General features: G+C 34.6%; 4 protein-coding genes and 5 pseudogenes across 4 annotated transcripts; 4 read left to right on the forward strand and 5 right to left on the reverse strand.

Annotated features, from left to right (window-relative positions):
• Window positions 1-3,640: 3,640 nt before the first annotated feature.
• LOC126703760 (probable 2-oxoglutarate-dependent dioxygenase AOP1) lies at window positions 3,641-18,900 on the reverse strand. The gene is made up of 4 exons (XM_050402839.1): window positions 18,599-18,900; window positions 15,621-15,942; window positions 14,940-15,065; window positions 3,641-3,760 (listed from the first exon to the last, which is right to left on the reverse strand). Exons 1-4 carry the CDS (start codon window positions 18,898-18,900, stop codon window positions 3,641-3,643), a joined length of 870 nt encoding a protein of 289 aa, XP_050258796.1.
• LOC126703761 (uncharacterized) lies at window positions 18,899-20,517 on the forward strand. The gene is made up of 2 exons (XM_050402840.1): window positions 18,899-18,908; window positions 19,796-20,517. The coding sequence occupies exons 1-2, from the start codon at window positions 18,899-18,901 to the stop codon at window positions 20,515-20,517; spliced, it is 732 nt and encodes a 243-aa protein (XP_050258797.1).
• A 6,041-nt stretch (window positions 20,518-26,558) lies between these two features.
• LOC126703225 (probable 2-oxoglutarate-dependent dioxygenase AOP1) lies at window positions 26,559-29,872 on the forward strand (annotated as a pseudogene).
• An 8,430-nt stretch (window positions 29,873-38,302) lies between these two features.
• Window positions 38,303-40,525, reverse strand: LOC126703227 (2-oxoglutarate-dependent dioxygenase AOP3-like). The gene is made up of 3 exons (XM_050402182.1): window positions 40,161-40,525; window positions 39,644-39,965; window positions 38,303-38,572 (listed from the first exon to the last, which is right to left on the reverse strand). Exons 1-3 carry the CDS (start codon window positions 40,523-40,525, stop codon window positions 38,327-38,329), a joined length of 933 nt encoding a protein of 310 aa, XP_050258139.1. The 3' UTR covers window positions 38,303-38,326.
• A 12,318-nt stretch (window positions 40,526-52,843) lies between these two features.
• On the forward strand, window positions 52,844-59,612 carry LOC126703762 (uncharacterized; annotated as a pseudogene).
• Window positions 59,613-63,212: 3,600 nt separating this feature from the next.
• Window positions 63,213-77,778, reverse strand: LOC126703226 (2-oxoglutarate-dependent dioxygenase AOP3-like; annotated as a pseudogene).
• Window positions 77,779-79,202: 1,424 nt separating this feature from the next.
• On the forward strand, window positions 79,203-89,044 carry LOC126703763 (uncharacterized; annotated as a pseudogene).
• Window positions 89,045-105,909: 16,865 nt separating this feature from the next.
• Window positions 105,910-108,112, reverse strand: LOC126703076 (2-oxoglutarate-dependent dioxygenase AOP3-like). Its single transcript, XM_050401984.1, has 3 exons — window positions 107,748-108,112; window positions 107,224-107,545; window positions 105,910-106,155 (listed from the first exon to the last, which is right to left on the reverse strand). Exons 1-3 carry the CDS (start codon window positions 108,110-108,112, stop codon window positions 105,910-105,912), a joined length of 933 nt encoding a protein of 310 aa, XP_050257941.1.
• Window positions 108,113-132,645: 24,533 nt separating this feature from the next.
• LOC126703571 (2-oxoglutarate-dependent dioxygenase AOP3-like) overlaps window positions 132,646-144,179 on the reverse strand; it is a 14,582-nt pseudogene continuing 3,048 nt past the window's right edge.

Below are 144,179 nucleotides of genomic sequence, written 5' to 3' on the forward strand. Positions count from 1 at the left end.
GCACTAATTCACAAGTTTTGTGTATTATTGCAATTTTTTTTTTTAAATATAAAATGTGAGATTGCAAGATTAATTATTATTATTTTGAATAGGTTTGATTATTAAGAAAAAGTGGAAACTTAAACAGCATTTTGTCCACTTTTTAAATTGGATTCTCACTAAAAGTGGCCAAATGTTGACCACTTTTAGTGAGTCTATAAGAAAGTGGACAACATTTGGCCACTTTTGGAGAGAAGCCATAAGAAAGTGGACAACGTTGTTCACTTATAAGAGAGAAAGTGGATAACGATGTTCACATTTAAGAGAAAAAATGGACAGTAATATCCACTTTTAAGAGAAACAGTGAGCTTTACTGATGAAGTACGTCTTCTGAACAAAATCATGGGATCTAATCTCAATCCCCTTTCTCATGGTAACACTATTACCATTGAAAGAGCTAATAATCTCCTTTATGCTCTTCTCACAGATGTTCCCATAGATCTTCCCTCCATTTTGTGTCAGTCTTTGTTGGGTGTGTATTACTCTCATGACTACCGTCATAATTTGTATCTGCCTTTCTCAATCACTCGTATTCTTATTCATTTAGGCTTCTATCTACCTACACCTTTCATAGAACTCAAGCCTAGGTTTGTTTTTGGTTCTAGTACTCTAAAGAAAATGCAGGCACAATTAACCAAAAATAAGGGTGATAAGAGATAACGAAGTACTTTAGGAGTGGATGATTATGAAGATTCAGATGATGAACCACAACAACATCCAGCAAATGTTCCTCCACCTGCTACTTCTACACCACCAATGCCACGGGGTGCCTCTCTTGAAGCTATCATGGCACAATTGCAATTGCTTAATCAACATGTGAATGTGATCATGGACACACAGTTGGAACATGGACAGGTTATATCCTCAATGGCTGATAATATTGATGATTTGAGGAGGGTAGTGAGACCTTAAACAACGATAAATATGTCAATAGCAGCATCAAATGAAATTCATTGTGTCTCCCCAATGAAATAAACATCAACACCATCATTTTCTTCTTCTCAAACCAAACTTTCTCCAACATTAGAAATTGTTTATCAATCTCCATAAACCAAGCAAGAGTCATATATCTCTCTTGTATCAAGCTTGTTTGTACTGGTACGAATAAAAATTCTGAAAGATGGAGGCTTTTCAGCTACTGAAGCAGTAAAAAAGTCTCTACTCACCATTCTTTTCTTTGCAACAATAGTAATACAAGAAGATGTTACTTGACCTCTTTTTCTTTGAAGGCTAATCAAGCTAAGTGAAATATTGTGATCATAATGTTCAATTTATTTCTTCTGGACCTTTAGTTTCACTATCCAAATCAATACATTAGTTTCACTAATTGAAATCATGATCTCATTAGCTTCTACACTTGATTCAGAAACCTCTCCAGTTATTGTTTCCTTCTTGTCCAAATCTATTATATTATCCCAATTTGCAATTACTTTCCAATTATTTAAATGGAATATTCCTACCTGCAATGGCTGTGTGTTTACTATTGGCAATCTGGCATGCATGCTTTACACGAGTTCTATAAATATTGATTTTTAAAATAAAAAAATCAAAAGACTCAATTTACATATTTATTTGCATCCACATGATACAGAGTCACAGACTTCATTTATCTATTTATATTTGCATTCTCGCAAATCGTGATATATACCTTTTTTTTTTGGATCTGTCTTGATACATACTTAATTGATGGAGTATGGGAAAAAAATGGTACGTATAAAAAAATTAATTGTATTCCTCCAATCATTAGCTTCCATCCATTCCTGTCTTTCAACTTTCAAGACGCTATTTGCATTGATTGACATCTATCTATAAATAACAGAATTAGTGCATACCAATGCATTACCCAGTTTTGCCTTAGCAGCCCTCAAAACAGAAGACAAAACCATGGCTATCCAAACACAAGCCAAGATGATTCCAGTTCTTGATTTCTCCAATTTGGAGCTAAAGCCCGGAACAAGTTCATGGTTGTCAGCTCGCAAAGATGTTTGCCGTGCACTTGAAGAGTACAGTTGTTTTTGTAGCGGAACTCGGCAATAAAATTCCTTTAGAGCTTCACAACACAATGTTTAGCTCAGTTGGAGAGTTGTTTGAGTTCCCCATGGAAACCAAAAGGAAAGTCACTTCTGAAAGGCCTTTCCATGGGCTACTGCTCCTTTTGAACGCATGTTGATTGATAATGCAACCTCCAAGGAAGAAACTCATAAGTTGACCAATATCTTCTGGCCCATTGGAAATGATCATGTCCGGTGATAATCTAATCTAAATCTTGTCTTCTCTTTTTTTAATTATAGTTCTTAATTGACAAAAATTAAACCACAGTATTCTCTAATAGCTTTTGCTTAATACTTTTTATTTTTAAAAAACTTTGTACAATGTAACAATAACTCTTTTTTGTTGTATTTTTCTCTTGGTTAGCGAGAGAGAACTAATTCATTCATGAAGCTTTTGGCGGAATTGGATCAAATGGTGACCAATTCTACCACTGTTATCTATTAAATAAGCAAGGGTAATTTAAAGCTTATTTTGTTATTTAAAGGACACAAAAATAATCATTATTTGAATTTATTACAACAATTAAAACAAAAGTAGTAATTTTATTTTCATGGCATGATGGTTTAAAATTAAATCATGCAACAAAAACAAGCAATAATGGGAACAAGCAACAAAACACGAATACAATAATGAAATTAACAAGTGCAAGTAACAAAACAAGATCAATTTTATTATGTAATGCATGCTTAAAGTTAACTCCCCCGGGGGGGGGGGGGGGGGGGGGGGATATGTTTTGTTCCAAGTTTTGTTCCAAGCCTTGTTTTATAGAAAATCATTCATCCTCCTTTCCCCTCTAAATTAAAAACAATAAGACCCATGCTTTTTAATCCATTTAAGTTGTAACAAATTTTGGGTGTTAGAAGATTAATGCTTTAGCAGCAATATTTTGGGGTGGGCTAGAGCTTGTGAGAATTGACGGAGAGTTCACTTCTATTTGAGATTAGATTTTAACTATTGAAAAAAAAAATGTAATGCATGGCTAAGTGTGATATGTGGGGGTAACTATAAAATACTATGATAATAAAATAAATACACAGTTCCTTATCTCTCATATTAGTTGGTCTCACTAACATGGTGGGATAAAGAATTCACTTTTGATAATATGATAGTTACAAATTACAACAATAAGAAGGGGGAGGGTGGAGGAGAGAGGTTTGAACCTTAAATGTCTCAAATATTGGAAATGTCATGATTTGTCAATTGGGCTACAAGACTTTTGGCAACAAGACAAAGAATTTCTACTCCGAAAATTGGGGGATAAAATATTTTTGTTTTAGATATCACAATACTTTTATTTATTAGTTATATTTAGAGTACATATTCAGCAAGAAAAAATTGAGGTACATAACATGTTTATTCATTCCTATATCCTTATTGAAAGCCCATTAAACTTGTGGGAAGCACAATAAAAATAACTTTCTACTTCCTTTTAAAATTTCTTATAAAAACATATCTAACACTTTTGACTTTAGGAAACTAAGACGCTAAAATCAACCCCCAGTGCGCAATAAAAATAGCATTGAGATATGCTTTTCTGGAATGAATGAGTTCAAACACCACAATAGGCTTTGACTGAAAGTTCTCCGTGACTAGCTTGTGCTTTTTGATCTTTGAAATATTCAAGAATATTTAATGGACGGTATTGTAAAGGGTGATCTTCATCAAAATTCTTCTAGCACACATATTGTCCCATCATTTAATGCAAAAAACCCGAGTGAATATCTCGTCTCATTTTCAGTACTCAACGTAACTCAATGGACACAAGCTTGTATCCTGTCATTGCTCCATACCTTGTTCAAGTGAAACATGCATCGCTCAATTATAATAGAATATATTATAATAACATACTATTTCAAAAGGTACAATCTTGAAATTATTAATTGATAAGTCTAAGTAATATTTTTCACAACTATTGACATAGTTTATTGTAAAAGTAATGTGGCTTCAATCATATACAAGTAATGTGAACAGTTGTGCATAATATTGTATATGGAATATTACTCATGCTCAATAACCAAAGTTGTTACCAGTTCTGGAAATTAAGACATAAATTGATCATTACACTAAGGAAAAAAACAATTGTTTCATGAAAAATTAGAATCATGATTAGTTCTATTTTCCTAACATGTTTTACATTTTATAAGTTTATACTAGCTAGCATACTTTCATAATATTTCCCACCATAATTACCTATATATTTTCTCATATTCTTAAATATTTTAGGTAGTATAGTATAAGAAAGAGGAATGCTAATAGGAGTTTTGTAATGACAACCATTAATTATAAGTAACCCACCTGGAGCAGTGACAGAGTTAGGATTTTAGTTGAGGGGAGGCAAGAATTAAAGAAAATATATTTTTAAATTTTTTTTTAAATCGATATAAACCATTGTGAGCAACTGTAATTTTCATAAAAAATTATACTAACAAATAATAACCAAAGCAAGAGATTTATTTAATTAAATCCGTAAAGACATTAAAATCAGTTTGTCCAACATTGCTAAAAGTAAATATTGAACCCTCTTGGTTTCATGTTGTACTTTTATTATCATCTAGACCTCTTTAGAAGTCAAATCTGGCCATGAGAGAAGCTTTTCTTTTTGTGGCCTTACTAATTTATGGTGTATTAAGTATGTTCTATGCAATTGTTTAACTTTTGTAATGCAATGTTTTCTCTATTTGATGCTTTCATTTCCATTTCTTCCTACTTCCTAGTTAGGATAGTTACTTTTTAGCTACCTTTGTATTTTTCAACTTTCATAATATAGTGACAGTGTGACACATCAAATGATTCATATTTAATGACTCAAGTCATGTAATCTAATTTTTCATTTTTCCAGCTTTGTTCTTTAATATGGTTGATTGCTATCTGATTAGTGCAGCAATTAATATACATCTATATGGACCCATTAATTATATATCATTCTATTTTTTTTCTCACTACAAATGCTTTGTTGTAGAGCCACAAACAATTGAAATTTCTTGAACAAAAAATAAAAAAAAAAAAGGAAAAATTGGGATAAACATCCAAAGTGCCATGAATAGTGACATGCTAAATCCTAGGAGAAGATAAAAGCTTTCAAAACAATAGTGATGCCAGTTTTGGTTTAAAAGGGGAATAAAGTGCGTTGAATGCCTTTATGTCGTGAAAATTTTCCACTTTCTTTGGTGTCAGAGTTATTTTCTTATTTAAGTAGAAACTACTTTTTTTTTCCCCTTAGGTTAGAGGGGGCAAAGCATTTAATGATTTCTATATACTAGTACTCATGAACTTTTTGAGGAGGAGCCAGGGGGGGCATTTGCCCCCTCTCAATTACCCCTCTAGCTCTGCCCCTACGTTACACAAATCGAAGCATCAGTTTGTAACGTATTAACCATTACAAATGAGAATGAATGTAGAGATCCATTGGTCATTAAAGACAAGATGTCTATAAAGCCAAAGAGGAACAGAAACAAAAGGTACACAATTCTAATCCCAAAAATACTCCCAAAGTTGAATTCCATTGTGATATTCCAATTGAATTCCAACTGACTTTATCATATATTGGAGGGTTTTTGGCACACACCATACCAGTGTATCCATATATCTTTGTTTCACATCTTATTGCAGGTTTGTTTGTTGACAAATTCATCCTCATTGTCCATCAGCATAGAAGAGAACTCAACTGACGATTTTTTGCATCATCGGTTTCTCATTGGCAAAAACATGTATTTGGCAAGATTAATAAATAAAATTTTCAACACAAAATAAACAAGTTCAACAATAAATTCGGCCAATTATTAAATTTAATGGCATTAGACAAACATATCTAACATATAAAAATGAAAGTGAAATAGAAAGGGAGATAAAATCATTCTTTATTTTCGAAAACAAACATAAGGCACACATGGTTAACCAAAAGATTCACACTAACAAGCATGATTGGCAGCTGTGATATGTCTACTTTCTACCATTGTTGCCAATCATACATCTTCACATTTACAGCCTTTTTTATTTGATACAAGTAGAATCCATCATATTGCACCGTCTAAATGCAATGGTTCCCACCACAATTATTTAACCAATGATCATTAGCAAGACAAACATCAAAACTAGCATTGAAGTTATTGTACCAAAAAGAACAATAAAATTATGTTGTGCTATATATAGCATTGTGAAAAGAGAATTCCCATTGTTCATTAGGCTGAAGAGTTCTAATGCCCAAATCATCTTGTGCTGATTGATAATGATAGTTTAAAATTTCGTTGTTGAGGTTGTCGATGATTTGTACATGTTTCTTTTTAAACGAATAAGAACTAATTAGGCCAAAGACTAAGAGAAGGACAAACACAAAACTATAAAACTGGGATATTATCTTTTATTTCATCTTGCTAGTGCTCAAAAAAGATATTTGATTACACTTGAAATGCATTTTACTTCTACTTTTATAGTCCAAAATTATTGAGTTGTACGTATACAAAAAATGTCCAAATTCAATGTGACTACTATTTGTGTTTCAATTTTCATTGGAAAAGGTGCGCTGGCCTTGCATAAGGTTTACTAAAAAGTTATTAATACCTAATTAATCTTCATTAATACATGACCTAAAAAGTTATTAATACATAAAAAATCTGTCATTAATACATAACCTAAAAAGTTATTAATACATAACTTAATTGTCATTAATACATTACCTAAAAAATTATTAATACATAACAAATTCATCATTAATACACAACTTAGAAAGTTATTAATATATAACTTAATCGTCATTAATACATCACTAAGAAAGTTATTAATACATAACTTAATCATCATTAATATATGAATTAAAGAGTTATTAATACATTACGAATGTGCCATTAATACATGACTTAGAAAGTTATTAATACATAACTTAATCGTCATTCATAAATGACTTAGAAAGCTATTAATATATAACTGAATTGTCATTAATACATGACCTAAAAAGTTATTAATACATAATGAATCTGTCATTAATACATGACCTAAAAAGTTATTAATACATAATGAATTTGTCATTAATACATGACTTAGAAAGTTATTAATACATAACTACATCGTCATTAATATATGACCTAAAAAGTTATTAATATATAACGAATTCGTCATTAATACATGACTTAGAAAGTTATTAATACATAACTTAATCGTCGCCATCAATACATGACTTAGAAAGTTATAACTTAATCGTAATTAATACATGACCTAGAAAGTTATAATTGTGAGCGCAATTGATCTCTCAAGTTTCAAGTGAACACTATTAGTCCTTAAGTTTAAAAAATAAGCATTATTGGTCATCTGTTAACTTTGACTAATTTTATTACCCATATGTCTAACGAAATAATGCTGTGTCAACTTTTAAGTGACATGGCATATTTTTTATTATTAAAAAATTACACATGACCAACTCATAATTTGAGTTGTCAAAAAAAGTTTTAACTTAGATTTATCCCAATCCCCAAATAACCCAAATCCCGTTCACCTATACTCCAATGTCAGCCTCCATTGCAATACCAACAACCAAGCCTCAACTACTATAGATCTCATTGTGAAATAAAAACCTCACACTTTTTTTTTCTATTATATACACTTGGTTCAAATCAAATATTAAAATTGGAAAAAAAATGGTTTCTTTTATATAAATTTGGATCTTTTATGTAGTTAGCTATGGGTCTAAACAATGATGTTGACCCATTCTTTGGTAACAAAGAAACGAAGGGGAATATCAGGGCTTTTTGAAGCCGTTCCATTATTTTGTATAGATCTTTTAAGGGGGAAGAAAACAAAATGGTTTGGACTCTCTATAAAAGTCAAGGATTCTGTGTGAAAGATTATTACGAGGCTTTGAGAACAGGGGTTGACAAGCTTTTCTTGGCAAAATATACGGCGAGTTGAAGTCCCATGACGTGTGGCTTTTTTTGGTTGGCCTCATGAATAAATTTTAACGCTGTATAATTTGAGAAGATGAGGTATTATAATTAGGGGTGTGCAGCCAACCTTCCGACCTGCCAAAACCGACCCGACCCAACCCAACCTACCGGGTTAGGTCGGTTTTTAGGGCTTGGTGGGTTGTGTTGGATCACAAAATTTTTTTTAATAGTGGATCGGGTTGGGTTTGGGTCATAAAATTTCAAACCCTCCAAATTGGACCCGACTCATCCATATATTTAATATATATTATATAATTAATAATTTTTTTAAATAACCAGCTCTTCCTCCTATCCTATGTAAAAGCCAATATTAATGTATATTAGTTCATATATTAATGTATAATTGAGTTGGAATATTAGTTCATATATTAATGTATATTTTGTTTAACAACTCAGGTGGTAGGTATGATTTTTTTTTTCTCCTCAATTGAATAATAATCGTAATAAAAAAAAATTGTCCAACCCATGGGTTCAACCCGACCCATGTGGGTTGGGTTGGACTTATGTAATGGGTTGGGTTGAATTTTTTTTTAATCCACCATGGTGGGTTGGGTCAAAAATTCCTCTTAAACTAACCCAACCCAACCCATACACACCCCTAATTATAATCCTTAATTAGGGTCATTGTGGCTTTTGTCAAGAGTTGTGGAGTTTGGCAAAAAGATTTGGATTTTGCTATGAGTTTATGATGGTTATGGCTTGATATTTGGAATTCTGTGGAGGCTTGTATAAAGGTTTTGGCTTAAGGGTTTTGGGTTGTTTGGGGATTGGGATAAGTCTAATCTGTAAAAAGAGTTTGACAATTTAGATTTTGAGTTTGTGCTTATGTGTAATTTTTTAATAATAAAAAATATCCCAAGTCATTTAAAAATTGACATGTCATTGTTCTGTTAGACATGTAAGCAATAAAACTAATGAAAGTTAATTGAAGGACCAATACAACACATTTTTAAATCTTAAGGGACTAATTGCACTCACTTGAAACTTGATGGACCAATTGTGCTCACAGGGTAAACTTCAAAGACCAACAGTGTAGTTTCGCCAAAAGTTATTAATACATAACGAATCTGTCATTAATACATGACCTAAAAAGTTACCGTTTATTTGTTTAGACCCCTTAAAACAAATTGTTTAACCTAATATATTATCCAAGTGATTACTTAGGTTAATTATCTAATCGAAGTTAAACAAAAATAAATCATATCATGCAGTGCAGAAAAATAAATAAGACAATAATATGATTACCTAGAAAAACCAATGAAACAGTCCAGTTTCAACGTAAAAAACATGAGAATGATTTGACCTGGCTATCCTCAAGGTAAAACAAATTCACTATGATAGAATAGAAGTTTACAATAGATTTTTTCCCAAAATCTAAAGCTACCTCTTGTAGAACTTACTCACAAGACCACGTGCAGCTCCAAATCCACGACTTCTTCTATCTTGAATCTATAACACAAACACCCACGTTTGTGATTTTGAAATCTCACTCAAAGGTTTTAGATCACCATTAGTAGTTCATCTTGTAGCAACAACTTCTACAACACCGGATCTTGAGTTTCTTCAAAGAATATTGCCGGTAGAAGACTTGAGAAAGCTTTAGGTACAAAAACCCTAGATCTACAATTAGAGGCATAAAAATCACTCTTCTCTCACTTAAAAATCCCTCTAGGGTTAGCTTATAATGTCCTTTAAATACAAGAAAAAAGGGATCGCAATTTGAGTTTCAAATGAACAAGTTATGGGCTTTTTACGTTTGCTGATTTGCGACCTCCGATCGATTGAAAAATTCTCTTGATCTATCGAACCAGTCTAATTTTGACTTTCTGAACTTGTAGCTTGTATGTTCTTTGAATTCTGACTTGCAGCACTTTGAGCATTGTCTAATATGACTTCATAGACTCTAAGATCTATATCTTGTCAAGTTTATGTTCATGGTTTGCCAATTGTTTTAAACTTTTAGAACCTAACATTTATTAATGCATAACTTAATCGTCATTAATACATTACCTAATACATAATGAATACATCATTAATACATGACTTAGAAAGTTATTAATACATAACTTAATCATCATTAATACATGACTTAGAAAGTCATTAATACATAACTTAATCATCATTAATAAATTACCTAAAAAATATTTAATACATAATGAATCCATCATTAATACATGACTTAGAAAGTTATTAATACATAACTTAATCGTCTAGAATCCCCCAAGGCGTCTGTCTTGTCAAGGTCCGCATCCTTGATGATGGAATGAACCATCTGGACGGCATGCTACTCATCCTTCACTAGAAGAGGGACTTGCAAAGGGACTAGCTCATTAATGACGGGGACATAAGGTGTCATCAAACCCTTACCCACACCATGACGGGGAGGGTTAGGATTACTCTGGGATCCTGTCAAGTCTAAAGCGATGGGTTGGCTAATGATCTTCTTCGCCAAACATCCCCCGTCAGCTTGATTCTTCCTCTTATGGCTTGTCTTAGCAGCAGGGGCAAACAAACTACCCGCCTTTGTTTGAAGGTTTGTAGCCTTCTTCACTGCCAATGCCCTTTTCAACCCCAACTCCATCTCTGCAAAACCAAAAACAAGAGTAAGATAAAGGATGGGCAAATCAAAATAGAGAAAGTGAAGAATAAAAAAGAGACGAACAAAAATACTTACGTCAGCAAGATTGAGCATCTAACCTTCTCGCTTCAACCATTGGCACTATTCCTCCACAATATGCATGGAAAGTGTCAAGCGTCACTAGCTTCTTTCAACTCCTCTCTATTAAGAGAATCTGTAAGATCCATCCCAAAAAATCCCTCTACTCCTTGCTGATCACTGTCAACAAGAAAGGGTTAGCGACGGAATAAAAGGAATATGCAAAAAAGAGAAAGGTAGCATTTGATTTTACGACTGTAGACACCGCATTTTGTACCCATTAATAAATTTTGGTCCCGACCCCAGTGATGAGCTTGATATATGTCAACCAAGGATAATGAAAGAATTCACAATAGTTTGGAAGTAATCACAACTCAAAAGTGCTCAAATCGATTTGAAATCAATACTAAAAAGTGACCTTTACTCACTATTTTGACCATAACTTTTGATTCACAAATGATTTTTTTATCGAAGTTTGTTTTATTGGAAAATAGACATCCTGGGCTTTTGAACACAAATTTTGCCTACTTTGGACTTATATTGAGTGAGTTATGACTGTTTGACATTAGGTCAACTAGGCAGTCCCCTTTTTTGGGATTTAAAACTTCATTTTAAAGGCCCAAAACATCATTATTTGATGTGGCCAGCTCATAAACCCTTGAGCAAGAGCACGTCCAGAGATCATTAAACAACCCCCAAAACCCTAATTTTTACTTATATATACTCACCTTATGTCTCCAATCAAAACGCTAGCTAGAGAGAGTGATTTTTTTGCCTCCATCTTCTCTAAAACATTTTTTTCTCTTTTCAAAACCCTAGGGCAGCACCTTAAAACGTTTTTTATAAAATTAAAGCCTTTCTTTAGTTAGTTCTAAGGTGGAAACTATTTTCCAAAATTGATTTCTCAAAAACCTTTTTCAATAAAAGTTAGTTCTTGAGTTGTGGTTACCTAAACTATTGTGTATTTTTTTTATTATTCTTGTCCTATCAATCTAATCTTTGTGTTGTAGGCACTGAGGGGTTGGTTAAACAAACTCTAAACTCATAGTCTAAAGCAAGGTGAGTGTTCTTTCAATGAACTCTTTCTTTGTTCAATAAGATTCACATGAGTTTCTTAACATCGTTTTATATTTTTTATTATTTGATTTGTTTGATATTCATGATTATGTTTGATATGTATTAATCTGATTTTAGGTTATTTATAATATGTTCTTGTTCTTATATTGTCATTGCAATCCCTAGGTTAGTTCAACATGTTTATTGATTTAATGTAGTTTAGTTTAATTGTTTGTTTTGTTTCATGTTTTGTTGTTTATGTTGATGTTTTATGTTTTTGTTTTAGGTTAGTTTAGTTTTTTAGGGTTTCTAACACGCTTGCTTGATCTCACATGTTATATGTTTGTTTGATTATATCTCTAAAAATGTAGTTTTTTTTTTTTTTTTTTTTTTTTTTTCAATCTATATTAAAGGCTGCGTATGCATACTTGAGTACATGTACGCATATTTCATATATGCGTACGCATGCTTGAGTATGCATATGCACCCCGAATCTAGATTAGGGTAAAATCTTGTTTTTATTATCTTTGATCATTTTCCATATGTTATTTGATTCTGTTTGATTATGTTTTAGGTTAATTATTTAGGTTTAATTATTTTCCATGTTGTTTGAGTATTTTTTGCCATGTTTAGTTTATTTGATTTTCTTTCCTTGTGTGTTTTATTTAATTGTCAACTTGCCATGTTTATTTTATTTTGTTTGTTTGTGTTTGATTTGTTTCCTTTTATATTGTGATATGTTTCTAACATGTTATGTGTGTTATTTTCTTAATTGCATGATGTATGTTTATAATAAGGATTAGGGCTCTATTAATAAACTCTTTAACTAAATATGACCTAGCAACACATAATAGAGGCCGGCCCACAAGCCAGGCGGTCTTAGGTGCCTAACATTTTCCCAGGCCGTACCCAAACTCTGGACCCATAACTTGGCACGTGGATCCATGTGTGTAAGTGACTGGCCCAAAAAACCCATTATGGTTCCTAGACCTAATCTAGGTGGCAACTCCATTAGCCCACAACAACGGACGGTTAATTACATTACAGACAACTCACCAGCAGTATCTAAAACTCCCCAAGTATTATCGAACTCAACTACATCCACCCATTCTTCTTGTCTACACACTCAATCCGTCCCCTAAAGAAAGAAATATCTACCTTTCCAATCTCAATTGGAATCAGGCACGTTCATCGCTAGTTTCAACGTCTCCTTTCATGTCACAAAATTGTAAAAACACTTTGAACCTACTATCTACTGGGTTTTATAATAGAAAAAGAACTTGCCTATGGTAAGCTAATGATGGCCCCCCACTCATCTGCCCTCATAGCACTATAGCACCAATAAAGATCCTCTAGGTGTTGGGATAGATCTGCCTGACAAACATGCCTAGGTAGTTCGTGAGCTGACGATGCAACGCAGTGAGAGGCAGTCTCAGCCCCATGACCAAGACAGACTCATAAAAGCCAACGTTCGCCTTCTATCAAGAGTAGCACTTCTCATTTTTACCCAGCAACCTTAAAGGTATATGGCTGGGTATTTGGAAACAGTCATGGAGTTTGTTAAACACCTTTACCGACAATTTGGGGAGAAAGTTGTTCACTGATCAAATCTTAGGGAGACTAAAAGGCCTAAAATCGTCGCTCGACGATTCAAAGCCCTTTCTGTCTCCTTCCCCATCCTCTTCCTCTCCGTCCTCTTCTTCTCCAAATTCTTCTTCTCTGTCTCCCTCACCTTCGTCCCTCTCCCCCTCTACCTCTTCTCTTTCTAACTCCACCTCTTCATCTCCTTCCACTTTTTCTTCTTAAAGGTGAGCTAACGGTTCCTTCTTCTGAAAGTCTGTCCAATCTCCCACCATAGGGTCATTGCTCGACGATCCGACATGTTCATCATCTAGAGGAATCAACGAAACATGACCGCTCGTCGCTTTACTACCACCTAACATCCTTTCACCTACAAGCGACAAATAAAAGCTAGGCGGTCACTCAAACGTAAGCTAAATACTAGACTGGTGACCAAGGAGGGTCGATTGAAAGTAGAATGAGTATATAAGGAAAAAGACATTACCTTGCAAAGACGATGGTAGAAAATGAGCTCGACAAAGCAGCGAAGCGTAAGGACGAATAGCAGGCGACAGACAAATAGGACTGAAGCTAGAGCTCTGGGTGAATTTCTGAGTAAAATAAAAAAGTAAAGGAGCACGAAAAAACGAAGCGACGCAACGCTTCCGATGAATGAATTAGAATATGCAACATGTCACCCCACAAAATGCAAAGACCTTTTTGCCCTTCATTTATGACATAGATTTTCAGAACGAAGAACATTAAATGATGAAAATATTTTATGTACTCCACGACCCTTCAACTACCCCGACGGGTCATGGAGTAAGGGGCAGCTAATGAGGGTATTTTTGTCTGGCAGGAATTTTGGTTGTTCACTGGTCCTAAACGACCCCAACGGGCTCAAGACTCCATTTCTCTCCATCTATCTTGGTATTCATAGGAACGAACGATCCTTGTCCTCACCATCCCGACAACAAGCTGCGAAGCCTACCGACCATGAGCCCATCATTATAGAGGCCTCGGATTTGTCATAATATGTTCCATCGTCAAATCTTAGGGTACAGATGAATGGAGATGCCATCCTTAGGATACTCATTAGGTAGCTCATATTCTATAGATAGATCGTTTCTTGCGTCAACAATTACACACTAACGGACAGAAGCCGAACCACGTCTATAGGTAGACCTAATGGGCCCCACAATCCTTTACGTAGTCTCCACGCATATATCCTCATATGGAAATATCTTGCGCACCACTCCCAAAAACCCTACTACATGTCCATATCTTCCTCATATGGAAAGACACCCTAAAATCATGGAACCCTAATTCCAGATCTTTTCTACAAGGAAAGATCCCTACATTCAAGGGATCTTGGTTTGCTATTCAACACTATATAAGCATTAGACCTCCTTTTCTCCCAGGTATGCAGAAAATCCCTAGCTCTCTCACTATAGAGTTCTTGGAGATTTCTCATTCACTAACTTAACCTTCGGAGAGTCTTTGGCCAGCACCCCACCGGTGCTCTTTGTTTGGTTTTTGGTTTCTTGTTCTTCAGGTACCCATTGGATCGATCAAGGACAATCAACTCACTGACAATTTTTGTGCATTATCAGACAATATTGTAAAGGGTGATCTTTATTAACTAATTCTTCTGGCACACATATTGACCCATCATTGAATGCAAACAACTCGAGTGAATATCTCATCTCATTTTCAGTACTCAATGTAACTCGTTGGACACAAGCTTCTATCCTGTCATTGCTCCATACCTTGTTCAAGTGAAACATGCATCAATCAATTATAATAGAATATATTATAATAACATACTATTTCGAAAGGTGCAATCTGAAATTATTAATCAATAAGTCTAAGGACACAATATTTTTCACAACTATTGTTATAATATATTATGAATTATAGATAATAAAAGGGGAATTCAATGATGAACCCAGTCAAAAGTGATGTTTGCTTCAATCATATACAAGTAATGTCAACAGTTGTGCAAAATATTGTATATGGGACATTACTCAGGCTCAGTTACCAAAGTTGTTACCAGCTCTGGAAATTAAGACTTAAATTGATCGCAACACTAAGAGAAAAAAACATTTGTTTCATGACAAAATAGAATCATAATTACTTTCACTAGTTTCCTAACGTGTTTTACATGTTATAAGCTTATACAAGCTAGAATACTTTTATAACATTTCCCACTATATTTACCAATATTTTCTCATATTCTTAAATATTTTTAGGTAGTATAGTATAAGAAAGAGGAATGTTCATAGGAGTTCTGCAATGACAACCATTAATTATAAGTAACCCACCTGGAGTGCATCAGCTGCTAAGAATATAAAGGTTGAAGGGGAGGGATCAAAACCAATCCATTCACCATTCTTTGTTTTTATCTCAAGGCCCTTTATACGATTTTGATGAAGTATGAAAGTGAAGTGTTTGTCCGTGTGGTTTTTAAGGCCTGTGTTGGTCCCTGTCTTTTGAGGTTCATTATACTTTAGAAATGCGACAGTATGAGTAGTTGATTCCATGTGAGAGTTATAGTATTTCTCTGCACCATAGTTTTCAAATACCAATCTCATCACCATTTTATCTAATTCTTCCATCTGCTTCACATATGAATCTGCAATCTCACTAACCAAGAGACAAATCACAAAAACTAGTGTTACATGATGAAAACCAGTAACATGTATTGTTTAAAGGAGAATGCTGAAATTACTATACAAATTTTACTACAAGAAACTTATAAACTGACATGATAATAGATGTGAGATGTCTGTTCAAGATCGTAACAAATATATATTAGAACTACCTTTTTCTGTGATTGGTGACATATATTTGCAAAGCACGCATGCCAAGGGAGTTAATACCGTACTGGAGGCTGTACCAGTTTGGCCAGCAGTACGATATATTTTGGATACTGATCAATATCGATGTACCGTTTCAGGTTTACCGCTATTTTTTATATTTATAAATAAATAAATATACACACACACGCGCGCGCGCGCGCACACACACACACACACATATATATATGTATGTGTGTGTATATGTGTATATATATTATAATAAATATAAAAGTTTACCATAAAATATTTCCTCAATTCAGAACTAATTATTCATGGTTTTAGACTTTAGTATCAATTAAAAGAAAAAAAAAAACACAATATAAAAAATAGAAAGTTTAAAAGTTACCGTTGCATACTAAGAAAACAAATAATACTAATAAGTTAATACAAATAAGTTACCATTCTTCCCTAACAAAAATTCAAAAATTACAAAACTTAAAAAAAAAAAAAAAAATTTCTGTATTGGCCGGTATGCCCGGTACCGGCCGGTATTGCTCGAAATTGGCCGGTACGACCGGTATTTTTTTTGGTACGAAACAGGGGGGTTATATGTACCTATTTGCTTGCCGCTACGGTACGGAATCGACTCCCTTGACACATGCATGTAGTAAAATTTTAGTATCATTAGCATCACTCTTGTTTAAAAAATCAAGTAATGTAAGAAACAACAAATTTCACCATTTTTTCACAACTCTTTAAGGTGACAAATTATAATTGGTATAAAATTATTTTCACATGAGTCCACCATTGGTACCATTTTCATTACCAACACAGTAATTAATTATGAAAAGATTATATAATTTATTGTGTTAATAAACCTTTTTTTTTTTTTTTTAAAATACTAAATATTTTTAACACACACACATGGGAGAGGGAAGAAGGTTTTAAAGAAATTGACAGTGGTATATATCTAAAAAGACCTAACTCTTGGATACATAACACAGACTTTAAACCTCTTTAACTTACACTCATTTTCCAATGTAGGATTAACTCAATATTTTTTCTTTTGAGAATACTAAGTATTTTTAACACACACACGGGAAGAGGGGAGAAGGTTTTAAAGAAATTGATAATGATATTATCCAATAGACTTATTGTTAAAAACCAGTACTTATCTATATATATATATATATATATATATATATATAAAACCAAAACCTTTGAAACTCCCACAATTTTCCACATCATCATTTTAATTTAAAAAAATTTTAATTTTTAAAACTAAATAGTGAGAGAGTCCTAACAGGAGTCTCTTTTATATATGTATATATATATATATATATATATATATATAATAGACAAAATCTTTGAAAACTCTAAAGCAATCTCCTCTGTCCGTCTCCACTAAGAGAGAAAACCCTAAACTTCAATTTCTTTGGTACGCTTGCTATTGCTTTTTCTCTTTTTTGTGAATTAGTTTTTTTTTGCTTTTGTTTTGTATAGAGTAGTACTTTACAAAATATAATATAATTACAAGTATTGTAGTAAGTTTGCTAACTTTTTGTGTGGTTCAAAGATGCTATATTCTATATTATATAATCTTAAGTTTTACCTTATGGAGACGTATGTACAAGTTTTCAATTCTTTTTGTGTGGATACTTTCTCACAGCTATGGAGTAAGGTATATGCACTATATGTTATCTTATGTTTTCTCTTATGGTGTCATGCTTCTTTGTTTATTAATTAAAGATTATGTTGGAAGCCTATATTATTTGCACCTTCAAAGTGTTTGATAATGTTTGAACCATATTTTTCATCAATTAGGAAGAATTGGATAAAAAAAACTTAGAAAAGCTTTCCATCCTTACTGAAATTGTCTCGCAATAATGACTTTTTTTTTTTAATTTTTTAATTTTTTTATAATTTGTAGGTTCTGAATGTTTTGATTTTTAATTTTATTGTCTTTTGAAAGTTTGACCATCTAAATTTTTGGGTTCAATTTTTTGCAATATTTGAGACAGTTTAGCAAATTTCAACTATTATAACTATGGATTATTCTCTTGAAGGTAACCTATCTTTCTCTTATATTTCTCTATTTGGTAGTCGTATATATTTTTTTTTGTTTCAATAATTTCTAGGCAGTGCTAGTAAATTTTCTGATTTTTTTCCCCTTTCGAACGTTTTAACATCAGAACTTTTCAGTTATTTTTTTTCAATATCTAAATTTGGCTTATTCATCAAATTGTAACTCAAAAAGATAGGAGCAATTCACGCAATAGTATAGTTTCATAATCAATTTAAAATTTTATAAAATTATTTTAGTCTATTATAAATAGGTAAGTTCCCGTGCATTGCACGGGTTTCCGACTAGTTCATATCAAAGATAAAGTTTTTATAGACTACTATGTTTTGTCAATGATATAAGAGTATTTCAAGCATTATAAATCATACAAATAGCTAAATGTATTTGTTTCTAATAGAGATGTCCACGGATTTCAAACCCCTCTTCTTCAATCACCAAACGTTCGTGGAGAGCACTAGAGGCGTAACCATGGAGAGACTTTTCATAAGTGATTTTCTTTTTGGTTTCTGTGGGAAAATCAAACAACTCACCCACTGCATCAAAGATTTTATTGTGAAGTTGTAAAGAAACTTTATGGCCAAGTTCTACTACAAAACAACCATACTCTTTGAGTGCATGGCAAACTTGTTTGCGCATTGAGAACCATGAACCTGTACCATGCTTCAAGTCCTCACTAGAAAAATCAAGAACTGGAATCTTGGCCTGTGTTTGGATAGCCATGGTTAATGGTTTCTTTTTCTTTTTTTGAGAAACAATTTATGAACTATTTTAAGAAAACTTTTATGAGAAAAGATTTTTTTTTTTTAATAATTTTTTATATTTCTTATGAAAGTAGTATCAAGACTTTCCAAAAATAGCCAATTAACAAATGTACTAAAGACACCTATTAATCGAAACCAAAAAAGAAAATATAAAATGGTAGTATCACCACTCAAACAAAAGATTTGCCATTTAATATATATATATATATATATATATATATATCTAAAAGGGCTAATTAAGTATTAGAACATCAGTGGCGGTATCACACCGCCAGTATACTTTAGCTTCCTCTTCAATCTTGATTTTCTAGGATTACAGTTTTGAGTCATTTGTGCAATAAATTGTATCATGTGTTACATTGGATGCAAATTTTTGCTGGAAGTTTATTTGTTTATTTATTGACAGTTCATTAAAATATATTTGTAAGTTGTACCTAAATAATAAGGCTTTAAAATGTTATACTATAAACAAGCTAAAAAAACAAAGAGAAAAAGAAAATTTGGCAAACATATTCCACTAATATAATCCCTTAGAAACCGTATATTCTTTTTTTTTTTTTTTATTTAGGAATACCATATATATTTAGCACTGGTTTTTGGTATATCTGTATGATTTTTTTATTTCATTGTTATTATGATTTTGTGCAGCATGTGGTAAAGTTAATTTCAATCCTTTGATTATTATCTGAAAGGTATTATGTTTTAGAAGAGGACTGTGAGGAATTTTGGAAAAACCAAAAACCTATATAATAAAGTAAGCTTTAATCTGGCCTTACTCGCTAAACAGGGGTGGAGACTTCTACATTGCCAAGATTCTCTGTTTTACAGTGTTTTTTAGTCCAAATACTTCTCAGATGGTTCATTCTTGGATGCGCCAATCCCATCTTATTCTTCTTATGCTTGGAGGAGTATTGCTCAGAGTCGGACTCTCTTGATTCAAGGAAATCGATGGAGGGTGGGGAATGGAACTAAGATTAATATATGGCAAGATAAGTGGCTGCCTTTGGCCTTTAATCAGAAAGTCATTTCACCTCGGACTATTCTTCCTGCAGAAGCTAGAGTTGCAGATCTTATTGACACGTCTTCCTTTCAGCCGAGATGGAAAGGGACTTTGATTGATTCTGTTTTCTATCCCTTTGAAGCTGACATCATTAAATCTATCCCCGTAAATTTCAGACTGCCTCCTGACTCACTGATTTGGACAAAAAATAAGGCTGGAAACTTCACAGTTCGTAGTGCTTATTTTCTTCAAAGGGAGATGGAGAATGCTTCCTATGGCAACTTGGCATCTTCTTCGCATTCAGGTCGTAGGCATTCTTTTTGGAATATCATCCGGTCTTCCTTGATTCCTCCGAAGATCAAATCCTTCATTTGGAGAGCTTGTACTGACAGTCTTCCTCTTCGTACCAAGCTTTTTGATAAACGTATATCCAGCTCTTACTCCTGTGTGCTTTGCTCAGATGCAGCGGAATCATATAGTCATATCCTCTGGGAATGTTCCTTTGCTCAAGCCGTTTGGTTTCAAGCTCCTTTTAGGAACTCTTTTCACTTTTCCCTTGCACTCTCTGGAATTTGAAATTTTGTGTGTAGCGCTTTGGATGATATGGAACTGTCGAAACAAATTCATCTTTGAAAACAAAAGTACAAAACTCCCTGTTCAGATGGTTTGTGGTCTCGAGCTTCGGTGTATGTGATGGAGTTAATGGAGGTTAATAAGAATGGATTAACGGTACCGACAGCACCTGACAGGAAATGGTCTCCTTCTCTTTCAGATTCAGTTTTCAAATTAAACCTTACTCTCTCACAGTCTCGGTCTAAAGCTTCAGTTGGTGTGGGTTTTCTAATTCGTAATTCAGAAAGGGAAGTTTTGGCAGCATCTTGTGAGCGTGTCAGGAAGGAGCTGCACTCACTGTGGACAGCAGCTGCCGTCATGCGTAAGGCCCTTGTGTTTTGTCAAAACACTTGCTTTTCCAAGGTCATTGTTGAGAGTAATTTTGCTGAGCCGGTGGACTTCATTAATTCAGATAGGATCTGCACTCTAGAAGTGGCTTGGATTTTGGAGGATATTAAGCTAATATGTGAACAATTTGTTAGTATATCCTTTGTTTCTGTTCCTTTAAAATGTAACCGTGTTGCTTTAGCTCTAGCTAGTGCTGCAAAAGAGAACGAGAATACTATTATTTGGTTAGAAGAATGCCCCTCCTTTCTCTTTCCCATTGTACAGCGTGATATTAATTGAATATAGCCTACTATCGTTTTGTCTCAAAAAAAAAAGAAAAAAGAAGTACCTTTAATTTTTGGTTTGTTAAATATAGAGAAATTAAATTACTTCATAGTGCTAAAAAAATACTTACACACATGACTCTAATTAATCTTTGATTTGGTATTGGATTAGATGTTATTTGTTGTTTTGGATTAAGAATATTTTTAGTTGATTATAAAATATCAAAGATTATTTCAATAATTATTTATGACTCTAAATAGTTTCTTCTCTTTTTGAAGCCGGCAGCCTTCTGAATGCGTTATAAGGACACATGCAATGTCGAGCCCTAGTTTCCTCATTATTACTTAGTTTTTATTTGGAAATGGTTTCTCAGTTTTTATTTGGAAATGGTTTCTCAGTCTGTCAATGTGTGCAACTTGAATGAGTCCTTTATTCTTCGTTTTTATTTTAGCACCACTTCACCTCCTGCTAGTGTCCTTAAAGATGGTTAGCTATGGTTCCTGGAATTGCATGCCCTTGGAAACTTTTGGATGGTTGGATCAATTGTTTTCCTGTAAAAAAATGTATGGCTGAGAGACATGAATCCTTACTTGATCTCAATGAAAAGATCAAAATCCCCATGCTATTAAATTATTAGGTTGGCCACCGTTTGTCCATTAGCAATCATTTCTCATTGATAATTTGATATTTACAGTAATATTGGAGAAGAGATTTGAACCCTAGTTCTCCTCGTAAAAGAGAAAAAATAATACTAATGAGTTATGACTCTCTTGAGAATTAGCCAACATTTTTAGAATATCTTAATTGTGTTCAATCCACATTGAGCTTCTTCTTCAAATTATCATTCATTGAAGAACTAGGAATCACAACCCCCCCCCCCCCCCCCCCCTCTCCTACTTAAAATTAAAAAAAAACTAAAGTTTTACTAGAAATCATTGAATTACTGAGGTGGCCAATCCTAGAATTGTTATTTTACTTTTGAAAGTGTCTAAAGACTTATGGCTATGGGTAATATGCTTACAAGTAAACTTGTTTTGATGTTTAAGATATTCATAATAAGAATTTGAAATAAATATACATTGAAAAATTATTCTAACATTAGGAAAAACAAAAAACATTGCCTTTTCGTGCATGACAATGAGCACCTTGCCCCCTCAATCAACGGTTTTGGGCTTTTTATATATTTTGGGTTTAGGGTTTAGGGTTCAAGGGTGATCAGTAAGAAATGACTAATGACATGACCTCTATTGAATAAGGGTTAGACTTCTCAGGGCATATGTTATCTAGTCTAGGTTAAAATTTTCTAAGTTAGTGCACAACTTGACCAGATCAAGTAGAGTATGTCATCCCTAGACAAATTTTGTAATATTATGAAAAAATATGTCTAATGAAAATTCAAGCAGATAACATTTTTTTTTTTTTTTGATAAGAAGCATGAAATATTCATTCAACTTGAAAAGAGTTACAACAGAGAAAGCATACAAACACTGGGAGAAAATCACAAACAATTACACACCACTCTCCTCAATGAACCCGAGAGCCCAGCAATAATTCTGAGTTTGCATATTAACATTTTTGGGTCTCTTTTCTTGGGCTCTAGTGGTGGGCTCATTAAAAGGACAGATATTACTTGTGGTTTTCGGGCTGGGAAGTCCTTGGGCCAAAGAAGAAAACATTTGAAAGCCCAAAACCGATTTTTGGCCTCAGAGGACCATTGGGAAACACGTGAGTGCTCAACAGAGGAGGGTGTTGGGCTCAAGGAGCAAACCACTGCCAGCACAGTTGAACAGCTGCCTTTCTCCGTACCCAGGCTCACTGGACTAATAGCCACCGAAATCTGAAAACCGGTATCTTCCTCTCTTCTTTCTTTCTCCGACCCGCCTTGGCAAGCAGCACAATGTTTCTCAAAAACCCCCTTCCTCCAATTGGACAAATCTTGAGACCCAGACCGAAGAAACCCACCAAAACCCAAAACACCACAAATAAAGCAAAAGGAAGGAAGCCACTCCATTTGAAGACTAGATCTGAAATAAAACTGGAAGATCTTTATTCCTCTATCTACATACCTTAGATCCAAACCCATCTTCCAGGTAGATCTTGGAGTGGACTTGAAAGCTCGCACGCGCTCCTCTAGGATGTCCGATCTCATGGCTGAAGTAGAGCTTTCATCATCCTCAAACGTGGTGAGATGAAAATGCAGAAGTCCTCCGGTGGTAGCTTGATCCATGTTGCTTAAGGGACCTTGAAGGGTACAGAGACTTAGAAAATACCCGAATAGGGAGAGGGAGAGAGGGCTTGTACCAAGGCAAGAGAAACAAAAACTCCTACTGAGGGAGAGAGAAAAAACTTTCTCTCTCCCTCAGCAGGAGAGAGAAAGTAGATGCCAACACAACAGATAACATATTAGTCAATACAAAAACAATCTCTTTATTTGAAGTAAAGGTAAACTCTCTACCAATTACCTCTATTAAAGTCCACAAAAAAGGGGAAATTTATTCATTAGATATGACCTTTACATTTTGAGAACTTATTCGGATTATATTATTGTTCAAACTTAGAGAGAACTCTAAGATCAAGATTAGCATGTTCAACGTTTTAGGGATTGTGTGTTTGCTTGTATTTTGAATTCATGTTTTCGGTATCATTGTTTTCCAATCATGTTTGTTTTTGCTTTATTTGTTCAGTAATGCTACAGGCACAAACCATTTTACAATATATTTACAAAATATTGATGTGGCCAACCTCTTATTTGTTTTTCATCTATACTCATCATTAATATCACTTTTTTATTTACCAATAATCACTCACCACATTAGAAGTTTGTAAAAAAATTTGTAAAATAGTTTGTATCTGTAGCATTATTCTTGTTTGTTTTCCAAAAAAAAAGAAAAGTAGAGAAAGAAAAAACAAATTAAGGCTGGGATGAAAGCAATGTGACTGAAAAACAATGATACTTAAGAAAATTAGGAATATAAAATAAACAATGACACTTGACTTTTTTCTTTTTGAGAGAGTGTTTCAATCTATAAAGTCCGCTCTTGATGTTTTCTTTATCATTAGACTAAGACATTAATCGGTTTTTGGTGTAGGCGGAGAATGAACCTTAGATCTCTTATTCAACCATTAGAGATTTTTACCAGTTAAGTTAACCAGAACCCACTAGGATATAAAAAACTTAAGAGTCCACATTTCGGAAGTTGCTTAAATAATAATATGAAAACTTGTAACTTAGCAGGATTGAGATATTTTGGGACATCCAAAACTTAGAGTCTAAAGTTGGGAAGCTAGTTAAATAATCGTATGTATATATATATATATATAAAGATTATTAAAATTGATAAATATTTTCCTTTGATAATCATATATATATTATATCATATAAATAATACAACATAATAGTTATCTCAACAATTAAGTTAATAGTTGTTTATATTGAAAGGAAAATTGTTGAGAACTTCACTTCTGATTGATACTTGATGATGCTCTCTTAAAGAGAGTATGTTACCGTCTTGAATAAAGATGTTAACTTTTATATTATTGCTTGTTTGGACATTTCTAGTGATAGTTGATTATAGATAAGTCCAAAATATCAAAATTTTTTTTGTCAATATTATCCCTTGATTGTTTAAATTTCATATATAGTACATATTGTTGCCCCTGCGCCCGCCCCGGGGGGTGGGGGGGATTGCTTAATTGATCCTATATCTACAACAAATAGCACCTAATTCTTATATACTTATAGTTGTAATTTAAAGATTGGAGTAATTTTAACACTAGAAAGTTTATTTATTTATTTAATGTTCTCTGCATATATAAGCCCCCTCCCTCGGTTGTTGATGACACACTAAATTTTTTTTACTTTTTAGTATGAAAAATTATTATGTACTTTTGGAGTACCATAAATGTAGAGTCCTTCCTTTCACATGAATGGTGGATCTCACTAATGGTGGGACCCACCATTCATGTGAGAGAAGGGAGTATGCATTTATGGTATTCCGGGAGTACACAAAATTTCCCTTTTAGTACACTTATGGGTCTACTAAAATACTGCTTATTAAAAAAGGAAAAGAAAATATTATGTCCAAACACATATACCAAACCCATTTATAGTTTTTTTAAAGGCAAATTTGGAGTTGTGGATCAGAGGGTGAAAAGGATTTTTCTCATCTAATTTTGGTTTAATGGAAAATTTTGCAAATGGGTTTAAGATCTTTACAAAACTCAATTGCTCTTCTGCCTATAGTTCTCAGAATCGAACCGGATCGGGAGGTCGGACTGTGAAAACTGGGAACTGGGATGAAAATCGGTTTTTTAAGCATAAAGAACCGAGCATATGTGGCAATTTTGTGAACCCCTAAAACCGGGGTTGGACCGCACGAACTGGTGGCAAGAACCGTGCGGTCCAACCCCTTAGCAATTTTTTTTTGTTTTGTTTTTTTTTTTTTTTTTTAATAAAAAAAACTTAACACAATTTTATTCTACTTAATTAAATTATCCATCTCTTACAAGGAATAAAAAAAATTATAATTAAAATCCTTCAAAGATATTCAACTTTACTTCAAAAATTAATCATAAATTTTAATGATTTATGGTTATTATTTTATTTTATTAACGTTCTTATTTAATTATGAAATATATGCTTGAAAATCATTAAATTTCCCTCACATATATAGATATATTAGTCAATTTTGCTAGTTTTATAAATTTAATATATATATTTAGGCTTTAATTAATTATTAAATTAATTATGACGTCATTACAGTTTGACCTCGGTTCGACCTCAAAAACCTTGAACCTTTCCCTTTTACGGTTCAATGAACGGTCCGGGTTTGAAAACCTTGCATCTGCCCAGGCGCAAGTTCTGCCTTTAGAGTAGAAACAAAAAGTTGGCAACATCAATGTCAAATGCATTTTCAAAGTGTTGCCTTACCTATTCAGCCCATCATAGCTTTACACGAGCTCCAGCCTCACAAGAGTTCCAAAATATTAGTCTAAAAGTCTCACATAAATTTACCGCAGGCATGCATGAATAACACAAAGTTAGGCAAAGTTTATAGAAAAAAGACTTAAGTTAGGCAAAATTACATTATATGCCGACATCATCTCTTTTATTTTCCCTCAATCTCAAATAGTAAGGTTTAAGTCTAATACAAATTTTATTATATTTATATGGACTGTAAATGCATGAGTCAATTTTTAAGCACATAACAAAAATGTAATCAAGAAATTGCGCATTGTCAAGCTCTTCTCAAGAAAAAAAAAAAAAAAAAAAAAAAAAAAAAAAAAAAAAAAACTTTGCCTATCTATAAATAACACATGACATATCAATGCATTCCACACAATTTTGCTTTCTCACCCCTCAAGCTTCCTAGTTGAACTGAAAATTAAGAACCATGGCTATCCAAACACAGGCTAAGATTCCAGTTTTTGATTTCTCCAACTTGGACTTAAGTCTGGTACAAGCCCTTCATGTTCATCGTTCTCAGCTTGCAAAGATGTTTGCAATGCACTTGAAAAGTATGGTTGTTTTGTGGTGGAACTTGGCAAAAACACTCTTTCAGAGCTTCACAACACAATGTTTACCTCAATAGGAGAGTTGTTTGAGTTCCCCACAGAAACCAAACTGAAAGTCACTTATGACAGGCCTTTCCATGGCTATCCCTCTTTTCCTCCTTTCGAGCGCATGATGATTGATAATGCAACCTCCAAAGATGTAACTCAAAAGTTGACCAATATCTTCTTGCCAAATGGGAATGATAATTACTGGTGATAATCTAATCTTATCTTCTTCATTGCTTTTTTTTTTAATTGTTTTTTTGAAAATATTCTAAGGTTGACAGAATAATGAATAAAACTTAGGTACAATTTTTAAATTCTGTAACTTTGATTCTTTGATTAGTACTTAAGTTTATACATTTTGTCTTCTCTAATAGCTTATACTTTTTGTTTTCTATGTACTATATATGTTAACACTTTGTTGTGTTTTTCTCTTTATTAGTGAGAGTGCTAATTCCTATGTGAAGCTAACAGCAGAATTAGATAAAATGGTGACGAGAATGGTATTTGAAAAGTATTGTGTGAATAAGTACTATGACTCTCGCATGGAATCAACTACGTACTCATAGTTTGGTCCTTTTGAAGTACACTGAACCTGAGAAGACTGGAACCAATCAAGGCATTACAAGCCACACGGACAAGCACTTTACTACCATAATTCACCAAAATCGTGTGAAGGGTTCGAAGATAAAAACAAAGGATGGTGAATGAATTGGTTTTGATCACACCCCTTCATCCTTTTTATTCTTGGCATTTGATGCACTCCAGGCAGTGGCGGAGCTAGAAATTTATCTTTGGGGGGGCCATATATAAATTTTTTTTTTGTATGAAATGTAAAATAGTAATATACAATACTTCATAACTCAATTTTTTCACATTTATTTATTAAGATAATTGTTAAAATACCTATATGTTCATTTTAAAGATAATGAATATTTAATTATTGTAATTTGTTGATATATATATTTATAGATTGTATTTTATTTAAATGAAAATTATGTTTATTTTTAGACTTTTTTAAATATGTATGTATATTATCAGGTACGGGGTACAAAATGATAAGATTATTTAAAAATTATCAAATTATTTAAGATATTTTAAGAAAAAAAACATTTTTTTCAAAAAATTTGTGGGGGCCCAAGCCCCCCTTGGTCATCAAGTGGCTCCGCCACTGACTCCAGGCGAGTAACAACTAATACCATATGTCAAAAGTAGATTAATGGTTATTATTCATACAAAACTTCTTTAGATATTCCTATTCCTAGCTAATCTCTTTTTTACTTAAAAATTTGATTATATATATTAATAGCCAAATTAAGCTTATAAAAAATTCAATTAGATTTTAATTGGATTCTCAATTTTGTACCACGTGTTCCATTTAATTTTTAATTTTATGTTAAGTGAATAAAAATCGAAGAGTCCAAATCTAATTAGATTCTAAATTAGATTTCAATTGAAGTTCAGTTTTCACCATATATCCATTTATTTATTTATTTTAACTTTTGTGATAAGTGAATTATTGGGTAAAAAAATCAAAGAGTCTAAATCCAATTAAATTATAAATTATATATGTATATATATATATATATATATAATGAAAAATCATTACATATTTTAGAAATGTATGTTTTTAAAAAAATGTAAGCTAAAATTATGTATAATTTAAATCTCTTCTAAAAAAATGTATAATTATGATTATTTTGAATTGTATCCGTGCATATGCACGGTGTTATATATACTAGTTACAATAATTGAGAAGATAAATTTGAATTATACTATTGAGCCACGCACAAAATACTTGACCCTCTCTCTGATACTATAATGTGCCGACTGTAGAATATTTCGTGTCTTAGTTAATAGTACTGAGAGTAATATTTAAAATTTGTTATGTTGATTCAAATATGTTAGATTCAATAATGAATATGTCATGAGAGAATAAAATAAGTTATTTTTAGATTAAAATGGGTATGATTAGTTTATTGATAAACTATAAAAAGTTGGTAATTATTTTTATCTAGTTAGAAATCAATCTTATAAAAATTCATGTTTATGATAAATAAAAATTAGTCATGATTTTCAAAATTGCAAATTGTTTTTGTTTAAGGTAAAATTACAATTTTTAAATTTTTTACAATCAATGTATATACACTGATTGTTAGGGTTGGAAGGATTTGAATACTAAATATCTTCATTGGAAATACCAAAAAAATGTCAATTGAGTTGCAAGGCTTTTGACTAAAATTAAAAATTGTTGATTAGTGTTCGTTTAGAAACAACTTATTTAGCTAAAATTGAAAATTTTTGTTGAATATACTATAAATAAAAGTAAAAGTTAGCTGAATAGTACAGTGAGACCCATGAATAGTACTAAAAAGTGCAATAAAACCCATGAATAGTAGCTAAAATAAGCTAAAGTTGCAAATAAGCTGAAATTTTCAGCTTGAACCAAATGGAGTCTAATCTAGAGTTCTACATTTTCCTTACAGTAAACCTTACTTTTTTTTATTCATTCAAATGAAAATAGAAAAGTAATTAATTAGAAGCAAATAGTTCAGTTACTTAATTCGTTACATGCATAAGCACTAAGCAAAAGCTCCTAACATAATACATGTTAGGATGTAAAGAAAGTATGATTCAATTTTGCTATAAAACTATGTGAAATTTGGAAGTCGCTTATTAATTAATTATTTTTGGTTTTAGTTGAGTGATCAATTAGAAGCATTTTCAGAATCCGTAAAATTCTGAAACAAATTCTGTTAATTTATTCTTCTAAAAAAAAAGAAAAAAAAAGAAGCTTCGGTTAGCTTTCCAATATTCTACTTTTCCAAATATTTAATTTACATTACGCTTTACAAGATCGTATCCAATGAAATTGACTGATGCATGTTTTGCTTGACCAAGGTATGGAGCAATGATAGGATAAAAGTTAATTTGCATCCATCGAGTTATGTTGACTGAAAATTCTGAGACGAGATACTCACTTGGGTTGGTTTCATACAACAATAAGACGATATGTGTGCCAGCAGAATTTGTTGATGAACAACACCCTTTACAATACTAGCCATTAAATCTTAATGATTATGCCCACGCACACATTGCATCAATTGCTCAACGAAAAGAAGTTCCTATCGCTGCCTATTGTGGTGTTTGAAGTCGAATGTACTCTCAGTCCAAATAAACTAGTCTCTTGCTAGTTTATTTCAAATTTCAATGCAGTGTGTGGGCACTTTATTTATAGTGACTTGCTTTCTTCTAGAATAAGGTTACGTCTTTATTTGAAATTTTAAAAGATGGAATAAGTTACTTTCCGTTTAACTATTTTCAGAATTTTTCCTTCGCCCATATCTAAGGCAAAGCAATGCTATAGCATATGTCTTAGTTAGGAGAGTAAGACTTTCTTTCTCTTTATTAATTAACTTTGGTCCATCCATATGCATGGTTTCACTTTTAAGTGGACTCAATTTGTTGCAAAATTATGCATTTCAAGATGCTCGACAACATAAATAGGATGAAATACACACTTCAAAGTCTGAACACTAATATGACTCGTAGCAAGCTTGTGTTTGGATAAAGACATGGTTTATTAAACAAAATCTTAAAGAATGTGGAGTTTGCATTCTTCACATTTAAAACCCTCATCAATCACAAACTCCGTTGTTTCAATGAGAAGTACATAGAAAATATAAAACGACGGGAATTGTCAATTTTTTGTTATTTGGATATAACCAGAATTTGCAAAAATCCTTGTATATATAATGTTGTTGTTAACTAAAAAAATTTAATGGCACAGATTATTGACAATATGACTAGACTTGAAGCAAAATAACCCATTAAAAAAAAACCACACCCGTAAAATTATTCCAACAACATTATTTTCTAGTAATTAATAGTGTTGGAGTATTTTAATATTATTTAATTAAAATGAATAAATATGGTAATATAAATATAATAATATGAGAGTTAATAAGAAAGATAAAGAGTTGAATAATGTGTCCACTTTTAGTGAGAATCTATAAGAAGGTGGACAACGTTAGCAAATTTTAAAAGAAAAGTGGAGAACATTGGCCACTTTTGGAGAGAAGCTATGAGAAAGTGGACAATGATGTTCACCTTTAAGAGAAAAAGTGAACAATGATGTTCACTCTTAACACTGTGTTTGATTGGAATGAATTTAGGGGGGATGGAAAACATAGGGAGGAAAATAGGGTGGAAAATAGTGTTTTCCACTGTTTGGTAAAAGAAGGAAAATGGGAAGGAAGGAAAACCTGGGAGAAAATTTTCTCTCGAGCCCAAAAAATTCATCCTCCCAAATCGGGAGGAAAAGGCTAGAGAGAAAGTGCTCTCACAACACTTCTACAAAAATGCCCTCTCCCAACGTCTACAACAACTCAACGCGGCATAATAAGAAGAAGGAAGCAGAAAATAACCACCCAACTACCAAACCCAGCACCACCACCAAACACCGCAACCTAGCACAGAAAATTAACCCAAAATCAACGGAAAAGAAATTAGAAAACCCAACTCAAAATCAAGACAAACCCACTGGAAAACCTAACTCAAAATCAATCAAAACTCACCGAGAAACCCAACCCAAAATCATCACGGACACACCACAAAATCATCAAAATCGTTCTAAATTTAGATCCAAATTCATTAAACCCATATACAAATTCATATAAATAATCAAACTAAAATTGAAAAAAGAAGAAGAAAGAAGAAGATGCTAAAGAAGAGGAAGAAAAACCCAAACTAGAATTTTACTTTCTCCGCCCAAAATCACTGCCATTAATCAAACCCAACCCAAAATCAACATCTATAATAAAAGCATAAAACTCAAATTGTAAAAGAAGAAGAGGAAAGAAAAAGATTCTCAAAAAAAAAAGAAAAAGAAAAAAAAGAAAGAAAGAAGGAGAAGAAGAGAGGTGAAGATAGAGATAAGGACTGAAGGAGTGTATTATGACTCAGAAAAAAAGAGGAGGGGTTAGGTGGGGGTAGTTGGGAAATAATAGAAAAAAGGAAGAGAAATATTATTTTAATAAAAAAAAGTGTGTATAATAGATAAATTGATATGGGTGTTTTGTAAAAATGATGGTGTAAAATAGAAAAAATAAATTTATAGATATAATGTGGTAAATTTTATATTATTTAATGAGTACAAATAAATCTATTTCTTATCAATTATGTAACAAGGGTATAATAGTCAATTTATATAAATTATATTTTCTATAATTCCCTTTTTCTCTTCAACCAAACAAAAGAGTTTTCCACTTTCTTACTTTTCCATCCCTCCAACCAAATACATAAGAGGAAAAACTAAATATTTTCTATCCTTCCACTTTTCCATCCTCCCACTTTTCCACCCAACCAAAGTGGACAACGCTATTCACCTTTGATAGAAAAAGTGGACAACAGTACTGTTCACTCTTAGGAGAAAAAGTGGACAACGCTATTCACCCTTAAGAGAAAATGTGGACAACGATTTTCACCATTGAGAGAAAAATTGGACAACGATGTTCACCTTTAAGAGAAAAAGTGGACAACAATATTCATATTTAAGAGAAAAAGTGGACATTATTTAGTCACTTTTTATGAAGAATCCAATTTCATAGGGCAGACAAGAGCTAAGCCACTTTTATTGTGAAGCTCAAATGCAAAGGCAGACCAGGCCTGCTAATCTTGGCCACGTTTAGTGCATGCACAATTGCAAAGGGCAGATTAAAGAGCAGATCAGGTCTACTCATACTTTTAGTGCATACCCAATTGCAAAGGGTAGACCAGGTCTGCTCTGCTTTGCTCCATCTTCTAAAAAAAAGGTCTGCTCTGCCCATACTCAATAGCAAAGGGCAGACCAGGTCTGCTTTGCGCTGCTCTATCTTCTAAAAAAAGGGTTTGATCTGCTCATACTTTTAGTGCGTACCCAATTGCAAAGGGCAGACCAGGTCTGCTCTATCTTCTAAAAAAAAAAATGTCCGCTCTGCTCATTTAGTGTGTACCCAATTGCAAAGACCAGGTTTGCTCTGTTCTGCTCTATCTTCTCAAAAAAAAAAAAAAAAAAGTCTCTGCTCTGCTTTGCTTAGGTTAATAAAAGTTCATTTTATAGATATCATATGCCAAGGCTTTGCATCTTCAAGGGATTTTTTTCCCTGTTGGATCTAAATACAAAAAATGTACTATTGCACAGTTATATTTCTTTTCCACTTGCTGTAGTTGGCATATATTGCACATTTTTATATGAAATTGTTGTTGCTTTCTAGGCAAAGATTTTTGTATGGCTTTGATTCAAGAAGTGGTACAAATTCAAAATATTGTTATCTTCCTCCAGCAGTTTGCATACAGTTATATTTTTATTTAATTTCATTCATTTTCATATAAATGTACATTCGAATAAAATAAATATATTTAATTTTTATTTACTAACCCCGTGCATAGTATGGGTTAGCGACTGGTTCTTTAATAATGCCGAACTCCAAAATTATCATTAGAAAAAGCATTAAATAATATTCTTCTAAAAAAAAGCATTAAATGTGGTTGACTAAAATTCAGAAATCTAGCTGCACATTTATACAAACATTAATTCTTTAACGGACAAAATTTGGCTATAAATTTGGTTGTAGCCTAAGGCTATACCTTCCTTTTAAAAAATTTACATTGCTACAAATTTTGGAAATTTAACTGTTGGATTACATGTTTTTTACTCTCTTAACACATATGTCAAATTTTGTGTCAACTGGATGTTATTTACTATATAATCCATAAATTTATTTTTTATGTAGAATTTGATACTACATAAACTTGCAATTTAAACAATTGATTGATGACATAATTATCGATATTTGATTGTTTGAAAATTTTGCCAGCATGTAATCGAATGATGGATTTGTCAAAATTCAAATTTAATAAAAAAATATTGAGTCAAATTGTAGCCTTAGGCTACAACAAACGTTGTCCTTCATTAAATAATGCCAAACTCCAAAATTATCATAAAAAAAAGCAATAAATAATAATCTTCGGATTTTACTTGAAAAGCGAAAAACTAATGCACATAGCATATTTTACACGTTCTTAATTTTAGTGCATTAGGGCAGTGTATTTGCACACACTAATGTGCAATAACACTGCCTAATAATTTTGTTTGAATAATTTTACGAATGTGGTTTATTTTAACATATTTTTTAATGGGTTATTTTGATTCAAGTCTAGTCAATTAGTTTTATAAAAAAAAAAAAAGTCTAGTCAATTAGTCAATATTCTGTGTCATTACAATTTTTTAATCAGTTGATAACAATATTATATACAAGGGCTTTACAAATTCTGGTTACATCCAAATTACCAAAAAAAAAAAAACTCCAATCATTTTATATTTTTTATTTACATGACAATCAAACAGCAGAATATGCGATTAATGAGAGTTTAATTCATAAGAGCATTCCCATTAAGGAGGCTAAAAATGCTAAAAGCTAAATTTTACCACCAACACACAAAAATACCTACTACATCAAAGATTTTAAATGCCAAAAATTTTTACACACAACTATAGTGAGCTGTTATCAATAATAGCTCACTGTAGCATAAATGTTAAACTAAATATTTTTTTTTTTTTATTCCCAACGGTCACTTTTTCTTTTTCTTTTTTTATTTTTCTCTTCTTTCTTCTCTCTCCTCTCTCACTTTCCTCTTCTCTCTTTCCCATAACTTCTGTTTCTCTCTCTTTCACATTTTGAGCTCCTCCCCTTCAAGGTTCGTCGGTCGAGAACTTCAAAGCCCAAACGCCACTGGACATGAAATCCACTTCGCCTTCGGAGTGTTGCTATCGATATGGAGGTAGAGCTTGATGGCAGGATGATTTGATTTTGTGGGTTTGGTTTCATGGGTCTGGATTTTGTGGTTTGATTTCATGGGTCTGGGTTCTGTGTTATTTCAACAGGGTGATTTAATTTTGTTACTTGGTAGGTTCGTGGGTCTCTGACCGGCGTGGGCAGTAATGTTGAGGGGAGATTGGCATGGGTCTTCGGCTAAGAGTTCAGCGTGGGTCATCGAGTCGATTGGCATGGGTCTTTGATCGGCGTGGTGGTCGTTAGAATTGTGGTGGTTGGTGGCTGGCCACCTCACTTGACTTCGACCAAGCCGATTCACTCGCTGCCTCACTCGCAAGTATGGATTAGGCCATAAGCAATGGCATTGATGTGCTTTTGCTCTCTCTTGGTGGTTGTTTTTCTTTTTCCTTTTCCAATTGTTGGTGGTGATGAGGTTGTGGGTTTGGGTTTGTGATTTTGGTGGGTTGTTTTTCTTTTTCTTTTTCTTTTTCCGATTATTGGTGGTGATGAGGTTGTGATTTTAGAGGGTTGTTTTTCTTTTTCTTTTTCTTTTTCTGGTTGTTGGTGGTGAATGGTGATGAGCTTGTGGGTTTAGGATTGTGATTTGGTGGTTGGTGGTCATGGTTATGGGCGGTGGTGATAGTGACAGTTGTTGTAGCTATGGTGGCGTCGGCGGGTGGTTTGATTTTTCTTTTTGTTTTTTATGGTGGTGGCTAGCAACGGCTAGCTGTGGGTGTGGGTTTGCAAAGAAAGTGGTGGGTTTTCAAAGAAAGGGAGAGACACAGATAAGAAGAGAGAGAAAGAAACATATAGAGAATAAAAAAAAAAAAAATTAAATGAAGTGGTAAAAGAAATAGAATCTTTGATGTATGATGTATTATAAAGTGAGGTGTTAAAAGCTAAAAAATAGTGTTTTGAGATGGTAAATGCTATAAATTTTGACTCCCTTGATGGGAATGCTCTAAGAATGTAAACTCTATCATTTTTAAGTTTTTGAACTTAACAATGTCTTATCCAAGTACAAGTTGTGAGTCATTGTTGGTGTTCAGACTTTGGAGGGTAAAATTCTACAACAAATTGAGTCCATATAATGATGTAAAGAGAAAAAACCATGCATGTGGATGGACCAAATTTATTATCTATTAGATATATATATTATTCCAATATAATATGCTAAATCCTATAATTAATAGATTTCTAGTACAAGTAGGAGACTTGGCTTACACAATATATTAGCCAAGCCTAATCCTACTGTTTGTGCAAGCCAAGTCTCATACTTATACTAAAAGTCTATTAGCCATAGGGTTTAGCCTAATATATATAATATATACCCATGTTGGGCTTATTGTAACGCATGATTTGTACTACACTTTTATATAATAAAGATGTAGCCCTTTTAAGGTTTCATGTTCTCATGTTCACTATTTTTTTGTATTCTCTGTTTTATACTTCTACTTCTTTTTTTTTTTTTTTTTGGGTCAGATTTAATTCGACATCTATATTTTATCATTTTTAACATGGTATAAGTTAATCTTCAACATTATCCATCCATTGTATCATTATTAGCATCATTTTGAAACCTTTTAAGCATCATTAAACAAATTTAAATTAAAAAAAAAAGACATGAAAAAAAAAATGGTTAAAAAATCAATAATGTTATATTAGCCCAATGTAATAGGCCTAAGCCTAATCATACATTGTGCAGAAAACAAGTCTCCTACTTGTACTAGAAATCTATTAGTTTAGGGTTTAGTCTACTATATATACCCATGTTATAGTTCATTGTAACACTTGATTTGTATTACACTCTCATATATTAAAGTTGTAACCCTTATTGTGGCGTTTGGTATGGGAGAATTCACGTTACTCCTGGCATCCAAATTCCTAGGAATATGATTCCTTGCAATCTAGATGCTTAGGAATGTAGCTATTCCTATGTTTGGCTTCACTGGAAATCTCTTAATATTCCTAGGAATGTGAGATGATAATGTTTGGTTTATTTCTAGGAATCTTAAATGAATTATTTATTTTTCTCATTCTATCCTTAGATTTGAATGTAAACTACCAAGTCCTTTAAAAAAAAAAAAAAAAAATCTTCCTTTAAATAAATAATAAAAAAAAACTATTAATAATTTGTTAAGCAACATACACACAATAGTAAAAGTGAATACCTGGCAATAATGGAGAGCCCCCTTCAAACTTTTTTTTTTTTCCAACACGTGAAACCTAAATAGAACTTTGTTAAAGAATATATCATCAAAGTTGTCTATCCTGTTTATGTTATTTTGACAGGAAAAGATATTGATGATTTGTTTTATATTTTATCTTAATTGTCTAAATGATAAGGAAAAATGGTTAAAATTGTCAATTTATAAAAAAATACAATTTCCTTTAAGTTTGGGAATCTAGATACGCACATATTTTAAAGGGAATCCACATTCCTACTGAGAGGGGTTTAAGGAGGGAATCTAGATTCCCTTGGCATTTGATTCCCTAGCGTAATTTGCAACCAAACATGGGAATCTTTAAACATTCATGGGAATTCTAAAACATTACTCCGTATCAAACGCCATAATAAGGGTTTCCTCTTTAGACATAGGCCGTTAGGCTGAAATATGTAAACTTCATGTTCTTGTGTTTTATATTTTATGCTTCTCTCATCCCTATATATTCTAGCATATTCAACACGGTTATTGATGAAGCCGAAAATGGACCTTGTCAGTATGTTCCCCGTCAATGCCGATGGACGACCTCCGAGACCTGTGGTCAAGACAAGAAAAAGCAAAGGAATGTTTAGCCGGCTGGTGTAATGCCAGTTGAGAATACTCCGATGCTAAAGTTAGATTATGAGTTCTCAGAATAAACTTCTCACCGTTCTTTCTCTCTCTCTGGTAATTTTTTTAATTTTTTATATCTCTTTACCTGAGTTCCCTTTACATTTTTATAGTTTGTTTCGAGTTGGTGTAGTTATGTCTGTTAATGCTACTTCCGGACATTTTTCTCCTGAGAGTAACGCAGCATTGATTGACACTGATGATTTCCTTAATGGTGTAACGGATAGCCGTTGGACAATCATTATGCTGGTAATTGTTCCGGTGCAATTATCGGTTCATAACTGTCTTGTGGACATTTATCCGTACTTTAATGAGTGGTGGTCTGCTTCGTCCATGAAGGTGACGCATGTTGACAGAATCTTGTTCCCAGCTCTTGTCACGAACATGGCTAAGGTCGTCTTTTATCTAGATGACCTTTATGTTGATATTCGTCAATTATATCAATGCTAATATTTAACATGTGATAATTAAATTCACGTAATCATCAAGTTCTTGATTTCAAAAGACATTTATTTATGAGCAATATAATATCCCGTACATAATTTTATATATTCATACATATATTCTTATTGAAAGCCCTTTAAAAGTTCAAATGAAAAATATCAACAGACACTTGTGATAGAAAAATATGAACAGACACTTCTGTGAGCAAGATTAGAATTAAAAAGAAAAGACATGCAAAAAAACTGGTAAGGAAACCTATTATGTCATGATTAAAATCATCAAGTTCTTGATATCGCAAATGAGTAATATTGAGTACATAAATTTTTATGTTATCATTACTCTTATTGAAATCCCTTTAAAGGAAAATAACCATATGCCAAATTATAAATAAAGCCATAAATAGACACTTCTTCTACACGCTTTTGAAATTAGAAGAAACCAAAGTCACCATATAAGTGACCGCACACTACATTGAAATAACAACCGAGAGATGCGTCTTTTTGGACTGAGAGTTTAAACACCACAAAAGACTTCGAGAGAAAGTTCTTTTCCATAAGCGACTAGTCTGTTTTGTTCTTGAGCATAATCACGAAGATTTATTGGCTTGTAGTGTAAGGGATGCTCTTCATCGACTAATTCTTCTGGCACACATATCGTTTTATTGTTGTGCGAAAACAACCCAAGTGAATATCTTGTCTCAAGATTTTCAGCCAACAAAACTCGATGCATGCAAGCTTTTATCCTATCATTGCTCCATACCTTGGTCAAGCAAAACACGCATCCATCAATTCCATTGAATATGATCTTGTAAAGCATATCATAAAATATTGGTACAATATTGGAAAGCTAAATTAACCGGAGTTGATATAGATTGCGAAAATACTTAAATTGATCACACCATTAAGACAAAACAATAAATTAACAATCTACTTCCAAATTTACGTAGTTTTGTAACAAAGTAGAATGATGGAGTAATTATTTTCTCTAATTTCCAAAAAAGTTCTATGTTCGGAGCTAACGAATCGAGTAACTGAACATTCACCTTGATCTTACTTCTCTATTTTGGTTAAGAGGAGTGAGAAAAAGTAAAGTTTTCCGTGAAGAAAATCTAGACCTTGAAATTTGGGTAGCTTATAATAAGTAATTTGGAAAACTATGATTAATCTTTATTTATTGTCCGCTTATGAATTCACAAGGCTATTTTCCAACAAGATACGATAAATACCAACTTCTGATAATTTATCTAATAAAGCTAATCATAATCCTTCATAGTTTAAATTATAGACTTATTTTAATATATGATCACAACAAATCCGTAATTAAAAGATCTAACATATTTGAATTTATTTTATTTGTTTATAAATATTATAAATTTTGAACCTATAGCAACCTTGCGCTTTATTATCGGTTTAAAATGTCAATTTATTTTTGTTATGGTGAATATTTTATCTCAAGCCCTTATTGGATAATAATGGATTTTAACAATTAAACTAACTGAAACTAATAATATATTGAATTAAACGTGAAAAACTACAAATATTACTCATCCAATTCAATACTAAATATTTAACACTACTTTCTCAAAAAAAAAAAAAAAAAATATATATATATATATATATATATTCAACACTACATTCTATATATTATGCTTCCTTATTTTTTATTGATTTTCCATCAATAGAATTAAATTTTTTTTGTGTGACTCTCTTATTCTTAAATATTCCAACATAGGATAGTAAAAAGAAATAAATAAATAAAGAGAGGAATATCTATAGCAATTTTGCAAGAGCAAGCAATTTAAACCATAATTTGCGTATAGTAATTGCCCACCTGGAGTCCATCACCTGCCAAGAATATAAACGATGAAGGGGAGGGATCAAAATCAATCCATTCACCATCCTTTGTTTTTATCTCCAAACCCTTTACACGATTTTGGTGAAGTATGGTGGTAAAGTGCTTGTCCGTGTGGTTGTCAAGGCCATTTTTGGTCCCAGTTTTCTGAGGTTCATTATATTTTAAAATGCCGAAACTGTGAGTAGTTGATTCCATGTGAGAGTCATAGTAATCCCCCACGCCATAATTTTCAAATACCATTTTTGTCACCATTTTATCTAATTCCGCCATCAGCTTCACATATGAATCAGCACTTTCGCTAACCAAGAGAAAACACATCAAAAAGTGTTACTGTTACGTTGTACATAGTTTTAAAAATTTTAAGTAAATAAATAAATAAAAGCAGAAGGAAAAAAAAAAAAAAAACCATAAGCTATTAGAGAATACAGTGATTTTATTATTTTCTTATAGTTAAAAATAGAATAAGAACATAAGATTTCGATTAGGTTATCACCGGACATGATGATTCCCATTGGGCCAGAAGATATTGGTAAACTCTTGAGTTACATCTGTGGAGGTTGCATTATCAATCACCAGGCGTTCGTACTTAGGAGAAGAGAAATAGCCATGGAAAGGCCTTTCAGAAGTGAATTTCATTTTGGTTTCTGTGGGGAACTCAAACAACTTTGCAAATGAGCTAGGGATTGCGTTGTGAAGCTCTGAAGGAATTTTATTGCCAATCTCCGCTACAAAACAACCGTATTCTTCAAGTGCACGGCAAACATCTTTGCGAGCTGAGAACCATGTTTTTGTACCAGGTTTCAGGTCCAAGTTGGAGAGATCAACAACTGGAATCTTGGCTTGTGTTTTGGTAGCCATGATTTTGACTTGTGTTTTGAGGGTTGCGAAGGCAAAACTGTGCAATGCTGTGTTATTTATAGATGTCAGTGGTCAAAGATTGAGAATTGGTAAAAATGATCACAGCTGTGATTAACTAATTAACAGAACCGGCGTTGATTGGCATACAAGACCTGGGTAATCTAGTCAACAAATATACACTATTTTCGCATGGATAGGAAAAACTAGTAACCAAACAACATTTTCCATGTCTAATCTTATCACGTATCAAGCACTTCGCTTAACCGCTTGACTCCTCCTAGAACAACGGCGACCTTTCAGCAAAGACTCATACTGCTTGCTTGCGAAAACTCCGTAGTCCTCTGTTACTTCTCGAAACCATATCAAATTAAATAATTTAACAGGTTTTAAACTCTTCCTTTCTTATATAATTAGCCTTTGAGCATGCACGAGGCTCTTCTATTTTTTGAGTAAACGTTAATTTAGAGCATTTATTATAATTTGAGATTTTTAGGAGTGTGAAGGACGCAAGGTGCCCTTGCTTTTTCAGGGTAAGAAGGGGTAGAGAAAATGCCTTGAGCCAATGTTCGAGTACCAGGCGCTACGGCGCTGAAGTAACCCATGCCATACTCCCAAGAAAAGCTCGAATGACCTTCAACAAAAGGGTACCTGTACCCGAAACCGACAGGTAGGTAGAGAATACCCAGGGGCGCGAGACAACTCTCTCTAAGGAACTCGGCAAAATAGCCCCGTAACTTCGGGAGAAGGGGTGCCTCCTCACAAAGGGGGTCGCAGTGACCAGGTCCAGGCGACTGTTTACCAAAAACACAGGTCTCAGCAAAGTCGTAAGTTCATCACACATAATACTTACCATATTTATTTATGACAGTGATTAAGTTGAATTTAATCCTAAAATGTAATGTTTTAATCCTAAAATTTAGTAATGTAGTACACATCCATAATAAAAAGTTAAAAAAGAAAAAGTACACGTATAAAAATTTTGAATTAAACTATTTTTTTTTTTTAAATCCCACCTTCTATCTAGAAAACACTACCTGACCACCCTTTTTTTTTTCTTCAAATTCAAAGTTTAAAAATAATACACATTTGTGGATAACTACATGTACTGTTTTAATCCTAAAAGTTATCCACTTACTACACATCCATAACAAAAATTAAAAAGAGTTTAAATTTCAAATATATTTCTTTTACGGTAAATGATTCAATTTTAATCTTAAAATGTAGTGTTTTAATCCTAATAGTTAGCCACTTACTGCACATTCATAACAAAAGTTAAAAATAGTTTAAATCTCAATCCCCTTTCTCATGGTAACACTATTACCATTGAAAGAGCTAATAATCTCCTTTATGCTCTTCTCACAGATGTTCCCATAGATCTTCCCTCCATTTTGTGTCAGTCTTTGTTGGGTGTGTATTACTCTCATGACTACCGTCATATCTGCCTTTCTCTATCACTCGTATTCTTATTCATTTAGGCTTCTACCTACCTACACCTTTCATAGAACTCAAGCCTAGGTTTGTTTTTGGTTCTAGTACTCTAAAGAAAATGCAGGCACAATTAACCAAAAATAAGGGTGATAAGAGATAACGAAGTACTTTAGGAGTGGATGATTATGAAGATTCAGATGATGAACCACAACAACAACCAGCAAATGTTCATCCACCTGCTACTTCTACACCACCAATGCCACGGGGTGCCTCTCTTGAAGCTATCATGGCACAATTGCAATTGCTTAATCAACATGTGAATGTGATCATGGACACAGAGTTGGAACATGGACAGGTTATATCCTCAATGGCTGATAATATTGATGATTTGAGGAGGGTAGTGAGACCTTTCGGTGGTGCTTCTTCATCCGGTCAAGGTAATGATATAGTAGAATCTAGTGATGAAGATAAGTGACCCCTTTAAGCATCATGACAAAAAGGGGGAGATGATGTCAAGGGGTAGTTGTTTTGAGGGGGAGCTGCTTTTTTTTTTTTTTTTTTAATTAATTAATTTAATTTAAGTTAAGAACAATTTGGTTGGTTTGTACCTATTTTGTTTTAGCCTTGGTTATGTTTACTCTAACAAATCTAGAATCAGGCTAAGTATACTTCACATATGCTTTGATTCAAACTTTTTAGTTTCTCTATAGCATTGTAATAAGTTTTTTCTATAACACCACAAGCTTTAAAAAAAAAGGGTTAGAATTTTTTTTTATGGCTCACACATGACCCCACCTACCCCATTTGTTCCCCACCACTCAATTCTCACAAAACATCTCACTCTCTCTCCCTTGGCCTGCTAGTGAAGGGGTTGCCTGTAGGGAATTAACCCGAAATTCCCAAACTGTGAGAAACAAAAAAAATAGAGAAAACAAATGCCAAAAAAAAAAAAAAAAAAAACAATCACACGCACAAGACAATATTTACGTGATTCGGCAATTTGCCTATGTCCACAGAGTTGCAGGAATTTCACTATTATCAGAGAAAATACAAAATGCGGCTACAGTGTTTCACACTCTCTCAAGAGGACAACAACAACAAAACCCTAATCACCAAAAACGGTTTTTACATCCTATGCACAGGATTCACAATGGGCTACAAAACGGGCCAAAACCTATCGGCCCAAGCCTCCGCTTCATGGACTAAACTTCAGAAAATCTTCCATTAAAAACCACACAATATTATTAGGGTCGGGTTGGGTCGTCAACCGAATCAAACACAACTAGGCTCCACAAAGCTCAACATTGCCTTCATTTTTTTTTTTTTTTTTTTACACTCAAGCACAAACACACCCACATACACTACTTTCTACATCTCTCTTTCATTCTCTCATCAGTGCTCATCTCACAGCCACCTTTAACATTTTTCCAGCAAGGTTCACTGGAAAACTCCATAGGAAAAAGCTAAGACTCACTCATTCCTTTTATATGAGGTAAAAATTCCTAATCTTTTTGGTGGGTTTTATACTTTTGCTTGAGGTTCTTTTAATCTAAGCTTTGAAAATGATATTCAAGTGATATATGAGCTTCTTGGGTGATATTTTTGTGATTATGTATATGGATTTTTGAATTGGTGGATTTATTTGATGAGTGGGTTTATGGTTTTATAAATGGTGGCTATCTAAGGTTTATTTATGGTGGAAATTTAGGGGTTTTGAATTATATAATGTGATAGTTAGTAAATCTAATTTTTCCATTACTATTGAGTTTATTTGGAGCTAGTTAAAGATTTAAATGGTTTGTGTTGGACGATATTGTGATTTTGATTTCATGGGACTCTTGATGATGTTGTGTAAATCTTGTGGGAACTACTTATAAATTGTTAAGATTTTAGTGTTAGGGAGATGATCTTGAATGGGTTAATTTTATAAATTGGAGTATATACCTTGTGAATTAAATTATTGGGTAACTTTGGAAGTGGGATACATTACTTGTGAGGTTAAATACTTAAGCTTGCCTAATTAATTGCTTATTTAGCGATCTCTAATTCATAGCTAGATGCAATGTCAAGCTTTATATTATCGTGATAGGTTTGCTTGGTATTGTTTAGGTTTTAGCTAATCTCCTTTGGAGCTTAGAGAATTAAGTTTTTTGCAGGTTGCAAGGTAAGTAGCTTTTTAACGGGATTTAAAATAACCATGTTGCATAAACATTGTTTTTGTGTTGTAATCCTATTATATATGATTATATATAAAATCATGTTTAATATTGCATATGGGGAAATGCATGAATTGTTGACATGGAAAATATGAGCATCTTTGATTTAATCTTTGATAAGGAATTCATGGATTTTATGGTATATTGGAAAATTAAAAGGTGCTTATCTTGTCTTGTATTATTTGGGAAATTGATGCAAAATGTTTTTGACAAGAAATGGTTTTGAGGACTTTGAGAATATTGTGAAAATTTGGTTATTGAAATATCTTATGAAATTACTTGGAAGTAAACTATATATTTTGAATACATTTAACTTGTGAGCTTTTGATGTGGGTTTGCCCCTGTGCTATGATGGTAGTGATTACCCTGTCTTTATGACTTGTGATTACCCTATTTTTGTGACGACAAGCTAGGTTGGAGGCTCCCACTTTGCATGACACAGGTAAATCCTTGAGTGTGTGGGTGAGGCTAGGCAGGCCAAGAGACCACATGCAAAAGAGATACTACATGGTGCGTTATCCCCAGCTGCCCATAAGGGGGATAGGTAAATCCTTAAGGGTGTGGGTGAGGGTGAGGCTAGGCAGGGCCGATAGACCACATCCCAAAAAAGGTACATATCATTCTAGTGTGTTTGGGCTCTGACCTGTCTGTGGTGGTATGGTGTCTTGGTGACATTTCCGTCTTTATGGCAACTTGGGTGAGGTTTCTGGTTTTGAAATGGTATTGGATATTTTTGTGGCTCATAGTGAATAAAATATAGTTTCATAGTTATTTTGGGGAGCTTGGTGCTGTATTGATGGAAGGAAAAAAGGAAGGGAAGCTCTGATGGCCTTGAAGCTCGATATGAGCAAGGCGTATGACAGAGTGGAGTGGCAATTCTTGGAGATGATAATGCGGAAGTTGGGTTTCCATGAGAAATGGATATCCCTAATGATGATGTGCATTTCTACAGTCTCTTACTCGGTTCTTATAAACGGGGAGGCTAAAGGAAAGATTATTCCATCTCGGGGGCTTAGACAGGGCGATCCAATATCTCCCTATCTATTTTTGTTGTGCACGGAGGGGCTGTCTGCCAGGTTGAAAAAGGAAGAGTTTGAGGGTAATATCAGGGGGGTTTCTGTTAGGAGGGGGGCACCACAAATTTCCCATCTTTTCTTTGCCGATGACAGTATAATCTTCTGTAGAGCGACAGTGGAGGAGGGTAAAAGGGTTCTTAATGTGCTGGAAGAATATGAGGCCGAATCGGGGCAAAAGTTAAATAAGGAAAAGACCTCTCTTTTTTTCAGCAAAAATACAAATCGGGATGTCCAGGCCCAAGTGAAACAGTTATTTGGGGCCCAGATTATTCAGCATCACGAGAAGTATCTTGGGCTGCCTCCGCTTGTGGGGAAAGGAAAAAGAAAAGCATTTAGTCGTATCAAAGAGCAAGTTGGAAGGAAAATAGCCGGATGGAAGGGTCGTTTGCTCTCTAATGCGGGGAGAGAGATTCTTATCAAAGCGGTAGCTCAAGCAACTCCTACCTATACCATGAGTTGCTTCAAACTACCGGACACGCTTTGTAAGGAACTTAATGCCATGATGAGCAAATTCTGGTGGGGGCAAAAAGACAAAGAAAGGAAGTTGGCGTGGATTGCGTGGGAAAAGCTTTGCACATCCAAAGAGGAAGGGGGTATGGGATTTAGAGATCCCAAAGCTTTTAATCTTGCTCTTCTTGCCAAACAAGGGTGGCGAATTCAAGAAAACCCAAATACCTTAGTCCATAAGGTGCTCAAAGCTAAGTACTTTGCTGGTTCTAATTTCAAGGAAGCCCAATTAGGCCGTAGACCCTCATATGTGTGGCGAAGTCTGATGGCTGCAAAGGATATTGTGGTGAATGGAGCTAGATGGGCTGTAGGTAACGGTGAGAATGTGAAGATTTGGGAGGATAGATGGATCCCTACCCCGGATTCTTTCTTGGTGGTAAGCCCCAAAGTCCCTCTTGAATCCGATAGGGTTGCATGCCTCATTGACAAAGAGTCGAGATCTTGGGACATAGATAAGGTGAAGAGAGTCTTCTTGCCCCATGAAGCAGAGGTGATTCTGGGAATGACAGTAAGCTCTCGGCTGGTTGAAGATTCTGTGATATGGGCATGGACCAAAAATGGCAAATTCTCGGTGAAAAGTGCTTATAGGGTAGCTCAAAAGTGGCTAAAAACCCAAAACCACAAAGCGGATAGGGGAAGTACTTCAGACAACACGCGGATGTGTGCGTTATGGAGACTGGTTTGGAGTCTTAACTGTCCAAACAAGCTGAAACAGTTCATGTGGCGCTCATGTAGGAATATTCTGCCAACAAAACATAGATTAAAATCAAGGGGTGTTGATATTGAGGTGGGGTGTGACTATTGTGGGCTATGTGAATCTGTTGAACATGTCCTATGGGGATGTAAATTTGCTGCTGAGGTTTGGGGAGAATCAAGGCTCAAGTTACCTCTCTTGCCTTACCCAACGGATGAATTTTTGGAGGTTGTGTGGGAGGTTAGAAGCAGAAAGCCTGAGATTGATTGGGAGATGTTTGTGGCCACAGCTTGGGGACTATGGAATCAAAGGAATACGGTCAAATTTGGGGGACAACGCAAATCTGCTCATAGACTTTGTCGTGATGTGGAGGAATATGTGAAGGAGTTTCGGCATGAGAATCCCCCCCCTCCATGTAAGTCTGCTAGATCAGTTTCTCCCTCTTGGAAACCGCCAGAACAGGGCTGGTATAAAGCTAATGTGGACGGGGCTGTCTGTAAGGAGAGGGGCTGCTGTGGTATAGGTGTAGTGATTAGGAATGCAGAAGGGCAGCTGATGGGGGCAATGAGCAAAAGGTTGGCGCTTCCTCTTAAAGCCTTGGAAACTGAAGCTATGGCAATGCAGGTGGGGATTCAACTTGCGTGGGATCTGGGACTGAAGGATGTGGTGTTTGAGAGCGACTCAATGACAGTAATCTCAGCCCTCTTAAGCGATACCTCTCCTCCTTGGTCGATTCAAAAGGTGACTGAAGGAATCAAGCAAGACCTCAAGTGTTTCAACACTTGGGCTGCAGTTCATGTTCGTCGTAGTGGGAACGTGGCTGCCCATCTCATGGCAAAAAATGCTATTTCAGTTGTAGATAGTCTTGTATGGGTTGAGGATATCCCACCCGTTATAGCTATGCAAGTCTCAAAAGATGTATCAAGCATGAATGTTGGTTCTATCTAATGAAATTTCAGAATTTTCTTATCAAAAAAAAAAAATTTCTATCATTCTTGTCCTGTTTTTAATGATTTATTTTTGGCATAAATTAAATGGAAATTCCCAAATTATAACATATTTTGTAAAATTCTCATTATCATGAAACCTGCATTTCCCTCACCCCCATTAATTATGCTACTTACTAGGTTTTAGCTCATCCCACACTAACAGTTTTCAAGATCAATTTTCTATACCTCGGGTATGAATCTTTATTTGGTGGTAATTCGAGTGCTATGTTAAATTGGGATATTTTTGCTATAAATGGCTAGTGACTCAATCTTGCTATGTTCAACGAGGCCGTAATTAATTCTATTGGAGGTTGGGCACTTAAGGTTTGTTAGCCTTAGGCATGGTAGGCCTAGATTCGATGTTGAGATTGTCTATTCTTGATAAGATTGTGACCTTATGTAATCCATTTGGAGTTTTTCAATATATTCATGTATTATATGGAGGCACTTGATTTTTAGTTATTTTTTTGTAAATGTACTATAGAACTCTAACTTGTAATGTGGAGATTTCAGTATGGTAATATATTTTTATCATGCGGAAAAGAAAAGAAAAGAAAAGAAAAGAAAAAAATCTCCTACATTTTCTCTCTTGATGGTTTTTTCTCATGCTTTGGACCCTTTTGGGTTTGGGGTGTGACATTATTTGTCTATATCTCTATACACACGCATTTATCTATTTGTTTAATGTTTCAGGAAAACAGGTACACTCTATATTCAAGACATACATTCTTCTTTTTGCAGCTTTCTAGAAGTATGTTAAGTTTGTAGAGTTGTGAGTTTATGGCCAATTGTTTTGAGTCTTAATTGTATGTTGGTTTTGTCATGGATTGTCAAAGGGGTGTAAAGTCTATATTTTTAGGTTGGCAACTATGAACAAATTGTAACCTTTAGAACTTGGTTTTTTTTTTTTTTTTTTTTTTTTTTTTTTTTTTTTTTTTTTTCTTTCTAGTGCTTAGTCTAGAAATATTCAAAAACAAGACAAATGAAGTTCTGCACAATTGAAGACTCAAGGAAGTAAGAAAAAATAAGTGCAGAAAACTGTCTGACTTATTCTCGACCGATCGAGATTTGTGTAGATTTGAAATCTCACTTTCTTTCTTAGCCATTGAATCTAGGGTTTTGATGGATCTTAAGGATATTTAAATGAAAACCCCTAGAGCACGTTTTTAGTAGTTCAAGAGGGAGTACTTTGTACATAGATTTGGAGTTTTCCAAACCCTTTTGAAACTATAGCTGGAGACCTTGTGCAAACAAAAAAACTAGCTTTAGAGGGAAGTTGTTGAAATCAAATCAACTATAGTTGATCTAAATCTTTGAGTGGAGTCTTAAAGTCACAAACGTGTGGTTTGTGTGCAATAGTTTCATAGTAGAAGAGTCCGCGGATTCAGAGCTACGTGTGATCACGTTAGTAAGTACTATATGAGGTAGCAATAGATTTAGGGTTAGGTCTATTATATAAACTTCAATTCTATTAGTGAAATGTTGGCTTGAGGATTGTTTAGGTTAAATCCTCCTTAGATTTTTTTACTTTGAAACCACAATTTCAAAAGTTTTCCTTGGTCATCATTCTTGGTGTCATGTGGTTTGTGATTGTGTAATGTTTGTTTAATTCCGATTTAATTACTTAATTAAATGGTTAGAAAACTGATTGTATCTGACTCAACTAGGGTCTAAAACCCTAACAATTGGTATCATAGTAGGTTAACTCCTTGTTCGACTACCTGTTGTGAGTTGATCCTTGACCCCAGATTGTCATTGATCATGGCCATTCCTTGATTGTGCCTCCTATGTTTGATGGCAACAACTATGCGTACTGGAAAGTTAGAATGAGAGCTTTTCTCTAGTCTTTAGATGAACAAGTTTGATTGTTTGTTGAAAATGGATTGACTAAACCAGCTACTCTTGTAGATCAATGGTATGATGAACAAATTGATGTAGCTAATTACAATAGCAAAGCCTTGAATGCAATATTCAATGGTGTTTCTCCTAAGCAATTTATCAAATGTTGAGGTGGCTAAAATTGCATTGACTATTCTAGAAGCCACTCATAAGGGAACTAAAGCAGTTAAAATTAACAAGCTTCAACAACTGAAAACAAAAATTGAAAACATAAAAATGTGAGAAGATGAATCTTTTGATGATTTTTATGCCAAACTTAATGACATTGTAAACTCTGCCTTTAATTTAGGAAAAGTTTATGATAGTCCTAAGATTGTTAGAAATATTTTGAGATCCTTGACTGATGATTTCAGACCTAAGGTCACAGCCATTACTGAAAGTAAAGATATTGATACTATTCCTATGGAAGAGTTGGTTGGATCCCTTTAGACCTATGAATTAGATTTTACTAGATATAATAAACAAAAGCCTATTCCCTTGAAATCTATTGATGAAGTTGACTCTTCTGATGATGAATTAGGCTCTACTAATGCTGCTTATCTTGCTAAGCAGTTTAAGAGATTTATGAGAAACTCTAGAAATAGAGGATTTCATGAGCCATCCAAAAAGGAACAAATAGAAAATTTGAAATCTTCTAAAGATAAATCAAAATCAATCTAGTTAACAACTCCTTGGGTCAACAATGTTTTGGCTGTCAAGGTTTTGGACATTACAAGACTGAATGTCCCACATACTTGAGAAGCAAAGGAAAAGCTCTTGTAGATACACTTAGTGATAAAGAGCTTGCTTACTCTGACAAAGATCAAGAGGGAAACTTTACAGCCTTTGTGGCTATCTCTGAGGAAAATGAGAAAGACAACTTAATTTGAACTTAAAGTTGAAACTGATGTCATTCTTGATGACGATGTTGGTCTACAAGATATTTATAATAAGCTTTGTATAACTGTAGCTCGTTTTGAAAAGAATTCAAAAGTTGCTTAGTCTAAATTAAATGAACTGAAAATGGAAAATGTTAATCTTGCCGAAAATTGAGTGAAAAGACTACTTTGATTTCTGTGCTGAAAAAGGAAAATGTGTCTTTGTTTGAAAAAAATAAAGGATCTTGAAACTCGTTTGTTGTTGACTAGAGCAAAGCTAGATAGAATTTTTGAATCAAAACTTGATGATATTTTAAATTCTCAAAAATCTAGCTTTGATAAAACTGGTTTAGGATTTGATAAGAGTAATAATACTTCTTATGCTTTGACCACTAGTTCTTGTTTTGTTCCTCAAACTATGAAAATTGCTGATCCTGCGATAAAAGAATCAAAAGTTGAGAAACAGGTCAAGGTGGTGCCCAAGTCAAAACTAGTTGTGACTTCTACACCTAAGAAGAGAGAAACTCCTAAGAACCCTCACTTTTGTCAGCACTGTGGTGCTTCTAGGCATACTCGTCCAAATTGCTTCAAGGTGAACATCGTTGTCCACATTTTCTCTTAAAGGTGGACATCGTTGTCCACTTTTTCTCTTAAGGGTGAATAGCATTATCCACATTTTCTCTTAAAAGTGAACAACGTTGTCTACATTTTCTCTTAAGGGTGAACATCATTGTCCACTTTTTCTCTTAAGGGTGAATAGCATTATCCAAATTTTCTCTTAAAAGTGAACAACGTTGTCTACATTTTCTCTTAAGGGTGAACATCGTTGTCCACTTTTTCTCTTAAAGGTGGATAGCATCGTCCACTTTTCATTTAAAGGTAAACATCGTTGTCCACTTTCTCAAGGCTTCTCTCCAAAAGTGGCCTAATGTTGTCCACTTTTCTCTTAAAATTTGATAACGTTGTCCACTTTCTTATAGACTCACTAAAAGTAGACAACATTTGGCCACTTTTAGTGAGAATCCAATTTAAAAAAGTGGACAAAATGCTGTTTAAGTTTCCACTTTTTCTTAATAATTAAACCTATTCAAAATAATAATAATAATTAATCTTGCAATCTCACGTTTTAATATTAAAAAAAAAAAAAAAAAAAAAAAAAAAAAAAAAAGCACAACTGCACTAATCCACAAAACTTGTGGATTAGTGCTCCACTGGGTTCATGGGACGTGTTATACCGGTATTAGTTACCACTAGGTTCAACCTTTTTTTTTTTGAGGATTACATTGCTTATACAATGTTAACGTATATTATGTTATGGGTTTTAGGCCTAGCTAGATTACTTGTATAGTACACTTGTACTTGTACTACACTTCACTTGTACCGCACATATATGTTTACTTATACCGCACACATATGCCTCCTATATAAAGACACTTATGTATATTCTTTGATTATGAAATACAATACAATCATTCAGTATTTCTAACATGGTATCAGAGCCACTACTCTGACCTTTTCTTAGCAGTCTTGTCTTTATTGGTGTTACTCCATTCTCAACATCGCTTTCGCCATCACAACAGTCGCCGCAGCCTCTCGTCATTGAACCTCCGACGTCTTCCAGCCGTTGTCTTTGGGTTTCAGACCTGCAACTACTGTCGTTGAGGAGTCCTACACCGCACAAACTACTGCACGTGTCGTCACCGCCTTTTATATTGCTCTGATTGCATTTCTAGAGGTATCACTAAGATCGTCTTGCACCGATCTACACGTCGGTGAAAACCTCGCATTCATTGGAGCCTACACGCACCCTCACGCGCCACGCAAAGATTCTACATCAGTGCACCACACGCCCCATGCGCCGTCCTCAACTCCAACTGATGTCACCCGTGACGTCATCAGTGCCACATCAGCCCTAGCTACGTCAGCACTCAGTCATCTGCTGACGTCAGCGCCACATCATCTTGCTGACGTCATCTGTTGACCGTTGACCATTGACTTTGACCAGCCGTTGACTTTGACCATTGACTATTCTCCGGGGTTGACTTTTGCAGTCCAGGTTATCCTTACCCAGTTTTTCGCGTAGATTTCATTTTTGTAATCTGTTTTTACATATTGTGTCTCTAAATGGATAAAAAGGATATTTTTCTTCCTCGCCCCATTAATACTATATTGGAGGGGAACAAGAATTACTTATCTTGGTCTCAAGCTATGCGCAGTTTTCTTAAGGGTCGCATACTCTGGCATTACTGTACTAGTGCAATCACCATTCCTGTCAAGGGAGTAAGTGAAGAAGATGCTGCCTTCCTTGGTTGCATGATTGAATGTGATAGTCACAATCACATGATCCTCACATGGATTCGGAACACTTCCATTCCCTCCATCTCCAATCTGTTGGGCAGCTTTGATGATGCAAAATTAGCATGAGATATGTTGGCCAAAAGGTACTCCACTACTCACGGATCCATGAAATATCAGTTAGTGGTTGAATTGCATCAACTCAGGCAAGAACCAGGGCAATCCATCAATGACTACTATGATCAGCTTCGCTTCATTTGAGACCAAATTGACCTTTCTGATCCAACTTGGGCATGCTCAAAGGATGCTTAACAATATGCTTCCATTAGAAATGAATTTCGCCTCTATGAATTCCTGATGTCACTTCACAAGGATTTTGAGCCCATTCGAGGTCAGCTTCTAAATCGCAGTCCTGCTCCATCTATTGATACTGCTGTGAACGAGTTGGTTAGAGAAGAAGCTCATCTTGTAACCCTTCAAGCTCAAAATAAGCTCAATGTTTTGGCTATTACTCCTTCGACTCCACCCATAGAGCAACCTCAGCAATCAGGTGATTCCTCTGGCTCTAGCAATCATCGCAAGCAGACCAACAAAAAGTTCTGCAGCTATTGCAAGCGTCCTGGCCACACCATTGAGACTTGTTACTGTCACAAAAAAATCTACTGCTGCTGTTGCTAACACTGAGCCTACTCCGTCAATGGCTTCCATTTTAGCTGAGTCCCAGTCTTCTGGATCCACTATCAACCTCTCCCTCACTAAACTACAGGAGATCATAACTCAGGCTGTTCGTATGGCTGGTAATGCATCTCTTTCCATTGCTCTCTCAGTTCTACCCGGTAAGTCTCAAACTTGGCTTTTTGATTCTGCTTGTTACAATCACATGACACCTCACTCGTCCTTATTCTCCAAACTTGACCCTGCACCACATCCTCTAAATATTCATATAGCTGATGGTTCCACCATGCATGGGAATAGTCTAGATTTTGTTTCGACCTCTAACCTCTCTGTTCCTGGAGTCTTCCATGTACCTGACTTATCCTATAATTTGTGTTTTGTGGGACAATTAGCTGAACTAGGTTATCGCCTTATTTTTTACTATTCTAGGTGTATTGTGCAGGATCCGAGGACATGGCAAGAGCTTGGGACCAGTCCTAGAGTTGGGTGTATGTTTCCCGTGGATAATCTTCATCTTCCACTTGTTGCTCCTGTTTCTATTGCTGCTGCAGCTGCTGTAGTTTCTTCCTTACCATCTCTCGCACTTTGGCATTCTTGTCTTGGTCATGCACCATCTTCTCGGGTACAACAGTTAGCTTCTAAGGGTCTGTTGGGTTCTGTGTCCAAAGCCAATTTTGATTCTACTTCATGTTAGTTAGGAAAACAACCAGTTTTGCCTTTCAATAATAGTGAATCCATTTCTAATAGTATTTTTGAGTTAATTCATTATGATATTTGGGGACCTTCTCCTGTTGCTAGTATTGGTAGATCTTGATATTTTGTTGTTTTTATTGATGATTATTCTCGTTATAGTTGGATCTTTCCTATGAAATCTCGTTCTGAAATTTTACCAATATACAGAAACTTTGCAAAAATGGTTGAAACACAATTCTCCAAACATATCAAAACTTTTCGATCTGATAATGTTCTTGAATATACTCAATATGCATTTCAAGCTCTGTTACATTCCTATGGCACTGTACATCATCTAACTTGTCTAGGTACCTCTTAACAAAATGGTCGAGCCGAAAGAAAACTTCATCATATTCTTGACACTTTTTGTGCTCTTCTTCTTTCTGCCAAAATTCCTGTCCCATTTTGGGGTGAAGCTGCTCTTCATGTTGTTCATGCGATTAATCGCATTCCAAGCGCTATCATCCATAATCAGACTCCGTATGAGCGTTTGTTTGGGTCACCCCCTGACTATCATCACCTTCGCTCCTTTGGATCTGCCTATTTCGTTCTTCTTCAACCTCATGAGCACAACAAATTGAGCCTCGATCTAGACTTTGTTGTTTCCTTGGTTATGGCGAAACTCAAAAAGGGTATAGGTGTTATGATCCTGTCTCTCATCGTCTTCGTGTTTCTTGTAATATTGTCTTTTGGGAACACCGATTGTTTGTAGAACTCTCTCACTTTCGTTCTTCCCTGACTACCTCCTCTGTTTTAGAAATCTTTCCAGATGAGTCTCCTGTTTCTTCTACAAATACTTTTGATCCTCCTTTGGACTTCTCTATTCAACCTCCAGATATTTTTTATGCTTCTCATAGACAGGTCGAAGATGAACAGGTTGATGACGAGCTACCCCACCTTGAGCTTGGGTCCCCTGCTCCTGCTCCGCCTAAAGATCCTCCACAAGACATTCCACCTCGCCACTCAACCTGGGTAAGATCCATTCCTGCACATTTACTTGACTATCATTGTTACACTGCCCTTGCTACACTTCACGAGCCTCAGACCTATCGTGAGGCCTCCACTGAACCTTTATGACAGATTGCAATAAAAGAGGAACTTGATGCATTAACCAAAAACCATACTTGGGAGCTGGTCACTCTCCTTCCTGGACAGTCTGTGGTTGGTTGTAAATGGATCTATAAGATCAAGACTAGCTCTGATGGGTCCATTAATCGCTACGAGGCTCATCTTGTTGCAAAAGGTTTTACATAGGAGTATGGGATTGATTATGAAGAGACCTTTGCTCTAGTGGCTTGTATTTCTTCTATTCATGCCCTCTTAACTGTTGCTGCTGCTAGTAAATGGGATCTTTTTCAAATGGATGTTAAAAATGCCTTCCTTAATGGGGATATGAGTGAAGAAGTCTATATGCAACCTCCTCCTGGTCTTTCTGTTGAATCAAACAAGGTTTGTCGCCTTCGACGTGCACTTTATGGCCTTAAACAAGCTCCACGAGCTTAGTTTGCCAAGTTCAACTCCACTATCTTTCGTTTGAGTTATACTGCCAGTCTGTATGATTCTGCCTTATTTCTTCGTCGTACTGATAGAGGCACCATTTCGCTTCTTCTATATGTGGATGATATGATCATAACTGGTGATGACTTCAGTGGCATTCAAGAACTCAAGGATTTTCTCAGTCAGCAGTTTGAGATGAAAGATCTTGGACATCTTAACTATTTCTTGGGTCTTGAAATTACTCATTCCACAGATGGTCTTTATATTACTCAAGCCAAATATGCTTCTGACCTTTTGTCTCGAGCTGGACTCACTGACAACAAGACTGTTGACACTCCAGTTGAACTTAATGCACATCTAACACCCTTAGGGGGGGGGGGGAAACCATTGTCTAATCCTTCTCTTTACAGACGATTGGTTGGCAGCCTAGTTTATCTCACAATTACTCATCCAGACATTTCCTATGCTATTCATCAGGTGAGCCAGTATCTATTTGCTCCACAATCAACTCACTATGTTGTTGTTCAGCGCATTCTTCGATACCTGAAGGGCACTCTCTTTCATGGTCTTTTCTACTCAGCTCAGTCTCCTCTTGTATTCCGTGCATTCTCTGATACTGATTTGGCAGAAAATCCCACTGATCACAAGTCCACTAAAGGTTATTGCTTTCTCCTAGGATCTTCTTTGATTTCTTGGCGAAGTAAGAAACAAACTTTTGTGGCCCACTCCAGTACTGAAGCAGAATTTCGTGCCCTTGCTGATACCACATCTGAGCTCCTTTGGCTACGATGGCTTCTTAAGGATTTGGGTGTATCCATATCCTCTGCTACTCCCCTTTATTGTGACAACCAGAGTGTCATTCATATTGCTCACAATGATGTCTTCTATGAACGAACTAAACACATCGAGATTGATTGTCATTTTATCCATTATCATATTGTCCATGGTGCTCTTAAGCTTTTCTCCGTCTCCTCCAAAGATTAACTTGCAAATATCTTCACCAAGTCACTTCCTAAGGGACGTACTCGTGATTTGGTTGACAACCTCAAGCTGGTCTCACATCCACCTTGAGTTTGAGGGGGACTGTTAACGTATATTATGTTATGGGCTTTAGGCCCAGCTTGATTACTTGTATAGCACACTTGTACTTGTACTGCACTTACTTGTACCGCACACATATGCCTCCTATATAAAGGCACTCATGTATATTCTTTGATTATGAAATACAATACAATCATTCAGTATTTCTAACATACAATATTATATAAGAAAGGAAGAGTATTAAAACCAGTTAAATTTTTTAATTAGATATGGTTTCGAGAAGTGACAGAGGACTACGGAGTTTTCGCAAGCAAGCAGTATGAGTCTTTGCTGAAAGGTCGCCGTTGTTCCAGGAGGAGTCAAGCGGTTAAGCGTAGTGCTTGATAAGTGATAAGATTAGACATGGAAAATGTTGTTTGGTTACTAGTTTTTCCTGTCCATGTGAAAATACTGTTTATTTGTTGACTAGAATAAAGAGTTGTAAGAAGTATACTATGCCAGTCAACGCCGGTTCTGTTAATTAGTTAGTCACAGCTGTGATCATTTTTACCAATTCTCAACCTTTGACGACTGACATCTGTAAATAACACAGCATTGCATGGTATACCAATGCATTGCACAGTTTTGCCTTTGCAACCCTCAAAACACAAATGCATGGTTCTCAGCACGCAAAGATGTTTGCAATGCACTTGAAGAATACGGTTGTTTTGTAGTGGAGATTAGGAATAAAATTCCTTCAGAGCTTCACAACACAATCTTTAGCACATTTGCAAAGTTGTTTGAGTTCCCCACAGAAACCAAAAAGAAATTCACTTCTGAAAGGCCCTTTCCATGGCTATTTCTTTTCTCCTAAGTACGAACGCCTGGTGATTGATAATGCAACCTCCACAGATGTAACTCAAGAGTACTCTTATCTTCTGGCCCAATGGGAATCATCATGTCCGGTGATAACCTAATCGAAATCTTATCTTCTTCTATTTTTAACTATAAGAAAATAATAAAATCACAGTAACACTTTTTGATGTGTTTTTTCTTGGTTAGCGAAAGTACTGATTCGGACAAGCACTTTACCACCATACTTCACCAAAATCGTGTAAAGGGTTTGGAGATAAAAACAAAGGATGATGAATGGATTGATTTTGATCCCTCCCCTTCATCCTTTATATTCTTGGCAGGTGATGGACTCCAGGTGGGCAACTACTATAAGCAAATTATGGTTTAAATTGCTTGCTCTTGCAAAATTGCTATAGATATTCCTCTCTTTATTCATTTATTTCTTTTTACTATCCTATGTAGGAATATTTAAGAATATGAGAGTCACACAAAAAAATATTAATTCTATTGATGGAAAATCAATAAAAATAAGGTAGTATAATGTATAGAATGTAGTGTTGAATATTTAGTATTGAATTGGATGAGTAATATTTGTAGTTTGTCACGTTTAATTCAAATATATTATTAGTTTTAGTTAGTTTAATTGTTAAAGTCTATTATTGTCTGTAAGGTTGAATTTATTCAACCATCTAATTGGCTTTATTCCGTGCCAAATTTGCTTGTAATTCAGCATTTAGAAACCCTGTATTTAGGTGGGTTTGTTGTAAGGATAGTGAGTGAGATAGAGTGAAGATTGCTCAAGAGTGTGCAAGAAAACAGAGACTCGCGGCTGGGACTCGCGGGTGACTCACGGCTGCAAGCCGCCAGAAGCAGCACACATGCCAAGCATGCTGGAAGATGAACAGTCATGCTAGCTGGAGCACTACAGGACAACTGGCCATACGGTTAACTCGCGACTGGATCTCGCGACTTAGTCAAGCCGCGAGGTCAAGCCGCGAGCCACCCCTGTTTTGTAAAACCTGACGTTTCACATTCCTCTCCCACTCCAGTATAAATACCCCTTTTACCCACGATTGAAAGAGAGCTTCCAGAGAGAATTTTGAGAGAGAAACCCTAAAGAAAAACAAGATTGTTTCACCCACAATCTATACCTTAGAGTCTCTTCAAATTCCTCTACTCTCTTCCTCTCCATTGTCAAATCCTTGAGAGGCATTATACCAAACCTGGTTCTCACCATCATCATCACTGTGAGATAGTTGTTTGGATTTCTGGGAAGCAGTTAGGAAGGAACCAATCTTCATTGGTTGATGCTACGGTCTAGTAGCGGAATCCGGGAAGCTAGAAAAGAAAAAGGTTCGGCGCAACCTCGTTGGAGCAAGAAGCTTTGAGGGCTTAGGTACATCGGGTAGATTAGGCTTGGAGGGTCTATTGCTGTTCATGTATCCCAACTACATTTTCTAGTGGATTATTGACCGCTTGGAGGGCGGCGGAGAGGTTTTTTGCCGAGGACTTCGGTTTCCTCTTCGATAACACATCGCGTGTTGTCTTTGTGTTTGCATCTTCCTTCCTCTCTATCTTTGCCTTTTTATTATCTGCTGTGGTTTTATTTTGTTATGGCTTAGATAGTCTTTAACCAATTTCGTATTATAGCATGTGTTAAGTTTCCGCACACTAGTTGTTTGACATATTACTTGTATTGGTTAAGTTGTAATTTGGGGGTCTAAACGTTCAAAGGTGTTTTGTACACGTTTTTGAACTTTCATTGTCCAATAAGGGCTTGAGATCAAATATTCACCATAACAAAAATAAATTGACATTTTAAACCGATAATAAAGCGCAAGGTTGCTATAGGTTCAAAATTTATCATATTTATAAACAAATAAAATAAATTCAAATATGTTAGATCTTTTAATTACGAATTTGTTGTGATATATTAAAATAAGTCTATAATTTAAGATTATGAAACAACTTCGGTTAATTTTTTCTTCTTAAATTTTTTTGTTTAATTTAGCTTTCCAATATTGTACCTCTCGAAATATGTTATATTATGCTTTACACGATCGAATCCATTATCCAATGAAATCGACTGATGCATGTTTTGACTGACCAAGGTATGGAGCAATGACAAGATAAAAGCTCGTATCCATCGAGTTATGTTGAATGAAATTCTGAGACAAGATACTCATTTGGTTTGGTTTCGTACAACAATAAGAAAATATGTGTTCCAGAAGAATTTGTTGATGAACAACACCCTTTACAATACAAGCCATTAAATCTTAATGATTATGCCCATGCACACATGGCATCAATTGCTCAACGAAAAGAAGTTCCTATCGCTGCCTATTAATTGTGGCGTTTGAAGTTGAATGTACTCTTTCAGTCCAAAGAAACTTGTCTCTTGCTAGTTTATTTCAAATTTCAAAGCAGTGTGTGGTCACTTATATAGTGACTTGCTTTCTTCTAAAGATGGAATAAGGTTGTCTTTATTTGAAAATTTAAAAGATGGAATAAGCTTATTTGTCCTTCTAACTTTTTTCAGAGTTTTTTCTTTACTCATATTGAAGATAAGGCAATGTTGTAACACGTCTTAGCTAGAAGAATAAGACTTTCTTTTCTTTATTAGTTTAGATGAAATATGTTCCTCCTGATGTTGTTAACTTTGTCTGGGCTGATATACTAGCCACTTGAATAAAAAGCATGATGAAAAATTTCTTTAAAAAAATAAAAACAATTTATCAAGTTGTTGGTTTTTTGCCCTTTCTTTTTTTGAGAAAGTCTTCAGTTTATGTTACAGAATGTTGGAGTATAATGATACTAAATAGGTTTCAAAATGATACAAAGGATGAATTATAACTTTGGTCCATCCATATGCATGGTTTCACTTTTACGTGGACTCAATTTGTCGCAAAATTATGCAGTTCAAGATGAATGACAACAGAAATTGGAGGAAATACAATCTTCAAAGTCTGAACACCAAATATAACACGACGGGAATTGTCAATTTTTTGTTTTTTGGATGTAACCACTAACCAGAACTAGCAAAACTCCTTGTATATATGATGTTGTTGTTAACTAAAAAATTTAATGGCACTGATTATTGGCAATATAACTAGACTTGAATCAAAATAACCCATTAAAAATTATATAAAAATAAACCACATCCGTAAAATTATTCCAACAACGTTATTTTCTAGTAATAGTAATAGCATGTCCTCATAAAAGTTGAAAACATGTTGGTCCCTAAAATAAAAATCTTAAATTAAACAACGATAAATATGTCAATAGCAACATCAAATGAAATTCATTCTATCTCCCCAATGAAATAAACATCAACACCATCATTTTCTTCTTCTCAAACCAAACTTTCTCCAACATTAGAAATTGTTTATCAATCTCCATAAACCAAGCAAGAGTCATATACCTCTCTTGTATCAAGCTTCTTTGTACTGGTTCGAATAAAAATTCTGAAAGACGGAGGCTTTTCAGCTACTGAAGCAGTAAAAAAGTCTCTACTCACCATTCTTTTCTTTGCAACAATAGTAATACAAGAAGATGTTACTTGACCTCTTTTTCTTTGAAGGCTAATCAAGCTAAGTGAAATATTGTGATCAATAATGCTCAATTTATTTCTTCTCGACCTTTAGTTTCACTATCCAAATCAATACATTAGTTTCACTAATTGAAATCATGATCTCATTAGCTTCTACACTTGATTCAGAAACCTCTCCAGTTATTGTTTCCTTCTTGTCCAAATCTATTATATTATCCCAATTTGCAATTACTTTCCAATTATTTAAATGGAATATTCCTACCTGCAATGGCTCTGCGTTTACTATTGGCAATCTGGCATGCATGCTTTACACGAGTTCTATAAATATTGATTTTTAAAATAAAAAATCAAAAGACTCAATTTACATATTTATTTGCATCCACATGATACAGAGTCACAGACTTCATTTATCTATTTATATTTGCATTCTCGCAAATCGTGATATATACTTTTTTTTTTGGATCTGTCTTGATACATACTTAATTGGAGTATGGGAAAAAAATGGTACGTATAAAAAAATTAATTGTATTCCTCCAATCATTAGCTTCCATTCATTCCTGTCTTTCAACTTTCAAGACGCTATTTGCATTGATTGACATCTATCTATAAATAACTGCATTAATGCATACCAATGCATTACCCAGTTTTGGCTTCGCAGCCCTCAAAACAGAAGACAAAACCATGGCTATCCAAACACAAGCCAAGATGATTCCAGTTCTTGATTTCTCCAACTTGGAGCTGAAGCCCGGAACAAGTTCATGGTTGTCAGCTCGCAAAGATTTTTGCCGTGCACTTGAAAGTACAGTTGTTTTTGTAGCGGAACTCGGCAATAAAATTCCTTTAGAGCTTCACAAAACAATGTTTAGCTCAGTTGGAGAGTTGTTTGAGTTCCCCATGGAAACCAAAAGAAAAGTCACTTCTGAAAGGCCTTTCCATGGGCTACTGCTCCTTTTGAACGCATGTTGATTGATAATGCAACCTCCAAGGAAGAAACTCATAAGTTGACCAATATCTTCTGGCCCATTGGAAATGATCATGTCCGGTGATAATCTAATCTAAATCTTGTCTTCTCTTTTTTTAATTATAGTTCTTAATTGACAAAAAAATAAACCACAGTATTCTCTAATAGCTTAATACTTTTTATTTTTAAAAAACTTTGTACAATGTAACAATAACTCTTTTTTGTTGTGTTTTTCTCTTGGTTAGCGAGAGAACTAATTCATTCATGAAGCTTTTGGCGGAATTGGATCAAATGGTGACCAATTCTACCACTGTTATCTATTAAATAAGCAAGGGTAATTTAAAGCTTATTTTGTTATTTAAAGGACACAAAAATAATCATTATTTGAATTTATTACAACAATTAAAACAAAAGTAGTAATTTTATTTTCATGGCATGATGGTTTAAAATTAAATCATGCAACAAAAACAAGCAATAATGGGAACAAGCAACAAAACAAGAAGACAATAATGAAATTAACAAGTGCAAGTAATGAAACAAGATCAATTTTATTATGTAATGCATGCTTAAAGTTAACCACCGGGGGGGGTGGGGGGGGGGGGGGGGGGGGAAGATTTGTTTTGTACCAAGCCTTGTTTTTATAGAAAATCATTCATCCTATTTTTTTTCCCCTCTAAATTAAAAACAATAAGACCCATGCTTTTTAATCCATTTAAGTTGTAACAAATTTTGGGTGTTAGAAGATTAATGCTTTAGCAGCAATTTTTTGGGGGTGGGCTAGAGCTTGTGAGAATTGACGGAGATCTAGTTCACTTCTATTTGAGATTATATTTTAATTATTGAAAAAAAAAATGTAATGCGTGGATAAGTGTGATATGTGGGAGTAACTATAAAATACTCTGATAATAAAATAAATACACAATTCCTTATCTCTCATATTAGTTGGTCTCACTAACATGGTGGGATAAAGAATTCACTTTTGATAATCTGATAGTTACAAATTACAACAATAAGAGCGGGGAGGGTGGAGGAGAGAGATTTGAAACTTAGATGTCTCAAATATTGGAAATATCATGATGTGTCAATTGGGTTACAAGACTTTTGACAACAAGATAAAGAATTTCTACTCCGAAAATTGGGGGATAAAATATTTTTGTTTTTGATATCAAAATACTTTTATTTATTAGTTATATTTAGAGTACATATTCAGCCAAAAAAAAATTGAAGTACATAACATGTTTATTCATTCCTATATCCTTATTGAAAGCCCATTAAACTTGTGGGAAGCACAATAAAAATAACTTTCTACTTCCTTTTAAAATTTCTTATAAAAACATATCTAAACACTTTTGACTTTAGGAAACTAAGACGCTAAAATCAACCCCCAGTGCGCAATAAAAATAGCATTGAGATATGCTTTTCTGGAATGAATGAGTTCAAACACCACAATAGGCTTTGACTGAAAGTTCTCCGTGACTAGCTTGTGCTTTTTGATCTTTGAAATATTCAAGAATATTTAATGGACGGTATTGTAAAGGGTGATCTTCATCAAAATTCTTCTAGCACACATATTGTCCCATCATTTAATGCAAAAAACCCGAGTGAATATCTCGTCTCATTTTCAGTACTCAACGTAACTCAATGGACACAAGCTTGTATCCTGTCATTGCTCCATACCTTGTTCAAGTGAAACATGCATCGCTCAATTATAATAGAATATATTATAATAACATACTATTTCAAAAGGTACAATCTTGAAATTATTAATTGATAAGTCTAAGTAATATTTTAATTTTTCACAACTATTGACATAGTTTATTGTGAATTTTAGATAATCAGTTAAAAGTAATGTGGCTTCAATCATATACAAGTAATGTGAACAGTTGTGCATAATATTGTATATGGAATATTACTCATGCTCAATGTGAACAGTTGTGCATAATATTGTATATGGAATATTACTCATGCTCAATAACCAAAGTTGTTACCAGTTCTGGAAATTAAGACATAAATCGATCATTACACTAAGGAAAAAAAACAATTGTTTCATGAAAAATTAGAATCATGATTACTTTTATTTTCCTAACATGTTTTACATTTTATAAGTTTATACTAGGTAGCATACTTTCATAATATTTCCCACCATAATTACCTATATATTTTCTCATATTCTTAAATATTTTAGGTAGTATAGTATAAGAAAGAGGAATGCTTATAGGAGTTTTGTAATGACAACCATTAATTATAAGTAACCCACCTGGAGCAGTGGCAAAGTTAGGATTTTAGTTGAGGGGAGGCAAGAATTAAAGTAAATATATTTTTAAAATTTTTTATAAAAAATCGATATAAACCATTGTGAGCAACTGTAATTTTCATAAAAAATTATACTAACAAATAACAACGAAAGCAAGAGATTTATTTAATTAAATCCATAAAGACATTAAAATCAGTTTGTCCAACATTGCTAAAAGTAAATATTGAAGCCTCTTGGTTTCATGTTGTACTTTTATTATCATCTAGACCTCTTTAGAAGTCAAATCTGGCCATGAGGGAAGCTTTTCTTTTTGTGGCCTTACTAATTTATGGTGTATTAAGTATGTTCTATGCAATTGTTTAACTTTTGTAATGCAATGTTTTCTCTATTTGATGCTTTCATTTCCATTTCTTCCTACTTCCTAGTTAGGATAGTTACTTTTTAGCTACCTTTTCTATTTTTCAACTTTCATAATATAGTGACAGTGTGACACATCAAATGATTCATATTTAATGACTCAAGTCATGTAATCTAATTTTTCATTTTTCCAGCTTTGTTCTTTAATATGGTTGATTCTATCTGATTAGTGCAGCAATTAATATACATCTATATGGACCCATTAATTATATATCATTCTATTTTTTTCTCACTAAAATGCTTTGTTGTAGAGCCACAAACAATTGAAATTTCTTAAATAAAAAATAAAAATAAAAAAGGAAAAATTGGGACAAACATCCAAATTGCCATGAATAGTGACATGCTAAATCCTAGGAGAAGATAAAAATTTTTAAAACGATAGTGATGCTAGTTTTGGTTTAAAAGGGGAATAAAGTGCATTGAATGCCTCTATGCCGTGAAAATTTTCCACTTTCTTTGGTGTCAGAGTTATTTTCTTATTTAAGTAGAAACTACTTTTTTGTTTTGATTTTTTTTTTTTCCTTAGGTCAGAGGGGGCAAAGCATTTAATGATTTCTATATACTAGTACTCATGAACTTTTTGAGGAGGAGTTAGGGGGGTATTTGCCCCCTCTCAATTACCCCTCTAGCTCCGCCCTATGTTACACAAATCGAAGCATCAGTTTGTAACGTATTAACCATTACAACTGAGAATGAATGTAGAGATCCATTGGTCATTAAAGACAAGATGGCTATAAAGCCAAAGAGGAACAGAAACAAAAGATACACAATTCTAATCCCAAAAATACTCCCAAAGTTGAATTCCATTGTGATATTCCAATTGAATTCCAACTGACTTTATCATATGTTGGAGGGTTTTTGGCACACACCATATCAGTGTATCCATATATCTTTGTTTCACATCTTATTGCAGGTTTGTCCGTTGACAAATTCATCCTCATTGTCCATCAACATAGAAGAGAACTCAACTGACGATTTTTTGCATCATCAGTTTTTCATTGGCAAAAACATGTATTTGGCAAGATTAATAAATAAATTTGTCAACACAAAATAAACAAGTTCAACAATAAATTCGGACAATTATTAAATTTAATGGCATTAGACAAACATATCTAACATATAAAAATGAAAGTGAAATAGAAAGGGAGATAAAATCATTCTTTATTTTTGAAAACAAACATAAGGCACACATGGTTAACCAGAAGATTCACACTAACAATCATGATTGGCTGCTGTGATATGTCTACTTTCTACCATTGTTGCCAATCATGCATCTTCACATTTATAGCCTTTTTTATTTAATACAAGTAGAATCCATCATATTGCACGGTCCAAATGCAATGGTCCTCACCGCAATTCTTTAACCAATGATCATTAGCAAGATAAACATCAAAACTAGCATTGAAGTTATTTTACCAAAAAGAACAATAAAATTCTTTTGTGCCATATATAGCATTGTGAAAAGAGAATTCCCATTGTTCATTAGGCTAAAGAGTTCTAATGCCCAAATCATCTTATGCTGATTGACAATGATAGTTTAAAGTTTCGATGTTGAGGTTGTCGTTGATTCGTACATGTTTCTTTTTAAACGAATAAGAACTAATTAGGCCAAAGACTAAGAGAAGGACAAACACAAAACTATAAAACTGGGATATTATCTTTTGTTTCATCTTGCTAGTGCTCAAAAAAGATATTTTATTACACTTGAAATGCATTTTACTTCTACTTTTATAGCCCAAAATTATTGAGTTGTACGTATACAAAACATGTCCAAATTCAATGTGACTACCATGTGCGTTTCAATTTTCATTGGAAAAGGTGTGTTGGCCTTGCATAAGGTTTACTAAAAAGTTATTAATACCTAATTAATCTTCATTAATACATGACCTAAAAAGTTATTAATACATAAAAAATATGTCATTAATACATAACCTAAAAAGTTATTAATACATAACTTAATCGTCATTGATACATTACCTAAAAAATTATTAATACATAACAAATTCGTCATTAATACACAACTTAGAAAGCTATTAATACATAACTTAATCGTCATTAATACATTACTTAGAAAGTTATTAATACATAACTTAATCACCATTAATCTATGACCTAAAGAGTTATTAGTACATAACGAATGCGCCATTAATACATGACTTAGAAAGTTATTAATACATAACTTAATCGTCATTCATACATGACTTAGAAAGTTATTAATACATAACTTAATCGTCATTAATACATGACCTAAAAAGTTATTAATACATAATGAATCCGTCATTAATACATGGCCTAAAAAGTTATTAATACATGATGAATTTGTCATTAATACATGACTTAGAAAGTTATTAATACATAACTAAATCGTCATTAATACATGACCTACAAAGTTATTAATACATAACTTAATCGTCATTAATACATGACCTAAAGAGTTATTAATACATAACAAATTCGTCATTAATACATGACTTAAAAAGTTATTAATACATAACTTAATCGTCATCATTAATACATAACTTAATCGTCATCATTAATACATGACTTAGAAAGTTATAACTTAATCGTTATTAATATATGACCTATAAAGTTATTAATACATAACTTAATTGTAATTAATACATGACCTAGAAAGTTATAATTGTGAGTGCAATTGGTCCCTCAAGTTTCAAGTGAGCACTATTAGTCCCTTAAGTTTTAAAAAATGAGCATTATTGGTCATCTGTTAACTTTGACTAATTTTATTACCCATGTGTTTAACGAAATAATGATGTGTCAACTTTTAAGTGACATGGCATATTTTTTATTATTAAAAAATTACACATGACCAACTCACAATTTGAGTTGTCAAAAAAAGTTTTAACTTAGACTTATCCCAATCCCCAAATAACCCAAATCCCGTTCACCTATACTTCAATGTCAGCCTCCATTGCAATACCAACAACCAAGCCTCAACTGCTATAGATCTCATTGTGAAATAAAAACCTCACACATTTTTTTCTATTATATACACTTGGTTCAAATCAAATATTAAAATTCGAAAAAAAATGGTTTCTTTTATATAAATTTGGATCTTTTATGTTGCTAGCTATGGGTCTAAACAATGAAGTTGACCCAATCTTTGGTAACAAAGAAACGAAGGAGAATATCAAGGTTTTTTGAAGTAGATCCATTCTTTTGTATAGATCTTTTAAGGGGGAAGAAAACAAAATGGTTTGGACTCTCTATAAAAGTCATGGATTCTGTGTGAAAGATTATTACGAGGCTTTGAGAACAGGGGCTGACAAGCTTTTCTTGGCAAAATATATGGCAAGTTGAGGTCCCATGACGTGTGGCCTTTTTTGGTTGGCCTCATGAATAAATCTTAACGTTGTATAATTTGAGAAGATGAGGTATTATAATTAGGGGTGTGCAGCCAACCCACCGACTCGCCAAAACCGACTCGACCCAACCCAACTCGTCGGGTTGGGTCGGTTTTTAGGGCTTGGTGGGTTGTGTTGGGTCACAAGATTTTTTTAATAGTGGGTCGGGTTGGGTTCAGGTCATAAAATTTCAAACCTGCCAAATCGGACCCGACCCATCCATATATTTAAAATATATTATATAATTAATAATTTTTTTTAAAATAACCAACTCTTCCTCCTATCCTCTATCCTATATAAAAGCCAATATTAATGTATATTAGTTTGTATATTAATGTATATTTTGTTTAACAACTCAGGTGGTAGGTATGATATTTTTTTTTTCTCCTCAATTGAATAATAATAGTAATAAAATAAATAAAAAAATTTGTCCAACCCAACCCATGTGGGTTGGGTTGGACTTATGTGATGGGTTGGGTTGAATTTTTTTTAATCCACTATGGTGGGTTGGGTCAAAAATTCCTCTTAACCCAACCCAACCCAACCCATACACAGCCCTAATTATAATCCTTAATTAGGGTCATTGTGGCTTTTGTCAAGAGTTGTGGAGTTCAGCAAAAAGATTTGGATTTTGCTATGAGTTTACGATGGTTATGGCTTGATATTTGGAATTCTGTGGAGGCTTGTATAGAGGTTCTGGCTTAAGGGTTTTGGGTTGTTTAGGGATTGGGATAAGTCTAATTTGTAAAAAAAGTTTGAAATTTTAGATTTTGAGTTTGTGCTTATGTGTAATTTTTTAATAATAAAAAATATCCCAAGTCATTTACAAATTGACATGTCATTGTTTTGTTAGACATGTAAGCAATAAAACTAATTGAAGGACCAATACAAGACATTTTTAAATCTTAAGGGACTAATTGCACTCACTTGAAACTTGATGGACCAATTGCGCTCACAAGGTAAACTTCAAAGACTAACAGTGTAGTTTCGCCAAAAGTTATTAATACATAATGAATCCGTCATTAATACATGACCTAAAAAGTTACCGTTTGTTTGTTTAGACCCTTTAAAACAAATTGTTTAACCTAATATATTATCCAAGTGATTACTTAGGTTAATTATCTGATCGAGGTTAAACAGAAATAAATCATTTCATGCAATGCAAAAAAAATAAATAAGAGAATAATATGATTACCCAGAAAAACCAATGAAACAGTCTAGTTTCAATGTAAAAAGCATGAGAATGATTTGACCTAGCTATCCTCAAGGTAAAACAAATTCACTATGATAGAATAGAAGTTTACAATAGATTTTTTCCCAAAATCTAAAGCTACCTCTTGTAGAACTTACTCACAGGACCACATGCAGCTCCGAATCCATAGACTCTTCTATCTTGAATCTGTAACACAAACACCCATGTTTGTGATTTTAAAATCTCACTCAAAGGTTTCAAATCACCATTAGTAGTTGATCTTGTAGCAGCAACTTTTATAACACCGGATCTTGAGTTTCTTCAAAGAATATTACCGGTAGAAGACTTGAGAAAGCTTTAGGTACAAAAACCCTAGATCTACAATTTGAGGCATAAAAATCACTCTTCTCTCACTTAAGAATCCCTCTACGGTTAGCTTATAATGTCCTTTAAATATAGGAAAAAACGGATCGCAATTTGGGTTTCAAACGAACAAGTTATGGGCTTTTTACGTTTGCCAATTTGCAACTTCCAATCGATTGAAAAATTCTCTTGATCTATCGAACCAGTCTAATTTTGACTTTCTAAACCTGTAGCTTGTATGTTCTTTAAATTCTGACTTGCAGCACTTTGAGCATTGTCTAATATGACTTCATAGACTCTAAGATCTATATCTTGACAAGTTTATGTTCATGGTTTGCCAATTGTTCTAAACTTTTAGAACCTAACATTTATTAATGCATAACTTAATTGTCATTAATACATGACTGAAAAAGTTATTAATACATAACTTAATCGTCATTAATACATTATCTAAAAAGTTATTAATACATAATAAATACATCATTAATACATGACTTAGAAAGTTATTAATACATAACTTAATCGTCATTAATACATTACCTAAAAAGTTATTAATACATAATGAATCCATCATTAATACATGACTTAGAAAGTTATTAATACATAACTTAATCGTCTAGAGTCCCCCAAGGCGTCCGTCTCGTCAAGGTCCACATCCTTGATGATGGAATAAGCCGTTTGGACGGCATGCTACTCATCCCTCACCAGAAGAGGGACTTGCGAAGGGACTAGCTCATTAATGACGGGGACACAAGGTGTCATCAAACCCTTAACCACACCATGACGGGGAGGGTTAGGATTACTCTGGGATCCTGTCAAGTCTGAAGCGATGGGTTGGCTAATGATCTTCTTCGCCAAACGTCCCCCGTCAGCTTGATTCTTCCTCTTATGGCTTGTCTTAGCAGCAGGGGCAGACAAACTACCAGCCTTTGTTTGAAGGTCTGTAGCCTTCTTCACCGCCAAAGCCCTTTTCAGCCCCTACTCCATCTCTGCAAAACCAAAAACAAGAGTAAGATAAAGGACGGGCAAATCAAAATAGAGAGAGTGAAGAATAAAAAAGAGACGGACAAAAATACTTACGTCAGCAAGATTGAGCATCTAACCTTCTTGCTTCAACCATCGGCACTATTCCTCCACAATATGCGTGGAGAGTGTCAAGCGTCACTAGCTTCTTTCAACTCCTCTCTATTAAGGGAATCTTTAAGATTCGTCCCAAAAAATCCCTCTGCTCCTTGCTGATCATTGTCAGCGCTTGAGTTGACGGACCAAAAACAAGAAAGGGTTAGCGACGGAATAACAGGAATAAGCAAAAAAGAGAAAGGTAGCATCTGATTTTACGACTGTAGACATCGCATTTTGTACCCATTAATAAATTTTGGTCCCCGACCCTAGTGATGAGCTTGATATATGTCAACCAAGGTGGAACATAATACAGGACGCAACATGTGATCGATGTGGAGAAGATGTCGAAGATTGTATCCATGCATTGTGGGGGTGCCAAATGGTGAAACATGTCTGGTGGGAAATGGAATGTTGTAGGAAATTTTTATCTAAAAAGTTTGCAAGCTTCTAAGATTTATTCCAAGGAATTATTGCACAAAAAAATCAGAAGTTGGCGGAACTCTTTGCATACATGGGGTGGAGTATCTGGTACAACTGAAATGCAAAACGGGTAGGTTCAATTTCTGTGCCAATGCAAAAAATATACAAGGATGCCATTGAACGGTTGCAGGAGTTTCACTCAGTGCAGGAAGAGCCATCACAACAAGATTGGGTACCCCACCCAACTCAATGGTTGCCACCTTCACCTTCAATTTACAAAATAAATTTTGATGGTGCAACTTTCATTGATACGGACTCGGCGGGACTAGGTGTGGTTGTGCGAGACTCAGATGGCATGGTTATTGCATCCCTATCGGAACGCATCAGATTACCACCAATGATTGCAGACCTGGAAGCACTGGCATGCAAAAGGGCCATCTTGTTTGCACTAGAAATTGGGCTCCAAGATGTGGTGATCGAAGGTGACTCAGAGGTTATTATCAACCATCTCAAAGCAGTCCAGCCTTGTATGACAGCTTTTGGCCACTTAATAGAGGAAGCCCGAGCACTATCAGGAAAGTTGAGATCGGCATCCTTTTCACATACAAGACGTAAAGGAAAGAACGTAGCAGATAAGTTAGCAAAGTTAGCAAAAAATTTGCATGAACCACAAGTGTGGATGGAGGATATTCATAGTAGTGCAATGCATTTTGTAACTCTTGAAAGAGGCTTTATGCTTGATTAATGAAAAGCCCATTATCGTTTTCTCAAAAAAAAAAAAAAATCACAATAGTTTGGAAGTAATCACAACTCAAAAGTGCTCAAATTGCATTGAAATCAATACTAAAAAGTGACCTTTACTCACTGTTTTGACCATAACTTTTGATTCACAAATGATTTTTTTTTATTGAAGTTTGTTTTATTGGAAAATAGACATCCTGGGCTTTTGAACACAAATTTTGTCTACTTTGGACTTATATTGAGTGAGTTATGACTGTTTGACGTTAGGTCAACTAGGTAGTCTGGTTTTCTGGGATTTAAAACTTCATTTTAAAGGCCCAAAACATCATTATTTGATGTGGGCCGGCCCATAGACCCTTGAGCATGTCCAGAGATCATTAAACAGCCCCCAAAACCCTAATTTTTACTTATAAATACTCACCTTATGTCTCCAATCAAAACGCTAGCTAGAGAGAGTGATTTTTTTGCCTCCATCTTCTCTAAAACCTTTTTTCCTCTTTTCAAAACCCTAGGGCATCACCTTAGAACGTTTTTTTATAGAATTAAAACCTTTCTTTAGTTAGTTCTAAGGTGGAAACGATTTTCCAAAATTGATTTCTCAAAAACCTTTTTCAATTAAAGTTTGTTCTTGAGTTGTGATTACCTAAACTATTGTGTATTTTTTATTATTCTTGTCCTATCAATCTAATCTTTGTGTTGTAGGCACTAAGGGGTTGGTTAATCAAACTCTAAACTCATAGTCTAAAGCAAGGTGAGTGTTCTTTCAATGAACTCTTTCTTTGTTCAATAAGATTCACATGAGTTTCTTAACATCATTTTATATTTTTTTTATTTGATTTGTTTGATATTCATGACTATGTTTGATATGTATTAATCTGATTTTAGGTTATTTATAATATGTTCTTCTTGTTCTTATATTGTTATTGCAATCCCTAGGTTAGTTCAACATGTTTATTGATTTAATGTAGTTTAGTTTAATTGTTTGTTTTGTTTCATGTTTTGTTGTTTATGTTGATGTTTTATGTTTTTGTTTTAGGTTAGTTTAGTTTTTTAGGGTTTCTAACACCCTTGTTTGATCTCACATGTTATATGTTTGTTTGATTAAATCTCTAAAAATGTAGTTTTTTTTTTTTTAAATCTATATTAAAGGCTGCGTATGCATACTTGGGTACATGTACGCATATTTCATATATGCGTATGCATGCTTGAGTATACATACGCACCCCGAATCTAGATTAGGGTAAAATCTTGTTTTTATTATCTTCGATCATTTTCCATATATTATTTGATTTTGTTTGATTATGTTTTAGGTTTAATTGTTTTCCATGTTGTTTGAAAATTTTTTGCCATGTTTAGTTTATTTGATTTTCTTTCCTTGTGTGTTTTATTTAATTGTCAACTTGCCATGTTTATTTTATTTTGTTTGTTTGTGTTTGATTTGTTTCCTTTCATATTGTGATAGTTTCTAACATGTTATGTGTGTTATTTTCTTAATTGCATGATGTATGTTTAGGATAAGGATTAGGGCTCTCTTAATAAACTCTTTAATTAAATATAGCCTAGCAACACATAATAGAGGCCGGCCCACAAGCCAGGCAGTCTTGGGTGCCTAACACCTTCCCAAGCCGTACCCAAACTCCGGACCCATAACTTGGTACGTGGACCTATGTGTGTAAGTAATTGGCCCAAAAACCCAATATGGTTCCTAAACCTAATCTAGGTGGCGACTCCATTAGCCCACAACAACGGAAGGTTAATTACACTACGGACAACTCACCAACAGTACCTAAAACTCCCCAAGTATTATCGAACTCAACTACATCCACCCATTCTTCTGGTCTACACACTCAATCCGTCCCCTAAATAAAGAAATATCTACCTTTCCAATCTCGATTGGAATCAGGCACGTCCTTCGCTAGTTTCAACGTCTACTTTCACGTCACAAAATTGTAAAAACACTTTGAACCTGCTATCTGCTGGGGTTTATAATAGAAAAAGAACTCGTCTAAGGTAAGCTAACGGTGGCCCCCACTCATCTGCCCCTATAGCACTTCAGCACCAATAAAGATCCTCTAAGCAGTAAAAGGCAGTCCGCGATCTGCCTGACAAACATGCCTAGGTAGTCCGCGAGCTGACGATGCAACGCAGTAAAAGGCAGTCTCAGCACCATGACCAAGGCAGACTCATAAAAGCCGACTTTCGCCTTCTATCCGGAGTAGCACTTCTCATTTTTACCCAGCAACCTTAAAGGTATATGGCTGGGTATTTGGAAACAATCATGGAGTTTGTTAAACACCTTCACCGACAATTTGGGGAGAAAGTTGTTCACTAACCAGATCTTAGGGAGACTAAAAGGCCTAAAATCATCGCTCGACAATTCAAAGCCCTTTCCGTCTCCTTCCCCATCCTCTTCCTTTCCGTCCTCTTCTTCTCCAAATTCTTCTTCTCCGTCTCCCTCACCTTCGTCCCTCTCTCCCTCTACCTCTTCTCTTTCTAACTCCACCTCTTCATCTCCCTCCACTTTTTCTTCTTAAAGGTGAGTTGACGGTTCCTTCTTTTGAAAGTCTGTCCAATCTCCCACCATAGGGTCATTGCTCGACGGACCGACATGTTCATCATCTAGAGGAATCAACGAAACATGACCGCTCGTCGCTTTACTACCACCTAACATCCTCTCACCTACAAGCGACGAATAAAAGCTAGGTGGTCACTCAAACGTAAGCTAAATACTAGACTGGCGACCAAGGAGGGTCGTTTGAAAGAAGAATGAGTATATAAGGAAAAAGAAATTACCTTGCAAAGACGATGGTAGAAAATGAGCTCAACAAAGTAGCGAAGCGTAAGGACGAATAACAGGCGACGGACGGATAGAACTGAAGCTAGAGCTCTAGGTGAATTTCTGAGTAAAATAAAAAAGTAAACTTCAAAAGGGCGTGGGCATATTTATAAAACAAAGGAGCACAAAAAAACGAAGCGACGCAACGCTTCCTATGAACGAATTAGAAGACACAACATGTCACCCCACAAAATGCAAAGACCTTTTTGCCCTTCATTTATGACATAGATTTTCGAGACGAAGAACATTAAATGATGAAAATATTTTATGTACTCCACGACCCTTCAACTACCCCGACGGGTCATGGAGTAAGGGGCAGCTAATGAGGGTATTTTCGTCTGGCAAGAATTTTGGTTGTTCACCCGTCCTAAACGACCCCAACGGGCTCAAGCCTCCATTTCTCTCCATCCATCTTGGTACTCACAGGAACGGACAATCCTTGTCCTCACCATCCCGATGACAAGCTACGAAGCCTACCAACCATGAGCCCGTCATTATAGAGGCCTCAGATTTGTCATAATATGTTCCATCGTCAGATCTTAGGGTACAGATGAATGGAGATGCCACCCCTAGGAGACTCATTAGGTAGCTCACATTCTATAGACAGATTGTTTCTTGCGTCAGCAATTACACACTAACGGATAGAAGCCGGACCACGCCTACGGGTAGACCTAATGGGCCCCACAATCCTTTACATAGTCTCCATGCATATATCCTCATATGGAAATATCTTGCGCACCACTCCCAAAAACCCTACTACACGCCCATATCTTCCTTGTATGCAAAAACACCCTAAAATCATGGAACCCTAATTCCAGATCTTTTCTACAAGGAAAGATCCTTACATTCAAGAGATATTGGTTTGCTATTCAACACTATATAAGCATTAGACCTCCTTTTCTCCCAGGTACGCAGAAAATCCCTAGCTCTCACACTATAGAGTTCTTGGAGATTTCTCATTCACTAACTTAACCTTCAGAGGGTCTTTGGCTGGCACCCCACCGGTGCTCTTTGTTTGGTTCTTGGTTTTTTGTTCTTCAGGTAGCCTTTGGATCGATCGAGGACAATCAGCTCACTGACAATTTTTGTGCATTATCAGACAATATTGTAAAGGGTGATCTTTATCAACTAATTCTTCTGGCACACATATTGACCCATCATTGAATGCAAACAACTCGAGTGAATATCTCATCTCATTTTCAATACTCAATGTAACTCGTTGGACGCAAGCTTGTATCCTGTCACTGCTCCATACCTTGTTCAAGTGAAACATGCATCAATCAATTATAATAGAATATATTATAATAACATACTATTTCGAAAGGTGCAATATGAAATTATTAATCAATAAGTCTAAGGACACAATATTTTTCACAACTATTGTCATAATATATTATGAATTATAGATAATAAAAGGGGAATTCAATGATGAACCCAGTCAAAAGTAATGTTTGCTTCAATCATATACAAGTAATGTCAACAGTTGTGCATAATATTGTATATGGAACATTACTCAGGCTCAGTAACCAAAGTTGTTAACAGCTCTGGAAATTAAGACTTAAATTGATCACAACACTAAGAGAAAAAAAACATTTGTTTCATGACAAAATAGAATCATAATAACTTTCACTAGTTTCCTAACATGTTTTACATGTTATAAGCTTATACAAGCTAGAATACTTTTATAACATTTCCCACTATATTTACCAATATTTTCTCATATTCTTAAATATTTTTAGGTAGTATAGTATAAGAAAGAGGAATGTTCATAGGAGTTCTGCAATGACAACCATTAATTATAAGTAACCCACCTGGAGTGCATCAGCTTCTAAGAATATAAAGGTTGAAGGGGAGGGATCAAAACCAATCCATTCACCATTCTTAGTTTTTATCTCAAGGCCCTTTATACGACTTTGATGAAGTATGAAAGTGAAGTGTTTGTCCGTGTGGTTTTTAAGGCCTGTGTTGGTCCCTGTCTTTTGAGGTTCATTATACTTTACAAATGCGATAGTATGAGTAGTTGATTCCATGTGAGAGTTATAGTATTTCTCTGCACCATAATTTTCAAATACCAATCTCATCACCATTTTATCTAATTCTTCCATCTGCTTCATATATGAATCTGCAATCTCACTAACCAAGAGACAAATCACAAAAGTAGTGTTACATGATGAAAACCATTAACATGTATTGTTTAAAGGAGAATGCTGAAATTACTATCCAAATTTTACTACAAGAAACTTATAAACTGGCATGACAATAGATGTGAGATGTCTATTCAAGATCGTAATAAATATATATTAGAACTACCTTTTTCTATGATTGGTGACATATATTTGCAAAGCACACATGCATGTAGTAAAATTTTAGTATCCTTAGCATCACTCTTGTTTAAAAAATCAAGTAATGTAAGAAACAACAAATTTCACCATTTTTTCACAACTCTTTAAGGTGACAAATTATAATTGGTATAAAATTATTTTCATATGAGTCCACCATTGGTACCATTTTCATTACCAACACAGTAATTAATTATGAAAAGATTATATAATTTATTGTGATAATAGACCTTTTTTTTTTTTTTTAAATACTAAATATTTTTAACACACATACATGGGAGAGGGGAGAAGGTTTTAAAGAAATTGACAGTGGTATATATCTAAAAAGACCTAACTCTTAAATACATAGCATAGGCTTTAAACCTCTTTAACTTACACTCATTTTTCAATGTAGGATTAACTCACTATTTTTTCTTTTGAGAATACTAAGTATTTTTAACACACACATGGGGAGAGGGGAGAAGGTATTAAAGAAACTGATAGTAATATTATCCAATAGACTTATTGTTAAAAACCAGTACTTATTCATATCAAAGATAAAGTTTTTATAGACTACTATGTTTTGTCAACGATATAAGAGTATTTCATGCATTATAAATCATACAAAAAGCTAAATGTATTTGTTTCTGATAGAGATTTCCGCAGATTTCAAATCCCTCTTCTTCAATCACCAAACGTTCGTGGAGAGCACTAGAGGCATAGCCATGGAAAGGCTTTTCATAAGTGATTTTCTTTTTGGTTTCTGTGGGAAAATCAAACAACTCACGCACTGCATCAAAGATTTTATTGTGAAGTTGTAAAGAAACTTTATGGCCAAGTTCTATAACAAAACAACCATACTCTTTAAGTGCATGGCAAACTTGTTTGCGCATTGAGAACCATGAACCTGTACCAGGCTTCAAGTCCTCACTAGAAAAATCAAGAACTGGAATCTTCGCCCGTGTTTGGATAGCCATGGTTAATGGTTTCTTTTCCTGTCCACCTAGGAATTAAGTTAATTTGAGCTCGTCTCAAAACAATAAAGGCAAAGCTGTGGAATTGATGCATTGATATGGCAGGTTAATTTACAGATATAAGTCAAAGTAGTGTAGTGTCTAGAAAAGGACAAATAGGGAAGATGTGATATCATATAGAAGTATGATTTTTTGTTTGCATGTTGATGTTTATATATATATATATATAAAATAAATTTTTATTTTTTGATTTTTAGCCAAAAGATAGTCAAGGAATGCATATTATAAATTAACAACAACAGAGTCAAGTTTGTAGGCTATCTTGCTTTGCTCTCGTCTCCAACTTTAAACCTTTTTATTATATTAAAAAAATTTAATGAATGCCTAAGGCCATTAATTTATGATTTTTTTTTTTTTTTTTTGAGAAAAAATTTATGAACTATTTTAAGAAAACTTTTATGAGAAAAGAAAAAAAAATTTTATTTTTTTGATAATTTTTTATTTTTCTTATGAAAGTAATATCAAAACTTTCCAAAAATAGCCAATTAACTGTTACGAATGTCCTAAAGACATCTATTAATCAAAACCAAAAAAGAAAATATAAAATGGTAGTATCACCACTCAAATAAAAGATTTGCCATTTGATATATAAATATAAATATATATATATATATATATATATATCTATCTAAAAGGACTAATTAAGTATTAGAACATCGGTGGCGGTATCACACCGCCAATATACTTTAGCTTCCTCTTGAATCTTGATTTTCTAGGATTACAGTTTTGAGTCATTTGTGCAATAAATTGTATCATGTGTTACATTGGATGCAACTTTTTGCTGGAAGTTTATTTGTTTATTTATTGACAGTTCATTAAAATATATTTGTAAGTTGTACCTAAATAATAAGGCTTTAAAATGTTATTCTATAAACAAGCTAAAAAAACAAAGAGAAAAAAAAAAATTTGGCAAACATATTCCACTTATATAATCTCTTAGAAACCGTATATTCTTTTTTTCCTTTTTTTTTTGGAATACCATATATATTTAGCACTGGTTTTTGGTAATCTGTATGATTTTTTTATTTCATTGTTATTATGATTTTGTGCAGCATGTGGTAAAGTTAATTTCAATCCTTTGATTATTATCTGAAAGGTATTATGTTTTAGAAGAGGACCGTGAGGAATTTTGGAAAAACCAAAAACCTATATAATAAAGTAAGCTTTAATCTGGCCTTACTCGCTAAACAGGGGTGGAGACTTCTACATTGTCAAGATTCTCTGTTTTACAGAGTGTTTCAAGTCCAAATACTTCTCAGATGGTTCATTCTTGGATGCACCAATCCCATCTCATTCTTCTTATGCTTGGAGGAGTATTGCTCAGAGTCGGACTCTCTTGATTCAAGGAAGTCCATGGAGGGTGGGGAATGGAACTAAGATTAATATATGGCAAGATAAGTGGCTGCCTATGGACTTTGATTGATTCTGTTTTCTATCCCTTTGAAGCTGACATCATTAAATCTATTCCCGTAAATTTCAGACTGCCTCCTGACTCACTGATTTGGACAAAAAATAAGGCTGGAAACTTCACAGTTCGTAGTGCTTATTTTCTTCAAAAGGAGTTGGAGAATGCTTCCTATGGCAACTTGGCATCTTCTTCACATTCAGGTCGTAGGCATTCTTTTTGGAATATCATCCGGTCTTCCTTGATTCCTCCGAAGATCAAATCCTTCATTTGGAGAGCTTGTACTGACAGTCTTCCTCTTCGTACCAAGCTTTTTGATAAACGTATATCCAGCTCTTACTCCTGTGTGCTTTGCTCAGATGCAGCGGAATCATGTAGTCATATCCTCTGGGAATGTTCCTTTGCTCAAGCCGTTTGGTTTCAAGCTCCTTTTAGGAACTCTTTTCACTTTTCCCTTGCACTCTCTGGAATTTGAAATTTTGTGTGTAGCGCTTTGGATGATATGGAACTGTCGAAACAAATTCATCTTTGAAAACAAAAGTACAAAACTCCCTGTTCAGATGGTTTGTGGTCTCGAGCTTCGGTGTATGTGATGGAGTTAATGGAGGTTAATAAGAATGGATTAACGGTACCGACAGCACCTGACAGGAAAGGTCTCCTCCTCTTTCAGATTCAGTTTTCAAATTAAACCTTACTCTCTCACAGTCTCTGTCTAAAGCTTCAGTTGGTGTGGGTTTTCTAATTCGTAATTCAGAAAGGGAAGTTTTGGCAGCATCTTGTGAGCGTGTCAGGAAGGAGCTGCACTCACTGTGGACAGCAGCTGCTGTCATGCGTAAGGCCCTTGTGTTTTGTCAAAACACTTGCTTTTCCAAGGTCATTGTTGAGAGTAATTTTGCTGAGCCGGTGGACTTCATTAATTCAGATTGGATCTGCACTCTAGAAGTGGCTTGGATTTTGGAGGATATTAAGCTCATATGTGAACAATTTGTTAGTATATCCTTTGCTTCTGTTCCTTTAAAATATAACCATGCTGCTTTAGCTCTAGCTAGTGCTGCAAAAGAGAACGAGAAGGCTATTATTTGGTTAGAAGAATGTCTCTCCTTTCTCTTTTCCATTGTACAGTGTGATATTAATTGAATATAGCCTACTATCGTTTTGTCTCAAAAAAAAAAAAAAAAAGTACCTTTAGTTTTTGGTTTGTTAAATATAGAGAAATTAAATTACTTCATAGTGCTAAAAAAATACTTACACACATGACTCTAATTAATCTTTGAATTGGTATCAGATTAGATGTTATTTGTTGTTTTGGATTAAGAATATTTTTAGTTGATTATAAAATATCAAAGATTATTTCAATAATTATTTATGACTCTAAATAGTTTCTTCTCTTTTTGAAGCCGGCAACCTTCTGAATGCGTTATAAGGACACATGCAATGTCGAGCCCCAGTTTCCTCATTATTACTTAGTTTTTATTTGGAAATGGTGTCTCAGTCTGTCAATGTGTGCAACTTGAATGAGTCCTTTATTCTTCGTTTTTATTTTAGCACCACTTCACCTCCTGCTAGTGTCCTAAAGATGGTTAGCTATGGTTCCTGGAATTGCATGCCCTTGGAAACTTTTGGATGGTTGGATCAATTGTTTTCCTTTAAAAAATGTATGGCTGAGAGAGATGAATCCTTACTTGATCTCAATGAAAAGATCAAAATCCCCATGCTATTAAATTATTAGGTTGGCCACAGTTTGTCCCTTAGCAATCATTTCTCATTTATAATTTGATATTTACAGTAATATTGGAGAAGAGATTTGAACCCTAGTTCTCCTCGTAAAAGAGAATAGATAATACTAAAGAGTTATGACTCTCTTGAGAATTAGCCAACATTTTAAGAATATCTTAATTGTTTTCAATCCACATTGAGCTTCTTCCTCAAATTATCATTCATTGAAGAACTGGGAATCACAACCCCCCCCCCCCTCCTACTTAAAATTAAAAAACAACTAAAGTTTTACTAGAAATCATTGAATTACTGAGGTGGCCAATCCTAGAATTGATATTTTACTTTTGAAAGTGTCTAAAGACTTATGGCTATAGGTAATATGCTTAAAAGTAAACTTGTTTTGATGTTTAAGATATTCATAATAAGAATTTTAAATAAATATACATTGAAAAATTATTCTAACATTAGGAAAAACAAAAAACATTGCCTTTTCAGGCATGACAATGAGCACCTTGCCCCCTCAATCAATGGTTTTGGGCTTTTTATATATTTTGGGTTTAGGGTTTAGGGTTTAGGGTTCAAGGGTGATCAGTAAGAAATGACCAATGACATGACCTCTTTTGAATAGGGGTTAGACTTCTCAGGGCATATGTTATCTAGTCTAGGTTAAAATTTTCTAAGTTAGTGCACAAGTTGACCAGATCAAGTAGAGTATGTCATCCCTAGACAAATTTTGTAATATTATGAAAAAATATGTCTAATGAAAATTCAAGCAGATAACATTTTTTTTTTTTTTTTGATAAGAGGCATGAAATATTCATTCAACTTGAAAAGAGTTACAACAGAGAAAGCATACAAACACTGGGAGAAAATCACAAACAATTACACACCACTCTCCTCAATGAACCCGAGAGCCCAGCAATAATTCTGAGTTTGCATATTAACATTTTTGGGTCTCTTTTCTTGAGCTCTAGTGGTGGGCTCATTAAAAGGAGAGATATTACTTGTGGTTTTCGGGCTGGGAAGTCCTTGGGCCAAAGAAGAAAACATTTGAAAGCCCAAAACCGATTTTTGGCCTTAGAGGACCATTGGGAAACACATGAGTGCTCAACAGAGGAGGGTGTTGGGCTCAAGGAGCAAACCACTACCAACATAGTTGAACAGTTGCCTTTCTCCGTACCCAGGCTCACCGGACTAATAGCCACCGAAATCTGAAAACCGGTATCTTCCTCTCTTCTTTCTTCCTCCGACCCGCCTCGACAAGCAGCACAATGTTTCTCAAAAACCCCCTTCCTCCAATCGGACAAATCTTGAGACCCAGACCGAAGAAACCCACCAAAACCCAAAACACCACAAATAAAGCAAAAGGAAGGAAGCCACTCCATTTGAAAACTAGATCTAAAATAAAACTGGAAGATCTTTATTCCTCTATCTACATACCTTAGATCCAAACCCATCTTCCAGGCAGATCTTGGAGTGGACTTGAAAGCTCGCACGCACTCCTCTAGGATGTCCGATCTCATGGCTAAAGTGGAGCTTTCATCATCCTCAAACATGGTGAGATGAAAATGCAGAAGTCCTCCAGTGGTAGCTTGATCCATGTTGCTTAAGGGACCTTGAAGGCTACAGAGACTTAGAAAATACCCGAATAGGGAGAGGGAGAGAGGGCTTGTACTAAGGCAAGAGAAACAAAACCTCCTACTGAGGGAGAGAGAAAAAACTTTCTCTCTCCCTCAGCAGGAGAGAGAAAGTAGATGCCAACACAACAGATAACATATTAGTCAATACAAAAACAATCTCTTTATTTGAAGTAAAGGTAAACTCTCTACCAATTACCTCTATTAAAGTCCACAAAAAAGGGGAAATTTATTCATTAGATATGACCTTTACATTTTGAGAACTTATTCGGATTATATTATTGTTCAAACTTAGAGAGAACTCTAAGATCAAGATTAGCATGTTCAACGTTTTAGGGATTGTATGTTTGCTTGTATTTTGAATTCATGTTTTCGGTATCATTTTTTTTCAATCATGTTTGTTTTTGCTTTATTTGTTCAGTAATGCTACAGGCACAAACCATTTTCTAATATATTTACAAAATATTGATGTGGCCAACCTCTTATTATTTTTCATCTACACTCATCATTAATATCACTTTTTTATTTACCAATAATCACTCACCACATTAGAAGTTTGTAAAAAAATTTGTAAAATAGTTTGTATCTGTAGCATTATTCTTGTTTGTTTTCCCAAAAAAAAAAAGGAGAGAAAGAAAAAACAAATTAAGGCTGGGATGAAAGCAATGTGACTGAAAAACAATGATACTTAAGAAAATTAGGAATATAAAATAAACAATGACACTTGACTTTTTTTTTTTTTTGTTGAGAGAGTGTTTCAACCTATAAAGTCCGCTCTTGATGTTTTCTTTATCATTAGACTAAGACATTAATCAGTTTTTGGTGTAGGCGGAGAATAAACCTTAGATCTCTTATTCAACCATTAGAGATTTTTACCAGTTAAGTTAACCGGAACCCACTAGGACATAAAAAACTTAAGAGTCCACATTTCGGAAGTTGCTTAAATAATAATATGAAAACTTGTAACTTAGCGGGATTGAGATATTTTGGGACATCCAAAACTTAGAGTCTAAAGTTGGGAAGCCAGTTAAATAATAGTATGTGTGTATATATATATATATATATATAAAGATTATTAAAATTGATAAATATTTTCCTTTGATAATCATATATATATTATATCATATAAATAATACAACAAAATAGTTATCTCAACAATTAAGTTAATAGTTGTTTATATTGAAAGGAAAATTGTTGAGAACTTCACTTCTGATTGATACTTGATGATGCTCTCTTAAAGAGAGTATGTTACCGTCTTGAATAAAGATGTTAACTTTTATATTATTGCTTGTTTGGACATTTCTGGTGATAGTTGATTATAGATAAGTCCAAAATATCAAATCTTTTTTGTCAATATTATCCCTTGATTGTTTAAGTTTCATATATAGTACATATTGCTGCCCCCCGCGCCCGCCGGGGGGGGGGGGGTGGGGGGGATTGCTTAATTGATCCTATATCTACAACAAATAGCACCTAATTCTTATATACTTATAGTCGTAATTTAAAGATTGGAGTAATTTTAACACTAGAAAGTTTATTTATTTATTTAATGTTCTCTGCATATATAAGCCCCCTCCCCCGGTTGTTGATGACACACTAAATTGTTTTTACTTTTTAGTATGAAAAATTATTAGGTACTTTTGGAGTACCATAAATGCATACTCCCTTCTCTCACATGAATGGTGGGACCCACCATTCATGTGAGAGAAGGGAGTATGCATTTATGGTACTCCGAGAGTACACAAAATTTCCCTTTTAATACACTTATGGGTCTATTAAAATACTGCTTATTAAAAAAAGAAAAGAAAATATTATGTCCAAACACATATACCAAACCTATTTATAGTTTTTTTAAAGGCAAATTTGGAGTTGTGGATCAGAGGGTGAAAAGGATTTTTCTCATCTAATTTTGGTTTAATGGAAAATTTTGCAAATGGGTTTAAGATCTTTACAAAACTCAATTGCTCATCTGCCTATAGTTCTCAAAACCGAACCGGACCGGAAGGTCGGACTATGAAAACAGGGAACCGAGATGAAAATCGGTTTTTTAAGCATAAAGAACCGGGCATATGTGGCAATTCCGTGAACCCTAAAACCGGGGTTGGACCGCATGAACCGGTGGCAAGAACCGTGCAGTCCAACCCCTTAGCAATTTTTTTTGTTTTGTTTTTGTTTTTTTTTTAATAAAAAACAACTTAACACAATTTTATTCTACTTAATTAAATTATCCATCTCTTACAAGGAATAAAAAAATTATAATTAAAATCCTTCAAAGATATTCAACTTTACTTCAAAAATTAATCATAAATTTTAATGTTTTTACGGTTATTATTTTATTTTATTAACGTTCTTATTTAATTATGAAATATATGCTTGAAAATCATTAAATTTCCCTCACATATATAGATATATTAGTTAATTTTGCTAGTTTTATAAATTTAATATCTATATTTAGGCTTTAATTAATTATTACATTAATTATGACGTCATCATGGTTTGACCTCGGTTCGACCTCAAAAACCTTGAACCTTTCCCTTTTACGATTTAATGAACGGTCCGGGTCTGAAAACCTTGCATCTGCCCAGGCGCAAGTTCTGCCTTTACAGCAGAAACAAAAAGTTGGCAACATCAATGTCAAATGCATTTTCAAAGTGTTGCCTTACCTATTCAGCCCATCATAGCTTTACACGAGCTCCAGCTTCACAAGAGTTCCAAAATATTAGTCTAAAAGTCTCACATAAATTTACCGCAGGCATGCATGAATGACACAAAGTTAGGCAAAGTTTATAGAAAAAAGACTAAAGTTAGGCAAAGTTTATAGAAAAAAGACTAAAGTTAGGCAAAGTTTATAGAAAAAAGACTAAAGTTAGGCAAAATTACATTATATGCCGACATCATCTCTTTTATTTTCCCTCAATCTCAAATAGTAAGGTTTAAGTCTAATACAAATTTTATTATATTTATATGGACTGTAAATGCATGAGTCAATTTTTAAGCACATAACAAAAATGTAATCAAGAAATTGCGCATTGTCAAGCTCTTCTCAAGGAAAAAAAAAAAAAAAAACTTTGCCTATCTATAAATAACACTACATGACATATCAATGCATTCCACACAATTTTGCTTTCTCACCCCTCAAGCTTCCTAGTCGAACTGAAAATTAAGAACCGTGGCTATCCAAACACAGGCTAAGATTGCAGTTTTTGATTTCTCCAACTTGGACTTGAAGTCTGGTACAAGCCCTTCATGTTCATCGTTCTCAGCTTGCAAAGATGTTTGCAATGCACTTGAAAAGTATGGTTGTTTTGTGGTGGAACTTGGCAAAAACAATCTTTCAGAGCTTCACAACACAATGTTTACCTCAATAAGAGAGTTGTTTGAGTTCCCCACAGAAACCAAACTGAAAGTCACTTATGACAGGCCTTTCCATGGCTATTCCTCTTTTCCTCCTTTCGAGCGCATGATGATTGATAACGCAACCTCCAAAGATGTAACTCAAAAGTTGACCAATATCTTCTTGCCAAATGGGAATGATAATTACTGGTGATAATCTAATCTTATCTTCTTCATTGATTTTTTTTAATTGTTTTTTTGAAAATATTCTAAGGTTGACAGAATAATGAATAAAACTTAGATACAATTTTTAAATTCTGTAACTTTGATTCTTTGATTAGTACTTAAGTTTATACATTTTGTCTTCTCTAATAGCTTATACTTTTTGTTTTCTATGTACTATATATGTTAACACTTTGTTGTGTTTTTCTCTTTATTAGTGAGAGTGCTAATTCCTATGTGAAGCTAACGGCGGAATTAGATAAAATGTTGATGAGAATGGTATTTGAAAACCATTGTGTGAAGAAGTACTATGACTCTCGCATGGAATCAACTACGTACTCATAGTTTGGTCCTTCTGAAGTACACTGAACCTGAGAAGACTGGAACCAATCAAGGCATTCCAAGCCACACGGACAAGCACTTTACTACCATAATTCACCAAAATCGTGTGAAGGGTTCGAAGATAAAAACAAAGGATGGTGAATGAATTGGTTTTGATTACACCCCTTCATCCATTTTTTTCTTGGCATCTGATGCACTCCAGGCAGTGGTGGAGCTAGAAATTTATCTTTGGGGGAGTCATATATAATATTTTTTTTTTTGGTATGAAATATAAAATAGTACTATACAATACTTCATAACTCAATTTTTTCACATTTATTTATTAAGATAATTGTTAAAATACCTATATGTTCATTTTAAAGATAATGAATATTTAATTATTGTAATTTGTTGATATATATATTTATAGATTGCATTTTATTTAAATGAAAATTATGTTTATTTTTAGACTTTTTTAAATATGTATGTATATTATCAGGTATGGGGTATAAAATGATAAGATTATTTAAAAATTATCAAATTATTTAAGATATTTTAAGAAAAAAAACATTTTTTTTCAAAAAATTTGGGGGGGCCCAGGCCCCCCTTGGTCATCAAGTGGCTTCGCCACTGACTCCAGGCGAGTAATAACTAATACCATATGTCAAAAGCAGATTAATGGTTATTATTCATACAAAACTTCTTTAGATATTCATATTCCTAATCTCTTTTTTACTTAAAATTTTGATTATATATATATTAATAGCCAAATTAAGCTTATAAAAAATTCAATTAGATTTTAATTGGATTCTCAATTTCGTACCACATATTCCATTTAATTTTTAATTTTATGTTAAGTGAATAAAAATTGAAGAGTCCAAATCTAATTAGATTCTAAATTAGATTTCAATTGAAGTTCAATTTTTCGCCATATATCCATTTATTTATTTATTTTTAACTTTTGTGATAAGTGAAAAATTGGGTGAAAAAATCAAAGAGTCTAAATCCAATTAAATTATAAATTATATATATAATGAAAAATCATTACATATTTTAGAAATGTATGTTTTAAAAAAGTGTAAGCTAATATTATATATAATTTAAATCTCTTCTAAAAAAATGTATAATTATGATTATTTTTAATTGTACCCGTGCATATACACGGTGTTATACTAGTTACAATAATTGAGAAGATAAATTTGAATTATACTATTGAGCCACAAAATACTTGACCCTCTCTTTGATACTATAATGTGCCGACTGTAGAACATTTCGTGTCTTAGTTAATAGTACTGAGAGTAATATTTAAAATTTGTTATGTTGATTCAAATATGTTAGATTCAATAATGAATATGTCATGATAGAATAAAATAAGTTATTTTTAGATTAAAATGGGTATGATTAGTTTATTGATAAACTATAAAAAGTTGGTAATTATTTTTATCTAATTAGAAATCAATCTTATAAAAATTCATGTGTATGATAAATAAAAATTAGTCATGATTTTCAAAATTGCAAATTGTTTTTGTTTAAGGTAAAATTACAATTTTTAAAATTTTTACGATCAATGTATATACACTGATTGTTAGGGTTGGAAGGATTTGAATACTAAATATCTTCATTGGAAATACCAAAAAAATGTCAATTGAGTTGCAAGGCTTTTGACTAATATTAAAAATTGTTGATTAGTGTTCATTTAGAAACAACTTATTTAGCTAAAATTGAAAAAATTTGCTGAATATATTGTAAATAAAAGTAAAAGTTAGCTGAATAGTACAGTGAGACTCTTGAATAGTACTAAAAAGTGCAATAAAATCCATGAATAGTAGCAAAAATAAGCTGAAGTTGCAAATAAGCTGAAATTTTCAGCTTGTACCAAATGGAGTCTAATCTAGAGTTCTACATTTTCCTTACAGTAAACCTTACTTATTTTTATTCATTCAAATGAAAATAGAAAAGTAATTAATTAGAAGCAAATAGTTCAGTTACTTAATTCGTTACATGCATAAGCACTAAACAAAAGTTCCTAACATAATACATGTTAGGATGTAAAGAAAGTATGATTCAATTTTGCTATAAAACTATATGAAATTTGGAAGTAGCTTATTAATTAATTATTTTTGGTTTTAGTGGAGTGATCAATTCGAAGTATTTTCAGAATCCGTAAAATTCTGAAACAAATTCTGTTAATTTATTCTTCTAAAAAAAAAAAAAAGAAGAAGCTTCGGTTAGCTTTTCAATATTCTACTTTTCCAAATATTTAATTTACATTACGCTTTACAAGATCGTATCCAATGAAATTGATTGATACATGTTTTGCTTGACCAAGGTATGGAGCAATGATAGGATAAAAGTTTGCATCCATCGAGTTATGTTGACTGAAAATTCTGAGACGAGATACTCGCTTGGGTTGGTTTCATACAACAATAAGACGATATGTGTGCCAGCAGAATTTGTTGATGAACAACACCCTTTACAATACTAGCCATTAAATCTTAATGATTATGCCCATGCACACATTGCATCAATTGCTCAATGAAAAGAAGTTCCTATCGCTGCCTATTGTGGTGTTTGAAGTCGAATGTACTCTCAGTCCAAATAAACTAGTCTCTTGCTAGTTTATTTCAAATTTCAATGCAGTGTGTGGTCACTTTATATATAGTGACTTGCTTTCTTCTAGAATAAGGTTACGTCTTTATTTGAAATTTTAAAAGATGGAATAAGTTACTTTCCGTTTAACTATTTTCAGAGTTTTTCCTTCGCCCATATCTAAGGCAAAGCAATGCTATAGCATATGTCTCAGTTAGGAGAGTAAGACTTTCTTTTTCTTTATTAATTAACTTTGGTCCATCCATATGCATGGTTTCACTTTTAAGTGGACTCAATTTGTTGCAAAATTATACATTTCAAGATGCTCGACAACATAAATTGGATGAAATACACACTTCAAAGTCTGAACACTAATATGACTCATAGCAAGCTTGTGTTTGGATAAAGACATGGTTTATTAAACAAAATCTTAAAGAATATGGAGTTTGCATTCTTCACATTTAAAACTCTCATCAATCACAAACTCCGTTGTTTCAATGAGAAGTACATAGAAAATATAAAACGACGGGAATTGTCAATTTTTTGTTATTTGGATGTAACCAGAACTTGCAAAAATCCTTGTATATATAATGTTGTTGTTAACTAAAAAAATTTATTGGCACAGATTATTGACAATATGACTAGACTTGAATCAAAATAACCCATTAAAAATAAACCACACCCGTAAAAATATTCCAACAACACTATTTTCTAGTAATAGTGTTGGAGTATTTTAATATTATTTAATTAAAATGAATAAATATGATAATATAAATATAATGATATGATAGTTAATAGGAAAGATAAAGAGTTGAATAATGTGTCCACTTTTAGTGAGAATCTATAAGAAGGTGGACAACGTTAGCAAATTTTAAAAGAAAAGTGGAGAACATTGGCCACTTTTGGAGAGAAGCTATGAGAAAGTGGACAACGATGTTCACCTTTAAGAGAAAAAGTGGACAATGATGTTCACTCTTAACGCTGTGTTTGGTTGGGGTGAATTTAGGGGGAATGGAAAACATAGGGAGGAAAATAGGGTGGAAAACAATGTTTTCCACTGTTTGGCAAAAGAAGGAAAATGGGAAGGAAGGAAAACCCGGGAGAAAATTTTCTCTCTCGAGCTCACAAAATTCATCCTCCCAAATTAGGAGGAAAAGGCTGGAGAGAAAGTGCTCTCACAACACTTTTACAAAAATTCTCTCTCCCAACGTCTACAACAACTCAGCGTGACATAATAAGAAGAAGGAAGCAAAAAATAACCACCCAACTACCAAACCCAGCACCACCACCAAACACCGCAACCTAGCACAGAAAATTAACCCAAAATCAACAGAAAATTAACCCAAAATCAACGGAAAAGCAATTAGAAAACCCAACTCAAAATCAAGACAAACCCACTGGAAAACCTAACTCAAAATCAATCAAAACTCACGGGGAAACCCAACCCAAAATCATCACGGACACACCACAAAATCATCAAAATCGTTCTAAATCTAGATCCAAATTCATCAAACCCATATACAAATTCATATAAATAATCAAACCAAAATTGAAAAAAGAAGAAGGAGAAGAAGAAGAAAGAAAGAAGAAGATGCTAAAGAAGAGGAAGAAAAACCCAAACCGGAATTCTACTTTCTCCACCCAAAATCATTGCCCTTAATCAAACCCAACCCAAAATCATCATCTATAATAAAAGCATAAAACTCAAATTGTAAAAGAAGAAGAGGAAAGAAAAAGATTCTCAAAAAAAAAAAAAAAAAAAAGGAGAAGAAGAGAAGCGGAGATAGAGATAAGGACTGAAGGAGTGTATTATGACTCAGAAAAAAGGAGGAGGGGTTGGGTGGGGGTAGTTGGGAAATAATAGAAAAAGGGAAGAGTGTAAGGTTGAATTTATTCAACCATCTAATTGGCTTTATTCCGTGCCAAATTTGCTTGTAATTCAGCATTTAGTAACCCTGTATTTAGGTGGGATTGTTGTAAGGGTAGTGAGTGAGATAGTGTGAAGATTGCTCAAGAGTGTGCAAGAAAACAGAGAGTCGCGGCTGGGACTCGCGGCTGGACTCGCGGCTTCAACCCGCCAGAATCTGCACACGTGCCAAGCATGCTGGAAGATGAACAGTCATGCTAGCTGGAGCACTACAGGACAAAACAGGACAACTGGCCATACGGTTAACTCGCGATTGGAACTCGCGACTTAGTCAAGCCGCGAGGTCAAGCCGCGAGCCACCCCTGTTTTGGAAAAACCTGACGTTTCGCATTCCACTCCTCTTCAGTATAAATACCCTTTTAACCCACGATTGAAAGAGAGCTTCCAGAGAGAATTTTGAGAGAGAAACCCTAAAGAAAAACCAGATTGTTTTACCCACAATCTCTACCTTAGAGTCTCATCAAAATCCCTCACTCTCTTCCTCTCCATTGTCAAATCCTTGAGAGGCCTTTATACCAAACCTGGTTCTCACCATTATCATCTCTGTGAGACAGACGTTTGGAGTTCTGGGAAGCAGTTAGGAAGGAGCCAATATTCATTGGTTGATGCTACGGTGTAGTAGCGGAATCCGGAAAGCTAGAAAAGAAAAAGGTTCGGCGCAACCTCGTTGGAGCAAGAAGCTTGGAGGGCTTAGGTGCATTGGGTAGATTAGGCTTGGAGGGTCTATTGCTGTCCTTGTATCCCAACTGTATTTTCTAGTGGATTGATTACCGCTTGGAGGGCGGCGGAGAGGTTTTTCGCCGAGGTCTTCGGTTTCCTCTTCGATAACATATCTGGTGTTATCGCTGTGTTTGCATCTTCCTTCCTCTCTATCTCTGCCTTTACATTAATCTGCTGTGGTTATTTTGATGTGGCTTAGATAGTTGTTTAATCAATTCCATGTTATAGCATATGTTAAGTTTCCGCACACTAGTTGTTTAACATATTGCATGTGTTGATTAAATTGGTTTTTGGGGGTCTAAACGTTCAAAAGTGTCTTTGTACACGTTTTTGAACTTTCAATTGGTATCAGAGCGGGTACACATCTGTTTGGTTTTATTACCATTGTGTGATCCTTGACTCCCTTTCTTTTTGAGATGGATAGGTCTCAATCCCTTAATGCACCTCCATATTTTGATGGAAGTAACTATGCATTTTGGAAAGTTCGTATGAGAGCCTTTTTATGCTCTATTGATGAATCCGTGTGGGATGCTGTTGAGATAGGTTGGACCAAACCTGAAGCAGCCAAATCCACATGGGATAAGGCAGCACTTACTGCATCTAATGCTAACAGTAAAGCACTAAATGCTATTTTCTGTGGTGTGTCTCCAGATGAATTTCACAGGATTTCTCACATTATTATTGCCAAAGATGCATGGGAGATTCTGGAAACAACTTATGAAGGCACGAAGAAGGTGAAAGATACCAAGTTACAAATGCTGACCACTCGGTTTGAGGAGCTCAAGATGAGTGAGGATGAGTCTTTCGACTCGTTCTATGGGAAGTTAAATGAAGTGGTTGTCAGCAAGTTTAACTTGGGGGAGAAGATGGAGGATTCTAAGATTGTAAGGAAGATCCTTCGATCATTGCCGGAAAGCTTCCGTGCCAAAGTGACAGCCATTGAAGAGAGCAAGGATCTTGACGACATCAAGGTGCAGGAGCTGGTTGGTTCTTTACAGACCTATGAAATGTCGCTGCCAAATCAACGGAAGGGTAAATCCATTGCTCTAAAGACCGTTAATGAGAAGGTGGAAGATCAAGGCTCGTCAGGAGAAGATATGGTTGACAAGGATGTAGCCTATCTTGTTAAAAATTTCAAGAAGTTTTTGAAATTCAAAAACAATGGAAAATTTGATGATAAGAGAAATTTCCAAAATTCTGGAAGGGAGAAGAGGGATTTCAAGAGGAAAGATGGAAAAGAATCCCAATCCACACAAGGTGTTACTTGTTTTGAATGCAACGGGCATGGACACTTCAAGAGGGAATGTCCTAACTATTTGAAATCAAAAGGCAAGGTGTACGCCACGACTTTGAGTGATTCAGATTCGTCCGACTCAGAATCTGAGGAGAGCTGTGATGGAGAAGGGAACTACTCAGCTTTCATGACTATTGCTCATGTTGAGTCTTCGGATGAATTGAATTTGCTTGTTCAAGACCTTGGAGAACATAGTGAGGATGACTCACTAGGAATTGTTGAAGAATCAGAAGCTGAAGAAGAAGAAAGCACAGCAACTCTTCAAGAAAATTACAATTCACTGTTGGAGAAATCTGGCGAATACACAAGGGTGGCCAAGGCTGCTGTGAGAAAGATGAAGAAGGCTGAGGAGGACTACAAAAGTCTCCTAATCCGGTATAGGGAGGCCAAATGCAAGATTGAAACCCTTAATAGTGAGCTGTCCGAAGCCTACACTAAAGTGAGATTCCTTGAGAATGAGGTTGTTCAAGCAAATGCAAAAATAGAGAGGGTCACCACCAAGAAGCTTGATGATGTTATATCATCTCAAAAGAGCTTCTCAGACAAATCCGGACTGGGATATACCGGAGGAAGTAGCTCAACTGGAAATGTCACTAAAGAAGTGAAGTTTGTGAAGTCCAAAGATCCAGTTGTAGCTGACTCTACTAGTGTGAACCTCGAGGTGGAGGAGAAGAAGAATGTGGTGGACCAACGGATGCTGAATCATCATAATCAGCATGTGGGCAGGTCTGAGTCTCGTGCCAAGTCACGTCCTCGACCACAAAGAGGTCCTAGAGGAATGTATGTGTGCCATTACTGTGGACTTCAAGGGCACACTCGACCAAATTGCCAAAAGCTGAGAGCAAAGAACAGTGCTACTCCTCAAAGGTCAGGAGGACCAAGAGTTGATAGGAGAACGTGGGCAGGGGATCAACCTAGAGAGCAAAACGGAGATCCCGGAATGATGAACGTGATGAAGATGATTGGTGCATTCACCAACTGCTTGGAAAGCTTCTCACGAAGGTTTGAAAGCCCTAACTCCCGTACCCAATCCTCTAAGGAAATCACCCCAAACGCAAGTGTCGTGTGGGTGAAAAGGGGTACTCATGCATAAGCATTACAACATGTCCATGCATTAATACTTCCTATGCTTTGTGACTATGTTTGTTTGATATGCTTGTTGTTTTTGATTTTGGTTGTTTGTTTGTGAATATTTCTTAATTGTGTTTTATCATTCTTTTTGCTTCTTGAGTCAAAAATCCAAAAATCACATAAAGAATTTGAAAATCAAAACACTTGATTGACTTTGTTGAGTTTTTGTCTTAAAACTCGTTTTGCCGTGTACCTTTGTGCTAATGGCTTTGTGCATTTTCGAACATTACTTGTTTTCATGCACTCATATCACTATGGGAAAAATCTTGAAATCTATGTGATTGTTGTAAATAGATCTTCAAACTTGTCATGAATGATTGGTGAATGGTTATGTTGATCTTGAAACATGCATAGACTTGTGTCTATATCTCTTCCCATTTTTTATTTTTTTAGCTAAAAAGAGCTCACTAAATGTAAATCTCCAAATGAAAAGAGATATTGAGCTGCAAAAGCCTGTCGCACATTCTAGTATTTGACTAGGAAAAAGGGTAAGCGACCTTATATCAAAAGTGAAATTTCTTTCAAAAAGGCCAAAGGCCTGTTCTTCAAAGAAAAATGTTGTCTATACCTCTCACAATGAGAGATGATTGCCTCAAAAGATCAAATGTTATGGCTGAAAGTGGAGTCAAATGAAAGGCTCCTAGTTATGTTATCAAGTTGTGTGGGAAGTCATATATTCATATTTCTGTAATTGAGATTGGTCACATGATCTAGTGCTAATTGTGTATGCCTTGGTTGAATTGATCATTGAAGCTTCACATTAGACAAAGGACTATTTCAATGCTGATATCCACACACAACACACAAGTTTATGTTTGATAAATGCCCTATTCATTTGTGTGATTGTACTTGATAAAATGTGTTTTCACATGCTCAATCTTTGTTAATTCAAGCACAAAAAGATTTTTGAGTGTTTTAGGTGTTTTTGGAAAGTGTTTTGCTGGAAAAATCTGAAAAATTTCAAAAATACAGTTTTGCCCTGTTTTGGCGGCTCAGTCGCGGGTATGTTAAGTCGCGAGCTTCAGTCGCATCTTCGCTGGTCATTTTTGGCGACTTGTTCGCGAGTGGAAGGTCCAGTCGCGAGATTCACTCAGAGATTTTCGCGGCTCAGCTCGCGACTCACTCGCGGGTAGACCTTCCAGTCGCGAAAAACACTTAGAAAAATTTTTCAAAATTTTCCTCTTGTGTGCTTTGGCGGCTTGAGCTGGCGACTGTGTGGCGACTTGAACCAGTCGCGAAAATCGCGTGTTTTGCAGAAACAGGAGCAGTTTTTAAACCTCTTTCAGTTTTCCCTCGAACTTTTGTAACTGTTCACCTTCTCTTAAAAACTGCTGTTTTCTCCCAAACCTCTTCGTGAATCCATTTCTCAAACCCTTTTGGTACTTCATTTCTTCTCCAAATCATCAAGAAAAGGTATGGGTTTTGATTTTTCAATCTCAGTTTCTTTTTCCTGCATATTTCTGTTACTGTTTGGACTGGTATTGTGTTCGTTATTCTTATCTCTATGTGTAATGGGTTTGGAGTATCCTGTTTTTGATATTGTTCTCACCCGTTTTCATGCTGAGCAGTCAATGTGTTTTTCATTGTTCTGAATTTTTGCTGATTATTGAATCTGAGAATCTTTTCTGAAATGGGTTTGGTGTTTATGTGACTTACTCATTACTCTTGCCTGAATATTGATGTGTGGATGTTAGGTTTCTTCACGATTGAAATATTTTCCCCATGTTCATGTCTCTGTTGGAGTGATGTTTGTTATCTGTTCTAAATGTTCATATGCTGTTTGTTATTACATATCATGGTCATGTTAACCTGTCTCAATGACAGTTGTTGCGTCTCTCTTTGTCTTGGTGCACTTTCACCAAGTTTGATGCACGTATTGATTTGTGCTTCTGTGGTTTGTTGGAAGGATTGTTTGGGTCTGCACTATATTCAGTCTGGGTTTTTATATTGAAATATTGTTTATACTGAATCTTGTTGACAATCTTTTGTGGGGTATTGTTGCTTGGTTCTTTTCTGTTGGTCTGTTCTCTTGCAGATGTCTCGTCGATCTTCCAGGGGTAAAGACATTGTTTCTGACGAACCAGCAACCCCAGTTGCTAAAAGGACTCGTCTTTCATCTCAAGCATCTCAAGATCCCAATGAGGATAGATTCAGAGTTCCCCTGAACTCACACGCCTACTCAAATGTGTTTGACAAGTCAACAACTATAGTGGAGCGGGTCGTAGAGTTCAACACCTTAGGGACTACTTTCATCCCTCGAATCTTTGAGAAACGAGACTGGGCAAACTTGTTCGGAAACTTTGATGATCCAATGGATGAGCTGGTCAAGGAATGCTTCTCCAATGCATCTGATCTTGGACCTATCCTCATTTTCTGGGTCAGAGGAACAGAGTTTAGTGTTACCCCAGACTCCATCGCAGATCTTCTCGGCATCACCAGACCTCAGAATGTGAACTTAACTCCCTATGATGAACGAAATCCAGAGGTTGGGGAAATTCTACAAATCCTAGGACACGATCATGAGGTGTCTAGTGCAGGAACTTCCATCAGCACCGCAAAGTTTGCACCTGAGTTGACCACACTGAAGTTGATCATGTTCACCAACCTCTACCCACTGTCCAACACTACATTCATCAATCTTGGGAGAGCTATATTTCTGTGTGATCTCATTACCGGAGCCCCCATTGATATATGTGCTCACATCTACTACAACCTGAGGAAGACCGCTTGTCGATCTACAGCTCGAGGAATCATTCCATTTTGCAGTCTCGTCATGAAGCTCATCCTTAATGCAGGCATTACTCCTCCTGCAGATGGTAAAATGTTGACTCGTCAACGTCCCATTTCTTTGTTCACTCTTCAAGCAAGCAGAAGTCACTCCTCCAAATCACCAAGACATGCTCACATCTCTCCGGGTCCTTCATTTGCCCCTGACTCAAAGACACCTGCACATACCACCTCTACATCTCGTGATGTTCCTGAAGCTTCACAGGCTGGTATTCCGCAAGCACAAACTGCTTCTCATACTGACAGAGTTGGCAGTGTTCTTGAGCATATTCAGAAACGAGTTGATGAGCTTGTGGCACTTCTCTATTCCACAAACAACCATGTCCAAATGCGCCTCGAGACTATGGAGACTCAGCTAGATGAGATTCAACGGAAGTTGGATGAGAGTCTTTAGCTATTCGTGACAAAAAGGGGGAGAGCATTCAGTAAGGGGGAGAAAAAGTTCAAAGGGAAGTGTGCATAGTGATAGGGGGAGTACACACACACACACATTTTTGCTTTCGTCTCATCTTCTAAACTAATGGTTATTTTGGTTTTGATACACTGTGTTTTGGTGTATAACTGTTTCTAACTTTCTTCATATACTCTTGGATAAACTTTTTTTATATGTTTGATGTTGTTATTCAGGTATTTGTTGGTTTGTACCCATATGCTTTTGTAAGCTTTGAGGGTTTATGTTTTTTGCATAGTTTGTAGGCCTTGTGGTATGTACCATGCTTAAGTGCAGCCTTTATGCTATGTGAAATCAGTATTTTAAATCTAAATGTTCTGCATTGTGGTTTATGTACTGTCACTCTTGTGCCCTTGTAGGATTGTTCCTAGATGCATATGCCATGTGAGCTATGCATTGGTTGAGTGTTGAGCATACAAGTGTCTTGCCTTGTGCTTGTTAACTTGTATGTCTTTGTGTTCATTCCAAGTGTGAATGAACACTGTGATCACTACTTTGTGGTGTTCACTTGGTTGATCAAGCCATGGTTTGTTCATTAACTCCATCTTATGCTTGATCTCTTTTTGCCTGTTTCATATGCATTAATAATTTTCTGCTTACAATGATCATGGTGTATTGTTGTGTTTCAGGAGTTTATGTTCATATGATTCAAGTGCTTCACAGCTTCTAGAATTAGGTGTGAGTGAGTTTTGATCAACTGTTCCCAACTCACATGTTAAGTCTAGAGTCTGTTTTAGGGTTTTGTCACGGAATAGCCAAAGGGGGAGATTGTAAGGTTGAATTTATTCAACCATCTAATTGGCTTTATTCCGTGCCAAATTTGCTTGTAATTCAGCATTTAGTAACCCTGTATTTAGGTGGGATTGTTGTAAGGGTAGTGAGTGAGATAGTGTGAAGATTGCTCAAGAGTGTGCAAGAAAACAGAGAGTCGCGGCTGGGACTCGCGGCTGGACTCGCGGCTTCAACCCGCCAGAATCTGCACACGTGCCAAGCATGCTGGAAGATGAACAGTCATGCTAGCTGGAGCACTACAGGACAAAATAGGACAACTGGCCATACGGTTAACTCGCGACTGGAACTCGCGACTTAGTCAAGCCGCGAGGTCAAGCCGCGAGCCACCCCTGTTTTGGAAAAACCTGACGTTTCGCATTCCACTCCTCTTCAGTATAAATACCCTTTTAACCCACGATTGAAAGAGAGCTTCCAGAGAGAATTTTGAGAGAGAAACCCTAAAGAAAAACCAGATTGTTTTACCCACAATCTCTACCTTAGAGTCTCATCAAAATCCCTCACTCTCTTCCTCTCCATTGTCAAATCCTTGAGAGGCCTTTATACCAAACCTGGTTCTCACCATTATCATCTCTGTGAGACAGACGTTTGGAGTTCTGGGAAGCAGTTAGGAAGGAGCCAATATTCATTGGTTGATGCTACGGTGTAGTAGCGGAATCCGGAAAGCTAGAAAAGAAAAAGGTTCGGCGCAACCTCGTTGGAGCAAGAAGCTTGGAGGGCTTAGGTGCATTGGGTAGATTAGGCTTGGAGGGTCTATTGCTGTCCTTGTATCCCAACTGTATTTTCTAGTGGATTGATTACCGCTTGGAGGGCGGCGGAGAGGTTTTTCGCCGAGGTCTTCGGTTTCCTCTTCGATAACATATCTGGTGTTATCGCTGTGTTTGCATCTTCCTTCCTCTCTATCTCTGCCTTTACATTAATCTGCTGTGGTTATTTTGATGTGGCTTAGATAGTTGTTTAATCAATTCCATGTTATAGCATATGTTAAGTTTCCGCACACTAGTTGTTTAACATATTGCATGTGTTGATTAAATTGGTTTTTGGGGGTCTAAACGTTCAAAAGTGTCTTTGTACACGTTTTTGAACTTTCAAAGAGAAATATTATTTTAATAAAAAAAGTGTGTATAATAGATAAATTGATGTGGGTGTTTTGTAAAAATGATGGTGTAAAATAGAAAAAAAAATTTATCTATATAATGTGGTAAATTTTATATTATTTAATGAGTACAAATAAATCTATTTCTTACTTATTATTTAACAATGGTATAATAGTCAATTTATATAAATTATATTTTCCATCATTCCCTTTTTCTCTTCAACCAAACAAAAGAGTTTTCCACTCTCTTACTTTTCCATCCTCCTAACCAAACACACAAGAGGAAAAACTAAATATTTTCTATCCTTCCACTTTTCTATCATTCCACTTTTCCATCATCCTACTTTTCTACCCTTCTAACCAAAGTGGACAACACTATTCACCTTTGAAAGAAAAAGTGGACAACACTGTTCACTCTTGAGAGAAAAAGTGGACGATGCTATTCACCCTTAAGAGAAAATGTGGACAACGATTTTCACCATTAAAAGAAAAATTGGACAACGATGTTCACCTTTAAGAGAAAATGTGGGCAACGATGTTCATCTTTAAGAGAAAAAGTGGACAACGATATTCATATTTAAGAGAAAAAGTGGACATTATTTAGTCACTTTTTATGAAGAATCCAATTTCATAGGGCAGACAAGAGCTAAGCCACTTTTATTGTGAAGCTCAAATGCAAGGGCAGACCAGGCCTGCTAATCTTGGCCACGTTTAGTGCATGCACAATTGCAAAGGGCAGATTAAAGAGCAGATCAGGTCTACTCATACTTTTAGTGCATACCCAATTGCAAAGGGCAGACCAGGTCTGCTCTGCTTTGCTCCATCTTCTAAAAAAAAGGTCTGCTCTGCTCATACTTTTAGTGCATACTCAATTGCAAAGGGCAGACCAGGTCTGCTTTGCGCTGCTCTATCTTCTAAAAAAAGGGTTTGATCTGCTCATACTTTTAGTGCGTACCCAATTGCAAAGGGCAGACCAGGTCTGCTCTATCTTCTAAAAAAAAAAATGTCCGCTCTGCTCATTTAGTGTGTACCCAATTGCAAAGACCAGGTTTGCTCTGTTCTGCTCTATCTTCTCAAAAAAAAAAAAAAAAGTGTCTGCTCTGCTTTGCTTAGGTTAATAAAAGTTCATTTTATAGATATCATATGCCAAGGCTTTGCATCTTCAAGGGATTTTTTTCCCTGTTGGATCTAAAGACAAAAAATGTACTATTGCACAGTTATATTTCTTTTCCACTTGCTGTAGTTCGCATATATTGCACATTTTTATATGAAATTGTTGTTGCTTTCTAGGCAAAGATTTTTGTATGGCTTTGATTCAAGAAGTGGTACAAATTCAAAATATTGTTATCTTCCTCCAGCAGTTTGCATACAGTTATATTTTTATTTAATTTCATTCATTTTCATATAAATGTACATTCGAATAAAATAAATATATTTAATTTTTATTTACTAACCCCGTGCATAGTACGGGTTAGCGACTGGTTCTTTAATAATGCCGAACTCCAAAATTATCATTAGAAAAAGCATTAAATAATATTCTTCTTAAAAAAAGCATTAAATGTGGTTGACTAAAATTCAGAAATCTAGCTGCACATTTATACAAACATTAATTCTTTAACGGACAAAATTTGGCTATAAATTTGGTTGTAGCCTAAGGCTACACCTTCCTTTTAAAAAATTTACATTGCTACAAATTTTGGAAATTTAACCGTTGGATTACATGTTTTTTACTCTCTTAACACATATGTCAAATTTTGTGTCAACCGGATGTTATTTACTATATAATCCATAAATTTATTTTTTATGTAGAATTTCATACTACATAAACTTGCAATTTAAACAATTGATTGATGACATAATTATCGATATTTGATTGTTTGAAAATTTTGCCAGCGTGTAATCGAATGATGGATTTGTCAAAATTTAAATTTAATAAAAAAATATTGAGTCAAATTGTAGCCTTAGGCTACAACAAACGTTGTCCTTCATTAAATAATGCCAAACTCCAAAATTATCATAAAAAAAAGCACTAAATAATAATCTTCGGATTTTACTTGAAAAGCGAAAAACTAATGCACATAGCATATTTTACACGTTCTTATTTTAGTGCATTAGGGCAGTGTATTTGCACACACTAATGTGCAATAACACTGCCTAATAATTTTGTTTGAATAATTTTACGAATGTGGTTTATTTTAACATATTTTTTAATGGGTTATTTTGATTCAAGTCTAGTCAATTAGTTTTATATAAAAAAAAAAAAAAAAAAAAGTCTAGTCAATTAGTCAATATTCTGTGTCATTACAATTTTTTAATCAGTTGATAACAATATTATATACAAGGGCTTTACAAATTCTGGTTACATCCAAATTACCAACAAAAAAAAAAAAAAAAAAAAAAACTCCAATCATTTTATATTTTTTATTTACATGACAATCAAACAGCAGAATATGCAATTAATGAGAGTTTAAATCATAAGAGCATTCCCATTAAGGAGGCTAAAAATACTAAAAGCTAAATTTTACCACCAACACACAAAAATACCTACTACATCAAAGATTTTAAATGCCAAAAATTTTTACACACAACTATAGTGAGCCGTTATCAATAATAGCTCACTGTAGCATAAATGTTAAACTAAATATTTTTTTTTTTATTCCCAACGGTCACTTTTTCTTTTTCTTTTTTTATTTTTCTCTTCTTTCTTCTCTCTCCTCTCTCACTTTCCTCTTCTCTCTTTCCCATAACTTCTGTTTCTCTCTCTTTCACATTTTGAGCTCCTCCCCTTCAAGGTTCGTCGGTCAAGAACTTCAAAGCCCAAACGCCACTGGACATGAAATCCACTTCGCCTTCGGAGTGTTGCTGCTGATATGGAGGTAGAGCTTGATGGCAGGATGATTTGATTTTGTGGGTTTGGTTTCATGGGTCTGGATTTTGTGGTTTGATTTCATGGGTCTGGGTTCTGTGTTATTTCAACGGGGTGATTTAATTTTGTTACTTGGTAGGTTCGTGGGTCTCTGACCGGCGTGGGCAGTAGTGTTGAGGGGAGATTGGCGAGGTCTTCGGCTAAGAGTTCAGCGTGGGTCATTGAGTCTATTGGCATGGGTCTTTGATCGGCGTGGTGGTCGTTAGAATTGTGGTGGCTGGTGGCTGGCCACCTCACTTGACTCCGACCAAGCCGATTCACTCGCTGCCTCACTCGCAGGTATGGATTAGGCCATAAGCAATGGCATTGATGTGCTTTTGCTCTCTCTTGGTGGTTGTTTTTTTTTTCCTTTTCCAATTGTTGGTGGTGATGAGGTTGTGGGTTTGGGTTTGTGATTTTGGTGGGTTGTTTTTCTTTTTCTTTTTCTTTTTCCGATTATTGGTGGTGATGAGGTTGTGATTTTAGAGGGTTGTTTTTCTTTTTCTTTTTCTTTTTCTGGTTGTTGGTGGTGAATGGTGATGAGCTTGTGGGTTTAGGATTGTGATTTGGTGGTTGGTGGTCATGGTTATGGGCGGTGGTGATAGTGACAGTTGTTGTAGCTATGGTGGCGTCGGCGGGTGGTTTGATTTTTCTTTTTGTTTTTTATGGTGGTGGCTAGCAACAGCTAGCTGTGGGTGTGGGTTTGCAAAGAAAGTGGTGGGTTTTCAAAGAAAGGGAGAGACACAGATAAGAAGAGAGAGAAAGAAACATATAGAGAATAAAAAAAAAAATTAAATGAAGTGGTAAAAGAAATAGAATCTTTGATGTATGATGTATTATAAAGTGAGGTGTTAAAAGCTAAAAAATAGTGTTTTGAGATGGTAAATGCTAAAAATTTTGACTCCCTTGATGGGAATGCTCTAAGAATGTAAACTCTATCATTTTTAAGTTTTTGAACTTAACAATGTCTTATCCAAGTACAAGTTGTGAGTCATTGTTGGTGTTCAGACTTTGGAGTGTAAAATTCTACAACAAATTGAGTCCATATAATGATGTAAAGAGAAAAAACCATGCATGTGGATGGACCAAATTTATTATCTATTAGATATATATATTATTCCAATATAATATGCTAAATCCTATAATTAATAGATTTCTAGTACAAGTAGGAGACTTGGCTTACACAATATATTAGCCAAGCCTAATCCTACTGTTTGTGCAAGCCAAGTCTCATACTTATACTAAAAGTCTATTAGCCATAGGGTTTAGCCTAATATATATAATATATACCCATGTTGGGCTTATTGTAACGCATGATTTGTACTACACTTTTATATAATAAAGATGTAGCCCTTTTAAGGTTTCGTGTTCTCATGTTCACTATTTTTTTGTATTCTCTGTTTTATACTTCTACTTCTTTTTTCTTTTTTTTTTTTGGGTCAGATTTAATTCGACATCTATATTTTATCATTTTTAACGTGGTATAAGTTAATCTTCAACATTATCCATCCATTGTATCATTATTAGCATCATTTTGAAACCTTTTAAGCATCATTATACAAATTTAAATTAAAAAAAAAAAAAAGACATGAAAAAAAAAATGGTTAAAAAATCAATAATGTTATATTAGCCCAATGTAATAGGCCTAAGCCTAATCATACATTGTGCAGAAAACAAGTCTCCTACTTGTACTAGAAATCTATTAATTTAGGGTTTAGTCTACTATATATACCCATGTTATAGTTCATTGTAACACTTGATTTGTATTACACTCTCATATATTAAAGTTGTAGCCCTTATTGTGGCGTTTGGTATGGGAGAATTCACGTTACTCCTGGCAACCAAATTCCTAGGAATATGATTCCTTGCAATCTAGATGCCTAGGAATGTAGCTATTCCTATGTTTGGCTTCACTGGAAATCTCTTAATATTCCTAGGAATGTGAGATGATAATGTTTGGTTTATTTCTAGGAATCTTAAATGAATTATTTATTTTTCCCATTCTATCCTTAGATTTGAATGTAAACTACCAAGTCCTTTAAAAAAAAAAAAATCTCCCTTTAAATAAATAATAAAAAAAAACTATTAATAATTTGTTAAGCAACATACACACAATAGTAAAAGTGAATACCTGGCAATAATGGAGAGCCCCCTTCAACACATGAAACCTAAATAGAACTTTGTTAAAGAATATATCATCAAAGTTGTCTATCCTGTTTATGTTATTTTGACAGGAAAAGATAAAGATAAGGGAAATGATATTGATGATTTGTTTTATATTTTATCTTAATTGTCTAAATGATAAGGAAAAAAGGTTAAAATTGTCAATTTATAAAAAAATACAATTTCCTTTAAGTTTGGGAATCTAGATACCCACATATTTTAAAGGGAATCCACATTCCTACTAAGAGGGGTTTAAGGAGGGAATCTAGATTCCCTTGGCATTTGATTCCCTAGCGTAATTTGCAACCAAACATGGGAATCTTTAAACATTCATGAAAATTCTAAAACATTACTCCGTATCAAACACCATAATAAGGGTTTCCTCCTTAGACATAGGCCGTTAGGCTGAAATATGTAAACTTCATGTTCTTGTGTTTTATATTTTATGCTTCTCTCATCCCTATATATTCTAGCATATTCAACACGGTTATTGATGAAGCCGAAAATGGACCTTGTCAATATGTTCCCCGTCAATGCCGATGGACGACCTCCGAGACCTGTGGTCAAGACAAGAAAAAGCAAAGGAATGTTTAGCCGGCTGGTGTAATGCCAGTTGAGAATACTCCGATGCTAAAGTCAGATTATGAGTTCTCAGAATAAACTTCTCACCGTTCTTTCTCTCTCTCTGGTAATTTTTTTTATTTTTTATATCTCTTTACCTGAGTTCCCTTTACATTTTTATAGTTTGTTTCGATTTGGTGTAGTTATGTCTGTTAATGCTACTTCCGGACATTTTTCTCCTGAGAGTAACGCAGCATTGATTGACACTGATGATTTCCTTAATGATGTAATGGATAGCCGTTGGACAATCATTATGCTGGTAATTGTTCCGGTGCAATTATTGGTTCATAACTGTCTTGTGGACATTTATCCGTACTTTAATGAGTGGTGGTCTGCTTCGTCCATGAAGGTGACGCATGTTGACAGAATCTTGTTCCCAGCTCTTGTCACAAACATGGCTAAGGTCGTCTTTCATCTAGACGACCTTTATGTTGATATTCGTCAATTATATCAATGCTAATATTTAACATGTGATAATTAAATTCACGTAATCATCAAGTTCTTGATTTCAAAAGACATTTATTTATGAGCAATATAATATCCCGTACATAATTTTATATATTCATACATATATTCTTATTGAAAGCCCTTTAAAAGTTCAAATGAAAAATATCAACAGACACTTGTGATAGAAAAATATGAACAGACACTTCTGTGAGCAAGATTAGAATTAAAAAGAAAAGACATGCAAAAAAACTGGTAAGGAAACCAATTATGTCATGATTAAAATCATCAAGTTCTTGATATCGCAAATGAGTAATATTGAGTACATAAATTTTTATGTTATCATTATTCTTATTGAAATCCCTTTAAAGGAAAATAACCATATGCCAAATTATAAATAAAGCCATAAATAGACACTTCTTCTACACGCTTTTGAAATTAGAAGAAACCAAAGTCACCATATAAGTGACCACACACTACATTGAAATAACAACCGAGAGATGCGTCTTTTTGGACTGAGAGTTTAAACACCACAAAAGACTTCGAGAGAAAGTTCTTTTCCATAGGCGACTAGTCTGTTTTGTTCTTGAGCATAATCACGAAGATTTATTGGCTTGTAGTGTAAGGGATGCTCTTCATCGACTAATTCTTCTGGCACACATATCGTTTTATTGTTGTGCGAAAACAACCCAAGTGAATATCTTGTCTCAAGATTTTCAGCCAACAAAACTCGATGCATGCAAGCTTTTATCCTATCATTGCTCCATACCTTGGTCAAGCAAAACACGCATCCATCAATTCCATTGAATATGATCTTGTAAAGCATATCATAAAATATTGGTACAATATTGGAAAGCTAAATTAACCGGAGTTGATATAGATTGCGAAAATACTTAAATTGATCACACCATTAAGACAAAACAATAAATTAACAATCTACTTCCAAATTTACGTAGTTTTGTAACAAAGTAGAATGATGGAGTAATTATTTTCTCTAATTTCCAAAAAAGTTCTATGTTCGGAGCTAACGAATCGAGTAACTGAACATTCACCTTGATCTTACTTCTCTATTTTGGTTAAGAGGAGTGAGAAAAAGTAAAGTTTTCCGTGAAGAAAATCTAGACCTTGAAATTTGGGTAGCTTATAATAAGTAATTTGGAAAACTATGATTAATCTTTATTTATTGTCCGCTTATGAATTCACAAGGCTATTTTCCAACAAGATACGATAAATACCAACTTCTGATAATTTATCTAATAAAGCTAATCATAATCTTTCATAGTTTAAATTATAGACTTATTTTAATATATCACAACAAATCCGTAATTAAAAGATCTAACATATTTGAATTTATTTTATTTGTTTATAAATATTATAAATTTTGAACCTATAGCAACCTTGCGCTTTATTATCGGTTTAAAATGTCAATTTATTTTTGTTATGGTGAATATTTTATCTCAAGCCCTTATTGGATAATAATGGATTTTAACAATTAAACTAACTGAAACTAATAATATATTGAATTAAACGTGAAAAACTACAAATATTACTTATCCAATTCAATACTAAATATTTAACACTACTTTCTCAAAAAAAAAAAAAATATATATATATATATATATATATATATTCAACACTACATTCTATACATTATGCTTCCTTATTTTTTATTGATTTTCCATCAATAGAATTAAACTTTTTTTGTGTGACTCTCTTATTCTTAAATATTCCAACATAGGATAGTAAAAAGAAATAAATAAATAAAGAGAGGAATATCTATAGCAATTTTGCAAGAGCAAGCAATTTAAACCATAATTTGCGTATAGTAATTGCCCACCTGGAGTCCATCACCTGCCAAGAATATAAAGGATGAAGGGGAGGGATCAAAATCAATCCATTCACCATCCTTTGTTTTTATCTCCAAACCCTTTACACGATTTTGGTGAAGTATGGTGGTAAAGTGCTTGTCCGTGTGGTTGTCAAGGCCATTTTTGGTCCCAGTTTTCTGAGGTTCATTATATTTTAAAATGCCGAAACTGTGAGTAGTTGATTCCATGTGAGAGTCATAGTAATCCCCCACGCCATAATTTTCAAATACCATTTTTGTCACCATTTTATCTAATTCCGCCATCAGCTTCACATATGAATCAGCACTTTCGCTAACCAAGAGAAAACACATCAAAAAGTGTTACTGTTACGTTGTACATAGTTTTAAAAATTTTAAGTAAATAAATAAATAAAAGCAGAAGGAAAAAAAAAAAAAAAAAAAAAAACCATAAGCTATTAGAGAATACAGTGATTTTATTATTTTCTTATAGTTAAAAATAGAATAAGAACATAAGATTTCGATTAGGTTATCACCGGACATGATGATTCCCATTGGGCCAGAAGATATTGGTAAACTCTTGAGTTACATCTGTGGAGGTTGCATTATCAATCACCAGGCGTTCGTACTTAGGAGAAGAGAAATAGCCATGGAAAGGCCTTTCAGAAGTGAATTTCATTTTGGTTTCTGTGGGGAACTCAAACAACTTTGCAAATGAGCTAGAGATTGCGTTGTGAAGCTCTGAAGGAATTTTATTGCCAATCTCCGCTACAAAACAACCGTATTCTTCAAGTGCACGGCAAACATCTTTGCGAGCTGAGAACCATGTTTTTGTACCAGGTTTCAGGTCCAAGTTGGAGAGATCAACAACTGGAATCTTGGCTTGTGTTTTGGTATCCATGATTTTGACTTGTGTTTTGAGGGTTGCGAAGGCAAAACTGTGCAATGCTGTGTTATTTATAGATGTCAGTGGTCAAAGATTGAGAATTGGTAAAAATGATCACAGCTGTGATTAACTAATTAACAGAACCGGCGTTGATTGGCATACAAGACCTGGGTAATCTAGTCAACAAATATACACTATTTTCGCATGGATAGGAAAAACTAGTAAACCAAACAACATTTTCCATGTCTAATCTTATCACGTATCAAGCACTTCGCTTAACCGCTTGACTCCTCCTAGAACAACGGCGACCTTTCAGCAAAGACTCATACTGCTTGCTTGCGAAAACTCCGTAGTCCTCTGTTACTTCTCGAAACCATATCAAATTAAATAATTTAACAGGTTTTAAACTCTTCCTTTCTTATATAATTAGCCTTTGAGCATGCACGAGGCTCTTCTATTTTTTGAGTAAACGTTAATTTAAAACATTTATTATAATTTGAGATTTTTAGGAGTGTGAAGGACGCAAGGTGCCCCTGCTTTTTCAGGGTAAGAAGGGGTAGAGAAAATGCCTTGAGAGAATGTTCGAGTACCAGGCGCTACGGCGCTGAAGTAACCCATGCCATACTCCCAGGAAAAGCTCGAATGACCTTCAACAAAAGGGTACCTGTACCCGAAACCGACGGGTAGGTAGAGAATACCCAGGGGCGCGAGACAACTCTCTCTAAGGAACTCGGCAAAATAGCCCCGTAACTTCGGGAGAAGGGGTGCCTCCTCACAAAGGGGGTCTCAGTGACCAGGCCCAGGCGACTGTTTACCAAAAACACAGGTCTCAGCAAAGTCGTAAGTTCATCACACATAATACTTACCATATTTATTTATGACAGTGATTAAGTTGAATTTAATCCTAAAATGTAATGTTTTAATCCTAAAATTTAGTAATGTAGTACACATCCATAATAAAAAGTTAAAAAAGAAAAAGTACACGTATAAAAATTTTGAATTAAACTATTTTTTTTTTTTAAATCCCACCTTCTATCTAGAAAACACTACCTGACCACCCTTTTTTTTTTCTTCAAATTCAAAGTTTAAAAATAATACACATTTGTGGATAACTACATGTACTGTTTTAATCCTAAAAGTTATCCACTTACTACACATCCATAACAAAAATTAAAAAGAGTTTAAATTTCAAATATATTTCTTTTACGGTAAATGATTCAATTTTAATCTTAAAATGTAGTGTTTTAATCCTAATAGTTAGCCACTTACTGCACATTCATAACAAAAGTTAAAAATAGTTTAAATTTCAAAGATATCAACTATCCTTAAAACTGAGAAAAGGTATGTAACATTTTTTATGGAGTAGCAAATTAATAATTACTATAAAAAAATGTAAATTGAATTTTACATAGAATTATACAAATGATAAATATAATTTATGTTACAAAAGAAATTTTTTACAACAATTTGTTAGATAACAATCACTTCATGTGAGGTTTAAATTGAAGTGCAAGACTTAGGTATAGTACTTAGATACTGTTCCTTAGGTAACCTCACAAAAAGCCTTCAAAATAGAACCCCAAAAATCCTTCCTTTTTACATCTTCAATAACACAAAACAAAAAATCCCTCCTCTCCTTTACCAACCCGAAAACCCCAGGCACCATACAATTAAACGGATATAGATAAGCACTATGCTTATCTGATCCAATTCCAACACTAACATACTCAAAAGACTTCCTAATGTTAGGGATAATCATAAGTTAGCCTCTTATTCAAAAGGGTAACAATTGAAAAGAAAAGATAAAGTGATCCACATCTAATATGAACTTTGCAGGCCATAGAGTTTGTGTGATCGTGAACAGAAGAAGCAGAATAGCAGCAAGGAGATTTTAAATAAAATAAAATTAAAAAAAAAAAAAAAAAAAAAAACCAACACCAAAAACAACATCCAAACAAAAACAAATGTGGATCTTGGATGCTTTTCATTTAAAAAAAAAAAAAAGAAGACAAAAAAAAAATTCCAAATTCACAAAATAATATTATTTTACCATCAAGTAGGCACAACATTCAACATCAAACAACATTGTAAATAAGGCCATTTCATACAATTAGTAACTTACCTTAGTAGCTGGTGCAGATTGATTGGTTAAGGAAGAATAAAATATTTTAATATTTTATGTTGTTTTCTTTTTTCTAGTTGAATTAGGATTTTAATTGTTTTTCTTTTCCTAGTTTAATTGTTTTTCCTTTCTCAAGTAGAAGTAGGTTTATTCTTTCTTTTCCTAAAAGGAGTAGGAGAAATTCTATTCCTATAAATACTCTTTATAGAGGGGTTGATTATTATTTTGTTATGCATTAATTAATAAAAGTTTGTTAGAGATGTTTTCTCTATTATTTTGCCTACTAGCCTAGTATTCTTGTGGAACTTAGGTTTCGTGGAAGAGTTGTAGTAATTGTGTGTTACAGATTCTGCTTCTACACGCCTACGCTGCATCAGTTGGTATCAGAGCAAGGCTAGGTTCCTACTATGGCGCAAAGAGGAGTACGTGGGGGAAAACCTGTTGCCATAGATGACGTGTATGAATGCGATGAGGTTGCACGCGATGCGCAATTAGAGGCGTTCTTTTAATAAATGTTATGCATTAATTAATAAAAGTTTGTTAGAGATGTTTTCTCTATTATTTTGCCTACTAGCCTAGTATTCTTGTGGAACTTAGGTTTCGTGGAAGAGTTGTAGTAATTGTGTGTTACAGATTCTGCTTCTACACGCCTACGCTGCATCAGTTGGTATCAGAGCAAGGCTAGGTTCCTACTATGGCACAAAGAGGAGTACGTGGGGGAAAACCTGTTGCCATAGATGACGTGTATGAATGCGATGAGGTTGCACGCGATGTGCAATTAGATGCGTTCTTTCAACGAATAGAGGACTGGTTTGATGCGCTTTCAAAGCAGCTCACCGCCTTAACCGTTGGAAATCAACCTCAAAACTACCATCCAAATCCATGTTTTGTGGAGGAGGAGGAGGATGTTGATATCGAGCAGGAGGGCTGCGATATCAAAGAGGATGATGAATATATTGAAAGAATTTGTCCAGTAGATTGGGATTCTCCACCAATTTATGATGATTATCCTGAATGTTTTAGTCAAGGAGAAAAGATTGAGCTTGATAAAAATAAAGTCATATACATACGAGATGAGCCCTTTACTCACATCGTTGATGAGACTTTCGATATTCAAAAACAAAAGGTTATTGATCCCTTTTGGGAGGATTTTATTGAACTAGAATTGATAGAGGTCAACAAGAGGCGTGAGCGAGTGATTTTAAGTAATCTTTGTCAAGGAGGAAATATGAAATTTTTGGATGTGTGCATGGATTCTTTTTTAGTACTTGCTTCATATATCCCTCCGTGGCAAAAGAGGTCAAGAATAAAAATCCGTACATCAAGATTTATTATGAGTGAGAAAAGATTGATAAGTAGCATATTGATTCGTCTTGTCTTGCACAGAAGAATAGGATGGAGAGGATTATTCGGGGTTCCATTTGATCGTGGAAGATTGCCATAAAACTCGAGGACGAGTTTTCCCAACCCCGAGAGAATGGTGCAGATTGATTGATTAAGGAAGAATAAAATATTTTAATATTTTATGTTGTTTTCTTTTTTCTAGTTGAATTAGGATTTTAATTGTTTTTCTTTTCCTAGTTAAATTGTTTTTCCTTTCTCAAGTAGAAGTAGGTTTATTATTTCTTTTCCTAAAAGGAGTAGGAGAAATTCTATTCCTATAAATACTCTTTATAGAGGGGTTGATTATTATTTTGTTATGCATTGATTAATAAAAGTTTGTTAGAGATGTTTTCTCTATTATTTTGCCTACTAGCCTAGTGTTCTTGTGGAACTTAGGTTTCGTGGAAGAGTTGTAGTAATTGTGTGTTACAAATTCTGCTTCTACACGCTCACATTGCATCAATAGCCCTGGTAATTCCTTACTTGATGTATCATCAAGCATGTTTTGCGTGGCTGCATCAAAAAACGCAGTAACAATTAGGACAACTATCAAACAATTCCAAACAATAGAATCATAGTTACACAGCCAACACCTCACCAATGGACTGAATGTGCAAAGGAGATATATGTGTTAATAGGATAAGAGACCCACCACTGTTGAGAAATTTGACAAAATATAACATACTCTCATCATGTTGATCTCTTGTTATGTAAAAATCCCAAAAATAGAAATGCCAATAGACAATGTCTAAAAAATATGTAGAAAAAAATTGGATCAAAACACTCACCATCATTGTAGTGGTCATTAATCTAATGAAGAGGAAATAATAAGGTTAGCCAACATGATAGAGAATGAGGAAATTTTTGTCAAAAGTGAAGATTTGATCTAATTTTTTTTTTTTTTTCCAGAAGAAAATTGAAGAATTAGGAGAGTGTACCATTCATTGAATTTGTGTTTATGTCCGTGAGAGTGGGCTCCTTTTTTCTGGGCATTTTTGTTTGTGGGAGTTAAGATAGTAATTCACAGTTATCTTAAATTGAACATGCTGAATAATTAGTAGTTTTCTTTTTGAAAAAGTAAAATTTAGGACAATAGTTGGTAGTTTTTTTTTACATATTTATCCTCGTTGGTTTAAAACTTGTAAGGGAATAGGATAAGGGTACTTTGGGCATCCAAAATGAGGAATCCAAATAGGGGAAACCCCTTAAATAATAGTATAGATAAAAAATATGTAGAAAAAAATTGGATCAAAACACTCACCATCATTGTAGTGGTCATTAATCTAATGAAGAGGAAATAATAAGGACAGCCAACATGAGAGAGAATGAGGAAATTTTTGTCAAAACTGAAGATCCTTTTTTTTTTTTTTTTTTTTTTAATTCAGAAGAAACCTAAAAAATTAGGAGAGAGCACTATTCATTGAATTTGTGTTTATGTCCGGGGGAGCAGGCTCCTTTTTTTTGGGCATTTTTGTTTATGGGAGTTAAGATAGTAATTCACAGTTATCTTAAATTGAATATGCTGAATAATTAGTAGTTTTCTTTTTAAAAAACTAAAATTTAGGACAATAGTTGGCAGTTTTTTTTACATATTTATCCTCACTGGTTTAAAACTTGTAAGGGAATAAGATGAGGGTACTTTGGGCATCCAAAATGAGAAATCCAAACAGGAGAAACCCCTAAATAATAGTATAAATAATAGTATAGATATTGTATAAGCAATGTAATCCTCCCAAAAAAAAAAAAAAGGGTTGAACCCAGTGGTAACCAATACCGGTATATCACGTCCCATGAACCCATTGGAGCACTAATCCACAAGTTTTGTGTATTATTGCAGTTTATATATATATATATATATATATAATTATAAAATGTGAGATTTCAAGATTAATTATTATTATTTTGAATAGGTTTAATTATTAAGAAAAAGTGGAAACTTAAACAGCATTTTGTCCACTTTTTTAATTGGATTCTCACTAAAAGTGGCCAAATGTTGACCACTTTTAGTGAGTCTATAAGAAAGTGGACAACATTTGGCCACTTTTGGAGAGAAGCCATAAGAAAGTGGACAACGTTGTTCACTTATAAGAGAGAGTGGATAACGATGTTCACATTTAAGAGAAAAAATGGACAGTAATATGTACTTTTAAGAGAAACAGTGAGCTTTACTGATGAAGTACGTCTTCTGAACAAAATCATGGGATCTAATCTCAATCCCCTTTCTCATGGTAACACTATTACCATTGAAAGAGCTAATAATCTCCTTTATGCTCTTCTCACAGATGTTCCCATAGATCTTCCCTCCATTTTGTGTCAGTCTTTGTTGGGTGTGTATTACTCTCATGACTACCGTCATATCTGCCTTTCTCTATCACTCGTATTCTTATTCATTTAGGCTTCTACCTACCTACACCTTTCATAGAACTCAAGCCTAGGTTTGTTTTTGGTTCTAGTACTCTAAAGAAAATGCAGGCACAATTAACCAAAAATAAGGGTGATAAGAGATAACGAAGTACTTTAGGAGTGGATGATTATGAAGATTCAGATGATGAACCACAACAACAACCAGCAAATGTTCATCCACCTGCTACTTCTACACCACCAATGCCACGGGGTGCCTCTCTTGAACCTATCATGGCACAATTGCAATTGCTTAATCAACATGTGAATGTGATCATGGACACAGAGTTGGAACATGGACAGGTTATATCCTCAATGGCTGATAATATTGATGATTTGAGGAGGGTAGTGAGACCTTTCGGTGGTGCTTCTTCATCCGGTCAAGGTAATGATATAGTAGAATCTAGTGATGAAGATAAGTGACCCCTTTAAGCATCATGACAAAAAGGGGGAGATGATGTCAAGGGGTAGTTGTTTTGAGGGGAAGCTTCTTTTTTTTTTTTTTTTTTAATTAATTAATTTAATTTAAGTTAAGAACAATTTGGTTGGTTTGTACCTATTTTGTTTTAGCCTTGGTTATGTTTACTCTAACAAATCTAGAATCAGGCTAAGTATACTTCACATATGCTTTGATTCAAACTTTTTAGTTTCTCTATAGCATTGTAATAAGTTTTTTCTATAACACCACAAGCTTTAAAAAAAAGGGTTAGAATTTTTTTTTATGGCTCACACATGACCCCACCTACCCCATTTGTTCCCCACCACTCAATTCTCACAAAACATCTCACTCTCTCCCCCTTGGCCTGCTAATGAAGGGGTTGCCTATAGGGAATTAACCCGAAATTCCCAAACTGTGAGAAACAAAAAAAATAGAGAAAACAAATGCCAAAAAAAAAAAAAAAACAATCACACGCACAAGACAATATTTACGTGATTCGGCAATTTGCCTATGTCCACAGAGTTGCAGGAATTTCACTATTATCAGAGAAAATACAAAATGCGGCTACAGTGTTTCACACTCTCTCAAGAGGACAACAACAACAAAACCCTAATCACCAAAAACGGTTTTTACATCCTATGCACAGGATTCACAATGGGCTACAAAACGGGCCAAAACCTATCGGCCCAAGCCTCCGCTTCATGGACTAAACTTCAGAAATCTTCCATTAAAAACCACACAATATTATTAGGGTCGGGTTGGGTCGTCAACCGAATCAAACACAACTAGGCTCCACAAAGCTCAACATTGCCTTCATTTATTTTTTTTTTTATTTTTTTTTTTTACACTCAAGCACAAACACACCCACATACACTACTTTCTACATCTCTCTTTCACTCTCTCATTAGTGCTCATCTCACAGCCACCTTTAACATTTTTCCAGCAAGGTTCACTGGAAAACTCCATAGGAAAAAGCTAAGACTCACTCATTCCTTTTATATGAGGTAAAAATTCCTAATCTTTTTGGTGGGTTTTATACTTTTGCTTGAGGTTCTTTTAATCTAAGCTTTGAAAATGATATTCAAGTGATATATGAGCTTCTTGGGTGATATTTTTGTGATTATGTATATGGATTTTTGAATTGGTGGATTTATTTGATGAGTGGGTTTATGGTTTTATAAATGGTGGCTATCTAAGGTTTATTTATGGTGGAAATCTAGGGGTTTTGAATTATATAATGTGATAGTTAGTAAATCTAATTTTTCCATTACTATTGAGTTTATTTGGAGCTAGTTAAAGATTTAAATGGTTTGTGTTGGACGATATTGTGATTTTGATTTCATGGGACTCTTGATGATGTTGTGTAAATCTTGTGGGAACTACTTATAAATTGTTAAGATTTTAGTGTTAGGGAGATGATCTTGAATGGGTTAATTTTATAAATTGGAGTATATACCTTGTGAATTAAATTATTGGGTAACTTTGGAAGTGGGATACATTACTTGTGAGGTTAAATACTTAAGCTTGCCTAATTAATTGCTTATTTAGCGATCTCTAATTCATAGCTAGATGCAATGTCAAGCTTTATATTATCGTGATAGGTTTGCTTGGTATTGTTTAGGTTTTAGCTAATCTCCTTTGGAGCTTAGAGAATTAAGTTTTTTGCAGGTTGCAAGGTAAGTAGCTTTTTAACGGGATTTAAAATAACCATGTTGCATAAACATTGTTTTTGTGTTGTAATCCTATTATATATGATTATATATAAAATCATGTTTAATATTGCATATGGGGAAATGCATGAATTGTTGACATGGAAAATATGAGCATCTTTGATTTAATCTTTGATAAGGAATTCATGGATTTTATGGTATATTGGAAAATTAAAAGGTGCTTATCTTGTCTTGTATTATTTGGGAAATTGATGCAAAATGTTTTTGACAAGAAATGGTTTTGAGGACTTTGAGAATATTGTGAAAATTTGGTTATTGAAATATCTTATGAAATTACTTGGAAGTAAACTATATATTTTGAATACATTTAACTTGTGAGCTTTTGATGTGGGTTTGCCCCTGTGCTATGATGGTAGTGATTACCCTGTCTTTATGACTTGTGATTACCCTATTTTTGTGACGACAAGCTAGGTTGGAGGCTCCCACTTTGCATGACACAGGTAAATCCTTGAGTGTGTGGGTGAGGCTAGGCAGGCCAAGAGACCACATGCAAAAGAGATACTACATGGTGCGTTATCCCCAGCTGCCCATAGGGGGGATAGGTAAATCCTTAAGGGTGTGGGTGAGGGTGAGGCTAGGCAGGGCCGATAGACCACATGCCAAAAAAGGTACATATCATGCTAATGTGTTTGGGCTCTGACCTGTCTGTGGTGGTATGGTGTCTTGGTGACATTTCCGTCTTTATGGCAACTTGGGTGAGGTTTCTGGTTTTGAAATGGCATTGGATATTTTTGTGGCTCATAGTGAATAAAATATAGTTTCATAGTTATTTTGGGGAGCTTGGTGCTATATTATTTCTATCATTCTTGTCCTGTTTTTAATGATTTATTTTTGGCATATATTAAATGGAAATTCCCAAATTATAACATATTTTGTAAAATGCTCATTATCATGAAACCTGCATTTCCCCCACCCCCATTAATTATGCTACTTACTAGATTTTAGCTCATCCCACACTAACAGTTTTCAAGATCAATTATCTATACCTCGGGTATGAATCTTTATTTGGTGGTAATTCGAGTGCTATGTTAAATTGGGATATTTTTGCTATAAATGGCTAGTGACTCAATCTTGCTATGTTCAACAAGGCCGTAATTAATTCTACTGGAGGTTGGGCACTTAAGGTTTGTTAGCCTTAGGCATGGTAGGCCTAGATTCGATGTTGAGATTGTCTATTCTTGATAAGATTGTGACCTTATGTAATCCATTTGGAGTTTTTCAATATATTCATGTATTATATGGAGGCACTTGATTTTTAGTTATTTTTTTGTAAATGTACTATAGAACTCTAACTTGTAATGTGGAGATTTCAGTATGGTAATATATTTTTATCATGCGGAAAAGAAAAGAAAAGAAAAGAGAAGAAAAAAATCTCCTACATTTTCTCTCTTGATGGTTTTTTCTCATGCTTTGGACCCTTTTGGGTTTGGGGTGTGACATTATTTGTCTATATCTCTATACACACGCATTTATCTGTTTGTTTAATGTTTCAGGAAAACAGGTACACTCTATATTCAAGACATACATTCTTCTTTTTGCAGCTTTCTAGAAGTATGTTAAGTTTGTAGAGTTGTGAGTTTATGGCCAATTGTTTTGAGTCTTAATTGTATGTTGGTTTTGTCATGGATTGTCAAAGGGGTGTAAAGTCTATATTTTTAGGTTGGCAACTATGAACAAATTGTAACCTTTAGAACTTGGTTTTTTTTTTTTTTTTTTTTTTTTTCCTAGTGCTTAGTCTAGAAATATTCAAAAACAAGACAAATGAAGTTCTGCACAATTGAAGACTCAAGGAAGTAAGAAAAAATAAGTGCAGAAAACTGTCTGACTTATTCTCGACCGATCGAGATTTGTGTAGATTTGAAATCTCACTTTCTTTCTTAGCCATTGAATCTAGGGTTTTGATGGATCTTAAGGATATTTAAATGAAAACCCCTAGAGCACATTTTTAGTAGTTCAAGAGGGAGTACTTTGTACATAGATTTGGAGTTTTCCAAACCCTTTTGAAACTATAGCTGGAGACCTTGTGCAAACAAAAAAACTAGCTTTAGAGGGAAGTTGCTAAAATCAAATCAACTATAGTTGATCTAAATCTTTGAGTGGAGTCTTAAAGTCACAAACGTGTGGTTTGTGTGCAATAGTTTCATAGTAGAAGAGTCCGCGGATTCAGAGCTACGTGTGATCACGTTAGTAAGTACTATATGAGGTAGCAATAGATTTAGGGTTAGGTCTATTATATAAACTTCAATTCTATTAGTGAAATGTTGGCTTGAGGATTGTTTAGGTTAAATCCTCCTTAGATTTTTTTACTTTGAAACCACAATTTCAAAAGTTTTCCTTGGTCATCATTCTTGGTGTCATGTGGTTTGTGATTGTGTAATGTTTGTTTAATTCCGATTTAATTACTTAATTAAATGGTTAGAAAACTGATTGTATCTGACTCAACTAGGGTCTAAAACCCTAACAATTGGTATCATAGTAGGTTAACTCCTTGTTCGACTACCTGTTGTGAGTTGATCCTTGACCCCAGATTGTCATTGATCATGGCCATTCCTTGATTGTGCCTCCTATGTTTGATGGCAACAACTATGCGTACTGGAAAGTTAGAATGAGAGCTTTTCTCTAGTCTTTAGATGAACAAGTTTGATTGTTTGTTGAAAATGGATTGACTAAACCAGCTACTCTTGTAGATCAATGGTATGATGAACAAATTGATGTAGCTAATTACAATAGCAAAGCCTTGAATGCAATATTCAATGGTGTTTCTCCTAAGCAATTTATCAAATGTTGAGGTGGCTAAAATTGCATTGACTATTCTAGAAGCCACTCATAAGGGAACTAAAGCAGTTAAAATTAACAAGCTTCAACAACTGAAAACAAAAATTGAAAACATAAAAATGTGAGAAGATGAATCTTTTGATGATTTTTATGCCAAACTTAATGACATTGTAAACTCTGCCTTTAATTTAGGAAAAGTTTATGATAGTCCTAAGATTGTTAGAAATATTTTGAGATCCTTGACTGATGATTTCAGACCTAAGGTCACAGCCATTACTGAAAGTAAAGATATTGATACTATTCCTATGGAAGAGTTGGTTGGATCCCTTTAGACCTATGAATTAGATTTTACTAGATATAATAAACAAAAGTCTATTCCCTTGAAATCTATTGATGAAGTTGACTCTTCTGATGATGAATTAGGCTCTACTAATGCTGCTTATCTTGCTAAGCAGTTTAAGAGATTTATGAGAAACTCTAGAAATAGAGGATTTCATGAGCCATCCAAAAAGGAACAAATAGAAAATTTGAAATCTTCTAAAGATAAATCAAAATCAATCTAGTTAACAACTCCTTGGGTCAACAATGTTTTGGCTGTCAAGGTTTTGGACATTACAAGACTGAATGTCCCACATACTTGAGAAGCAAAGGAAAAGCTCTTGTAGATACACTTAGTGATAAAGAGTTTGCTTACTCTGACAAAGATCAAGAAGGAAACTTTACAGCCTTTGTGGCTATCTCTGAGGAAAATGAGAAAGACAACTTAATTTGAACTTAAAGTTGAAACTGATGTCATTCTTGATGACGATGTTGGTCTACAAGATATTTATAATAAGCTTTGTATAACTGTAGCTCGTTTTGAAAAGAATTCAAAAGTTGCTTAGTCTAAATTAAATGAATTGAAAATGGAAAATGTTAATCTTGCCGAAAATTGAGTGAAAAGACTACTTTGATTTCTGTGCTGAAAAAGGAAAATGTGTCTTTGTTTGAAAAAAATAAAGGATCTTGAAACTCGTTTGTTGTTGACTAGAGCAAAGCTAGATAGAATTTTTGAATCAAAACTTGATGATATTTTAAATTCTCAAAAATCTAGCTTTGATAAAACTGGTCTAGGATTTGATAAGAGTAATAATACTTCTTATGCTTTGACCACTAGTTCTTGTATTGTTCCTCAAACTATGAAAATTGCTGATCCTGCGATAAAAGAATCAAAAGTTGAGAAACAGGTCAAGGTGGTGCCCAAGTCAAAACTAGTTGTGACTTCTACACCTAAGAAGAGAGAAACTCCTAAGAACCCTCACTTTTGTCAGCACTGTGGTGCTTCTAGGCATACTCGTCCAAATTGCTTCAAGGTGAACATCGTTGTCCACATTTTCTCTTAAAGGTGGACATTGTTGTCCACTTTTTCTCTTAAGGGTGAATAGCATTATCCAAATTTTCTCTTAAAAGTGAACAACGTTGTCTACATTTTCTCTTAAGGGTGAACATCGTTGTCCACTTTTTCTCTTAAAGGTGGATAGCATCGTCCACTTTTCATTTAAAGGTAAACATCGTTGTCCACTTTCTCAAGGCTTCTCTCCAAAAGTGGCCTAATGTTGTCCACTTTTCTCTTAAAATTTGATAACGTTGTCCACTTTCTTATAGACTCACTAAAAGTAGACAACATTTGGCCACTTTTAGTGAGAATCCAATTTAAAAAGTGGACAAAATGCTGTTTAAGTTTCCACTTTTTCTTAATAATTAAACCTATTCAAAATAATAATAATAATTAATCTTGCAATCTCACGTTTTAATATTAAAAAAAAAAGAAAAAAAAAAAGCACAACTGCAATAATACACAAAACTTGTGGATTAGTGCTCCACTGGGTTCATGGGACGTGTTATACCGGTATTAGTTACCACTAGGTTCAACCTTTTTTTTTTTTGAGGATTACATTGCTTATACAATGTTAACGTATATTATGTTATGGGTTTTAGACCTAGCTAGATTACTTGTATAGTACACTTGTACTTGTACTACACTTCACTTGTACCGCACACATATGTTTACTTATACCGCACACATATGCCTCCTATATAAAGACACTTATGTATATTCTTTGATTATGAAATACAATACAATCATTCAGTATTTCTAACATGGTATCAGAGCCACTACTTTGACCTTTTCTTAGCAGTCTTGTCTTTATTGGTGTTACTCCATTCTCAACATCGCTTTCGCCATCACAACAGTCGCCGCAGCCTCTCGTCATTGAACCTCCGACGTCTTCCAGCCGTTGTCTTTGGGTTTCAGACCTGCAACCACTGTCGTTGAGGAGTCCTACACCGCACAAACTACTGCACGTGTCGTCACCGCCTTTTATATTGCTCTGATTGCATTTCTAGAGGTATCACTAAGATCGTCTTGCACCGATCTACACGTCGGTGAAAACCTCGCATTCATTGGAGCCTACACGCACCCTCATGCGCCACGCAAAGATTCTACATCAGTGCACCACACGCCCCATGCGCCGTCCTCAACTCCAGCTGATGTCACCCGTGACGTCATCAGTGCCACATCAGCCCTAGCTACGTCAGCACTCAGTCATCTGCTGACATCAGCGCCACATCATCTTGCTGACGTCATCTGTTGACCATTGACCATTGACTTTGACCGGCCGTTGACTTTAACCATTGACTATTCTCCGGGGTTAACTTTTGCAGTCCAGGTTATCCTTACCCAGTTTTTCGCGTAGATTTCATTTTTGTAATCTATTTTTACATATTGTGTCTCTAAATGGATAAAAAGGATATTTTTCTTTCTTGCCCCATCAATACTATATTGGAGGGGAACAAGAATTACTTATCTTGGTCTCAAGCTATGCGCAGTTTTCTTAAGGGTCGCATGCTCTGGCATTACTGTACTAGTGCAATCACCATTCCTGTCAAGGGAGTAAGTGAAGAAGATGCTGCCTTCCTTGGTTGCATGATTGAATGTGATAGTCACAACCACATGATCCTCACATGGATTCGGAACATTTCCATTCCCTCCATCTCCAATCTGTTGGGCAGCTTTGATGATGCAAAATTAGCATGAGATATGTTGGCCAAAAGGTACTCCACTACTCACGGATCCATGAAATATCAGTTAGTGGTTGAATTGCATCAACTCAGGCAAGAACCAGGGCAATCCATCAATGACTACTATGATCAGCTTCGCTTCATTTGGGACAAAATTGACCTTTCTGATCCAACTTGGGCATGCTCAAAGGATGCTTAACAATATGCTTCCATTAGAAATGAATTTCGCCTCTATGAATTCCTGATGTCACTTCACAAGGATTTTGAGCCCATTCGAGGTCAGCTTCTAAATCGCAGTCCTGCTCCATCTATTGATACTGCTGTGAACAAGTTGGTTAGAGAAGAAGCTCATCTTGTAACCCTTCAAACTCAAAATAAGCTCAATGTTTTGGCTATTACTCCTTCGACTCCACCCATAGAGCAACCTCAGCAATCAGGTGATTCCTCTGGCTCTAGCAATCATCGCAAGCAGACCAACAAAAAGTTCTGCAGCTATTGCAAGCATCCTGGCCACACCATTGAGACTTGTTACTGTCACAAAAAAATCTATTGCTGCTGTTGCTAACACTGAGCCTACTCCGTCAATGGCTTCCATTTTAGCTGAGTCCCAGTCTTCTGGATCCACTATCAACCTCTCCCTCACTAAACTACAGGAGATCATAACTCAGGCTGTTCGTATGGCTGGTAATGCATCTCTTTCCATTGCTCTCTCAGTTCTACCCGGTAAGTCTCAAACTTGGCTTTTTGATTCTGCTTGTTACAATCACATGACACCTCACTCGTCCTTATTCTCCAAACTTGACCCTGCACCACATCCTCTAAATATTCATATAGCTGATGGTTCCACCATGCATGGGAATAGTCTAGATTTTGTTTCGACCTCTAACCTCTCTGTTCCTGGAGTCTTCCATGTACCTGACTTATCCTATAATTTGTGTTTTGTGGGACAATTAGCTGAATTAGGTTATCGCCTTATTTTTTACTATTCTAGGTGTATTGTGCAGGATCCGAGGACATGGCAAGAGCTTGGGACCAGTCCTAGAGTTGGGTGTATGTTTCCCGTGGATAATCTTCATCTTCCACTTGTTGCTCCTGTTTCTATTGCTGCTACAGCTGCTGTAGTTTCTTCCTTACCATCTCTCGCACTTTGGCATTCTTGTCTTGGTCATGCACCATCTTCTCGGGTACAACAGTTAGCTTCTAAGGGTCTGTTGGGTTCTGTGTCCAAAGACAATTTTGATTCGACTTCATGTTAGTTAGGAAAACAACCAATTTTGCCTTTCAATAATAGTGAATCCATTTCTAATAGTATTTTTGAGTTAATTCATTATGATGTTTGGGGACCTTCTCCTGTTGCTAGTATTGGTAGATCTTGATATTTTGTTGTTTTTATTGATGATTATTCTCGTTATAGTTGGATCTTTCTTATGAAATCTCGTTCTGAAATTTTACCAATATACAGAAACTTTGCAAAAATGGTTGAAACACAATTCTCCAAACATATCAAAACTTTTCGATCTGATAATGTTCTTGAATATACTCAATATGCATTTCAAGCTCTGTTACATTCTTATGGCACTGTACATCATCTAACTTGTCTAGGTACCTCTTAACAAAATGGTCGAGCCGAAAGAAAACTTCATCATATTCTTGACACTTTTTGTGCTCTTCTTCTTTCTGCCAAAATTCCTGTCCCATTTTGGGGTGAAGCTGCTCTTCATGCTGTTCATGCGATTAATCGCATTCCAAGCGCTATCATCCATAATCAGACTCCGTATGAGCGTTTGTTTGGGTCACCCCCTGACTGTCATCACCTTCGCTCCTTTGGATCTGCCTATTTCGTTCTTCTTCAACCTTATGAGCACAACAAACTTGAGCCTCGATCTAGACTTTGTTGTTTCCTTGGTTATGGCGAAACTCAAAAAGGGTATAGGTGTTATGATCCTGTCTCTCATCGTCTTCGTGTTTCTTGTAATATTGTCTTTTGGGAACACCGATTGTTTGTAGAACTCTCTCACTTTCGTTCTTCCCTGACTACCTCCTCTGTTTTAGAAATCTTTCTAGATGAGTCTCATGTTTCTTCTACAAATACTTTTGATCCTCCTTTGGACTTCTCTATTCAACCTCCAGATATTTTTTATGCTTCTCATAGACAGGTCGAAGATGAACAGGTTGATGACGAGCTACCCCACCTTGAGCTTGGGTCCCCTGCTCCTGCTCCGCCTAAAGATCCTCCACAAGACATTCCACCTCGCCACTCAACCTGGGTAAGATCCATTCCTACACATTTACTTGACTATCATTGTTACACTGCCCTTGCTACACTTCACGAGCCTCAGACCTATCGTGAGGCCTCCACTGAACCTTTATGACAGATTGCAATAAAAGAGGAACTTGATGCATTAACCAAAAACCATACTTGGGAGCTGGTCACTCTCCTTCCTGGACAGTCTGTGGTTGGTTGTAAGTGGATCTATAAGATCAAGACTAGCTCTGATGGGTCCATTAATCGCTACGAGGCTCATCTTGTTGCAAAAGGTTTTACATAGGAGTATGGGATTGATTATGAAGAGACCTTTGCTCCAGTGGCTTGTATTTCTTCTATTCATGCCCTTTTAACTGTTGCTGCTGCTAGTAAATGGGATCTTTTTCAAATGGATGTTAAAAATGCCTTCCTTAATGGGGATCTGAGTGAAGAAGTCTATATGCAACCTTCTCCTGGTCTCTCTATTGAATCAAAGAAGGTTTGTCGCCTTCGACGTGCACTTTATGGCCTTAAACAAGCTCCACGAGCTTAGTTTGCCAAGTTCAACTCCACTATCTTTCGCTTGAGTTATACTGCCAGTCTGTATGATTCTGCCTTATTTCTTCGTCGTACTGATAGAGGCACCATTTCGCTTCTTCTATATGTGGATGATATGATCATAACTGGTGATGACTTCAGTGGCATTCAAGAACTCAAGGATTTTCTCAGTCAGCAGTTTGAGATGTAAGTTCTTGGACATCTTAACTATTTCTTGGGTCTTGAAATTACTCATTCCACAGATGGTCTTTATATTACTCAAGCCAAATATGCTTCTGACCTTTTGTCTCGAGCTGGACTCACTGACAGCAAGACTGTTGACACTCCAGTTGAACTTAATGCACATCTAACACCCTTAGGGGGGGGAAACCATTGTCTAATCCTTCTCTTTACAGACGATTGGTTGGCAGCCTAGTTTATCTCACAATTACTCATCCAGACATTTCCTATGCTATTCATCAGGTGAGCCAGTATTTATTTGCTCCACAATCAACTCACTATGCTGTTGTTCAGCGCATTCTTCGATACCTGAAGGGCACTCTCTTTCATGGTCTTTTCTACTCAACTCAGTCTCCTCTTGTATTCCGTGCATTCTCTGATACTGATTGGGCAGAAAATCCCACTGATCGCAGGTCCACTACAGGTTATTGCTTTCTCCTAGGATCTTCTTTGATTTCTTGGCGAAGTAAGAAACAAACTTTTGTGGCCCACTCCAGTACTGAAGCAGAATTTCGTGCCCTTGCTGATACCACATCTGAGCTCCTTTGGCTACGATGGCTTCTTAAGGATTTGGGTGTGTCCATATCCTCTGCTACTCTCCTTTATTGTGACAACCAGAGTGTCATTCATATTGCTTACAATGATGTCTTCCGTGAACGAACTAAACACATCGAGATTGATTGTCATTTTATCCATTATCATATTGTCCATGGTGCTCTTAAGCTTTTCTCCGTCTCCTCCAAAGATTAACTTGCAAATATCTTCACCAAGTCACTTCCTAAGGGACGTACTCGTGATTTGGTTGACAACCTCAAACTGGTCTCACATCCACCTTGAGTTTGAGGGGGACTGTTAACGTATATTATGTTATGGGCTTTAGGCCCAGCTTGATTACTTGTATAACACACTTGTACTTGTACTACACTTACTTGTACCGCACACATATGCCTCCTATATAAAGGCACTCATGTATATTCTTTGATTATGAAATACAATACAATCATTCAGTATTTCTAACATACAATATTATATAAGAAAGGAAGAGTATTAAAACCAGTTAAATTTTTTAATTAGATATGGTTTCGAGAAGTGACAGAGGACTACGGAGTTTTCGCAAGCAAGCAGTATGAGTCTTTGCTGAAAGGTCGCCGTTGTTCCAGGAGGAGTCAAGCGGTTAAGCGTAGTGCTTGATAAGTGATAAGATTAGACATGGAAAATGTTGTTTGGTTACTAGTTTTTCCTGTCCATGTGAAAATACTGTTTATTTGTTGACTAGAATAAAGAGTTGTAAGAAGTATACTATGCCAGTCAACGCCGGTTCTGTTAATTAGTTAGTCACAGCTGTGGTCATTTTTACCAATTCTCAATCTTTGACGACTGACATCTGTAAATAACACAGCATTGCATGGTATACCAATGCATTGCACAGTTTTGCCTTTGCAACCCTCAAAACACAAATGCATGGTTCTCAGCACGCAAAGATGTTTGCAATGCACTTGAAGAATACGGTTGTTTTGTAGTGGAGATTAGGAATAAAATTCCCTCAGAGCTTCACAACACAATCTTTAGCACATTTGCAAAGTTGTTTGAGTTCCCCACAGAAACCAAAAAGAAATTCACTTCTGAAAGGCCCTTTCCATGGCTATTTCTTTTCTCCTGTTCAATATTAGCATTGATACACCATGTTGAATATGCTAGTATAGATGCGGAAGCGAAAGCATAAAGTATAAAACACAATAACACACGAGGGTTACGTGGTTCAGCCTAACGGCCTACATCCACGGAGGAAACCCTAAAGGGCTACATTAATAATATATTAGAGTGTAGTACAAATCCTATATTACAATGAATCATAACATGTGTATATATAGTAGACTAAACCCTAGACTAATAGACTTCTAGTACAAGTAGGAGACTTGACTTGCACACAAAGTAGAATTAGGCTTGGGCCTATGCTAATGGGCTAATATTTCTCTAACACCCCCTCTCAAACTCAAGATGGAAGTTTGATGAAATCTTGAGATTTGATAAGGTTGAGAAGATCCCTTGAATGAAGTTTGGCTCTGTGACGGTAGTTTGAAGAAGGCAATGGTCTTGCAGTGTTGATGCGACTTCAAATGGTGGCTTGACTATACCGGAGAGTTTTGACGGTAACAGTAGGAAGCCAAAGAAGATGAACGCAGCGAAAAATAACACCGAGGAAGACAAAGATTGCTCTTAAATATACCATAAGGACAGAAAACCATGACCACAGGAAGGTGGCTCTGATACCATGTTCAATATTAGCATTGATACACCATGTTGAATATGCTAGTATAGATGCGGAAGCGAAAGCATAAAGTATAAAACACAATAACACACGAGGGTTACGTGGTTCAGCCTAACGGCCTACATCCACGGAGGAAACCCTAAAGGGCTACATTAATAATATATTAGAGTGTAGTACAAATCCTATATTACAATGAATCATAACATGTGTATATATAGTAGACTAAACCCTAGACTAATAGACTTCTAGTACAAGTAGGAGACTTGACTTGCACACAAAGTAGAATTAGGCTTGGGCCTATGCTAATGGGCTAATATTTCTCTAACATCTCCTAAGTACGAACGCCTGGTGATTGATAATGCAACCTCCACAGATGTAACTCAAGAGTACTCTTATCTTCTGGCCCAATGGGAATCATCATGTCCGGTGATAACCTAATCGAAATCTTATCTTCTTCTATTTTTAACTATAAGAAAATAATAAAATCACAGTAACACTTTTTGATGTGTTTTTTCTTGGTTAGCGAAAGTACTGATTCATATGTGAAGCTGATGGTGGAATTAGATAAAATGGTGACAAAAATGGTATTTGAAAATTATGGCGTGGGGGATTACTATGACTCTCACATGGAATCAACTACTCACAGTTTCGGCATTTTAAAATATAATGAACCTCAGAAAACTGGGAGCAAAAATGGCCTTGACAACCACACGGACAAGCACTTTACCACCATACTTCACCAAAATCGTGTAAAGGGTTTGGAGATAAAAACAAAGGATGATGAATGGATTGATTTTGATCCCTCCCCTTCATCCTTTATATTCTTGGCAGGTGATGGACTCCAGGTGGGCAACTACTATAAGCAAATTATGGTTTAAATTGCTTGCTCTTGCAAAATTGCTATAGATATTCCTCTCTTTATTCATTTATTTCTTTTTACTATCCTATGTAGGAATATTTAAGAATATGAGAGTCACACAAAAAAATATTAATTCTATTGATGGAAAATCAATAAAAATAAGGTAGTATAATGTATAGAATGTAGTGTTGAATATTTAGTATTGAATTGGATGAGTAATATTTGTAGTTTGTCACGTTTAATTCAAATATATTATTAGTTTCAGTTAGTTTAATTGTTAAAGTCTATTATTGTCCAATAAGGGCTTGAGATAAAATATTCACCATAACAAAAATAAATTGACATTTTAAACCGATAATAAAGCGCAAGGTTGCTATAGGTTCAAAATTTATCATATTTATAAACAAATAAAATAAATTCAAATATGTTAGATCTTTTAATTACGAATTTGTTGTGATATATTAAAATAAGTCTATAATTTAAGATTATGAAACAACTTTGGTTAATTTTTTCTTCTTAAATTTTTTTGTTTAATTTAGCTTTCCAATATTGTACCTCTCGAAATATGTTATATTATGCTTTACACGATCGAATCCATTATCCAATGAAATTGACTGATGCATGTTTTGACTGACCAAGGTATGGAGCAATGACAAGATAAAAGCTCGTATCCATCGAGTTATGTTGAATGAAATTCTGAGACAAGATACTCATTTGGTTTGGTTTCGTACAACAATAAGAAAATATGTGTTCCAGAAGAATTTGTTGATGAACAACACCCTTTACAATACAAGCCATTAAATCTTAATGATTATGCCCATGCACACATGGCATCAATTGCTCAACGAAAAGAAGTTCCTATCGCTGCCTATTAATTGTGGCGTTTGAAGTTGAATGTACTCTTTCAGTCCAAAGAAACTTGTCTCTTGCTAGTTTATTTCAAATTTCAAAGCAGTGTGTGGTCACTTATATAGTGACTTGCTTTCTTCTAAAGATGGAATAAGCTTGTCTTTATTTGAAAATTTAAAAGATGGAATAAGCTTATTTGTCCTTCTAACTTTTTTTCAGAGTTTTTTCTTTACTCATATTGAAGATAAGGCAATGTTGTAACACGTCTTAGCTAGAAGAATAAGACTTTCTTTTCTTTATTAGTTTAGATGAAATATGTTCCTCCTGATGTTGTTAACTTTGTCTGGGCTGATTTACTAGCCACTTGAATAAAAAGCATGATGAAAAATTTCTTTAAAAAAATAAAAACAATTGATCAAGTTGTTGGTTTTTTGCCCTTTCTTTTTTTGAGAAAGTCTTCAGTTTATGTTACAGAATGTTGGAGTATAATGATACTAAATAGGTTTCAAAATGATACAAAGGATGAATTATAACTTTGGTCCATCCATATGCATGGTTTCACTTTTACGTGGACTCAATTTGTCGCAAAATTATGCAGTTCAAGATGAATGACAACAGAAATTGGAGGAAATACAATCTTCAAAGTCTGAACACCAAATATAACACGACGGGAATTGTCAATTTTTTGTTTTTTGGATGTAACCACTAACCAGAACTTGCAAAAATCCTTGTATATATGATGTTGTTGTTAACTAAAAAATTTAATGGCACTGATTATTGGCAATATAACTAGACTTGAATCAAAATAACCCATTAAAAATTATATAAAAATAAACCACATCCGTAAAATTATTCCAACAACGTTATTTTCTAGTAATAGTAATAGCATGTCCTCATAAAAGTTGAAAACATGTTGGTCCCTAAAATAAAAATCTTAAATTAAACAACGATAAATATGTCAATAGCAACATCAAATGAAATTCATTCTATCTCCCCAATGAAATAAACATCAACACCATCATTTTCTTCTTCTCAAACCAAACTTTCTCCAACATTAGAAATTGTTTATCAATCTCCATAAACCAAGCAAGAGTCATATACCTCTCTTGTATCAAGCTTCTTTGTACTGGTTCGAATAAAAATTCTGAAAGACGGAGGCTTTTCAGCTACTGAAGCAGTAAAAAAGTCTCTACTCACCATTCTTTTCTTTGCAACAATAGTAATACAAGAAGATGTTACTTGACCTCTTTTTCTTTGAAGGCTAATCAAGCTAAGTGAAATATTGTGATCAATAATGCTCAATTTATTTCTTCTCGACCTTTAGTTTCACTATCCAAATCAATACATTAGTTTCACTAATTGAAATCATGATCTCATTAGCTTCTACACTTGATTCAGAAACCTCTCCAGTTATTGTTTCCTTCTTGTCCAAATCTATTATATTATCCCAATTTGCAATTACTTTCCAATTATTTAAATGGAATATTCCTACCTGCAATGGCTCTGCGTTTACTATTGGCAATCTGGCATGCATGCTTTACACAAGTTCTATAAATATTGATTTTTAAAATAAAAAATCAAAAGACTCAATTTACATATTTATTTGCATCCACATGATAGTATGATACAGAGTCACAGACTTCATTTATCTATTTATATTTGCATTCTCGCAAATCGTGATATATACTTTTTTTTTTGGATCTGTCTTGATACATACTTAATTGGAGTATGGGAAAAAAATGGTACGTATAAAAAAATTAATTGTATTCCTCCAATCATTAGCTTCCATTCATTCCTGTCTTTCAACTTTCAAGACGCTATTTGCATTGATTGACATCTATCTATAAATAACTGCATTAATGCATACCAATGCATTACCCAGTTTTGGCTTCGCAGCCCTCAAAACAGAAGACAAAACCATGGCTATCCAAACACAAGCCAAGATGATTCCAGTTCTTGATTTCTCCAACTTGGAGCTGAAGCCCGGAACAAGTTCATGGTTGTCAGCTCGCAAAGATTTTTGCCGTGCACTTGAAAGTACAGTTGTTTTTGTAGCGGAACTCGGCAATAAAATTCCTTTAGAGCTTCACAAAACAATGTTTAGCTCAGTTGGAGAGTTGTTTGAGTTCCCCATGGAAACCAAAAGAAAAGTCACTTCTGAAAGGCCTTTCCATGGGCTACTGCTCCTTTTGAACGCATGTTGATTGATAATGCAACCTCCAAGGAAGAAACTCATAAGTTGACCAATATCTTCTGGCCCATTGGAAATGATCATGTCCGGTGATAATCTAATCTAAATCTTGTCTTCTCTTTTTTTAATTATAGTTCTTAATTGACGAAAAAATAAACCACAGTATTCTCTAATAGCTTAATACTTTTTATTTTTAAAAAACTTTGTACAATGTAACAATAACTCTTTTTTGTTGTGTTTTTCTCTTGGTTAGCGAGAGAACTAATTCATTCATGAAGCTTTTGGCGGAATTGGATCAAATGGTGACCAATTCTACCACTGTTATCTATTAAATAAGCAAGGGTAATTTAAAGCTTATTTTGTTATTTAAAGGACACAAAAATAATCATTATTTGAATTTATTACAACAATTAAAACAAAAGTAGTAATTTTATTTTCATGGCATGATGGTTTAAAATTAAATCATGCAACAAAAACAAGCAATAATGGGAACAAGCAACAAAACAAGAAGACAATAATGAAATTAACAAGTGCAAGTAATGAAACAAGATCAATTTTATTATGTAATGCATGCTTAAAGTTAACCACCGGGGGGGGTGGGGGGGGGGGGGGGGGGGGGGGAAGATTTGTTTTGTACCAAGCCTTGTTTTTATAGAAAATCATTCATCCTATTTTTTTTCCCCTCTAAATTAAAAACAATAAGACCCATGCTTTTTAATCCATTTAAGTTGTAACAAATTTTGGGTGTTAGAAGATTAATGCTTTAGCAGCAATTTTTTGGGGGTGGGCTAGAGCTTGTGAGAATTGACGGAGATCTAGTTCACTTCTATTTGAGATTATATTTTAATTATTGAAAAAAAAAAATGTAATGCGTGGATAAGTGTGATATGTGGGAGTAACTATAAAATACTCTGATAATAAAATAAATACACAATTCCTTATCTCTCATATTAGTTGGTCTCACTAACATGGTGGGATAAAGAATTCACTTTTGATAATCTGATAGTTACAAATTACAACAATAAGAGCGGGGAGGGTGGAGGAGAGAGATTTGAAACTTAGATGTCTCAAATATTGGAAATATCATGATGTGTCAATTGGGTTACAAGACTTTTGACAACAAGATAAAGAATTTCAACTCCGAAAATTGGGGGATAAAATATTTTTGTTTTTGATATCAAAATACTTTTATTTATTAGTTATATTTAGAGTACATATTCAGCCAAAAAAAAAATTGAAGTACATAACATGTTTATTCATTCCTATATCCTTATTGAAAGCCCATTAAACTTGTGGGAAGCACAATAAAAATAACTTTCTACTTCCTTTTAAAATTTCTTATAAAAACATATCTAAACACTTTTGACTTTAGGAAACTAAGACGCTAAAATCAACCCCCAGTGCGCAATAAAAATAGCATTGAGATATGCTTTTCTGGAATGAATGAGTTCAAACACCACAATAGGCTTTGACTGAAAGTTCTCCGTGACTAGCTTGTGCTTTTTGATCTTTGAAATATTCAAGAATATTTAATGGACGGTATTGTAAAGGGTGATCTTCATCAAAATTCTTCTAGCACACATATTGTCCCATCATTTAATGCAAAAAACCCGAGTGAATATCTCGTCTCATTTTCAGTACTCAACGTAACTCAATGGACACAAGCTTGTATCCTGTCATTGCTCCATACCTTGTTCAAGTGAAACATGCATCGCTCAATTATAATAGAATATATTATAATAACATACTATTTCAAAAGGTACAATCTTGAAATTATTAATTGATAAGTCTAAGTAATATTTTAATTTTTCACAATTATTGACATAGTTTATTGTGAATTGTAGATAATCAGTTAAAAGTAATGTGGCTTCAATCATATACAAGTAATGTGAACAGTTGTGCATAATATTGTATATGGAATATTACTCATGCTCAATGTGAACAATTGTGCATAATATTGTATATGGAATATTACTCATGCTCAACAACCAAAGTTGTTACCAGTTCTGGAAATTAAGACATAAATCGATCATTACACTAAGGAAAAAAAACAATTGTTTCATGAAAAATTAGAATCATGATTACTTTTATTTTCCTAACATGTTTTACATTTTATAAGTTTATACTAGGTAGCATACTTTCATAATATTTCCCACCATAATTACCTATATATTTTCTCATATTCTTAAATATTTTAGGTAGTATAGTATAAGAAAGAGGAATGCTTATAGGAGTTTTGTAATGACAACCATTAATTATAAGTAACCCACCTGGAGCAGTGGCAAAGTTAGGATTTTAGTTGAGGGGAGGCAAGAATTAAAGTAAATATATTTTTAAAATTTTTTATAAAAAATCGATATAAACCATTGTGAGCAACTGTAATTTTCATAAAAAATTATACTAACAAATAACAACGAAAGCAAGAGATTTATTTAATTAAATCCATAAAGACATTAAAATCAGTTTGTCCAACATTACTAAAAGTAAATATTGAAGCCTCTTGGTTTCATGTTGTACTTTTATTATCATCTAGACCTCTTTAGAAGTCAAATCTGGCCACGAGGGAAGCTTTTCTTTTTGTGGCCTTACTAATTTATGGTGTATTAAGTATGTTCTATGCAATTGTTTAACTTTTGTAATGCAATGTTTTCTCTATTTGATGCTTTCATTTCCATTTCTTCCTACTTCCTAGTTAGGATAGTTACTTTTTAGCTACCTTTTCTATTTTTCAACTTTCATAATATAGTGACAGTGTGACACATCAAATGATTCATATTTAATGACTCAAGTCATGTAATCTAATTTTTCATTTTTCCAGCTTTGTTCTTTAATATGGTTGATTCTATCTGATTAGTGCAGCAATTAATATACATCTATATGGACCCATTAATTATATATCATTCTATTTTTTTCTCACTAAAATGCTTTGTTGTAGAACCACAAACAATTGAAATTTCTTAAATAAAAAATAAAAATAAAAAAGGAAAAATTGGGATAAACATCCAAATTGCCATAAATAGTGACATGCTAAATCCTAGGAGAAGATAAAAATTTTTAAAACGATAGTGATGCTAGTTTTGGTTTAAAAGGGGAATAAAGTGCATTGAATGCCTCTATGCCGTGAAAATTTTCCACTTTCTTTGGTGTCAGAGTTATTTTCTTATTTAAGTAGAAACTACTTTTTTGTTTTGATTTTTTTTTTTCCTTAGGTCAGAGGGGGCAAAGCATTTAATGATTTCTATATACTAGTACTCATGAACTTTTTGAGGAGGAGTTAGGGGGGCATTTGCCCCCTCTCAATTACCCCTCTAGCTCCGCCCTATGTTACACAAATCGAAGCATCAGTTTGTAACGTATTAACCATTACAAATGAGAATGAATGCAGAGATCCATTGGTCATTAAAGACAAGATGGCTATAAAGCCAAAGAGGAACAGAAACAAAAGATACACAATTCTAATCCCAAAAATACTCCCAAAGTTGAATTCCATTGTGATATTCCAATTGAATTCCAACTGACTTTATCATATGTTGGAGGGTTTTTGGCACACACCATATCAGTGTATCCATATATCTTTGTTTCACATCTTATTGCAGGTTTGTCCGTTGACAAATTCATCCTCATTGTCCATCAACATAGAAGAGAACTCAACTGACGATTTTTTGCATCATCAGTTTTTCATTGGCAAAAACATGTATTTGGCAAGATTAATAAATAAATTTGTCAACACAAAATAAACAAGTTCAACAATAAATTCGGACAATTATTAAATTTAATGGCATTAGACAAACATATCTAACATATAAAAATGAAAGTGAAATAGAAAGGGAGATAAAATCATTCTTTATTTTTGAAAACAAACATAAGGCACACATGGTTAACCAGAAGATTCACACTAACAATCATGATTGGCTGCTGTGATATGTCTACTTTCTACCATTGTTGCCAATCATGCATCTTCACATTTATAGCCTTTTTTATTTAATACAAGTAGAATCCATCATATTGCACCGTCCAAATGCAATGGTCCTCACCGCAATTCTTTAACCAATGATCATTAGCAAGATAAACATCAAAACTAGCATTGAAGTTATTTTACCAAAAAGAACAATAAAATTCTTTTGTGCCATATATAGCATTGTGAAAAGAGAATTCCCATTGTTCATTAGGCTAAAGAGTTCTAATGCCCAAATCATCTTATGCTGATTGACAATGATAGTTTAAAGTTTCGATGTTGAGGTTGTCGATGATTTGTACATGTTTCTTTTTAAACGAATAAGAACTAATTAGGCCAAAGACTAAGAGAAGGACAAACACAAAACTATAAAACTGGGATATTATCTTTTGTTTCATCTTGCTAGTGCTCAAAAAAGATATTTTATTACACTTGAAATGCATTTTACTTCTACTTTTATAGCCCAAAATTATTGAGTTGTACGTATACAAAACATGTCCAAATTCAATGTGACTACCATGTGCGTTTCAATTTTCATTGGAAAAGGTGTGTTGGCCTTGCATAAGGTTTACTAAAAAGTTATTAATACCTAATTAATCTTCATTAATACATGACCTAAAAAGTTATTAATACATAAAAAATATGTCATTAATACATAACCTAAAAAGTTATTAATACATAACTTAATCGTCATTGATACATTACCTAAAAAATTATTAATACATAACAAATTTGTCATTAATACACAACTTAGAAAGCTATTAATACATAACTTAATCGTCATTAATACATGACTTAGAAAGTTATTAATACATAACTTAATCATCATTAATATATGACCTAAAGAGTTATTAGTACATAACGAATGCGCCATTAATACATGACTTAGAAAGTTATTAATACATAACTTAATCGTCATTCATACATGACTTAGAAAGTTATTAATACATAACTTAATCATCATTAATACATGACCTAAAAATTTATTAATACATAATGAATCCGTCATTAATACATGGCCTAAAAAGTTATTAATACATGATGAATTTGTCATTAATACATGACTTAGAAAGTTATTAATACATAACTAAATCGTCATTAATACATGACCTACAAAGTTATTAATACATAACTTAATCGTCATTAATACATGACCTAAAGAGTTATTAATACATAACGAATTCGTCATTAATACATGACTTAAAAAGTTATTAATACATAACTTAATCGTCATCATTAATACATAACTTAATCGTCATCATTAATACATGACTTAGAAAGTTATAACTTAATCGTTATTAAAATATGACCTATAAAGTTATTAATACATAACTTAATTGTAATTAATACATGACCTAGAAAGTTATAATTGTGAGTGCAATTGGTCCCTCAAGTTTCAAGTGAGCACTATTAGTCCCTTAAGTTTTAAAAAATGAGCATTATTGGTCATCTGTTAACTTTGACTAATTTTATTACCCATGTGTTTAACGAAATAATGATGTGTCAACTTTTAAGTGACATGGCATATTTTTTATTATTAAAAAATTACACATGACCAACTCACAATTTGAGTTGTCAAAAAAAGTTTTAACTTAGACTTATCCCAATCCCCAAATAACCCAAATCCCGTTCACCTATACTTCAATGTCAGCCTCCATTGCAATACCAACAACCAAGCCTCAACTGCTATAGATCTCATTGTGAAATAAAAACCTCACACATTTTTTTCTATTATATACACTTGGTTCAAATCAAATATTAAAATTCGAAAAAAAATGGTTTCTTTTATATAAATTTGGATCTTTTATGTAGCTAGCTATGGGTCTAAACAATGAAGTTGACCCAATCTTTGGTAACAAAGAAACGAAGGAGAATATCAAGGCTTTTTGAAGTAGATCCATTCTTTTGTATAGATCTTTTAAGGGGGAAGAAAACAAAATGGTTTGGACTCTCTATAAAAGTCATGGATTCTGTGTGAAAGATTATTACGAGGCTTTGAGAACAGGGGCTGACAAGCTTTTCTTGGCAAAATATATGGCAAGTTGAGGTCCCATGACGTGTGGCCTTTTTTGGTTGGCCTCATGAATAAATCTTAACGTTGTATAATTTGAGAAGATGAGGAATTATAATTAGGGGTGTGCAGCCAACCCACCGACTCGCCAAAACCGACTCGACCCAACCCAACTCGCCGGGTTGGGTCGGTTTTTAGGGCTTGGTGGGTTGTGTTGGGTCACAAGATTTTTTTAATAGTGGGTCGGGTTGGGTTCAGGTCATAAAATTTCAAACCTGCCAAACCGGACCCGACCCATCCATATATTTAAAATATATTATATAATTAATAATTTTTTTTTAAATAACCAACTCTTCCTCCTATCCTCTATCCTATATAAAAGCCAATATTAATGTATATTAGTTCATATATTAATGTATATTTTGTTTAACAACTCAGGTGGTAGGTATGATATTTTTTTTTTCTCCTCAATTGAATAATAATAGTAATAAAATAAATAAAAAAATTTGTCCAACCCATGGGTTCAACCCAACCCATGTGGGTTGGGTTGGACTTATGTGATGGGTTGGGTTGAATTTTTTTTAATCCACTATGGTGGGTTGGGTCAAAAATTCCTCTTAACCCAACCCAACCCAACCCATACACAGCCCTAATTATAATCCTTAATTAGGGTCATTGTGGCTTTTGTCAAGAGTTGTGGAGTTCAGCAAAAAGATTTGGATTTTGCTATGAGTTTACAATGGTTATGGCTTGATATTTGGAATTCTGTGGAGGCTTGTATAGAGGTTCTGGCTTAAGGGTTTTGGGTTGTTTAGGGATTGGGATAAGTCTAATTTGTAAAAAAAGTTTGAAATTTTAGATTTTGAGTTTGTGCTTATGTGTAATTTTTTAATAATAAAAAATATCCCAAGTCATTTACAAATTGACATGTCATTGTTTTGTTAGACATGTAAGCAATAAAACTAATTGAAGGACCAATACAAGACATTTTTAAATCTTAAGGGACTAATTGCACTCACTTGAAACTTGATGGACCAATTGCGCTCACAAGGTAAACTTCAAAGACTAACAGTGTAGTTTCGCCAAAAGTTATTAATACATAATGAATCCGTCATTAATACATGACCTAAAAAGTTACCGTTTGTTTGTTTAGACCCTTTAAAACAAATTGTTTAACCTAATATATTATCCAAGTGATTACTTAGGTTAATTATCTGATCGAGGTTAAACAGAAATAAATCATTTCATGCAATGCAAAAAAAATAAATAAGAGAATAATATGATTACCCAGAAAAACCAATGAAACAGTCTAGTTTCAATGTAAAAAGCATGAGAATGATTTCACCTAACTATCCTCAAGGTAAAACAAATTCACTATGATAGAATAGAAGTTTACAATAGATTTTTTCCCAAAATCTAAAGCTACCTCTTGTAGAACTTACTCACACGACCACATGCAGCTCCGAATCCATGGACTCTTCTATCTTGAATCTGTAACACAAACACCCATGTTTGTGATTTTGAAATCTCACTCAAAGGTTTCAAATCACCATTAGTAGTTGATCTTGTAGCAGCAACTTTTATAACACCGGATCTTGAGTTTCTTCAAAGAATATTACCGGTAGAAGACTTGAGAAAGCTTTAGGTACAAAAACCCTAGATCTACAATTAGAGGCATAAAAATCACTCTTCTCTCACTTAAAAATCCCTCTACGGTTAGCTTATAATGTCCTTTAAATACAGGAAAAAAAGGATCGCAATTTGGGTTTCAAACGAACAAGTTATGGGCTTTTTACGTTTGCCAATTTGCAACTTCCAATCGATTGAAAAATTCTCTTGATCTATCGAACCAGTCTAATTTTGACTTTCTAAACCTGTAGCTTGTATGTTCTTTAAATTCTGACTTGCAGCACTTTGAGCATTGTCTAATATGACTTCATAGACTCTAAGATCTATATCTTGACAAGTTTATGTTCATGGTTTGCCAATTGTTCTAAACTTTTAGAACCTAACATTTATTAATGCATAACTTAATTGTCATTAATACATGACTGAAAAAGTTATTAATACATAACTTAATTGTCATTAATACATTATCTAAAAAGTTATTAATACATAATAAATACATCATTAATACATGACTTAGAAAGTTATTAATACATAACTTAATCGTCATTAATACATTACCTAAAAAGTTATTAATACATAATGAATCCATCATTAATACATGACTTAGAAAGTTATTAATACATAACTTAATCGTCCAGAGTCCCCCAAGGCGTCCGTCTCGTCAAGGTCCACATCCTTGATGATGGAATAAGCCGTTTGGATGGCATGCTACTCATCCCTCACCAGAAGAGGGACTTGCGAAGGGACTAGCTCATTAATGACGGGGACACAAGGTGTCATCAAACCCTTAACCACACCATGACGGGGAGGGTTAGGATTACTCTGGGATCCTGTTAAGTCTGAAGCGATGGGTTGGCTAATGATCTTCTTCGCCAAACGTCCCCCGTCAGCTTGATTCTTCCTCTTATGGCTTGTCTTAGCAGCAGGGGCAGACAAACTACCAGCCTTTGTTTGAAGGTCTGTAGCCTTCTTCACCGCCAAAGCCCTTTTCAGCCCCAACTCCATCTCTGCAAAACTAAAAACAAGAGTAAGATAAAGGACGGGCAAATCAAAATAGAGAGAGTGAAGAATAAAAAAGAGACGGACAAAAATATTTACGTCAGCAAGATTGAGCATCTAACCTTCTTGCTTCAACCATCGGCACTATTCCTCCACAATATGCGTGGAGAGTGTCAAGCGTCACTAGCTTCTTTCAACTCCTCTCTATTAAGGGAATCTTTAAGATTCATCCCAAAAAGTCCCTCTGCTCCTTGCTGATCATTGTCAGCGCTTGAGTTGACGGACCAAAAACAAGAAAGGGTTAGCGACGGAATAACAGGAATAAGCAAAAAAGAGAAAGGTAGCATCTGATTTTACGACTGTAGACATCGCATTTTGTACCCATTAATAAATTTTGGTCCCCGACCCTAGTGATGAGCTTGATATATGTCAACCAAGGTGGAACATAATACAGGACGCAACATGTGATCGATGTGGAGAAGATGTCGAAGATTGTATCCATGCATTGTGGGGGTGCCAAATGGTGAAACATGTCTGGTGGGAAATGGAATGTTGCAGGAAATTTTTATCTAAAAAGTTTGCAAGCTTCTAAGATTTATTCCAAGGAATTATTGCACAAAAAAATCAGAAGTTGGCGGAACTCTTTGCATACATGGGGTGGAGTATCTGGTACAACTGAAATGCAAAACGGGTAGGTTCAATTTCTGTGCCAATGCAAAAAATATACAAGGATGCCATTGAACGGTTGCAGGAGTTTCACTCAGTGCAGGAAGAGCCATCATAACAAGATTGGGTACCCCACCCAACTCAATGGTTGGACCTTCACCTTCAATTTACAAAATAAATTTTGATGGTGCAACTTTCATTGATACGGACTCGGCGGGACTAGGTGTGGTTGTGCGAGACTCAGATGGCATGGTTATTGCATCCCTATCGGAACGCATCAGATTACCACCAATGATTGCAGACCTGGAAGCACTGGCATGCAAAAGGGCCATCTTGTTTGCACTAGAAATTGAGCTCCAAGATGTGGTGATCGAAGGTGACTCAGAGGTTATTATCAACCATCTCAAACCAGTCCAACCTTGTATGACAGCTTTTGGCCACTTAATAGAGGAAGCCCGAGCACTATCAGGAGAGTTGAGATCGGCATCCTTTTCACATACAAGACGTAAAGGAAAGAACGTAGCAGATAAGTTAGCAAAGTTAGCAAAAATTTTGCATGAACCACAAGTGTGGATGGAGGATATTCATAGTAGTGCAATGCATTTTGTAACTCTTGAAAGAGGCTTTATGCTTGATTAATGAAAAGCCCATTATCGTTTTCTCAAAAAAAAAAAAAAATCACAATAGTTTGGAAGTAATCACAACTCAAAAGTGCTCAAATTGCATTGAAATCAATACTAAAAAGTGACCTTTACTCACTGTTTTGACCATAACTTTTGATTCACAAATGATTTTTTTTTTATTGAAGTTTGTTTTATTGGAAAATAGACATCCTGGGCTTTTGAACACAAATTTTGTCTACTTTGGACTTATATTGAGTGAGTTATGACTGTTTGACGTTAGGTCAACTAGGTAGTCTGGTTTTCTGGGATTTAAAACTTCATTTTAAAGGCCCAAAACATCATTATTTGATGTGGGCCGGCCCATAGACCCTTGAGCATGTCCAGAGATCATTAAACAGCCCCCAAAACCCTAATTTTTACTTATAAATACTCACCTTATGTCTCCAATCAAAACGCTAGCTAGAGAGAGTGATTTTTTTGCCTCCATCTTCTCTAAAACCTTTTTTTCCTCTTTTCAAAACCCTAGGGCATCACCTTAGAACGTTTTTTTATAGAATTAAAACCTTTCTTTAGTTAGTTCTAAGGTGGAAACGATTTTCCAAAATTGATTTCTCAAAAACCTTTTTCAATTAAAGTTTGTTCTTGAGTTGTGATTACCTAAACTATTGTGTATTTTTTATTATTCTTGTCCTATCAATCTAATCTTTGTGTTGTAGGCACTAAGGGGTTGGTTAATCAAACTCTAAACTCATAGTCTAAAGCAAGGTGAGTGTTCTTTCAATGAACTCTTTCTTTGTTCAATAAGATTCACATGAGTTTCTTAACATCGTTTTATATTTTTTTTATTTGATTTGTTTGATATTCATGACTATGTTTGATATGTATTAATCTGATTTTAGGTTATTTATAATATGTTCTTCTTGTTCTTATATTGTTATTGCAATCCCTAGGTTAGTTCAACATGTTTATTGATTTAATGTAGTTTAGTTTAATTGTTTGTTTTGTTTCATGTTTTGTTGTTTATGTTGATGTTTTATGTTTTTGTTTTAGGTTAGTTTAGTTTTTTAGGGTTTCTAACACCCTTGTTTGATCTCACATGTTATATGTTTGTTTGATTAAATCTCTAAAAATGTAGTTTTTTTTTTTTAAATCTATATTAAAGGCTGTGTATGCATACTTGGGTACATGTACGCATATTTCATATATGCGTATGCATGCTTGAGTATATATACGCACCCCGAATCTAGATTAGGGTAAAATCTTGTTTTTATTATCTTCGATCATTTTCCATATGTTATTTGATTCTGTTTGATTACGTTTTAGGTTAATTATTTAGGTTTAATTGTTTTCCATGTTGTTTGAGAATTTTTTGCCATGTTTAGTTTATTTGATTTTCTTTCCTTGTGTGTTTTATTTAATTGTCAACTTGCCATGTTTATTTTATTTTGTTTGTTTGTGTTTGATTTGTTTCCTTTCATATTGTGATAGTTTCTAACATGTTATGTGTGTTATTTTCTTAATTGCATGATGTATGTTTAGGATAAGGATTAGGGCTCTCTTAATAAACTCTTTAATTAAATATAGCCTAGCAACACATAATAGAGGCCGGCCCACAAGCCAGGCAGTCTTGGGTGCCTAACACCTTCCCAAGCCGTACCCAAACTCCGGACCCATAACTTGGTACGTGGACCCATGTGTGTAAGTAATTGGCCCAAAAACCCAATATGGTTCCTAAACCTAATCTAGGTGGCGACTCCATTAGCCCACAACAACGGAAGGTTAATTACACTACGGACAACTCACCAACAGTACCTAAAACTCCCCAAGTATTATCAAACTCAACTACATCCACCCATTCTTCTGGTCTACACACTCAATCCGTCCCCTAAATAAAGAAATATCTACCTTTCCAATCTCGATTGGAATCAGGCACGTCCTTCGCTAGTTTCAACGTCTACTTTCACGTCACAAAATTGTAAAAACACTTTGAACCTGCTATCTGCTGGGGTTTATAATAGAAAAAGAACTCGTCTAAGGTAAGCTAACGGTGGCCCCCACTCATCTGCCCCTATAGCACTTCAGCACCAATAAAGATCCTCTAAGCGTTGGGATAGATCTGCCTGACAAACATGCCTAGGTAGTCCGCGAGCTGACGATGCAATGCAGTAAAAGGCAGTCTCAGCACCATGACCAAGGCAGACTCATAAAAGCCGACTTTCGCCTTCTATCCGGAGTAGCACTTCTCATTTTTACCCAGCAACCTTAAAGGTATATGGCTGGGTATTTGGAAACAATCATGGAGTTTGTTAAACACCTTCACCGACAATTTGGGGAGAAAGTTGTTCACTAACCAGATCTTAGGGAGACTAAAAGGCCTAAAATCATCGCTCGACAATTCAAAGCCCTTTCCGTCTCCTTCCCCATCCTCTTCCTTTCCGTCCTCTTCTTCTCCAAATTCTTCTTCTCCGTCTCCCTCACCTTTGTCCCTCTCTCCCTCTACCTCTTCTCTTTCTAACTCCACCTCTTCATCTCCCTCCACTTTTTCTTCTTAAAGGTGAGTTGACGGTTCCTTCTTTTGAAAGTCTGTCCAATCTCCCACCATAGGGTCATTGCTCGACGGACCGACATGTTCATCATCTAGAGGAATCAACGAAACATGACCGCTCGTCACTTTACTACCACCTAACATCCTCTCACCTACAAGCGACGAATAAAAGCTAGGTGGTCACTCAAACGTAAGCTAAATACTAGACTGGCGACCAAGGAGGGTCGATTGAAAGAAGAATGAGTATATAAGGAAAAAGAAATTACCTTGCAAAGACGATGGTAGAAAATGAGCTCAACAAAGTAGCGAAGCGTAAGGACGAATAACAGGCAACGGACGGATAGAACTGAAGCTAGAGCTCTAGGTGAATTTCTGAGTAAAATAAAAAAGTAAACTTCAAAAGGGCGTGGGCATATTTATAAAACAAAGGAGCACGAAAAAACGAAGCGACACAACGCTTCCTATGAACGAATTAGAAGACACAACATGTCACCCCACAAAATGCAAAGACCTTTTTGCCCTTCATTTATGACATAGATTTTCGAGACGAAGAAC

The sequence above is a fragment of the Quercus robur genome, chromosome 10, assembly GCF_932294415.1.
Source record: "Quercus robur chromosome 10, dhQueRobu3.1, whole genome shotgun sequence".
Lineage (NCBI taxonomy): Eukaryota > Viridiplantae > Streptophyta > Magnoliopsida > Fagales > Fagaceae > Quercus > Quercus robur.

Excerpts from the sequence above, each read along its gene's own strand:
- LOC126703760 (XM_050402839.1), bottom strand. The coding sequence starts at position 18,900 with ATGGCTATCCAAACACAGGCCAAGATTCCAGTTCTTGATTTTTCTAGT. Across the intron at positions 15,943-18,598 it reads TTGGTGATTGAAGAAGAGGG|TGAGATTGCAGATTCATATG; the intron begins GTTTGAAATCCG and ends TCTCTTGGTTAG. Across the intron at positions 15,066-15,620 it reads TAGCAGCTGATGCACTCCAG|GTATGGAGCAATGACAGGAT; the intron begins GTGGGTTACTTA and ends CACTTGAACAAG.
- LOC126703227 (XM_050402182.1), bottom strand. The coding sequence starts at position 40,525 with ATGGCTACCAAAACACAAGCCAAGATTCCAGTTGTTGATCTCTCCAAC. Across the intron at positions 39,966-40,160 it reads AATGGGAATCATCATGTCCG|CGAAAGTGCTGATTCATATG; the intron begins GTGATAACCTAA and ends TCTCTTGGTTAG. Across the intron at positions 38,573-39,643 it reads TGGCAGGTGATGGACTCCAG|GTATGGAGCAATGATAGGAT; the intron begins GTGGGCAATTAC and ends TGCTTGACCAAG.
- LOC126703076 (XM_050401984.1), bottom strand. The coding sequence starts at position 108,112 with ATGGATACCAAAACACAAGCCAAGATTCCAGTTGTTGATCTCTCCAAC. Across the intron at positions 107,546-107,747 it reads AATGGGAATCATCATGTCCG|CGAAAGTGCTGATTCATATG; the intron begins GTGATAACCTAA and ends TCTCTTGGTTAG. Across the intron at positions 106,156-107,223 it reads TGGCAGGTGATGGACTCCAG|GTATGGAGCAATGATAGGAT; the intron begins GTGGGCAATTAC and ends TGCTTGACCAAG.